A 144179-nucleotide genomic window follows, 5' to 3' on the forward strand; every position below is an offset into this window, starting at 1 on the left:
ATGGCAGAGAAACGTTTCTTTATATGTTCAAAGAGGACCACAAGAAGTAAAGCCCAAATCATGAGAGCCAGTTTCTTTATTTGTAATTTCAGTAGAATAGGGTTCATTTAGCATAATGGGGGGTGTGCTTATCATTGTAGCTTGAGTAAAGTCTTTTTAGGGTAAAAAATTAACCTAGCTTCTAGAAGTTTCCTCCTAGGGTGCGACATTGACTTTAGTCAAAACCCTAGTAGCCGCTCTTTTGTGTATTCTCCTTCCTACCCTTGCTCCTTGTTCTCCAAGGCACTTACACCTATATAATGGGGTGTTTGGCTCATGTTTTAATAAGATCAATTTTATGAGTAAATTGTTGTCAAATATTGCAAGTTTCTACTCACTTGTCTAGTTTCTCTAGGTTAGACACTTTGATCTTCACCTCCACCTTTTTCCAAGTGATATGGCCCAACCAATCACTCTCCATACCTTTTATGCACCTACGAAAAACTCATACCTCTATATGAACCCTCCTTGATCCATCACATTCATTGCTTCCGCCACCCTTTTCAAATCTCCAAGAAGAACAACCTATCTTTTGGTATCAACCCATCACATGGTATATATGTATCGGAGCATGTGACTTTTATAAATCAAGTAGGAGACAATGATAAATATATACATATATTTGTCTCATATTTATTTTTATACTTATCTTTATTTTAAATTAGTAAAATACTTTTAATTTATGTATGATTGTATTTTAAAGTTTATGCAATTATAATTTATTTATTTTAATTTAATATTGAAGGAAAAAAACTAATGTCATTTTAGCTCTGAGTTGCTAATAATATTATATTATATTTTCTTTGCTTTGACTTTTATTTTTATTTGTTATAAATAAATTATTTAATAAATGTTTGAAGTCAAGTCCTTCCAGTGACCAAAGAATCATTAACCACTATATCAGACAAGTTCTTTGAGGGAATCCCTTTATATAGGTATAAATATTTAAAAAATATTGCACTTAAAAAAATTTAAAATAAATTATATAGTGAAAATAAATTGTAAACCTGATCCATATTAAAAATTCTGACTTTTGTTTACAAAATAAAAAAATTATCATATTGCATGAATATTTATATGTAATATTCGAAATTAACATGTTTTATTTATAACTTTTAAAATTATAACAATATTATAATATAATTATTATTTAGTATATTTTAAATTCATATACCTATTTTATCTTTATAAAGCACAACATTGTAATTATCATTTATTAAAGTCATACTAAATATAGTATATAATTTTTCTTTTACATATTTTTTTATTAATCTTGAATATAATACGAAATTGCATATGAGATATAATTTTTATAGAATATTTATTCTCTCATATATTGTTAGTTTGAAATTCTGTCACTTTTACATAATACTTTATTTAATTTAAGATGGTTTCTTTAATATTTTAAATTATAAATTTAGTTTATCTATTACATTATAATTTATTATAGAATTAAAGTTTTTTTTAACTTTTAAAATAAAAATGTTACATAACATTAATAGAAAGAGTTGTATAAAAAATAGAGTGATAAAAGTATAAAGACTCTTTTATTTATGTAATTTAAAGCAAAATCTTTTTGATATTTAAAGTCACTGGGAACTTAAATTATTGCAGGGAGGATCAACACATTAAATGGAGATGCTGTAAGGAACACCCTTTCCCGTAACTCCGGCGTCCGACGACGGCTTCAGAAGTTCATAGGGCACAACTCCGGCACCGTTCCGGTTCTTCCTCGACGTATCTGCATTCCTGGCATCGATCAACCCTTCAAGCTCAATCAATTTCCCTTTGAACTTCTCAAACGCCGCGTTCACAAGAGGCTCCTCCTCCCACGCCGGTTCCACTGACATCCCGAGATACTCCTCGTCCGGCGAGTGATTCGATAGAATGTCCAACACCGTCATCACCGTTGCGGCCTGTATCTGCGATGGAAAAGACTTCAACATAGTCTTCTCGGGTTTCTGCAAGAACAGCTCCCACTCCGGGTCCGTGGGGTCCTCTATGGGCATGTTGTTACGCACAATGGTTGGCCTGTTGGGGAAATAGCCCGCAAAGGTGAATTGTCCGAAGTTTACAGCAGCATGGTGGCCCGAAGCTGTCCACGCAATGGTCGTCACGATTTCAACGAGGTCCTCTTTGGTTTTCAGCTCCGGCCACCACGGTTCGTCTTTTTTGTCAGCGTGTCCAAGGGTTATGACCTCTTCCCACCAGGCTTGGAGTTCTGTGTCCGATTGAACAGCGGCGGAGTCGGCGTAGTAGTGGTCGACGTATTCGGTGAACCAGGTTTTGAGGGCGTCCCAGAGAACGAGGCCGTCGTTGGCGTAAGGGTAGTCTTCGATGGTGAGTTTGAGGCCGTGAGGGGCGGTGGGATCCTCGACGGCCATGCCCCTGTGGATGAGGTCCTTGGGAAGCGCTTGGTGGTCAAATCGCCAGTGTTTGTCGTAGACGATTGAGCTTAGCAGAACGGAGTGTTTCCCTGGAACGAAATTATCCTCTATTACTCCGCCTGCGTTTATCAAAGACTCTCTAGCAAGCGCGTTGATCTCCATGGTGTAACGGAAATGCGGATGCAGTAATCGGTAGATGGGATGCATTGCACTCATTTGCCTGTTTGCTGCTATGATGTATGGCTCTGTTGCACAATGAGTTCTTAACCTGGATTAAAACCAATACTTGTATTATGCATTGAGAAACTAGTATTTTCAGCTTAATTACTCAAAATCATAGCTAGCTCCTAAAGATCTTGTTAATTACCAGTGACTGACGAGTTGGTGGTAACCAGAGTCGTGAGTTTGGATATGGATTTTGGCCAGCCTCCATAGCCAAACACCGGTTGCGTGCCAGGTAGGTGTGAGGACTCTATTCCAATGGGGTTTTCCATCATATGGTGGCCGAGTCAGTTCAATAGCCAGTGGTCTCAATGTGCCATCTTCGGTTAGGAAGAACAATGCCCTTGATCCGTATAGCGTTGTGCCTTCTAGTTTTCTCACCTCCTCCACTAATGGCAACAACAAATCATGGTAGTCCAGGACGAACAGTTTCTTCTGTTTTATGGCCTGCATTAATTGAACATTTTCACGGCTAAGTGTTGCACCATAAAATATTTATGCCTAGCAAGTCACTGATTCATGCATTTGCTTTAAAACATACCTCTTCCACTGTGAGGAATCCTCTTATTTCCTGCTCTACTAATTCAGTGGTGATGGATGATTCCGCAGGGCCATAAACTTCAGGATCAAGTTTGCTTTTCAATGGCCATTCCTACATCACACCAAATTTTTGTTGGTATAGACATTTTGTGTGAAGTAGAAGAAATAGAAAGGAAATTTACCGTGACCAATTGGATGCAACAAGGGTTAAGACCCGCTAGAGTCTGTCTTCCAAATTCCTCGTCCCTCAACCAAAAGAATCTATCCCCTGGCATTGGAATGAGATGCAAATATAGAATATAATGAATTGTATTTAGTGAAGGAAGAAGATGAAGAGGAAGGGATGATGATCTTACTCTCCATTGTTGCGGGAGGATTGAAACGGAGAATGTCCTCTCCTTTGTCCTTAATATAGCTGACGAGCCTGGGCAAAAGATTGCTGATTTTGACATTTCGAGAAGGCAAGGGAAGTCCTTCATCGAAAAGAGCATCTATTTCTGAGAAAACAGGGAACCCTAGATTCTTGTCAACTATCACTGTCTTCAGCGCCGGTATCAACGCTTTCAATGCCGAAGCCAGCGACTTTGTATTAAACGTTAATTGCTTTACTTCGGAGAAGCATTCGTCTCTAGGCACGTACACCGTGCTACTTCTCTTCTCCGACAATGGATCTGTTCAACCAATCAAAACTAATAACACTTCAAAAATGTGCTTTATCATCTCACTCACATCACATGTTACATTAACATACCATCAACAGTAATAATAGAATTAGAACCTGCACATACATGCCAACGTCCTATTCATCGCATATGCACATAGGTTGGTATATTATATTATAGGCTTAATTAACTTTGTTTTCTCTCTGTTTTAATAGCTAAAAAGTCACTTTCCATGATTGAGATAGAGGGTTTTCACCTATATATTAACATAAAGTCTTAATTTAATAACATCTTACAATAACACATAAAATGACGTGAAAGAGTGAGACGTGAAAGAGTAACGGAGTTTGAAAATAGGGAAAAAAATATATATTATATTGATTTTTAGAAATGATTGATGTAATATATTTTTTACTCAAAATGATTCATCGATGTAATATATGACTCATATTAAAAAAGAATGAAATTTTTTTCATAAAGAGTTAGTGGATCATAAACGTCACATAGGTAACCACTTACAAACACACAGGTAACCAGTTTTGCATTTGCCAATATATGTGGAGGAACCTGTGGTTGGATTATTACATTGATTAAGCCATATAACTGATGTAATATATTTACATCGATTACATCATCTAACAAATATAATATATATTTTTATTAAAAAATAAATAAAAATTTATAAAAAGTAAATGGTCATAAAAGTCGGATAAGTAGATAACCAATTTTGCGTGTTTCACATAATTAACTTATATACAAACGACTAATAATTTTGCGTGTGTCACTAGTAATATATCATAATATAGTCATATTTTATATACACAGTGTCACATTCTCACTCATCACTCTCCTCGTGATTCTGTAGATCTGAAAAGCAATTGACCCATGCACTACAGAGTCTCATGGACTTCTCATCACTATGTCTGTACGGAGTCTCACACAAGGAGAAGGACAACTTTCTCATTTCAGATTTTTTTTTTATCAAAAATCATTTTATAGGCTAATTATTATAATAAGTAAAATTTTAAAAAATTATTAAAATAAATATCACTTTTAAACTATTTTAACGTAATTAAATTTTAATTAATATTGAACTAACGTAAAGATTTTAACATAATCACATTTTAATTAATATTGAATTGACGTCGAGATTATATGATTTCAGCCTAAATTTAATTTAACTGAATAGTGCTATTTAGTAAGATTTTCTTACAACGAAATTGTATCAATACATACATAAAAGTATGGATTAACAGTAATTAAATAAAATGTGTTGATTTAATATTAATTGAGTATGAGTAAAAAGATATTGGATAAATAAAGAAAGAGAGAGAAATAGAGTGATTTATGAGAGACGAACCTTTTTTGGTGCGAGGCCTTCCTGTTCTGCAACGCCTTGGATAAGGATGTTCTGGACCACCAAGAACCGGTCTACGGAGATCGGAGTTTTCATCGGGATCTCCAAGGTCGTTGTAGACATCGTAATCGTATACTCTTTCAAAGCTCTGCCGTTCTCCTTGCCCGTTCCCTCGTAAAGTTAGTAGTTCCTCTTCTCTTAACCTTTTCACACCTTCTGGTGTTTCTGATGGCAAATACGACTGTTTCATCAACAATTCACTCATCACTTTCACTGCCTCACAATTCTAACGTATGAAGCAAATAGGTAACAAAAACTGTAGATTAAATGATAATAGTTCTATAGTGGAGGTGGTGGTGATCGATGAAACCTTGTTGGGGAAAAAAATCCTTTTTTGAGGATTGTCGTGCTTCGAATGAAGCCATGACTCGCAGGCAAATCTCACGGGACCCAATTCGAAGCCATCGAGAACAATTTCTCTGACGAACATTTCCCTGCGATGTTCGTTCTCCACCAAAAGCGCTCCAACCTCTCCAAAGCTTTCTGGCACTTCGAACTCAGCCTCATACCTAATTTCTTTTGATGATTGATGCGTCCTGTGTGCAAAATGTTCCAGGGTTTTCTTCTCTAATTGCGTCTCTTTTTGCCAAAACAAAATTCAACACCACAAGTAATAATAACGTTAATCACCACCTTCTTTTTTGCTAATTTAATTAAGCAACTGTTCAAACTCAAATCTAAATCATGAACTGTGTTTTCAAAAGTCACCATTCTCAGACAAAAGGTCCGAGTGGAGTTTATTGGATACGTATAGGTATAGTTACAAAAAATGTTCAATTTTTCAAAAAAAATCGCCATTTTAGTATTTCAAGAATATCCCGTTCAAGCACTTAATTTATTATATTTTTGCAAATATCAATATAAAAACTCACCAATTAAAGTGGTCCCTCGTTAACTAAAAAATATCTTAAACGACCATAAATTTCGTTGTCTTTTAGTTTTATAGGATTACCCATCCAAATGAATAGGAAACACTCTTTACATCTTTAGTTTTAATTAAAAAAAAAAATACTTTCACAACTCTAATGTCAAAACCATCATTTTACAATCTTATCTCCTCGTATAAATCTATTTTTCAGTTAAAAAATTTACTCTAACAATTATACAGTAAAATGTGTATCTTTACAACTATAAAATTATTTCATCTCCACACTTAGAATCTATATTTCAGCAAAAAAAATAATCAATTATAATATAATACAATACAAGGTTATCAACATATGGAATTTTTTTAAGTAGAAAAATATTTCTCTTAATTTTTAGTAATTATAATATAGAATAATTTATTGTTGAATTGTTGAGTAACAAAACTCTTTTAATTAATAAGCTTGTGACAAAAGTACGACTTTATTATAATAAAAATAAAAAGTTATGTATATTTGAAGAGTTTTTCATAATTAATTTTTTAAATTATTGATTAAATTTATCTTATACATAAGTTAAAAATAAAATTCTTAATGGCATCTTATATTCTTAATCCATAAAAATAAGACTTTTTTTAAGATGATAAGAGTAAAAGTTAAGTAAAGAATGTGCTCTTATCAATAATTTTGTTGTAAGGTTTGTGTTGTAAGTATTGTTTAGACTAAAGACTTGTTGTATGAAATCGGATAGGATAGTATGGGTTTACTTTTTGTGTGGTTTGTTTGTTCTGAGATTTGCTTTGGTGATCCGTAGAGTTTGAATGGTCAAGTGTTGAACAGATTGTTTTGTGTATAAAGTTTTGGATACTTATGAAGTGTTTGTATAAGAATTAAAACACCTCTGAAATGTTTCATTTTATTTTATTTATTATTTGTTGAAAAAAAAAATAAAAATTTGTTGTATACTTACTGGGATCAAGCTCAGCGCTAACAAGTTCCAAGAGAAGTGATTGGCCGAGCAAATCCTTTATATCATCCAACCCTCGTTCTAAAGCCCTTTCTGAGAAAATCCCACCAACCGTTGGCTGAACACTTATGATGGCTTTAACTTTCACTAATTTCTTTTCAGCTGTTTTGGCAGCCACAGCTTTGATTTTGGTCACATCATTTCTGCAACCATGGCTCACCCTTTTTAGCTTCCTTTGGCTTGGAAACGATGATGGCCTTGACCAGAGCTGAAAAGAAGGATGAGGAATGCCACGGAGGCATGGCCTCTGAGGGATGAGACAGCTTGCACCTGAATTTGAACCATGAATTTGTTTCACCGGCATTTTTCTGCTACACCTTCTTTTTCTTAGTTTATAGCATGAACTGAGTGAGAATGAGTGTCGTATAAATAAACAGATTGAAGAAGGAATGAGAGGTTATTAAAGAACCTCTTTTCTTTTTCAGAATCTCATTTCATATTTTACACATGTCTTTTAATACCAATCTTATTTTCTCGATAATTTAATTGTCTAGCCAAATCCAAGGAGATTATATTGTCTACCGAAAATTAAACAAAATCATTCGAAAATCTCAATGAGTTGGACTGATTTGTACATTAAATAAAAACACGCAGGAAAGCAACACATAATCATCAATCAATCAACCGTAGAAAATAAATAACACAGGATTTAACGTGATTCGGTCGCCAATCTATAACCTACGTCCACGGACAACTAATTAGGTTTTTATTTTATTTGTTACAATTTTATTACAAATACAAAGATCTCTTAAATAGTTATAGTGGGGTACAATAATTAAATTCACTTACTAAAATATGGTGTTTAGTCAGTCCAGCCCAACTGGTCTGACTTCACACTCAACACTTATGTATCCCTATTATAATTTCACATTACTTACGAGTTAAAAGATAAAATATAATTAAAATATTTTTATTTTTAAATTTTTTATTTTTTTAAAGATATAATTACGACGAAACTCTAAATTTAAAAAATTAATAATAGTTTATTCTGAATTACATGTTATAGAAAGCATATTAGAAGTATGTAGCCCAGAACAATGTAAAAACATATTGTGAAGTGAAACATTCCGTATGGTTGTGAAATTATTTACCCCGAAACCCTCCACCAGAGAGAAGCTATGGAGTTTCTGAAACTAAAGAAAAATGAGAATGGGTGCAGCTCTCTGACGTAAAATGACAAAGGGTAAAGCTGGTATTTTAAAATATTTGGACGTGCATGGAGAAATACGTGGGCCACAAAAAGTAAACCCCCTAATTATTGCTCTGTAATTTTCAAATATTTTCAATTGAGAAATAATTATTGTATTTGAGAAACATTTATATCCCTGTAATTTATAAAAAAAAAAGTGTACAATTTGTTAGTATCTGTTTATCAGTACTTAGAAAGCATGCCAAAAGAATAAAAAAAGGGTAAGCAATGATTTTACCTTGCAACGATTATTCCCAATTTTTTGTACATTTCGTCATCAATAAACTATTACGTTTTAAAAAATACAAAATAACTCAGTTATGTCATAAAAATAACGTTTTTAAAGTCTAGTTATTATAATTAATTAAAACATTAACAATACAAATGTTTTTGTTTTGCGTCAAATTTGTTAATATGACCACTGACAGTTGATATTTTTTTTTCTTAATATTGAAAAAACACAAATTAAAATTGATTTAAGATGCGAAAAAAATATTCTTGTTATAATGCGTTTACACATCGATTAACATCACACAAAATTAATATTTCGAAAGAATTTTATTGCATTGTAATAAATCTATCTTTAAAATTGTGTTTTATTTTCTACTGTTGTGGAACCCACCCGACATAATACACTTCTAGACCTTAAAATGAAATTAATTTTATGGATTGACAAGGATATAACATGACATAGATTTTGTTTAATCTTGTTGCCAATGAGACAAATTAATGGTTGGCTCATCCTTTCAAATACCACATACAATTTCAAATTTATTATCTTGGAAAATATAAGTTAACTTATTGAAAAGAAAAAGGAAAATAAAATAGAAAATAAACAAATATCTTAACACTTACTTAATTATGTCAAATTATATGTTTCAATGCCTTCTCTGGAATATATGAATTTTACTAAAGATAAATTTTAAATAAGTAAAGGAATTTTTTTTTATAAATATTTATTTTTTATTTCATTATACTTTTATCTTACAAAACTTTATTTTGTCTGATTTTTCTCTAAGTTTAAAAAATAATCAAGATAGTATTATACTATCAAATTACATATATAATAGTGAGGTGAAGATTAAGTTGAATTAATTAAGCTGTGAATTTTGATCTGGATAAATAATTTATTTCTTATTAAATATTTTATCTCTTCTTGGGTGTTTTTACAAAGGAGAAATATCATTAGTATAGGATTTGATATATAAAGCTTACCAGTTTATCAGTTTAATATTTTATAGTATTTAAAAGTAGTTAATATTAGTATCTATTATATGGAATGATTGTTTATGTGTATGAAAAGTATTATTGTTAAATAAGTATACTCCATGTAAATGTATATTTTTATATCCAAAATTTTGGATAAATACAATTATTATACGAAAGTATTGGTCAATATGAATATTGTTGGTAAGTTATTTTGTCAATTTAAAGATTTAATCATAAAATAAACATGATTTTTATAATTGAAGTTCTCTATTGTTTGAAAAATATTGATATTCCTAGTGAGTTGAAAGATTTAATCCTAGTATAAATATGATTTTTATAAATAGAATTATTTATTGATTGAAAAAGACTAAAATTATTGAAGTGGTGGCATACCACTTAAGCAATGTGTAATAATTACATGCATTATTTATTATTGTTCGAATGACAACATGAATGCTTAAACTATAAAGTGTACAATTGAAGCAAAAACTTAATCTTGAATGAGACAAAGACTGAAAATACTCTCTTTTGTCTAAAGGTGATAACGTTCAAGCGACACTATGATCTTCTCAAGTGTGAGTTGTGGTGATGGTGCATGAGTTTATGCAACATGTGAGATAATGCAAATACGTGTTGATACTCAAACATGATGTGATTGCTCAAGCTCTAGTGAAGGTGAAACGGTAAACCTTATGCTTCTGTAACTTGTTGTAAGTGATACAACAAGTGTATTGCTCAAGCATTGCAAGGACGCTTGTGCATAGAAAGGGCATTTGAGCGAGGTTGAGACATAATCAATTCTATTACTTGAAGTTGTTTACTCAAGTGGTGTGAGATTGCTTAAACGATGAAGTCTTTCTTAATTGTGGAAAACAAAGTTGCTTCAACTAGAAGAGCTCACTCAAACAACATTCATTTATGATGATGATGGTAGTAGTGGTATTCAATATGATGTTAATTATATATATATATAAGAATGATAAACTGAATCATTTCAAAACTATTTGGGATACTACCCTTACACATGTAATATTAACCCTCCTTTAAGATGACTAATACACACACATTTCAAGCTCATAATCATTGTATATTTTAAAATAAAATAATTTACACAAGAGAGATCACTTTGGTAACATGTTTCGATTAATTAATTTCAAAATATATAGAAAAAATAAAATTAAATATGATCACACTACCATTATTGTTAATTGATTTGAAGAATATAAAAAACTTTTATCATATTTTTCATATCTCAATTAAAAATACATACAAATGGATATTTAAATACCATTTTGTAATATAAAAAAATATATGAAAACAAAATAAAACCAATCACTAAATTATCAAGATATTTTATCATGAATGTAATCAGAAGGTACATGTATAATTTTATTTTAATAAAAAAAACACGAGATAAATGTATAAAGTATTATAATAAAAAGATAAGTCGAAAAAAAGAAACATAATCATAACAATGAATATGATACCAAATTTTAGAACCTTAAGCCTTTGATGAAAAAGGCAATCATTTAATTATCATAACTAAAACTGAAAGCACACCTAAGTTCATTAATTCATAATGATAAAAGAACATAACGGTTTGATCTTTCACGTCAATACATATTATACTCTTTTGAGAGAATCGTTTAATAATCTATATGCATTTTTTTTTACTGATAATGGAATTTAAAATAGTAAAGAAAGTAATATGATATAACCTAATCTATTTATGGACAGATGAAATTGTTCATTGATATTTTTATTTAATCATTACCAAAATAATTGTCCTTTAATCATCACATATTAAAGATCACATAATAATAAAAATAATTCAGTACCACTTGATCACTTTTAATTTGGAATAAGAGTGGTAAGTGTCATTAATATTTTTAATATATAATTATTCATATAAAACGAATATTGAATTAAGAATCCAATAAATAATATTTGAAATGTGATTAAATTATAATATTCGATAGTAAAAATTCAGTATTACTAATTATAATTTATATTTATACTTTTAATGTTCGGTGAAAGAAGTGTTCCTATTTTTTTTTCTTTAAATAATACACTTTAAAAAATAAATAAAATACCCAATTGGAGGAAATAGTCGCGTCGCTCCAGGAATAGAGTTCCGCAACTTCTGCTCCATGTCTCCCACACCATTGACAAAGTTATATACCTCCACGACGAGATGTTGAATAATAAAAACTACTCTATATCTATATTTATATATAAATATACTTATATATGAAGAGTTTTTTTTTAAATTACTTTTTTATAAAATTTTCATTTCATTTAATATATGTTATTTTATTAGTATAATGAATTATTTTGTTATTTTATATGAATTATTTAAAAAATAAAATTGTATTTTAATTTTTTAAATTAATGTTAAGTGATCGATTTAATTTCTTATTTTAAGGCAATAACAGACAGAGATATAGTATATTTTCATCCTCACTCAGTTTCTACATCAAATCTCAAGTATCACTCCATTCTCAATTACTCTGTCCACTTCATTTCAAACAACTATATTCCTTAGTAAAATCATCATTTTTTTTTGTATCTATCATCAAGTTAATTCTAACTTTAACGTGAAAATCATCACATTCTCTGAACTCAAAACTACAAATGAAAAAAAAGAAAAAACTTGAAAAAGAGGATAAACTCAAATATTAGAAAAAAGAAAAGATTGATTAATCAGCATGTTATTTTTTGTTTTTCAATTTTGACTTACCTAATATTATTTCTGTATGTATGTTAAATATCTATCACCGTACAAGTTGAGAAAAGAAAATGCAGTTACATAGATGCGGTAACGCTTGTATTTCCATAATTTAAATAGTTATTATTTTTTAATTAATATAATAATATTTAATTTAATTAATATAATAATATATCCATCAATCAAGTTGCTGAAAAATAATTCGGTTATAATTAAAGTTAGGCAATTTTTTGAAACTGTATTATTTGAAGGAAAAAACTCTCCAGACGAAGAAAAAAAATATTAACATGAAAGTGATATTCAATTATTGTCTAATATTTTTTTTATGTGAATTTTAATGATGAAATTGAGTATAATAAATTAATAATGTTATCTATTTAAACATGTAAATTTTGTTATTTCATAAATGTTATTTTTAGTTTTGAATAAAAATTGTAAAAAAATTGCTTTTCTTTATTTCTTATTTTTTTTTCAGAATGTATTTAACATTTTCATCTGGAATTAATTTGAAGAGGACTTTTAATTTTTATTGAAAATTTTCATGTATTAAAATTAATGAAAATCCCAATCCTAATATAAAAAATAGATATTCATTAAAAATGTATATTAATATGTATAAACTCCATGTAAATAACACTGAAAATCATTTCACTTTCTAGCGATTAAAAAAAGTCCAAAAGTCTTATGGATTAGATTGCAGATAAGATACTTCGATTTACAAACTCTCGTTTGCAACCACATGTTTTTAAAACAGTGAATAATCTATTAACTATCGTAGTATTATCATAAAAAAAATAGTTAAATTGTAGATAATACATTTAATGGATATTAAAACCATCAGAAAAGAACAATAATCAAGTTAAAAATATACTTTTAGTATGTGATTATATGATAAATGATAAAAGATAGATTTAATAATTAACACTGTCAATTAGTTTGCAAGATGACTCATATTTAATGTTTTAAATCTCACTGCCACTGCTAATAAATAAATAACTATTAACAATTTAGTAATTAGATCTATTCTTATATATTTGAATTCCCAGTTTTAAAAATTTGATTGGATTAAAAAAAATAGTAGATTTAAAAGTTTGTAACAGATGTTATTGAAAAATTTATTTTAATAATATTATATTAATTATTTCTTTTATTATAAAAAATAAAAATGTAAATATTAATAAAAAATTAAAAATATATTTAACTATATTAGAATAGATAATTACTTCAAAAAAAATCATATATTAAAAAGGTTATGCTACATTTTTTTCTTAAATTTCTTAAATATTCTTTTCATTTTTCAGGTTTTTTATTTGAACAATAAATAAATTTGTGTATTTCTTTTCACAAATCCAAACACAATGTAAATTTCACCGGTCAATACTTATTATGAAGTATTTAAAAATTCTCACTAAAATAACAATAGCTTTATTTAAATTAATATTTATCATTTTTTAAGTTGTAAAATTTGGATGTTTGTATTAATCATTTTGCATGAAAAACAAAATATTTTAAACATATTTATCATTTTTGAAGTTGTAAATTTTGGATGTTTGTATTAATAATTTTGTATGAAAAACAAAACATTTTAAACATTGAATGAATTACTTAAAGAATCTCAAACCAATTTGATTACTCTTCAATGTATGTTTTTTTATTTTTCATTTAATAATATCTTTTTCATGTGATTACAAATGATTGTTGTTACTTGAGGTGTAAGCCTAACTGAGATGTCAATGAATTCGGTATATTTTCTACATTCAGAGGAGTACTTTTATGTTTCTTCTTTACGAATATGATATTTTTTGGGCATTTCTAATAATATCAAGTTTGATTCCTATTTTAGCATTTCTAATTTCTGGAATTTTAGCCCCCATTAGCAAGGGACCTGAAAAACTTTCTAGTTATGAATCCGGAATAGAACCAATAGGCGATGCTTGGTTACAATTTCGAATCCGTTATTATATGTTTGCTCTCATTTTTGTTGTTTTTGATGTTGAAACGGTTTTTCTTTATCCATGGGCAATGAGTTTCGATGTATTAGGGGTATCCGTATTTTTAGAAGCTTTCTTATTCGTGCTTATCCTAATTGTTGGTTCAGTTTATGCATGGCGAAAGGGGACATTAGAATGGTCTTAATTCTTGATTATTTAGACAATTAGAAAAAAATATTGAAACAATTATGAATTCCATTGAGTTTCCCTTACTTGATCAAACAACCCAAAATTCAGTTATTTCAACTACATTAAATGATTTTTCAAATTGGTCAAGATTATCCAGTTTATGGCCGCTTCTTTATGGTACCAGTTGTTGCTTCATTGAATTTGCTTCATTAATAGGATCACGATTCGATTTTGATCGTTATGGACTAGTACCACGATTGAGTCCTAGGCAGGCGGACCTCATTTTAACCGCGGGCACTGTAACTATGAAAATGGCCCCTTCTTTAGTTCGATTATATGAACAAATGCCCGAACCTAAATATGTTATTGCTATGGGAGCCTGTACAATTACGGGGGGGATGTTTAGTACCGATTCTTATAGTACTGTTTGAGGCGTAGATAAGCTAATTCCTGTAGATGTATATTTGCCGGGCTGTCCACCTAAACTGGAGGCCATTATAGATGCTATAACAAAACTTCGTAAGAAAATATCTCGAGAAATATATGAAGATCCAATAAGTTTTCAACGAGAGAATAGATGTTTTACTATCAACCACAAGTTTCATGTTGGATACAGTACTTATACTGGCAATTATGGTCAAGAATTTTTCTATCAACCGCCATCTACTTCAGAGATAGCGTCTGACACATTTTTTTAAAGTACAATTGTAAAAAGCAATTCCTTTTTTAAAAATTTCATCGTAATGTAAATCTAAAATACTAATACCAAATTCATAAAAAAATTAAGGAGAAGCAAAAAATGCAAGGTCGTTTGTCTTCTTGGCTAGTAAAACATGGACTAATTCATAGATCCTTGGGTTTCGATTACCTAGGAGTAGAAACTTTACAAATAAAGCCCGAGGATTGGCATTCCATTGCTGTCATTTTATATGTATATGGTTACAATTATCTACGTTCCCAATGTGCCTATGATGTAGCACCTGGAGGACTCTTAGCTAGTGTATATCATCTTACAAGAATAGAGTATGGTATAAATCAACCCGAAGAGGTATGCATAAAAATATTTGTATCAAGAAAAAATCCCAGAATTCCTTCTATTTTTTGGGTTTGGAAAAGTGCGGATTTTCAAGAACAGGAATCTTATGATATGTTGGGAATCTCTTATGATAGTCATCCGCGTCTAAGACGTATTTTAATGCCCGAAAATTGGATAGAATGGCCTTTGCGTAAAGATTATATCGCTCCAAATTTTTATGAAATACAAGATGCTCACTAAATGATAAAAATAAGAAACTAATCCAAACTTCAGCAACCCCAGATATTCAAAGAATATTAGTACATTCTTTTATAGATCAGACAAAATAATTGATTGACATTCAATCAGACAGAATAATCGAAGTCTCATTCAGATATTATTATGTATGTGAGAAATAACAAAATTCATAAATAATAGAATAATATAGGGTTTCAAATAGGATAGGGGTTCCTTAAGATTCTAAAACAAAAACAATACTTATTTCTTATCAGTCAAGCCAATAAAAGAAATAGGATGAACTGCAAAAATTCTTTATCTTTATCAAAAACTATATAACATACACATCAACAGCAATTATATGGCCACGAAAAAAAAAACACAAAGAAAAGGGCTTGATTCTCTTTTGGTAATCCTTATAAGATGAATTCTTAATATTCTCACTCCACCCCAGAACTCCGACTTTTAGGTCTTTTAACCAACTAATTAAACCACTCCAATATTATGGAAATAGAAACCTTTCTTTGTATCGCAGAAAAAAAAGGAAAAAAATAGATAAAGAATTCATTATCTATATCTATATATAGATACGATAGATAAACGAATATACCTAAAAAAAATGCATCTATTCTTTAATCGTCTAGGAACAGTATATCTACAGATACCTAAATAGATAAAAGAAATATGTTATGTATGAGAATATAGAAAGAAGAGCACAAATTTGTCTGAGTATTTATCCCCATGAATATGGGGGATAGATACTCAGACAAATGAATATTGTGCCAGGAACCAGATTTGAACTGGTGACACGAGGATTTTCAGTCCTCTGCTCTACCAACTGAGCTATCCCGACCATTCTTGCAGCTTAAGACTTTTATTTGAAAAAATTATTGGAATATATGTGAATGAATCTATATCAACTAAGTAAAAAAAAAAGTTTGTAAGTGAGTTTCCGTAGTAATAATTCTTTTATATTGTTAATCGTTAATTATGCATATTCAAATTCTTTGCTCAAAAATAAGATATTAATTTATACCTTTCTCATTCAAAAAAATTATATGTGTTTCACATATATATCTATCTATATATATATTCCAAAACTAGTGACTTGTGATTATGTAAGAAAATTATGATAGATAGGAAATTGATGAAAATAAAAATTCCAATTTAGTTGGGAAAGAATAAATCGAATAAAACACATAAATAACAACTTAAAGATAGAGAGGGTATAGGAAAAAATTAGAAAGTGAAACAGGTTTTTTGGGGATAGAGGGACTTGAACCCTCATGATTTATTAAGTCGACGGATTTTCCTCTTACTTTCAATTTCATTGTTGTCGGTATTGACATGTAGAATAGGACTCTATCTTTATTCTCATCTGATTGATCAGTTCTTCAAGGGTTTTATCCGATTATGATAAAGTGAATAATTTCATCAAGAAATATTCCATCTTTTCTTCAACTTCGAGTTGGTTTGATTCACATCTTTCATTTATGAATATTTTTATCACAAATCGATCTTCATTAATAAATAGTAATAAATTGAAAGAGTATTTCAGTATATATATGTCTCTAAATGTTTATTTTTGATCCATTCCTGGAATTTTTGTGAAAGGATTCTTTTACTAATGCAAGAAAAAAAGTCGTCAATTTCGTTTGTTAGAACAGCTTCCATAGAGTCTCTGCACCTATCCCTTTTTTATTATCACTTTCTGAATTTTTCTTTTTTTCAGAAAACGGGATTTGGCTCAGGATTGCCCATTGTGAATTCCAGGGTTTCTCTGAATTTGAAAATGATCACTTGGTAAGTTTCCATACCAAAACTCAATCCAATTAAGTCCGTAGCGTCTACCAATTTCGCCATATCCCCATCATTTTTTTGATATTTGAATCTGATTATAATATAATGCTCTTTTTTCATTTCTATTATGAGAATAATGCGGAAACTTTTGAATTCATTAAATCCATATTATTCTATTCAATATTAAAAACCCTTTTTTCTCCAATTTTCTTGATTTTATTTCATCTATACTCGATACCTTTATTTGCTTGAATCAGAACTGATTCTAATATCTATATATTAACAATTCAATATATACAGATATAGACCACATATCTACTTATCTTCTATGTACCTACTTTTATTATTTTTTCATACAATTTTCAATACTCGAATGGTCGATTCTTTTTATTTTTTTTTGTTTTTGCTGAAAAGAAAGAAACAATCCATTTATTCATATACAATTGATATAACTCAAACGAATCTAGTGGCTATAAAAAATCATTCTTTTAATGTAGAATTAGACATTTCTTTAAGAATCTGGAATTCCTTAATATTTACGAAAATTGACTTTCAATACTAATAAATAATCTTTTTGAAATCAATCAATTTAATAATATATATCTAGAATATTAGATCAAAAGAGATTATATTCATATTCATTATTATCTTGCACTTTATGTTATGGACTAACATAACATATAAATAATAGAAATTCTAAATATTGGGTTTGATTTTCTATATTTTCTATGTTTGTATTCATTTGAATTTTGTTATAAAGAACTAAAAATTTATAACTCAGATCCCATGAAATTCTTCTGCATATGTATATTTCGTTTACGTTAGCCGGTTTAGCTCAGAGGTTAGAGCATCGCATTTGTAATGCGATGGTCATCGGTTCGAATCCGATAACCGGCTTTTCTCAATTTGTTTTTTACATAATTGATAATATCTTTTTTAGAAATAAAAAATTGGGAGAGTTCGATCTCTCCGGAAGAAATCAAGAAAGAAACCTACTTTTTTGTATTTTTTTATATACAATACAATAAAGTTCGGATATTGATAAAATTAGTCTAATTCTTCTTTGTACTATAAAACTTTAGTAGATTTCGCTTCATTTCATTTATATATAATATTTTCCATTTCGTTTAGTTTTCATTTTGATTTATAATATTTTTCATTTTAAAAAAGGAGTTTTTATGTCACGTTACAGAGGACCTTGTTTCAAAAAAATACGTCGTCTGGGATATTTACCAGGACCTACTAGTAAAAAGCCAACAGTCAAAAACGAACTTAGAAATCAATTGCGCTTCAGTAAAAAATCTCAATATCGTATTCGTTTAGAAGAAAAACAAAAATTGCGTTTTCATTATGGTCTTACAGAACGACAATTGCTGAAATACGTTCGTATCTCCGGAAAAGCTAAAGGATCAACTGGTCAGGTTTTATTACAACTACTTGAAATGCGCTTGGATAACATACTTTTTCGATTGGGTATGGCTGCGACTATTCCTCAAGCCCGCCAATTCATAAACCATAGACATGTTTTAGTTAATGGTCGTATAGTAGATATACCAAGTTATCGTTGCAAACCTCAAGATATTATTACAGCGAAGGATGAACAAAAATCGAAAACTCTGATTCAAAATTATCTTGATTCAGCCCCCCGTGATAAATTGCCAAATCATTTGACTGTTCACCCTTTCCAATATAAAGGTTTAATTAATCAAATAATAGATAATAAATGGGTTGGTTTGAAAATCAATGAATTACTGGTTGTAGAATATTATTCTCGTCAAACTTAAACCTAACTAAAATAACAAGAGTTTTTTTTTTACGAGGATTTTCTGTTATTCAGATATCATAGACATGGATATGGAAAAATTGATATTCCTTGCCCACCCGTTATCCACTATTTTTTGTATTAGCGAAAAATTAGGAATAGAGAGTCCATAAATAATAGTATGCATTGGGATGAGTAATATTGATTAATTTGGTAAAGATTCGGAAAGAGAGGGATTCGAACCCCCGGTAAACAAAAAGCCTACATAGCAGTTCCAATGCTACGCCTTGAACCACTCGGCCATCTCTCTTATATAATGATGCCCAGAAACCGGTTGAATGTTGAATAGTGAATCAGTCATATTTTTAATCAATGCATAAAACCTATTCAAACTATCAAAATAAAAAGTAAAATTAGAAATACAAAGTAAAATAAAAAAAAACCTCCTACAAGGTCTTAGGATAAACAAATTTGATTAATTAGTTTATTTTTACGTTATTTCGCACTGTATTGTACAATTCCTTTATTTGTGGGATTGATTTCTCACACCAGAATTAATTAAATTATAGAATGGATTTATACCTATGCCTAGATCTCGGATAAATGAAAATTTTATTGATAAGACCTTTTCAATTGTAGCCAATATCTTATTACGAATAATTCCGACAACTTCAGGAGAAAAAAGGGCATTCACTTATTACAGAGATGGTGTGATTTGATTCCATTTTTTTTTACCGAAATCGGTAAAAAAAAATGGAAAAAACTCACGCGTGTTGAAGGTGAAATTTGCAAATAAAAAAAAGGATTAATTCCTTCTGTCGTGTATCCTCGATTAATGAAGCCTTATATGCTTGAACTTTAGGTTTCTAGTATTAAGCGAAAGGTTATACCTATACTTATGGGGTTAGGTCAACCCCAAATTACTAGTACTGATAGGCAACATTGGGAAAGAAGCACTACGCTTGGGAATCAAGGACACGAAAACTTTGTATCTATCTATATCCATGGCTTATCGAGATTGGGACTAACAGGAATGGTTGGGACAATCAATATCCATCTCGTTCATATTTTGGATACCCATAGAACCATCGAAGATTATTGAAGTGACTAATTCCAGGAAATTAAGCAGCGTAGAGGACAAAGAAATTGTTGAAGTTATTTTTTTTTATCAAGTACCTACATACTTCATGTTAAGAAATAATTTTTGACAGGAAGGTTGGCTAGAGATTTATTGTAAAAACACTAGCTCTGTTCAGTTGAAAATGAGAATACTGGAATCTTTTTTGATTTTATGGATTTTTATCATTACACACATAAGGGGGGAGCCGTATGAGATGAAAATCTCACGTACAGTTCTGGAGCAGAGATTCTTTGAACCAAATGACGACCGTAACGGATGTCAACTCAATCTGAAGGAAATTATGCAGAAGCTTTACAGAATTATTATGAGGCTATGCGACTGGAAATTGATCCCTATGATCGAAGTTATATACTTTATAACATAGGCCTTATTCACACAAGTAACGGAGAACATACTAAAGCTTTGGAATATTATTTTCGGGCGCTCGAACGAAACCCATTTTTACCCCAAGCTTTTAATAATATGGCCGTGATCTGTCATTACGTGCGACTATCTCCACTATAGAAAGAAAAAAGAAAAGAACAAGCAAATCCACAAATTTTAATAGAATAAATATCAAGAATGATAAATAATAAAGGCTTTCTACATATACATATATCGTCCAAAACTACGATTTTTATCAGCTGTAGCAAAGAAACTTCCTTCATAGAAGTAAAAATATGAAGAAATCAATATGTCTAGATACCCTCTTTTTCTATGGATAAAAGATCTAATTGATAAAGTAAGCATCGTAAGGATCAATTAACACGGTTTTGAGTCGATATAATAAAAACTGCTTACTTATCTCATGATAAATAAAGAAGTCAGGAATTCACTTATAAAACTTCTTATGAAAAAAACTCAAAGAAATTTGATAAAATGTAAAAATAATAATAAACTATAAATGTAATAACGATGTGCTATATAAAAAAATAGTGTTATATCATGATTTAGTTATTAATTATTTAAAAAATAAATAAATTTACCATATATTAATAATCACCCATTAATTTGATTGTGAACTATAAATGGTCCAGGAAATATTTGTTAATTATATAGAAAAGGAATTATTGAAACGTGATGGATTCTAAATATGAAACACAAGGAGAAATTAAAATGGGTGACTCTCCTTACCTTATCTTTTAGCTGTTTTGTCATCTTTGAAAATAATTAATGTCTTTATTCATTTTGATGTTTCTGAAAAATTAAATTAGTGCACTACAAATCTAAAAAAGTGGGTCCCATTAACTCTTTTGTCCAGGACAATCCTATCCTATCTATCTTCAATCATTGTCCAAATATGTCAAATAATCAATGTTAGATATTTTGAAATATTTTTAGCATAATTTAGTTGTGTTTCAATCTCTACTATGTTAGTTTTTGTTTTGAAATTTTAAAAATGAGTATTTTGGTTGCTAAAACATAATTTTATAAATAGTATTAAACATTATTAAAAATAGAAGAAAAACATTATTAAACAACAACTTATTGTTAGATATTGCACATTAAACACATGCATTGTGTTGTGTTGAGGTGACATGTGGGGGAGACCACAAGGTACATGCCACCTCAAATAGATTCCATACACTAATTGTACGAACCAACAAAATTGGAAAAATATCTATTTCTACACATTTATGTGGATAAAATCTATCAAAAAGAATCTAAATGGATATATGATCACATGTAATCAGAAGAAAGTAGATATCATGGATATCAAACTTTACACAGTATAGGGTATTCATGATTTTTATTTAGATTTTTTTAATATAAGTAAACTAAAGTCAATAAAAATATTAATAATAAAATATTTTTTATGATTTAATTTTTTAAATAGTTGGATATCTTAGAGATATAATCAATTATAATATATAAAATAAACGTAAATATCACATTTTTAATTAATTTTGTAAAATTAAATTTAACTTAATTTTTTTAATATATTTAAAAGTTTATCTTAATTAAGATTAATTAGATATATTACGTTATAGTCAAAATTATTAAGATAAAAAATTATACACTTATATATATATATATTATAAACTTAATTTTTTATTAATATTTTCTTATATAATTTTGTTTGATATTAAACTTTATTAAATTTGTATTTTTAAAAATATTTATGAATATATTTATATATGTAAAAAATTAAGATATTTTAAAGTAGGTATGGAAGAAAGGACAAAGTAGATAAGAGATCAGATTCTTTAAAATAAAAAAATAGAAAAAAACAAATAATGATTACCCGAACCTTTTTTTTACTGACTCAATTTTTAATGGAATATATATGAATCACTTATTCATGGTCCTGCAGGAGACTCAATTTCATATTAAATAACGTAAAACAAATAACGGAATATATATGAATCACTTATTCATGGTCCTGCAGGGTATAGATATTATTGACTTGCTTCGTTGTTTTTACTTAATTTTTTTTCTGTCGATTTAGATTTTTAGATGAGAAAAAAATAATGATATTTATTAAGGTAAGAAAAGACAATTTTATGTAAATTTATTAAATTCTACTTCAAATAAAATGAGTTTTTTTTTTCTTTTCAAAATTTCAATTAAAATATTTTATATGATCGACCAATAAAAACTTGTGTGAAGAAAAGCCTTTTAATGTATTTATTTAAGAAGCCTTTTAATCTCTAAATTTTAAAAGTACTTTTTGACCCTTTTTTGGTAAATATTAATATTACATGGCAACGTAAAACATTCCCTATTTACAATTTTTTAAAATTTAAATATAATTTTTAACAATTTTTACATGTAAAAAATGTATTTTTTTAGAAAAAAGTGCAACTATCAGAATCTCCAACAAGCCTAGTCTACAATACCTAAATCGATGAATGTAATGAGAAGAAACTAGACAAATAATAAAGAATATTTTTTCTAGCAGATTACCACTTGAAAACATGTAGAACCATAAAGAGTGGTAGGAAAAAACTAGAGTAAAAAAATAAAATAGTCCAATTCTAAATGTCCATAGATGGTGAAGCTGAAATCACTTCTCTATTCAGAAAAAAAATAAAAGAATAATTTCAAAAAATTAGATAAAATTTTAAATTATATTAAAATAATTTTAGAATTTATTTTTTTAAGTCATCCTCACCAAATTAGAAAGAATTTGAATTTTACTCACTCGAATAGATTAATTGTTTCAATCGTTAGCATGTCAACTAAAAAAATTCAAAAAGGAAAAATGAAAATATATTAAAAATTTAAATTTAAAATTTTACTATGTATTTTTTTTAAATAATTTTTTAAGTTAAAAATAAAAATATATGCTTATAAATTCTACTTATTTTGTATATTTAATCATTTTAATATTAAAAATAACAATTGTTTCAATCTCAAATTTGTTGACATAATTTCATTAGGATAACATCTAAGGTATTGTTTGTTTTTTAGTTTGAAATATGGTGTTTGGATTAGGAAGGAGAAAGGAGAAGATTTAAGGGAGTCGATTTGAAGTGATTTTAGAGAAAAGTGTAAAGAAAGTTAAGTTGTTTGGATTAAGGTATATATAGAGTGAATTGGTGGAGAAAGTTTATTGAAGTTGGTGAGTGATGTGATGTATGTAAGGAGATTTTTAATTTTTAAAAATATTAGAATGTAAATTTATAAATTTATCCTAATCTTTAAAAAGGAAAAATAATTTTTAATAATTAAAATTTTGTATACTTATTTTTATTTATTATAAATAATTTTTATTATTATTAATTATTAGTATCTATATTTATTAGTAATATTATTAAATATTTTTATTGCTTAAATTTATTTAATATTTAATATTTTATTTTTATTATAGATACATATAAAAAATATTTTTATAAATAAAAAAATAAAAAAATATTTTTAATATTATTATTTAATAAATTTGTTTTAATTATTATTAGATTTGTAATTATTTTTATTTTTATTATTGTTTATATTTTTTTTGTTATTATTTTAAATTTTATTTCAATTACTATTATTATTTATAATTTTATTACTTTTTTATATATTATTAATATTTTAAATTTTACATATATTATATTATTTTATAATTTTTATATTTATATTATTAATTTATTTTCTTTTATTATTATTTATAAATACATTTAAATTATTATATAAATACATCTATATTATTATTATATAAGTACATCTATATTATTATTATATAAATACATCTATATTATTATTATATTATATTACTTAACTTCTTCACAATTCATTGAATTTCTTCGCATTGTTGCGGGAAGTCACTTTCCTCTTCTCCCGTAAATCAATGCATTTTTTTCTTTACAATTGAACTGAAACAAATGTGATTTTTTTTTACAGATCAGTGTCTTTCAATGTGAGTGAATAGTATTCACTCGGATCCAAATTGACCATAAGTCTCTGTCTGGATCCATGTGAGTATTATTCACCCAAATGGAAAAGAGGGTAACACTCGTGTTTGGATTGAAGAGTTTACGTTGATTTGCTTGCGCGGATTTGTGAGATGTGTACGATTTGAGTTATTCGTATATGTGAGATGAAATGCTACATGACACATTGTATATTGTCTCCTTTGTCTTTACTTTTTACACGTTCATTTTCATTTTGGTGGTGTTGTGAGGAGAGGTTAGATGGAGCCCCATGCATGAACATGTTTATGTTTAGTTTGTGGCAGGGAGAGGCATAGTCGATTAGTCATAGTTTGCACACACATAATCATGTTGGTTATTTTTTGAAAGGGATAATCGATTATGAAACTTCCATAATCGATGTTGTTTAATTTTGTAGAGGGATAATTAATGTTCAAAAAGTCTCGTAAACAATTGTGCTTACTTTTTAATAGGATAATCAATTATGTCTCTTCCACAATCGATTATGGGTTGGTTTTTAATGCCTAATCGATTATATAATGGCAACATTGATTATGTTGTCTTTATTTGATTTATTTCATTTTCGTTTCCTTGGTGTGTTGTGTAAATCTTGTTATGAACAATGTCATAGTGGTGGATCTAACTCGATACGGTTTGGTTTTCATGAATGGTTATATTGTGGTTGTGTATGTGATTTGGTGGTTTGAAAAAATTATAAGGCTTCTTCACATTGCTTTTTGTGAGGCTTGAATTCAAGTAAATATTTTATTTGATGGAATGAAGAGGGATGCATAATTCTTTTTATAAATCTATGCATGATTTGTTTGGAATGATTTTGTGTGAAGTGATGTGTTTATTCATGAATTAGATAAAATGTTTGATTTTAGTGTTTAGGATTAGGATGTAAAAAAATAAGTTTGATTATATTGGAAATAATTTTTTAGTACTTTAAAATATTTAAATAGGACATTAAATAATTTAGAATTTAGAATATTTTTAAACAATTATATATTTCAGATTTTTATTTAAATTGGACATTAGATAATTTCTTATTTATAATTTTAAATATTTTAAAAAAATTATATATTTCACATTTTTATTTAAATAAGACATTAAATAATTTAGAATTTGTATTTATTTAAAATTGTGAATAATTGAAGAATTTTATTTATTTAATATTTTTATTTGTAGAACATTAACTAATTTAAAATTTATATTTATTTTAAAATTTCAATAATTTTAGAATTTATTTATTTAAAATATGAGTAAAAAATCTATAAAATATTTTTACATAAATCTTAATGTGTTTATACATAAAAAAAAATTAATTATATTTTATTTTAACAACAAGTATACATTTGTAATCTTATGTTTTTATCTACTTAAAGAAATTATTTTATCAATTACACCTATTATATCCTCCACGATTTTTCATAAATTTTATTTTATTTCTCACCACTTTTTCTTTTATTAAAATAACATTAATTTTTACTAATTTTTACTTTAAATCCACTCAAATTCATTCCTTCAAATCTATTTTCAAATCCAAACACAAGTATCAAAAAATTAAGAATAGAATTAAGAATAGAAGATATATTTAGATGGATATTAATATCGACTCTTAAGGATTGTTAGATTTTTAACTGTACTATAACAATATTTAAATAAATTTAAATAAAATATCAATATATTTTATATTTTTTAATTAATTTTATAAATTAAATATTTAAACTTATTTTTAAAAGCCTACCTGACAGCTCCCATCAGTTACCAGGTAGTTCAAAGTAGACTTATCAGAGGTTAGTTTATTCTTAGTGGGCGCAAGTCATTTATCGTAACCAGCCCATGTGCAATAGGTTAGATTGGGCTCAACGGACTTCACTTTATAGGGTATTTCTTTATGAACCTTCATAATTTTTTCTACACCTTATATTTTTAAAAATACTAAAATTATTCATTTTGAATTTTATAATTCTGGATTAAACAATCTAAAATTAAAAAAAATGTATTTTAAATTGTATAATCTAAACTAAAATATTTGTATTATGAATTTTATAATTTAAAATAATTTAGATTATAGAATCTTACAACATATATTTTGGAATATAAATTTTTTATTCTTTCAAAAATATCTTATATTTTAAATTAAAGAATCTAAAATATAATATTTTATTATGAATTGTGTATTTCTCTATATAAATTTTGTATTCTAGAATTTGTATTTCGAAATAAATAAATAAATAAAAAATAACTTTTAAATTTTATAATTTGAGAAGTCTCCCATATTCTTCATTTCGGAATTAAATAAAAAATAAAAAATATCAGTAATATGATAATATCATAACATGTAACTACTTTGATAAATCCATTTATAAAAATATGAACATTAATAATTATAAAGGAAATAACTCCCAATTTCAGCATTATTATTGTTATAATCATTCAATTACTAAGGATTTGTTTATAGGAAAATTTATTTAATTAACTCTGAGTTTCTTATTGAGGATAAACTACATTAATGCAGTTATACACTATTACATGTGAAATGGCTAATTTACAGCTATTTACATGTGAGAGTTAATGAAATAAATGCAACAAATAAAATTTGATATGCCTCTTAACTTTATTGCAGTGCTTCATGTTGGTGATTCTGTGAACCACTACTGATACAGACAGTAATGCACACCACCAATACCATTCTTCAACCTTTTTCTGAAACCAACCAAGACAAGGCACACACATAGAGATGAAGCCAACATCACCAATGTTGCTGTGCATTGTTAACATTTGGCAGAATCTCATTTGCACAAGCAAATAATGTGCAAACCAATACAGCACCAACCCTACTTTATTGTTCTGTAAAATTGCATTTGTTGTTTCTCTTTTGTTCTGTTACCATAGAAACAAAGAAAACACAAACCAAGATTTGTAGCAGCACATGCAGCAGCTGGACCACATTCTCAACAAAGTATTAACATATTAACACAGCCACATGCAATACAAACAATGCTCACCCATCATGCAGTACCTTCTTTCTGTGATTTTGAGTGCACATAAAAATTATTCCAGATAACTCAAATGTGTGGAGATAGAATTTGAAAGAACTTACCAAATAAGATTTATCAGATTAAATAAGAAGTGAATCTAGACTTTGAAGTAATATCAAAGTTTATTATAAATGTATTAAAGGGATTACTTGTTTATGCATGTATAACTGATATATATATATATATATATATATATCATTTTTCAAGGAAATCTTATATAATCGACTTAGATATGTCTAGAGAATTTTTTTTTCAATGTTAAATAAACTCTAACATTGCGTTTGAATGTGATTTTTTTTAGAGAATAATTTTTTTTATAAAGAATTTAAAATAGTTTTTTTAGAAGAAATATGTTTGTGTGGATATATAATTTAAAATTTAAAATTCATGTTTTTTTATTATTCTTTCTTCGTTTTTCAGTTTAATCTCAATTGAGTTATCATCGATTTAATTTAATTTTAGTCGAAATATTATTGACTTTGTCAAAACTAACTCATCATCATCACTCTTGTTTTTCAATTTATTTTGGTTGAATGTTTCTTTAAAGTTGAAGTTAGTTGTTGTTATATTTCAATTGTCTATATTTGTTATATTTTTTTTCAACTGATGTTAGTAAAAGCTTTTTGTCAACATTAATAGTATTCTTCAACTTATTGCCGATAAAAAAAAATGTTAAATACGACTTTTCCAGTTAACATACAAATATTATTTTCAATTGATCTCATTCAAAGTCTTTTTGTGACTGACATTGATCAAAATATTAGTGTTGTTTCTTAATCAATATTAATAAGGATTTTTTTTCTACTAACATTTCTAAAGCTATTTTTGGATTGATGCTAATTAGAATTTTTATTGACACTAATGAGACGATTTTTTTACTTACGTAAGTTAAAGTTTGTTAATTGACGTTAATATGAATTATTTAACGATATAAGACAAAAATATTCATCGATTGATATTGTCAAGGTTTTACCATTAAGTATAGGTGAGATTATTTTTTAATGAACTTCAATCAATTATATTTTTTTGTTTAATTCTATAGTGATTACTACTTTTTTCAATATTTTACAAGGTTGAATTAATATTTTTGTATTTTAAATTTTAAATTTTATGATAATTAAAATACTTATTCTAAGGAATAAAAATTCAATTTAATAAATTTTAATTGTCTTACCAAGCAAAAATCTTAAAAATTTAATAATTTAGAATAAAAACAATTCAAATTTAATAAAATGTATTTAATTTTTCTGACAAAACACGAGGTAATTTGATATTTTTCTTCCAAAATGCAACATTTTCAGAAAAAATGATCTAAAATTACTTAAATATTTAATTTATTTTTATATAATATATTCGTTTTTAATAATAAAGTAATTGTGTATTGTTTATAGTATGTATATAAATTAAAATATTACTCTTGTACTACACTATCTAATTACTATTGTAAGTAAAGAGGAAACTTAACATTTCTCTCTCTCTATGTAAGTAATTATATTTTTATTATTATTTACTCATTGCTTTCAAGTAAAACTTAACGTTTTCCTCATATATATATATATATATATATATATATATATATATATCTAGATTATTTGTATTTAGATATCAAGAAATATTTGACTCAAAATTTATATTACGTATATCAGAACTTTAATACATATACCTGTATTTATTAATAATGTTTTTGTTGTTATCAACAATATGGGTTTCGAAGGAATAAAATCAAAATTTCAAGATTTCAAGAGTAAATATAGAATTTATAACCCAAAACAAACTTTGTTTACTATTTATTAATATTTATATTTATATTTCAACAACCTTGCTAATATTATTTAATATGAAAGCTAACCAGTCTGACATGGCTTGTAATACAAAATTGCATTGTCACCTATCAGCACCAAAGAGGATGAGAGATATTTAATATTTATAATTGAGAATATAATATTATTGAAAAGTTCATTGAAAATAATAAAAAAATTAGAAAATATTAATGTTAACGAAAAACTTCCGATAATTTATTTATTTATTTACCATTTGGAAAAGTAAAAAGGAACTGGCATGCATTATATATTTTCGAGGTATTTGATGGAACAATTTATACTTTATTGCTCTCAATTTTTTTTTATATATGGTATTATAAATACTGTTTTTTTTAAATTGAATATTTTATTTATAATACGTGCAATAAACTCAAGTATGTAAAGTTCATTAAAAGATATATATATATATATATATATATATATTATATAACTTATTTGAAATTTCAAATCTCATCATGTTTATAAGTTTTGTCCCTCTTCAAAAAGAAAAACATTCTTCAGAGTGCCATAACCGACCAGAATCTTCGCATGTGCCACTCAGGTTCGTGTTTTAAAGTTGGTCAATTGAAAATTTAGTCTAATACTGATATTATTTTTCATTTTAGTTTCCATATTAAAATTTATAAACAGGTCATTACTCATTATTATTTATCATACAATTAAAATTTAGATTAGATTTAATCACTTCCTAAAAAAATATTATATTTAGTTAAAATAATTGGAAGTATTCACGTGAGTGATTACACAGGTCAGATTAACGGTTGTGATCTTATTGGACATGTTGGATGTGTCATATGTGCGTGTCTACGTGTGTTTGATATATGCAAATTTTGGTGTACTTTTCTATGTATTGGTGCAGACTTCAATGCTGCTGCTCAGTGCTTGCACCTTGAGGAAGGAAGCTACCCACACCCAGTGACATTTGAGGTATGCGAGAACTTCAAACAACACATGCAGCACTTGTTCATTCCATTTTCATTTTCACATTGTGTTTGGTTTGAGTAATTGAAGCAGGTGAATGAATTGCCGTTTCTTTCTTTGTTTTTGCTTTGCTTTACTTTAAGTCCTCATCTTGCTGTTTATCTGTGTTTCTGTGTAGTTCCGTATCCTGTGATGTTCACCTCAAGCAAGATCTGCTCATTGAAAAAAAGATCGAACAATTTGTTCATAATTTCCATGTTTTGTTTCAAATTGATGCAGTTAACTGTTGACTCTCTCTAGAGAAGAAAATGCAGAGGGCACCACTTGCACATTCCCATGAATTTGCCTTGAAGGAGACTTCTCCCAACATTGGGGCAGGGGCAGTCACAAGGGACAAGCTATCATGCACCTATGACCTTGTTGAACAGATGCAGTACCTCTATGTTCGCGTGGTGAAAGCCATGGACTTACCTGCAAAAGATGTCACTGGAAGTCTTGATCCCTATGTTGAAGTGAAGCTTGGAAACTTCAAGGGACTCACCAAGCATTTTGAGAAGAAGTCCAACCCTGAGTGGAATCAGGTCTTTGCCTTCTCGAAAGACCGGATTCAAGCCTCAGTGTTGGAGGTTATTGTCAAAGATAAGGATGTTATTTCAGATGACTTTGTGGGTAGGTTGTGGTTTGATCTGAATGAGATCCCAAGACGTGTTCCCCCAGACAGCCCTTTGGCTCCACAGTGGTATAGACTGGAAGATCGCAAGGGTGCAAAGGGCAAAGGAGAGTTAATGCTTGCAGTTTGGATGGGGACTCAAGCAGATGAGGCATTTCCTGATTCTTGGCACTCTGATGCCGCAACGGTTGGCTCTGAAGCAGTTGCAAACATAAGGTCAAAAGTTTACCTCTCTCCCAAGCTCTGGTATGTCAGGGTCAATGTGATTGAAGCGCAGGACTTGATTCCTAGTGACAAGAGCCGGTATCCTGAAGTTTTTGTGAAGGTTAATCTAGGGAGCCAGTTTATGAGAACTAGAGTGTCTCAAAGTAAAAACATAAATCCCATGTGGAATGAGGATTTGATGTTGGTTGCTGCGGAGCCGTTTGAGGAGCCCTTGATTCTGACCGTGGAAGACAGGCTTGGACCAAACAAAGATGAGATCCTGGGAAGGTGTGTGATCCCTTTGCACATTGTGCAACGGAGGCTGGACCATAAGCCTGTGAACACCAGGTGGTTTAATCTTGAGAAGCATATGGCTGTTGAAGGGCAGAAGGAGACCAAATTCGCAAGCAAGATACACTTGAGGGTGTGCTTGGATGGCGGGTTCCATGTGTTGGATGAGTCAACTCATTACAGTAGTGATCTAAGACCAACTGCTAAGCAGCTATGGAAGCCTAGCATTGGAATTCTAGAAGTGGGGATTATAAGTGCACTAGGTCTTATGCCAATGAAGACAAGAGATGGCAGAGGAACCACAGATGCTTATTGTGTGGCAAAATATGGGCAGAAGTGGATCCGCACTAGGACTATTGTAGATAGCTTCACTCCGAAGTGGAATGAGCAGTACACTTGGGAAGTGTTTGATCCATGCACTGTTATTACCATAGGGGTCTTTGACAATGGTCGTGTACAAGGAGGAGGAGATAAAGCTGGTGAATCAAAGGATTCTAGGATAGGGAAGGTGAGAATTAGGCTATCCACACTTGAAGCTGATAGAGTTTACACGCATTCATATCCTCTTTTGGTACTTCATACTTCAGGTTTGAAGAAAACAGGAGAAGTGCAATTGGCTGTGAGGTTCACAAGCTCATCTTTCATCAATATGTTGTACATGTATTCCCAGCCTATGTTGCCAAAGATGCACTACATTCATCCTTTATCTGTGATTCAGCTGGATAGTCTGAGGCATCAGGCCATGCAGATTGTATCAATGAGGTTGAGCAGAGCTGAGCCACCCCTAAGGAAAGAGGTTATAGAATACATGCTTGATGTTGATTCGCATATGTGGAGTATGAGAAGGAGCAAAGCTAATTTCTTCAGGATAATGAAAGTTCTAGGTGGTTTGATAGCCTTTGGGAAGTGGTTTGATCAGATATGCAATTGGAAAACCCCCATCACCACCATCCTAATTCATGTCCTTTTCATAATATTGGCTCTTTACCCTGAGCTAATACTTCCCACAATCTTCTTGTACCTGTTCTTGATTGGAATCTGGAACTTCAGATGGAGGCCTAGACACCCTCCACACATGGACACTAGACTGTCTCATGCTGATGCTGCTCATCCTGATGAATTAGATGAAGAGTTTGATTCATTCCCAACTTCTCGGTCACCGGATATTGTTAGGATGAGATATGACCGTTTAAGAAGCATTGCAGGGAGAGTCCAAAGTGTTGTAGGAGACTTAGGTACACAAGGAGAAAGGTTCCGAAGTCTGCTAAGTTGGAGAGATCCAAGAGCTACAACACTCTTTCTGACATTCTGTCTCCTTGCTGCCATAGTTCTCTATGTTACTCCCTTTCAAGTTGTGTCACTTTTCTTTGGCTTCTACACGCTAAGGCACCCCAGATTCCGCAGGAGACTTCCATCAGTCCCACTCAACTTCTTCAGGAGGATGCCTGCTAGATCAGACAGCATGTTGTAGGCACAGATGATTCAACTCTCTTCTTTCTCATGTACTTGGTTAAGACGAACCTTCATAAAGTGAGAATATTCATGATGTTGCACTTATGTTCATTTGCATTCAGTAATCAACGAATCTTCACAAGTACCAACTTTTTCTTGCCACCAGAGTAAGATAGTCCAGGTAGCTAGATTTCCCTCTGCAAACCAAGAAAATTTCTTCAGGATTAGCTTTATCTCCTTCCCTTTTTATTCTCTTAACGATTTCTGCTACTAGTTAATGTTACTCTTTTAGAAGTATAACGTGCATGAAAAAAATACTTGTTAGAAGAGATTCTTAAATAAACTTCAAATATCTCAAAATACTAGTTCAAATACTAGTTCATACTAGTTCTTGGTTGATCGAGGAATATAAAAAACAGAACATGCATGAACAATAGAGCATGAGAATAGTGGACCTACTTGTGTAAAGTGGCATCACCGAAATGTTGAAAAATGACATGACAGCTCTGTTGTTTTGTTGCGAGTAAACTAACGTGAAATTGTACGTTTATAGTAGAAATGTCATTTTCATAAAAAAAAGGTAACAATAATGTGGATCTAATGTTTCACTACACCAGAATTTTGAAGACCCTACCACGCCAATCATCATATATTTGACCTGCTAATAAATAAGTTTTCATAAGCTTTTTCAAAAGTCATTTTCATCATGAGAACGAATCGAAACAAGAAAAGAAAAAATCAGAACACTTTTGTGGATCTACAAAAGCATTGCAATAAATAAAAATGCTGTGCTCGTCGTTCAATTTAAACACTCTTAGAATTTGATTGATGAAATTCAGTGAAAACTTATTTGTGAACATTTATATTAAGCATGTGAAAGTTTGAGTTTTAGTCCTACCTTTACATTTATTATCCATATATGTCTAGTCTAATCGATGGAGATTACTTTAAGAATAAACACGTATAAGTTAATTTTGAAATTGGAGGATTAAATTCATGTAATTAAAAAAAAACGAAAGTCAAATTAAAGATTATAGAAGATCAAAATACAATTACCATTTGAATATGAAGAGAGAGAGAAAGGACGGCGAAAAAAAAGATAGAAAATCAAAACATATAGCCATTAAAAATCTATAAAATTCCAGACATTAAACTTCCTTTACTTTCTTTACGTAATCAGATTTAGATGGGAATAAAATACATAATCAATTACGTTTGTGTCATAAATATTAATAAAAAACTAACCTAATAATTAATTATGTTTAAAATTTAGTCTTTATATATATAAACATAATTTTCAAATATAATCGATTTTATCATTAGTTTCTTTATTAGAATTTACATATTTTTAACATAATAAAATAAATGACAGAATAAGATTATTAAAATAAAAATATTAATAATCTGTTCATTTTGGGGGCGTAAACTCATTTTGAATGTGATGAGCCAGTGAGCAGTGAAACGTGACCGTAACCGTAAGCTTGGCGATTGAGCGAGAGCAATTGACCGTTTCGTACTCAACAACGACCGCCGTGGAACGCGACCGTGAGATGCGACTGCCGTGGAACGTGATCGTGAGATTCGACCGTAAAACCGTGTCACAGTGAGTTTTGTTTCTCCTTTCTTAATCTTTGTGTGTTTTCAACCCTAGCTTCTCGATTTCTTTCTTCTGTGTTTGCTTCGAAGTGATTGAACTTCTCTGTACTAACTGGTATAAAATAGAGTGCAACAAAATATACTATGTTTGTGTTTTCAGACATTGTATGATCTGCGTTTTCAGAGGATTCCAAGATAATACTGATAACATCCAAATTAACACTGTATGATCCAGATTGTATGACTCGCAAGGTTTTTTTTCTCTCTAATTAATCTGATGCTTGGAATTGGAATAGCTCGTAATATTATGCACTATATTTAATTTATTAGCTTAGAAGAAATAAATATTTTTTAGATGGTTCAAAGAATTGCATTAAAACCAGTTTAGAGATACACATCAACTGTTCAAATCTATTTCATTGAATAATTTCTACCCAATTTTAAAACATAGAGGCACATAGTTACTGGCATGTTGACTTTTTGTTGAAAAGTTACTCAATTGGAAGTTTCTGTTTTCTTATTCTGGGTGTAGATTGAAGAGCTCAAGCTTTGCTCCTCTGCTGAGATAATTATTCCATGAGGTACTTTTTTAATAAAACAATCTGATGAGGGGCATAGTAGATTTTGTGAACTGGGACTAAGTTGAGTTCTTTTGGTTAGATTTGTTGGTATTTCACGGATTCCTGGGAGCAATTTCGGATAAACGGGAATGTAGATATCATTGATGGTTCAAATCCTGACCCGCTAAAACTTCAGGTTTGATTGGAGATTTTCAGTTATGACTGAAATTGTCATTATCTTATTCATTCGTTGGCTCGATTGTGATTTGAACATTCTGTATGTTGCATCAGTTTTTATGCATAGTTGTATGATATGGAAGCAAAAAGGTCCAGCTATACCATGTGATCGAAGATAATACATTGTTCTTTACGCTAAAGGAGACAAATATGTCAACTTGTTCTCTAAAAACAATTTGAAACATCTCTAGTGATTTAAGGGTATGTTGAGCTAAAGATAACTGCATAACGGGAATATTAAATTAAAATGGTAGTCTGGAATTGAATGTAGCACAAGACTAGCTATTTCTTTTTTTCCTAATATAATATTAAGCATATATACGAGAAATCTCATACTTAGTTAGCAGACTAAGTAACTCAAACATGCCTACTACACGACCAAACGCAGATCATACAATTAGTAAGTTACACAATTTTGAGTAAGTTCCTTCTCCGGAAAATTTTGGCTTTTACTATGTTTGGTAAAAGAATTTGATGCATGCAAACAAGTGCATTGTTATTGTACAAGTAACACCTACATATGTAGCGTTAAGGAGAGTGTTAGTCATAGAGAGTCACATGGAGTTGTGGCTGGAAATGGAAACACCTACATCAACATTTCAAATACAAAGTAGTCGTAGTTCTCATCTGTCAGCTTTGGAATCCCAGGTTTTTTCCCTTTAATGTCAGAACTTTTTTCACTGGGTGTTGGTTCGGTTGTGTCCTAGTCTTTTTCTCAGCTGTTGCAGGTCTGCATCACTCCTAGGATGCTATCTGATGCTTTGTTGCTCAGTAGTTCACCTCTGGTTTTTGGGTTTGTATGTGCTGCTGGATTTTCTGGTGTTGTGGGCTGGTATGCAGGTTGTAATCCAACGTTCCAGGGGATGAGGAATGTGTTTCTCTGCCTCTGCTTTGAGCCGTGGAGGATCCATTGTGTTACAAGGATTTTTGGAGTGCTGGAGGAATGGCAGGAATTGCGGTTGTGGCTCCTGTTCTAGGTGCAGTAGAGATAACAATGGCATGTGTTTCATTAAATTCGAGTGAAAGACCAACGATGACGATGATAGTGACTAAACTAAAGGAGACTTTAGCAACCCAAATAGCAATGGCATCTGGGTATGGGTGATAAAAGCTGATGGAGTTGCTGCAACCACAGCCTGTTTTAGGGTGCCTTTGTTATGTTTTTTCTGTTTGATGTGGTGTTGTTTTCATTGTTTCTGGTTTTTTGGTGCTGTTCCAACTGGTGCTTCGTTTGGAAGCTGTCTAGCAGTTTTTAGGCTCACGCATTGACACCTTTTTAGGCATTTTTTAAATGCTAAAAGTGCCATCTAGAAGATCTGAAATATACATAATTAAATTGTTTCCACTTTCTTTTTTGTGATCAAATTAGGAAAGGGATTGCTGAAGAAGGCTTTTGAGCTATCAGTTCTGTGTGATGCTGAGGTTTCTCAGGTACCATTATTTCTCCTCCTTCAACTTTCCCTTTTCTTCTTCTTAAATTAATGTGTGAATGCTTCTGCTTCCCCTCTTGAAACCAAGACCAGTTCCTTTAATCTGTGACCTTGTAAATTTCATGCATACCTATAAAATTTCACTTGTAATGATCTGTGTAAAAAGGTTATTCATAATTTTGTGCAGGTTTATGTGCATGTGACTACTGTTAGTTCCCTGGAATATATGCAGCTGAAGTGACTTCTAATTGTCAGTGTCAAATCTAATTATCACATTTGAGATGGTAAAATTTGCATATGCTGTTGATGGTAGGTACTATGTGTTGTATTTTCAATATCCATCATTTACTTTCAGATGGTGAAGTACATGCAGTAACCAAACTAATAATTCAAGAAAAATCTCATTCTTATTATTCTCGTTCATACCCTTTTACAGTAGTTTCTTAATTTTATTCTTTTCTTCACATGTATAAGTTTTATCTTAAACCATTCTTCTCCTTTTTTTATGTTTCTCCTTGCTATACAAAACAACCATTACGCAATTTTATGCTCATAACAGAAAGGAGAAACATCAACATATTCAAGAGAAGAAGAAAAAAAAGATAATAACATGCAACTAGAGATAATATCCTTGTTTAGATCTTAACAATTTTTTAGATTAATGGAACTTTACATATGACTTCTATTAGGCTGCAGGTATTTTCTAAGTTAAAATCGAACCAATGAGAAGGTTATATATACCTTGATGAGTAGTTTTAACATAATTAGGCAATAGTTCACACCTCCTCAACCAAACACTATGATGAAAGGGTGGAATGAATAACATGCCTAGTCTTTTCTGATTAATTTGCTTTATTTCAAAGATAGAGCTTCAATAAAGTATGTTTTTTAACCTTCTGTTTTTTATACACATTTTATTTACGGAAATTGACCCTTTGCATATATTAATAAAGTATGTTTACAAAATTATAATGTTATTTAATATGTGCATTTTTTAACTAGTAACTAATGCTTTTAATAGTGAAATAATTATATATTGTTAGCTGTTTTTGTTGATAAATATTTTTTAAATGGGCTATTTTTAATAAATTATTTGTATTTTCTAAATAAAAGATATCAATAGTGTTTTTTTATTGTTAAAATTTATGCTAGGAATCACAATGGAAGTATCAATAGTGTTTATTAATAAATCCTATTATACTTTTTTTTTAGAGACAATGTTATTTCTATAGTAGTGTAGTGTGTGTAGCCTAAAGTAAGTTAAATTCGAACCCTAATGAATAATGAATTTTCAAGACAACTAAAATGTATAAAGGAAAAGTTATAAATAAAATTTTTTTACTAAGAAAAACATTTCTTCATCATATTGCTCCTAAAATAATTGTATATTTAATAATTATATTGAAAAAAAAATAAACAGGTAAAAAATAGGATAAATGCAATAAGAAAGAGAGAAATAGAGTAATTTTAATTAGTTAATGTAATTTTAAAATTGATTTATTTTATTAAAAAAATATATATTTTTTTAATTATAATCAGATAAATTTAAAATAATTTTCAATAAAAAAAATTTCACGTCTTCTTTGTGTGTTAAACTTGTTCTTCAAATAAATAATATGCGTGGACAATAGAAGGCTTAGTCCATGCTTATTTAAACTCACATATTTTAAAAGTATGTGGACACCTTGAAGGCTAAACACACGCTAATTTATGGCCATGAAAGCTAGTCTACGCATATTTGTGTTAAACTCACCTGCTTTAAAAATGTGTGAACACTTTGAAGGTCAAATCCACGCTAATTTGTAGTCATGAAGGCTTAGCCTACACTTATTTGTGGGAAACAAAAGGTATTCTCCTGGGCTAAACTCACACTACTTTAAAAATGTGTGGACGCTTTGAAGGCTAAGCCCACGCTATTTTAAATGTAATATTTTTGTGTGGGCAAAAAGTAAGTCAAACCCACGGTTTTTTTATAAATTTGTCAACACCTTGTAGGTTAAGCCCACGCTTGACCTACCCGCCATGTATCGTGCTCCTGCCAATATCTGTATGTCGAGTACATTAGTTTCGAAAGTACCATTAACGCTATGCTCACGATAAATACCATTTTGCGTAGATTTTTCATAGTTAAGGTCCGTTTTTGGCCAACTTATTTTTTGTAGTGTTCTTTCTCTCAATTTAAAGAACTCTACTTCCTTTTTTTTTTCCTCACTTCCAATTCAAATAAATTAAATATTTCTTTTATAACTCATTTCATAACTCTTTTTATTTATTCCATTTTTTTCCTATTATCCTACCAAAAAAAAAATGTAAGAAACATGAGTGGGTGTATACTTTACCCCTTTCTTATCATATGAGAAAATGAATAATAGTATTTTTTTCGTTACTTTCTTGCAGTAATTTCAGATTAAGGACAAAGATAGAGGAGAGAAAAATACGGGACAAAATAAATAATATGGTTTGAGAAAAAAAAAATCAAGCAAATGTAAATCACAATTAACATAACTAAATATATATTCCTTTTTATAATGTATAAACATATATATCAATACCCTAACCTAAAAGAAATATAATTAAGTAACAACATTGACACGTTCCATTTTTCATTTATTTATAACAATAACGATCCATTTTACTTACTACAACGTCGTATATAAAATTTCAGAACGAAAAACGGTCCAATCCAATCCAACAACAATCATCGGAAGTTCCACCGTTATCCGATGTTGCTTCATAGTCAACTAGCAATATGCAGAAATTGGTATCTTTTAAAGCATAATTCCACATCACCAACTCATATATATATATATATATATATATATATATATATATTTATATATGTAAATGTGATTACTAACACTACTGAATGTAATTTATCGTCTGTCTCTTTCTCAACACATCATATTATCTCTCTAATATTCATTATAATACGTAAATAATGAGATAGAGGACTGTAACATTCTGTTATTGCTAATATATAAAAAATACTGATATTTCTCGAGCATGGACGCGTAAGATCATATTGTAATTTGTAATTGTTGGCATGCAGATGGATTCTCGTAAGTGTTGCTGTAATTAACATGACACTTGAAGAATCAAGTTGGAATATCTCCTGATCCTATGTTGAATTATCCTTCATAGACGGTGATGGCATTCTGGGACTTATCGAAATCGTTGTCATCATAATCTACTTGTCTCTATTTTTTGAGCTCTTATGAATAGCACTTATAAATTGCAATGATTTCGGCAGCTTCAACTTCAGTTGAGTGTGTGGAACTGGAGCTACGTACCCTTCTCTCACACACACTCTTAAGCTTCTTTTGTTGCCATTTGGCATCCACTTGGTACAGTTAACGACCAAACGTGTTGCATGGTTACTTAAGGTACGTGACTAGTTTCTTTTATAATGGCCGTGAATGATTCTGTCAGCACATTGCTAAAGTGTTTGCAGTGGACAAGACTGGTTCTGAAAGTCTTGCACCCATTAATGTGTTTGATTCTTGCACGTGTTGTCTTAGTTTGCGATTTGTGCTCACAATGAAGTGTACTTACAGCAAGTGCTACATACAATCTCCAAGAAGCCCTTTAGAAGATTGACGTTGGACTGCATACTTCTCACCTCTGAGGTAAAGTTAATTGTGAAATGTTTCTATATTTTCTGTTGCCAAATGATCAATGAAAAAGACTGCCAACAATTTGTCTTTTCTGAATTTAGCTGCCAACACACCATAATGTGTGAAACACCTGCTTCGGAAAAGAGTATTTGTTTTCTTATTTTGGTGTGCACTATTTCTTAAGTTCCTTGTGGAAACTTCTCTTCATTTGCTGTTTCTTAGTCATTCAGATTTTTGAACCAGACTAGTCTAAACTCTGAAAGACTATGCTGAGACGAACATTTTCAATTTTAAATTTGACTAAAAAATATTATCTAAAACATCCTAAAGATTTGACCTCTGAAAATTGAATTGTTCTCTAACAGACTACTTTGAATTCTACCACACTGCAGTAGGCCCAATGCTGAAAGACTATACTGAATATATTAGTTATATAGCATGCATTATGGGGAGGATATATCTGAACCACGTCTCTGTGCTACTTATGATATCACAACAACGAACTTCATGTTAAATCAGTATATTTATCTGTGTGCTGAGTCCTAACTACTAATTATTCTGTGTTTCGAGCGAGAAAGCCTCCAAGCATTGGCTTATGAAATTTATCTTTCTGTATTAGTTGGGTTGGACCTTGCTCTCAAAGGTTGGAATTGGACGATGTATGTATAATACTACTGAAGTTTTTATAGTAGTTGGACTGAGTTTGTCCCTTTGGTCTCAACAGGTTTTACAGATTTCTGGTTTCAAATTCATACTAGATGGATCTAGAGAGATCAATAGAGGACCAGTTCTCCAAATTACACCCTTCCCTGCCAGAAAACACCAGAATTGGAATAGTCGGTGCTGGTCCAAGTGGCTTATCAGCAGCTTATGCGCTAGCCAGGCTTGGTTATAAGAACATCACAGTCTTGGAGAAACATCATACGGTTGGTGGCATGTGTGAATCAGTAGAAATTGAAGGTATATCTTGATTACACTCTCTTATGTATTGACTAATTAAAGTGACAATAGGTTTTGACCACTAGTAAATGTCTATGCAGGAAAAGTTTATGATCTGGGTGGGCAAGTTCTTGCAGCAAACAGTGCTCCAGTCATTTTTCACTTGGCAAGAGAGACAGCCTCTGAACTAGAAGAATTGGACTCACACAAGCTTGCTGTCATTGGTCATTCCACTGGAGAATATCAAGATATTAAAGTTGCTGATGATTATGTATCAGTTATGTCACTCACATTGAAAATCCAAGTTAGTTTTTGCTCTCTACTTTCAGTCTTTTATAGACACCTAATGGTTGTTTTTCCATAGCTCTATGACTTGAAATTTGAATGCGGTCAATTGACCTCGTGGTGTTGGCAGGAAAAGGTGAAGAATTGTAATCGTATTGGGGTCCATGCTGTCAGTGACATTACTTCAGACTTAACTCCAGAATTTCTTGAGCATCATGGACTCAAATCTGTTCCTAAATCTGTAGCTTATGGTTACACGGCTTCAGGATATGGATTTATTCAAGACATGCCTTATGCCTACCTTCATGAATTTACTAGAACGTCCATGGCTGGAAAAATTCGACGATTCAAAAATGGATATACTAGTCTTTGGCAGAAGATTGCTGAATCGCTTCCCTTAAAACTTTGCTGTCAAACTGAAGTATTGGCAATCAGGAGGAACTCTGATGGTGTCACTGTTAAGACCAAGAGCTTAAATCAAGTTGAAACTCTGGAATTTGATAAGATAATAATCTCGGGCTCATTTCCATTAAAATATGGAAGAACTTACCGATCATTTCCTTCAACTTGCATAGGTAGGTAAAATTCTCACTGCTCCTTATTTATGTAAGGTAGTGTTATTGTCTCCAGCTTCAAACCTGATTAAACAAGTCTATGGCAGATTGTGAAACAGAAGTAATGGATGCAAGTGACCTTGAAAAGGAATTGTTCAGCAAAGTAGAGACAAATGACTACTACACCACTGTTTTAAAGATTAACGGGCTGGAACATTTGCCTGTTGGATTTTATTATTTTAGTGAATATATGGAAGACCCCAGCACAATAGGACATCCAGTTGCAATGCAAAAATTTTATGCTGGCACTAATATATTCTTATTCTGGTCCTATGGAAACTCTGTTGATATTAAGGGACCAGCAGTCATGGAGCTTGCGATCAAGACAATAGAAGCCATGGGGGGAGAAGTTGAGAAAGTCGTTCTTCAACGCCGCTTTATGTACTTTCCTCATGTTAGTAGCCAAGGTATTTGTCTAATTGATTTGTTTTTTGAGAGTCCAATACTTTTTGCCACGAAAGAGCTCTAAATTCTGAAGCTTCAATACAGATATGAAAGATGGGTTTTATGAAAAGTTGGAATCAAAGCTTCAAGGTTCAAGAAATACTTACTATGTGGGCGGACTTATGGCGTTTGAGCTTACAGAGAGAAATTCATCTTATGCCATGGCTCTCATCTGCAAGAACTTTGCACATAGCAATGATTTGCCAACATTTCCTTATACTAAGGTAATTTGTCATTTATATGTATTTTGACAAATCAATGATTTGAAAACTCTAGATTTTATTGAATTTAGATGATCATGTTTTCCAAATAGACCTGCTCTTTATAAAAGTATGCTTTATGCAGATGTTGTTTCCCTTGCAAACCGAGTGCCAGAAAAAGAATCCTAAAGAATTAGGTGAATTGGCAGAAGTGCAATTTCCTAATTTGCCTACTTTGAATAGCTACTTGAAGCACTGGGGAACTCATCCAATCACTCAAAACAGGATTCTCTATTCTTGGATTAATGAAGAAGGGACTCCAGTATGCCGCAGGACCTACAGAGAACTATATTTTAATTCTTCTTGCATTACTCATAAGCTTGTAACAAGCCAAAAGCCGGTTTTGAAGCCAGGTGACAAGGTTCTCCTGGTCTATGTCCCCGGTTTGGATTTTATTGATGCCTTCTTTGGATGCCTAAGAGCTAAAGTCATACCAGTCCCAATTCTTCCTCCAGATCCCATGCAAAGAAATGGACAAGCACTAAAGCAAATTGAAAATATTGCCAAGTCATGTAGCATTGTGGCAATTTTATCAACAGTAGCTTATCACTCAGCAGTCCGTGCAGGTTCGTTCAAAAATTTAATCTCATTCATTGGAAAAAATGAGAAATCCTTGGCTCGGTGGCCGAATCTTCCATGGTTGCACACTGATACATGGGTCAAGAAGTCCAAAAGTATGGTTTTGGATCATCTTGATGAACAATGTGAACCTGAGCCAGGTGATATATGTTTCTTTCAATTTACCTCAGGTTCAACTAGTGATCCTAAAGGAGTCATGATCACTCATGGTGGGATAATTCACAACGTAAAGTTGATGCGAAGAAGATACAAGAGCACCTCAAGGACAATGCTAGTAAGCTGGCTTCCTCAGTATCATGACATGGGACTGATTGGGGGACTTTTTACATCTCTTGTTAGTGGTGGATCTGCAGTATTATTTTCGCCAATGACATTTATCAAGAAACCACTCTTGTGGCTTGAAGTTATTAGCAAGTACCAAGCAACTCATAGTGCTGGCCCCAACTTTGCCTTTGAGTTAGTGATTCGAAGATTGGAGTCTGACAAGGATAAGCTTCATAATTTAGACCTTTCGTCCTTGACTTTTCTTATGGTTGCTGCTGAACCAGTCAGACAGAAGACCCTGAAAAGATTTATTGAGCTAACCAGTCCATTTGGATTATCTGAAAAGGTGATGGCGCCTGGATATGGCTTAGCAGAAAATTGTGTGTTTGCCTGTTGTGCATTTGGAGAAGGTAAGCCAATCATTGTTGATTCGCAGGGAAGAGTTTGTTGTGGTTATGTTAATCACGACGATGCAGATATTGACATTAGAATAGTTGATCCAGAAACTTTTAAAGAGCTTCATGAAGATGGAAAGGAGGGAGAAATCTGGATTAGTAGTCCTAGTGCAGGAATAGGATACTGGGGAAGGGAAGAATTGAGTCGAAAAACTTTCAGGAATGAACTTCATAACCTTCCTGGACGTAGCTACACAAGAACTGGAGACTTGGGACGAATAATTGATCAGAATCTATTCATCACTGGAAGAATCAAAGATCTTATCATTGTTGCTGGAAGAAATATTTACTCAGCGGATGTTGAGAAGACAGTTGAGACTTCATCTGACATTCTTCGTCCAGGTTGCTGTGCTGTCATTGGAGTTCCTGAGGAAATTTTATCAGCAAAGGGGATTTCAACCCCAGATGGCTCTGATCAGGTAGGCTTGGTCGTGATTGCAGAAGTAAGGGATGGTAAGCCAGTCACCAAAGATGTGATTGAGAAAATTAAGACTCGTGTGGTGGAAGAACATGGAGTCAATGTTGCTTCCATCAAGTTGATCAAGCCCAGAACCATCAGCAAAACTACATCAGGAAAAATCAAGAGGTTTGAATGTGTCAAACAGTTCAGCGATGAAACACTGAGCTTGATACCAATAGGTCCAACACCTGTTTTGAGAAAGAAGTCGTTGTTAAGTCCGTTTACTACAGGAATGTTGAGAGAAGAAAAAACACCAGGGCTACTTGCATCCAGGAAAAGTATAAGTAAGAATGAAATTGTCGAGTTCTTGAAAGGGCTAATATCTGAGCAGACTGGAATCTCAGTCAACAACATCTCAGTCACAGACAACTTGACATCATATGGAATTGACTCAATTGGTGTGGTTAAAGCAACTCAAAAACTATCAGATTTCTTAGCAACTCCAATTTCAGCCATAGATGTTTTCACTGCATCCTGCATTCTAGAATTGGCTAACTTCTGTGAAGATCTTCTATCAAAGTCTCAGCCTCAACTTACAAGCAATTCATCCAATGTTCCAGAAGCTCAGACTGGTTCCACTGAATTGATTGTGGAGGTATCCAAGTCTTGCCAGTTTGGTATCCGTGTACTTCAACTCCTATCACTTATTTATATTTCTATCATTCTGGTGTCTCCTGCATATCTATCCGTCACTACTTATCTAAATTTCATCCTAAGTGCCAGTAAATGGATAGAAACATTTCCCTGGTTACATTACTTCATTTCCCTGACTTTTGCACCTGTTGCTTGGATTCTTTGCATGGCTTCTACTTGCATTTGCATATCATTATTTGGAAGCTCTTTCTTGGGGCCAAACTATGCCCTTACCTCTGAAATTTCCATCTATTCAATGGATTTTGTCAAGTGGTGGACACTATATAAGGCCCAAGAAATTTCTTCCAGAGTTCTGGCGGTACACCTCAGAGGAACAGTGTTTCTTAAATTCTGGTTTGAGATTCTGGGCGCAAGGATCGGATCCTCAGTTTTACTTGATACGGTTGACATCACTGACCCATCTTTGGTGTCAATTGGAGATCAAGTTATCATTGCTGAAGGTGTTTTGGTTCAAAGCCACGAGGTAAAGAATGGAATTTTATGTTTCAATCCTATTAGGATTGGCAAATGTTCTTCCATTGGACCTTATGCTGTTATCCAAAAGGGAAGTGTTATTGAAGAAGGTGCTGAGATACAGGCCTTGCAAAAGGTTGGACGAGACCAACATGTGCTCAAACCTGCAAAGCTTAATAATGACATTAAGGTATGCTATTTACAAGTAAGAAACGCTTATAAAAATATTTTATATACTCTGAACATATATTTTTAGGTTTTTCTTTTTTGGAAAATGTTAATTTTGCAACTTAGAACAATGAACTAATACCTTTTTTTTCATTTATTTCAGAAAACAGAGCTGCCTGTTAATACCAACAAAACTGAATATGATATTATCTACCACTTTATGGGAATCTATCTTGTTGGCTTTCTCAGCTCCCTTGCTGCGGTCATTTCCTACTTCTTATATATTAGGTTCTCCAACCAATCTCTGTCACCCCAACACTTTTCATTTGTTTGCATAGGTGGGGCCTTCCATTGGATCCCGTTTACACTCGTTGCATATGCTACCATGTTTTCTGAAGTTTCATCAAACCCAATCACCTTTGCCATTTCATTTACCAGTGTCTATTTGCTTCATGGTTTCATACTCATCATTCTCACCACTGCTTTTACTCGTCTCCTCAAAACTAGTCAAAACCAAACACATTTTAAAACCTGGCTTCGATGTCAAGTGACAACTTCCTGCCACCTTAGATGTGCAAAGCTTCTCTCAGGAACAGAAGCCTTCTGCATATATCTACGCCTTTTGGGTGCCAAAATTGGTAAGCATTGTTCCATTAGAGCCATCAACTCAGTTTCAAACCCAGAGTTAATGTCAATTGGTTCTGGTGTCCATCTTGGAGATTTTAGCCGGATAATTACAGGTTTTCATTCTTCAAGTGGATTTGTTAGTGGAAAAATTGAGGTTCAGGACAATTCGGTTATTGGGAGTCAAAGTGTAGTCCTCCCTGGTTCTCTAGTCCAAAAGAATGTCATACTTGGTGCACTTTCAGTTGCTCCAATGAATTCCACACTCCAAGAGGGTGGTGTCTACATTGGATCAAAGTCCCAAGCTGTCATAAGGAATTCACGTGATGAATGGATACAAGATATGGATAAGATAAGCAAGAAAAGAGTTGGTGATTTGAATGCAGAACTCCACAAAAATGACTCACAGAAATTGACCCTGAACAGAACGTGGTTTCAGACCTTCTCAGCACTCTTCACTCAGCCACTGCTACAAACAGTGTTACCTCATATAGTGTTGGGTCTATCAGTCTTTGCTCCCTTGAACTGTATTGTTTACCTAAAGAGTGCCAAGAAGGTTCAAATATATTGGTTACTTCCCTTGTTTTGGGTTCACTCGGGAGCCTTAGCATCATTGGCGTGTGTGATAGCCAAATGGATTCTTGTGGGAAGGAAGAAAGCAGGTGAAACAGTGCCAATATGGAGTCAAAGGATCACATTGGACAGCACATGGCAGGCCATTAGAACCTTAGTTGGAGACTATTTTATGGACATGACTAGTGGATCATTTTGGTTTGTCTTGTGGATGAAGTTGATGGGTGCAGATGTGGATATGGAACATGCAGTTTACGTAGATAGCATGGGAGCCTTATTGAACCCAGAAATGGTGAAGATTGAGAGAGGGGGTTGTGTAGGAAGAGAAGCCTTGCTCTTTGGACATGTATATGAAGGTGAAGGAGGAATGGTGAAATTTGGAGAGATCAAAATAGGAGAAGATGGGTTTGTAGGGAGTAGAGCTGTGGCCATGCCAGGTGTGCAACTAGAGAATGGGAGCAATCTTAGTTCTCTGTCACTTGCCATGAAACAAGAAATCATTAGATCAAGATGAAAAATCCTTGTACTCATATGCTGCCTTGTCATTTCTGCAATCACAAAAGCACTGTTTCATTAAATAATATGCATAGATCATACAGTGAAATTCTACTTGAATTTCACCTCTATTTCTCACTGCATACCTTGAAAATATTAAAAATAAATATTCAAGTATCTTATCTTTTTGAAAATGTAGTTTCCAAATATATAATATACTATCTTTAAATAGCAATGTAATGTTTTAAACATGATGAATCCAATATATTTGCTAAATAATTTTTAAATATTATGTTTCTATGAGAATATCGAAATCTGTTAGGTCATTTATATTGGTATTATTTTGTAGAGAATTTCAAATTTTAAAATATTACATGTTCATAAGAATTTTTTATAAAAATAATAATTAAATAAGATCCAATAGCATCATGGATAAAAACTACAGAGCACGTGAGAGCTTTAATTTAGAACAATTAATAAAGTGTCTTTTTTTAAGGCCAATAAACCATGTATATAATTAGCAGGGGTAGGAATTGTATTGCATAATTAGAGAAAAGGAAATGAATATTTCATTTTGCCTCATTTTTGTGTGTTTATTACTTGATTTGTTCCCTTTTTATAATATTGATTTATTTGTGTATACTAGTTGTATAAATAACCTAGTTAAACATCCAAAGAAAAAGCTCGAGTTAGATATGTAAATAATCCAATCAAGCACAATCCAAATCTTCATTCTTAGCAAAAGGAGCAAGGTAATTAGATAACTTAATCAACATAATAGAGGAATCCCAACTCCTAAGAGATTTAGATAAGTAAATATATAAAGGAAAATAAACAAACTCTCGACCGTAGATTATCAAATTAAAGTTAAAGAATCATCATTAACTTTTTTTTCTCGTAGTTGGATTCTTTCTCTCCAGTAGTTGTTCAATTAGTTGGGTTCTTACTCTGAGACCATTTAATTCATATGACTGGTTTAACTTGGACGCAATCTACCTGTTCTTGCCAGCTTCAGGTCAGTTAGAATTTGGATGAGTTCCTAATTGTCTCTTTTCAAGCTCTAGTGATTTAACCCTTTGAAAACAAGAGAGTTTCTCTTGCGATGACACTTCGACGTTCAAGTCAGTAAGAGTATAAAATATAATGAGTATAGAATAAAATATGAGTTGAGAGTACTCCCTATGTTATATATTAGATGATCCTTTTTGTAGAACTGGTATATTTAGACTATGGACGGAATTTAGTCATGATTTTGTCTTAATTATTAAGACTAATTGATTGAGATTCATTTATTTGTGTTCCCTCATAAAGTTAGATACACATAGGGAAACGACTTATAAATGACCAACCATCGAGTCAGACTTATAACCTTATACTACCATAAAAAATTACTTTATGTTTGGATATAGAAATTTTCATAATTTATAAAACATTCAAATATATCAAATCATTGTTAATAATTTAAAAATATCAATTTAATGAAATTTTATAGTCAATTTTTTTTTATGTTATTTTTCAATCGAATTTGTCAAGTTTTTTTTAACTAATTAACATTGACAAAAAAGTTGTTGATTGACGTCTCACAATTCTTTATATTGATATTAATTAAAGTTATTTTAACGATATTTTTATTGTTTTTTTTTTTCAACTTTTCAATCGACTCAAACAATTCCTCTAGCTGACATTTGAAAAAAAAATTCAAAACACCTCCAGTTAAGATCTACTTTTGAAATATGTGAAAATACGATTTATTTTTTAAGCTCTAACTATATATAAATAAAGTTAAAATTCAAAATTTTATAGAGTTTGAGTCTTGTTTACTATCCATTACTAGGAAATATAGAACAGTTAAATAAAATTTAAAAACAAAAATTAATTAATTATTATATTAACTAAAAAAATTATTCATATCTAAATTATTTTTATTATTAATAAAAATTTATAAAATAATTTTTAAATTTGTGTCTAAATTAATTACCTAAATTTTATAAACTAATATTTTAGATTTTAAATTAGTCTCTAAATTATTAATATAGACTAATTTAGAATATAAAGTAGTAAGTACCTAAAATTTTGGTAACTAATGCTTAGATATCAATTTAAAAATTATTTTATAATTTTTTATTAATTATAAAAATTAATTTTTATTTAATTATTTAAAATTAATTTTTATTTTAATATTTAAAATTAATTTTTATTTAATTATTTTTCTTGTAGTATTATTACATGAAAATTGACTTAATATTCAATAATTGAAGCAGTTATGAAAATATTTTACAGTTCTAAAATTTTATAAATACTCATTACAGTGAGTATTTTTGACATTCAATACTTTTCATTTACTTTTACTTACTTATTCTAAAACTCTTATCAATTTAAACATTGAAAAATCTTTTTTAAATGAATCATTATTCTACCATAAAACTCTATAACTTAAAAAAAAAAAAATTGACTCTTACAGATCAAACATGCACGTTTGAACAAATCCTCAATAATAACAGAAACTATATTAGTTTCTACGACATAATATTGTTATATTTTTTCAACCAATTTTGTACAAGTTTGCCTAATGTCTTTACCATATAAAGATAAAAAAAAAATATGTTGAAAGAAAGTCAAATTACACCGTTTGGACCTGGAGAATTATGAGTGTGCATTTCAGATATATATCGCTTATGTAATACACATACTAATACGAACAGTGATACGACACGGATATGAAGATACATATATAATATTTAAAATATAGGACACGAAAACATGAATTTATGTGCAAAAGTATGTTTCAAATTATTTTTGGAGAGAAAAATATTTTTTATGACTGATTCAAAATGATTTGTTTCTTATTTCTATAATCATAATAAAATTTATACAATAAATTTAAATTTTTAAAAAATTAATATATTTTTTATTTTTAAAATTATGTTATAATCGTGTTAGAATTATTAGAAATTCAACAAATATTTTTTAAATTTTATACTTTATGAATACATACAAGTATTCGATATCCAATATAAATATCCGCCACCAACACATTATTTTAAGAAAAAAATACTGTCCGAGTTTACGATCTTAAAATCTGATTCATAATCAAGAGACCTAAATTAAAAATGCATCCTTGAAAAGAAAAGAGAAGCATGGCATGGCAGCAGGGTCATGAACTGCCCCCACCCAAAATCATTGGAGGGGCCCAGCTGAGACTATCTTTTCTTTATGCGATTTTATTCTGCTTCCCACCAATAATTAAGACCCACGTGTCCCGACAATGACGCCGCCAACGTACCTACGAGAGCATGTCCACCTTGACACGTGCCGCACCCTCAAACGTATTGTTACCTCGGAATAGTGTGCGCGTCACACTGTCACTGTCTCTCCATCCCCAATTTGCCCCTCTCCTTGTCTTTTTCTCTTTCTCTCTTCTTTACTATTCACTGTTCTTCCTTCTCTTCTCACACACTACCAACCAAGAGGTTCATATTGTCAAATTATTTATTTCAAGCACACACTCTCACCCATCAATCTCCTTCAACGGGTTTTTCAAAAGCTTCCTCATTTTGGCCAGAAACCAAGGCAAAAAGCAATCTTCAATACAGAGAGAGAGAGAGTGACGAAAAAAAATACAACAAAAATCAAGGGTTCTTCAATATGCCATTCCTCTCTTCTTTAGGCTTACATCTCTACTCCTCCAATACAATGGCCACCAAGAAACCTCTAAACCTTGTCTTCTTCATCTTCCTTGTTTCACTACCATTTGTTCAATCCTCTACTTCAAGTGAGTTCAAGAAAACCACTCTTCATTTCCTTCAGGTTGTTTTTGTCTCTGTTATGTCTCAAACAAACATTGTAGGAAGCGAGTCCACTCAAACAAACACAGAGGTATGCGATATTATGCAAAAACAAAATGGTTGCAACTTATTTTGATCTTTGTTTTATTTTATGTTGGTAACATGGGATTTTACTTTTAGGATGCAAGATTTGGGAATGAAGCTGCTTCTACTCGCATGGTTGAAGACTCAGCTAGAGAAGTTCCAACGGGACCTGACCCTCTTCATCACAACAACCACCCTATAGGCCATTGATTTTCCTTCCTTGAAAAACTCTCCAATATATATTTTAATACATGTTAGGTTCATGCTGATTCCACTATTTTTATCTGCATTACAATGTACTGCGACAAAAATATATATTTCCATTAATAGTTCAATGTCATATCATGAATATAATTCAGTGCTTATGGTTTTGATGTACGAGCCATATCTTCTCCAATGTGCTTATTTTTGTACATAATCAGAAACGCTTAAATACTTACTTAATTGGATCGATATTTGTCAATCTTTTTGCATTCCATTCTGTTAATCGTTTATGAGGTGAAAGAAACAGTATGGTGTTTGCATTACTTTTTACACCATTCATTCCAAGAAGACAAAACAACTTGGACTAGAAAGTGGAACCATTTGTTGCCTTTACAGAGCAATCTGCATTGCAAATTGGTGGTACAATTTTCAGAGTTGTGGAACCATTTCTTTTTTCTGCTTACAGTTTTCAAGTTCAAGTTCAGCCATTAGTGCAGCAAATTGGTACAACACAAAAACGCCTTCTGAAGTGAAAAAAAGAGAGTCCTAGACTCTTTTTAATTGAAGAATTATTTGCAGATAATGATAAATGAAAGTATGGCACCTAAGAATTAAAATGCAAAAATTCCAAATTTCTCTGATGTTTAGGCGATAAACGTGGCTTCCTTCAATGAAAAAGCTTAGTTTCTAGCTTTTTGCTGAGAAACGTGGCATGATAGGAGGCTATGGTGGAATAAAATCAAAAGGATGGAAGAATGTGGACAAAAAATATCATAAAAGAAAGACAAAAATATCTGAATATAGGGTTTGGAAAGGAAAGAGAAAAATATCTTATTGTGAAATAAATAATGATGGATTACCAATCATTACATACCTTTGGGCCCTAAGCTAAGATACTTAGAAATATCTATCGCCAGTGAGACTGTTTCAAATATCAAACACTTTTTTTTTATACTTTCACTTTTTGAGTTCAGTCGCCGGAGTTCTCTCCCTGCGCCGCCGCAGCAATGTCCAAAACCACCGCATCTGGCGACGGCGCTCCAGCTCTCCACTTCGATACGCCGACGCTGGACCGGGAGTTCGCGGCGCTTCTCCACACGATTTCCGAGCACGGCGGGTACGCTTACGTGAGCATGGCGGCGCTGGCGTCCGGCGGCGACATTCGGGCGGCGGAGGCGGCGCGTGAGATGGCGTGGGAGCAGCTTCACTCCGGGCCGTGGCACTCGGTGCTGCCGGTGTGGCGCGACGCGTACTCCATGGCGTGCCTCCACGTGGCGGGACACCACTACGGCAACGGCGAGTTCAGGGAGGCGCTTAGGGTTTTGGATTTGGGAATCATCATGGGAGGAACGCTCCTCCGCAAGGATTTGGACTCCGCCGTCTCGAAAGTGTCGGAACAAACTCGAAGGCGCGTTAGGGTTTCTGATTTGGGGGGCTCGGAGCACCGGCTCGTGGATCGGGAATTTGATGTGGCGGAGGTGAGGTCCGGTCCTCTTTGTTTTCTTTTATCATCGTTTTTTAATCAGCATTTTCGAAATCTCAATTGTAAAGCTTCAGTAAGTTGCTAAAATACTCACGTTAATCCAAACATGTAGTGTGCTGGTGTAACTCTCAGGGATGATGTGATACTAATTGTTTATTAATGGTGGAATTGGAAGATTTTTTACTTTTTGTTATGGAGGCATTTGATTTTGTTTTATGTAAGGCTGTTCTGCTCTAACGTTTATGTTATAGCTTTTTACACTGTAGGTGGTCCAACTTTTACCAATGAAGTCTCTTTCTTCTAAGCTTGTGGAGAAGAAGTCAGCGCTGTCGTTGGATAAATTCCTGAAGGATCATTACCTGTCTCGCTCTCCGGTTATTATCAGCGACTGTATGGCTCACTGGCCAGCCAAGGCGAAATGGAATGATGAAGATTACTTGTTGAGAGTTGCCGGTGACCGCACAGTTCCGGTTGAGGTAATTGCTCTGATGATATATTTTTTTATTGTGAGGGAAGACACCTGCTCTTCTCTGAGGAGCAATTACCAAACTGTACTTTTACACACTCCTGGGGAATATATATGTGTAGTAACTGTTGGATTCAAAGCTAAAGTATGAAAAATGAGTTGTTTGATGATGGTAACATTATTTCTGTAACAAATTTCTTAACATGAGTTTGGTGAAGTTTATGTGTGAAAAATGTTCAAGCCCTACTGATGTTGAGAAAATACTATTTGAGAATTCGAGACTAAAATTTAAGCGAAAATGAAAATTTGTCAACCTTGGAAAGTTATTGACAAACACAAACTTGAGTCACATTATTGTCTTTGCATTGCAACTTATATCTAGTCCTCTCTTTATATTTCCTGAATTTATGCCTACAGGCAATCAAAATTGGTCATCCTACTCATCAGCCAGTGGGGAACATACTTTAGTGTAGCTAATCTATTTGCATTGCATACTATTCCCTTCAAATATTTCCTGTTTTATAGGCCGAAAAATGTTGCGTAAAAAATCCTAGAACTTTGCACGTGTCATGCATCTAACAAGTGAATAAATTTTGTTCTGGTTGCAACAGTTTGGGAGTGGAGACTTCCCCCTCCCTTCCTCCTTTTAATCTGATGTTCCATGATAGATTCTTTTCTCCCACTAAGTTTTTAGAACTGAAATAAAAAATAGGCAATGAAGACAAAAGTTGATGAAATTTATGATTCTCACAAGTTGTTCTGTCAATTCTTAACATTGTAACATATATGTTGCATCTAAGGATAGCACATAAATACATCTATTACAAAAATATAAAATAAATTAATCAGACCAAATCCATCCATTTTTATGGATGATTAATTATCTACTCATTACTTTGGTCCTCCTATCAATATTTAAGGGATCATAATTAATCCAACTAGTGTTTCATAATTAAATCTTCCTTAAATTTACCTTTCTAAAAAGTTTTGAAACATACATTTTAAAATTTATTTTTGAAATTAAAAAAATATCCAAGTAAGTTTGTCACCTCTAGTTAAATCTAGTCTAGTACCATTTGAATGTATGAAGCATTTACCTCATGTAGATTTTTCTGTCATGGCAAGGCTGTTGGAAGTTGTTTAGTTAGATTATATATTTTTTAGATATATTTGCAAAAAAGGGTAACTTGCAGCGTTTTTTCCAGGTTGGGAAAAACTATTTATGTACTGAGTGGAAGCAAGAGCTCATTACTTTTTCAGAATTTATTCAGCGGATAAAGTCTGATGCCTGTTCTCCTGGTGGTCCTACATATCTTGCTCAGCATCCATTATTTGACCAGGTATTTACAATTTAGATTTATGTAGTCTCCAAATCTACTTTTTCATTTTAGCGTGCAAGTGCTGGACTTGTACTGCTTTCAGTAACTGATACTATTGAAATCGCAGATAAATGAGCTGCGGAGAGATATTTTTATTCCTGACTATTGTTTTGCTGGTGGAGGGGAGCTACGATCTCTCAATGCTTGGTTTGGTCCAGCAGGAACAGTAACACCATTACACCATGATCCGCATCATAACATACTAGCTCAGGTAACTCAGCTGTACAGAACTGAGCTGTCTACAAATCACCTTTCCTACCCCCACCACACCACACACAGAATTCAATTTATGTACCTCTGGCTGTTACTTATTATGGCCCTCGTCTTTTGAGCATATGTTAACCAAGTAATTATTACTGAAATAATGGAGGTACCATGACTCGTACTTTTTTCAGTACTATTACCAAATAGCTGGCATAGCATAGTTGATTTTATTCAAGATATAGACAAAATATGAAGTTTGGATGTACTGTGGCTTATTTTAAGAGACCTTTAATGAATGAGGATGACATTATATTGTAGTTAATATTATATCCTTTTTTTAAAATTGTCTAGAAGATGTTGCTTACACTTTGTAGAAAATAGCCATAGCCGTATCAAGAGAGATTATCATGCACCATGGAATAATGTATTTGACTGAAATAATTTTCTCACTGACAGGTTGTTGGAAAAAAATACATTAGGCTTTACTCGTCATCTTTGTCTGAGGAACTTTCCCCCCACTCTGGTACCATGCTCAGCAATTCCAGCCAGGTATTATTTTCCTGAACTATATGATTGGACAACTTGTGATGTTGTTTACTTGTGTTCTTGTACGAAAGAGTAATAAATCTAAGTGGCCAACGAGCTCTAGAAGCATTTCATTAATGTGGCGCTATGCACTCTGTTACTCGATGTAAGTCTAGGCCTTTTTATCCTTTCACTTGCAACAGATTTTCCAGGCAGCCAAGTGATCAAGTATTTTTAGCTTATAACCAACCTAAAAGATTCCATATGAGAATAATTTTGTTGCGACAAAAATGATTCTTCTGCAAATGCAATGCTTATTATTGTGTAGACTAGCTGCCAACAGAAAGTAGAATTCAGATGAAAATGATTGTGTTTTGCAGTTTACTTATACAATATGTGACAGGTTTTTGAACTTGCTAGGAGGTGTTGATTCTCGTTTAGCTTAACTGCAATTTCATTGATACGGCCCAAACTGTGCCATCCATTTTCTTGTTTTCATTTAACTTCTGCTTGTTTGTTGATTTATATTTATTATTGCTTTTGATATTTTGAAATCTGTGCCCCCATGTTGATTAGAATTGTTTTCGTCTGAAGGTTGATTTAGATGATGTAGATGAAACGAAGTTTCCCAAGGTGCAAGAGTTGGAATTTGTAGACTGTATTTTAGAGGAAGGCGAAATGCTATATATCCCGCCAAAATGGTGGCACTATGTGCGATCTTTGACTACGAGTTTTTCAGTTAGCTTTTGGTGGAGTGAGGGTGACAGTTCGGATGCATCCTAATCTTATATCATCGTCTTCATCTCTACATTTCATTCTTTCTTAATGGAGAACTTAGCGTGTTCTAAATAACGTTCCTAATATCTGTGACAACTCGTGTTACCCAGTGACACTATAATTATCGTGCATAAACATCATTTTTGGCACTGGTTCTCGTTACATATGCACGTCCTTTTTTTTTTATCATAAAGCTTTGTGAATTTGATTCCGAAACTCTTTTGTCGTTTAATTATTGATCTAAAGGTTTGTCAAACGCAGTCCCCAACAGTAGAGTAATCTTATTAGTACTCTATTTTTGGAGTTAAATAGTACTACCACTGTCCATTTGTATTGAAATCAATTAATCATACTACGGTATTCTTGCTCCCCCATGCGTAGCAACGATGTATCTGACAAGATTGTTTCTACAGTGGAAGTGTAGCTAGCTATAGAATCCAATTTCTCTCTACCTCTACGGTTCTCCCTGCTACTCCCTCGTTTTGTTCTAAAATTTCTGATAAACATCACTCTGCAAATTTAAAAAGAAATTGGTGGTTGGGGTTTCTTTTCATAGTGCCTTTCTATAGCAATTAGGAAATTTTTTTTCACGTTTAATCCTGCTCTTATTTTCTTGTCTTAACCATAGCAGTTGTTAAAAACTAGTCTGTATTCGTATGGTTAGTAAATTAGTGAAGGGGGTGGCATCCATGTAGTTACTATACACACAAAAATATGCACGCACAGATACATGTGTGTGTAAAGCTTGCGTTGAGTGACAGTTTCATCTGACAAGGTTGTTTCTTTTAAGGGAATGTTGCTCTACTTCTACAGTTCTCTCTAGTACTTCTCCTTTTTTATCTCATAAATTTGATGAACATTACACTGTGAATATAGAAAGAAAGTCGGTGGTGCGTTCCCTTCAACATCAATAATTGCTACGTAATCAACGGGTTTATTTTCCCAGTTATAGTAATTGTAATTAAGAAAAACATTTCCTTATTTGGTCTTTATGTTCATAAAGACCATCTAAATCTGCATATTTTGTAAATTAAGAGAGAGTACAATCATCCAGTGATCAGTAAATTAAGCAAAAGGGTTTCTGAGGGTCCTACCAGAAATTGAATGTTAGGCCACTGGTTAGCAAGAGATGAAAATGTGTTTTTTTAATGCACTTTCTGTATTCTGAACTGAATGAAATTGTGAGTATTCGTAATGACAGAACGAGTGACAAACATAATTTTATTTAATAACAATTCTCTGCACTTCTGAATCTTATCTATTCAATGGCAAGCACCCATAATTGTACATGCAATAGATTAAATCGGTTACAACTATTATTAATAATCACGTACGTTTGGCTAGTTGCAGACTTAAAGGAGGAAAAGTCTAAGTAAAAGAAAATGTGCATATAAAACTTATTACTAGTTTACTTAGGCTGCAGACTTGTATCTGCAAAGAACTTTACACCTCAAGACCCTATCCTGAACATAAAACCCTGGCATCACCATGATCTTAACTCTGCTTGGCCCTTGTGACCTTTGACACATATCTTCCATGTAATGAGGATCAAAGATTTTATTCTCTTCAACCCTTAAAATTCCCAAGGGAGGGTTGAAAGAAAAGGCAAGCAAATGTAGCAGCCACATGCATTTTGCCGCGACAAAGAAAGCTTGAAGGAGCTGTTCAGGCCATGGCCTTATCCATTTTAGAGTAGCGTTGATACAACTCATTTTCTGGTCACAGAACTTGCTAAACTCTTCACTGTAATATTTTGTTCCCTTTCTCAGTACCTCATTCCAGCTCAAATTTCTAAGGGCAACAAAAGAAGAGAATTGTGATTGACGATCCTGCTGCGGGTCTAGGAATTTTGAGCAACCGTTCTTTTGGAAAACACAATTCTCAAAGTCTTGGTAGAGAGACTGATTTATAAAAGCTTCAAAATGGTATAGAACTGCCTTTGAGTACTTGGAATTCAGAGATAACTTGTATGGTTGGAGAAGCAAGTTCAAATTTTCTGTCAAAGAATGATCAGTTTCTTCAATGTGGGTTATAAGGGTCTTACAGAACTGCTTCACTGATAATCTGGACTCTGACACTATCTGCAAGAATCCCTCTACCATTACTTCTTCACTCACAGGCATCACATTTTCTCCATTTCCTTCAAATAGTTTCCCCCTTTGAGGAAGATTACTAAGTTGGTCACAAAGTTGAGAATCCCTTGTCTGCGTGGCTTGCTTCAGAGCTTTCTTCAGCTCTTCACAGTACCTCTCCAAGTACTCCAGCTTCTGTTTCAGCTCTCCCAATGAACTTCTCATCTCAGAAACTTCCGTTAAGGCCACATCTCGGTTCTCATTTGCTTCCACCAGCTCTTTCTTCAATGTCTCAATTGACATTATTCCGAAGTCCTTGAGAACCTGCGAAACATCCTCAGATTCTGCTCTATTAGGGGAACTCTCATTCTTATGTTTCTTCTTTAACCTAGGAAACAACCAAGAAATCACCCCCTTGCTCTTGGGTTGGGATTGAAGAGATGAGTGGGAATCCGTGACTGGGACAATAATGTTGGAGCTCTTGCTGCTCCTTGCATTCTCAAAATCGTTAGCTATGGTGGCAGGGTTACATTTGCTGATGGACTTGAAATCCTCCATGCTGTTTCTCCTCCTATACTTGAAGTAATCATTTGCAGGTGATGTTTGAAGAACAGTAATTTGATTTGCACAAGAGCCATTCACCGACTTGGCATCATCAGTAGGGCATGTGTGAGATTCAAGGTTGGCAAAACCAGAATATAGTCCTTTTCTTGAACTTGATTTCTCCTTGTAATCTGCTACAATGGTTTCTATGCTGTTTCCTCCTTCTAGCAGACTCCCATCCCAACTTTCTGATACTGTTTGGCTTTTCATGGAGTTTTGGTTGTACCCCACCAGTGCCAGTGGATCATCTTCATAGCTCTGTCAATATTTCTCAACTTTAGAAACTTATTATCAATCAAAATTGAAAAGGGAAAAAATATATTAAAGGGGAGGGGGAACTTGCAGTTGCAGCCACAAATATGAGTAGAATCTGAAAATAGTGAAAAAAACTGATAAAAGCGTTAAATTATTCTTCTAATTAAAGAATCATTAAGACAATAAATATAAAAGTTTCACAATTTGCCTCAGGCTCAGCTCAGTTGACTTAATGAACCTTAAAGAGTTCCATGACACAGAATTTAAAGCGAAAATCCAAAATTTCTCAAAAAAAGTCAAAACTTTCATTCACGGTCGGTGTTTCCTCAGGATTAAATAAGAAAAAAGAGAAGCAACGAATAAGGATGTAACCGCACTAATAATGACATCTACCTAACCAAGCCATAAAGAAAGCAGCAATTTCATAATTATTTCAATTGTAATAAATAGCAGCGCTCTAGGGAAAGGGAGCACCACAAACACTTGCATATTCCACAAATTCAAGTATCTTAAATTTGGTCCTTATCATGATTAACAGCAACAGTCAATTCAAACATAATCCCGCAACAGATAATCCAGAAAAAAGTACTCTGTTTTGCAATGAATTGCGAAGATTCTAGGATACCCAGTTCATCAAAATAACTAAAAAGCAAATTTTCAAGCCAAAATTCAAGAAAAAATTACAATACCCACTGGAGTGAAAACAGGGTAATCTTGGGCAGAGAAGTGAGAAACAGGGCGCAAAGCAGGGGAAGGGGATGGGACTCTAGCATTGGCTGGGCTATTTCCTCGCATTAAAGCCGCATGAAGAGCTCTCAGCTCCACTGCTTTGGCTATGGCTGCCTGAATTTCCTGCCTCGTAATTTCAGGGTTTCCATTGTTGGTGTCCTTGTAGTCTTTGAAAACTTGTGCTGATGATGCTGTTGTAGCCATGAAGCAAAACAAAGAAAAAAAACAGAGTGGATCATGTAAGTTTGGAGAGGATAATATGGGCACCAGATGAAATTAGAAATTTTTAATTTGTGAGGGCTAGAAGAACAAAGGGATGACCGAGTGGTATTTAATGGTTGGATTTTATCTTAACGCCATATCTAAAGCAGAACCTTGGAGAACCAGAAAATAGGAAGAGGGATAGAGAGGGGCACCCCAAGTCCAAATACTTTTGTTTTTATTCTCATAGGAAAAACTAATGGAGTGAGTGCATGTGATGATGTGAAAAGAAGAGAGTAAGAGAGCAGGAATTTTAACTCTTACATGTTTGTAACATATCAGCAGTGTGTTGCAAGTTTACCAATTTGCCCACGTATTCAAAAATTACCAGAATTCAGCATTAGGTGGTGGTACCACTGTTTCACATGATTGCTTTAGTACGAACATGAGAAGTTCCATGCCACTATCTTCCACTTTCATATCAATATCAGTGGTCAACCATTTCTGCTTTCAATTAAGGGATACTTTGGACTAGATGTTGCTTTAATTCTAATTCATACTTCGTGTGTAATCATCACAGTTAATAATAACACGGTTATGTTCCTTTGTAGAACTTCTTTCACAGAGGCATCAATTGACCTTGGTGGCTTTTTTCTTTCATGATGAGAACATGTTCTTTATGTGATAAGGTAATATTTTAGATCCCACTATATGCTACTTTCATCTACCCATTTCATTGCATGTGTGTATATGGCCTTGTTCACCAACTTCTTCGTTACTTGGTTGGCCTTAGTTGGCTTTGAGGCTAAGACCTAATACAGAAAGTTCCTTCTCTTGAACATGTCCTGACAAGTAAGGTCATTGGGAGAATTCATAAGAAGAAACCCACTTTTTAAATTCATTGGTTTAAGCTAGCTTTGGACATTTTAGAAGCTTTTAACTTACTCCAACTGCAAAATTAACTTTCTTTTTTCTTTTGCACCTAACGTGCAATTATGTTGGTTGAGGTCCATATTCTGCAAATAAAAAAATTGAAGATGAATGATACTGAAGCGTGAAAGGTGCAGTTTCTTTTGGCGAAAAGGGAAAAGAAAAATAACCAAAACGTTCCAAAAGCTTGACACTTAGCAGACATTGAATCATATATTGGAGACAGAGTGTCACAGTGGGGATCAAGTGATCAAGTGGGCATTGGGACCATATATGAACATTACTCCCAAAGGGTATTTTTGAAAACAGAAAATATTTATTATTCAGTCTGGTATCTTTCATAACTGCAACTATAATTTCCTATAGGACACTGGAATCTTTGGGGGATATTGACCCTAATATTATACGTTTAGAACAGTTATTTAAACCTAGTGGAGGTAAAGCTGTTAACTTTCTTACTTTTACAAGGTGATCTAAACATAGTTGGTATGATCTGTTTATCATTTTTATTATGATTATTATTATTATTTTTTTGGTATCTAATATTTTTATATTTATGTAAGATACAACCGTTTAAGAGTAGCTTCAGGCATAAATTTCAATATCCATGGTAATAGGATAGTTTAGGTTGATGTATTATTTGATTCTGTTAAATTTTTTCATGGGAGTTCCTTGTTAAGGTTATCACTTCTGTTTATCTCTTCTTACTTAACAGACTGCTTCAGAACACCATGCTTGAATTAAATTATGATTATGATATCATATTTGATATTGTGAGCATAAAAGTTAAACATGTCAAAAAATGTAACAAAATCAGACTTTATAGTTTAGCTTATTCATTATAAGATAGATGTAACTGGTTATGGCAACAGAAGAAAATTTAATAGGATGCAGAGAGCAAATTAAAAAGTGAAAAGAAGATAAGAAAGAATCGTTTTAAACAAAAATAGTAAATCTGAACAATCACCCAAAAAAATAGAGAAAGAGATTCATTTAAACAAAGCTATGTAATCTTGTAACATGTCTCAGTACTTTACCACCATATAAACACCAGATACCTATTCTTTCAATGTCATAGTTTTTCTTTGTTACATACATGTTTTTTGTCTAAAACCCACACAGGTGTGAAGTCTCCCTCATCAATATTAAGAAATTGCATTGCTAATACATACATACCTGCAAAGTAGCATAGATATATAGCAAATATGAAGAAAAACTACATTTCTTTCTCCATCAAATGGGACCCCCTAAGGATATATCAGATTAAACAGGGATTAATCTGGTGCATGATTTTGCTTAGGAAAGGTATCTTTCTGTCTCTTGTGTCAATAATTGACTTCATTGACAAGGAGGTAGGGGACACCAAAGTCTCCAAAAATGACTTAAGATAAGGGAAGCCCTAGGAACCACTGCTCATCAATTTAAGCATCCTTTAACTTCTCTTGATAATTTAAATCATGCAGACAACTTTACCATGACATCATACCCCTTGCATGTTTTGCTTGCAAGAGGAAACCTAACCACCATGCAATCAATTGAGGCAAATTTTTCTAATTTAGTTAATAATCTTGAACTCAACATACAACTACCTTAAATATAAAAAATAATTGTCATGCTAATAGTTCTTGTTTTTAGTTCTGTTTTCTTTAAATTAAATCTCTGCAACTGTTAGTATGACTGACTTTTACATACTGTGAGTATGTGAAACCATTTAAGTTTATAATGATTCTATCATGCAAGATTATTTCTGATGAAAAATAAGTGTATGAGAAGAAAAACATCTTTGGAAAATGTAAGAGAAGGAAACGTGGGACCACTAAGGTTATGTTATGTTCCACGGCTCACAAAACCATTAGAGAAATGTGGCATTGGACCAGGAATGGCCATTTAGCATTATTGGAGAAGAATTCTGAAAATTTAATTTATTGTCAGATATTGTACTTAATTAATTAATTTAATAATTATTATAGAATCCTATGATTAATGAATCTATCTAATCATGATTAATGAATCTATCTAATGTACTTTTTTTCTATATATGAAATAATGTAAATACAGAGAATAAAAACATTTTTTTTCGTCTTTCCATATTCTTACATACAATTTTTTATATAGTTGCAAAAGTTTTTTGTTTGTTTGCATGGAGAAGATGGGGAAGAAGGTGGTTTGAAGAGTTGTGTGCATGAGGATTGCTTCTCTTTCATTATCAGTGATGGTCACGTCCTAGCCTGAAAGATACAAGTGATATGAATTCCGCGTCTCTTGCGGGGAACAAAAGAGGAAGTTGTAAAAAAAAAAGACCAAACAAAGTGTGGTCCTCTTTGTTTTAGTATCAAATGACGAAACCACCTCAACTCACCTTTTTCTACGTGTTTTTCTTTTCTTCTTTTCATTCTATGTAACATAATACCAATAAGAAAACCTTGCGATCAATAGATAATGAACATAATACCAATAAGAAAACCTTTCATTCTATTAACTTTAGGAGATTAAACCTATTAAAATCATACTTAATTTGAATATATTATTTTATTCTCTTAAAACTTTTGGTCAATATCAACGACCATTGGATATAATAAGATAGTGTAATAAAGAAATCTCTCACGTATTTAGATTAAATTTGAAATTATTTTTCAAATTTTAAAGAGGGTTTGGAGTGATCTTGATGATATGACATGTCAGTCTATTATTTTATTATTATTATTAGTATTCATTACATGCATTTCACTCAGTAAAATAGGTTGAAATTAAAAATATTATTTGTCTACCATGCATGCATGGCAGCTCACATGGGTCCAGTAGCAATTGATGTTTAAAATAAAAGGGCATCAATTGTTGGGATGCAGTGATTATATTATTATCCATGTTCCACCCAAATATACTTTTCGAAACAAATATTATTAGTAGTTTTTTACTTTCAAAACTATGACATTAGAAATACCATTATAAAAGAATTATTAAATAAAAATAAATTTTAAGATCAAAATAATTAATTATTATTTGATTAAATTAAAAATCATTTTATAAATAAATAAAATTATTAATATTTAATTTTTTTTATTATTAATAAAAATTTATAAAATAATTTTTAAATTGATATTTAATCTTTAGATATTAATATATTATTTACTTACTACTTTATATTTTAAATTAATTTTTATTAATTTTTTAGAGATTAATTTAAAATTTAAAATATTAATAACTAAAATTTACAATTTAAAAAATAGTTTATAAATTTTTATTAATAATAAAAATTATTTAAAATATCAATAAATTTTTAATTTTTAAATCAGTATTTAATTTAATTAATATTTAATTTAATTAATATAGTGATTAATAATTTTTTATTTTTAAAGTTAATTGTTATTTAGTGTTATAGTTTGAAGTTTAGTGTAGCATCGGAATCATGCCCGAAAGTTGTTGTTTTCGAAAATAAATGTTTACACTATTCTATTGAAAATAGAAGATTTTTTTAAGCATTTATCTCTTTCCCTTTTTAAGTTTTTTTTAGCTGAATAATATTTAATTTTCTTGAACAATCAAACATTTTTTTTAGTATTTTTATTGGTGGTAATTGTATTTTTGCTTACTTATTCTTTTTGGAAGTTACAAAAATTATCTCAATTATCAACTTTTACCATTAACAACCACCACTACCACTTAAAAATGAAAAAAAAAAAAACACCACTCTTCATTATATTCAAAATGTATAAAAGTGCTACACTCTTCTCTTCATTTGTGTAAATATATAAGATTCCATTTCTGAATTAATCGGAAAATAACAAAAGTTTAAGAAATTATTTGTGTCCAAAACTGAATTAGAGTAACTTGGGCTGTTGGTATGAATTGGTGACAAGATGAGACATGAGACAGGGAGCACAGGCCCGCCACAGGCCCGACACAAAGATGGGTCAGCCCATTTATTTAGTGTAAGCTTTCCGTGAGTCCTATTGTATTGTGTCTGTATGGGTGGTACTATCAACACTATAGTTATTAATTATGCAAATTATATGAAGGATACATGGTATTTTATATGCATACGTGGTATTCTATTCTTCTTTTATACCTACCTCACATTTCATTGGTTCAAAAGGATCTGTCACATTTTTTTGGTCTCCAATGATTAAGCTGTGCTCAAATTTCAGATCTCTCTTGTGACAAGACTTATATAACAGTAACCTAAAATTGTCATGTTGGTAATAAAAAGAAAATTAGACATTAACTCTTCTATAAATTCAGACTAGGAAAATACAGTAAATAGAAAATCCTGTCAAAGCTTGGGACTAATCTTCACTTCTGAATGACTGTTGCTTTTGAGAAATCACGAGCAAAGAAGTTTTCTGAAACCAATAACCAATCGACCTCAGTAACAAACTCAGCAAATATTATTGCCATGCATGCCCGTTAAAAACAAGGGTGTTATGGTTCGTTAAATTGAGAGGAGAAAGGGAAAAGGAAAGGAAGATGGGGAGAGAGTAATCTGATAAATGGTGTCAGAAAAAAGCTTCGTGAACCCAAAAAAAATCCTTTTGAAAATGTACGTTAAAAAGTTGTTATGAAATAATCGTTTATGAAAAATAATCATGTTACTAAAAAAAATCATGTTACTAAAAAAAATCATGTTGATAATTATTTTAATTTGTATAATCAATGTAACTTTTATAATTGACCATTTTTTGCTAATTTCTTATCTTTTTAATAGACACACAAGCTTTGGGAGGAACTAATATAAAACCGGTTCGAGATGTTGACAGAAAGGGAACTTGGAACTCATAAAGCTAGCTTCTTTAATTTTAAAACAGAAGTTGAAGCAGAGAATGATGATAACTGAATTTTGTAATTCACAAACCTTGGTTCCTGCTACGATGGCATTATACAAAGGATGAGCAACGCATGAGATAATTCCTTCAGATAAAGAAATAAATCTGTTCTGATTTCTTCGGTTGTTCCGCTTTGAAATTTCTTGGACATCCTCCCTGTTAAATATGCAAATTAAAACTAAGAATTGCGAAATGCAGTTTGATGAGTAAAATTAGGCATATGAACACACGGAATTCACTGTATAATAATGTGGTTAACTTGATTTGAGTACACAGCAGATTTTACTGTACATGTGCTTTCTCAATTAAGTGCTTAATTGAAGTTAACAATTTAAAATAGGGACTTACTTGTAATCCACGTGGCTTGGTGAGTTGGTGCTGGGATAAAAATCCAAGAGATGGATACCGCATGGTGACCCGGCTAAATAGATCTGTGATAAACTACAACAATGATTATTTCGTATAAAAATAAAATAAATGGTTATCCACAAATAAGTATAATAATGAACATAAGCACCAAAGTAAGGTGTTTATAATCTAAATCCATTTGATTTAAAATCAATATACATTTTAACTATATCAAATTTAAATGAATCTTTTTTAAATTTATTTAAAATGAATTAAATCTAAATTCAATTCATTTTTAATTAAATTAAATTTATAATATCAATTACATTAAATTTATTTTGATATGGACACAGACTAACTTGGCTCAAATCGGGCCTAAGTCGACTCAACCTGAACGCAGACCAACTCGGTTCTACATCGGCTCATGCCCGGACGACTCAACAATGGCCGGACCTGGATGATTCAATATCAACCCGAGCTCGTTTGACTCAACATCGGCCCGGGCCCGTTCGACTTGATATCAGCCCAGGCCTGCTCGGCTCGACATTAGCCAGGGCCAAATCGACTCAACATTGATCCGAGTCCAGACGACTCGACATCGGTCCGTGCCCGGACGACTCGACATCGGTCCAGGTCTGGACTACTCGACATCGATCCGAGCCTGGACGACTTGACAATAACCTGGGCCTAGAATTGGCTTGACATCGGCACAGGCTTGCTTGGCTCGACATTGAACATGACCCAATCGACTCAACATAGACCCAAGCCCGCTCCACTTGACATCGGCCTGGGTCGGGATACTCAACATTGGCTCAGGCAAGCTTGACTCGACATCGGCTCAACCCGACATCAGCCTGAGCGCGGATGATTCAACATGGGCCCGAGCCCAGACAACTAAACATCAGCCCAACTTCAGCCTAGACGACTCGACAATGGCCCGAGCCTGAATGATTCGACATCGACCCGGGCCCATTGGGCTTGAGATCGGCTCGGGTCCGCTCAGCACAGGCCCGCTCGGCTCGACATCAACCCAGGCCCGCTCCACTCGATATTGGCTCAAGCCCAGACGACTCGACATTGGTTCAGGCTCGGACAGCTCGACATCGGTCTGGGCCCAAACAACTTGATAATGGCTTGGGCCTAGACGACTCGACATCGGCCCAGGCCCTCTCAACTCGACTTTGACCAGGGCCCAATCGACTTGAAAGGGACCCAAGCCCGCTCCACTCGACATTGGCCCGAGCTCGTTCGACTCGGCATCGACCCGGGCCTGTGAGACTCGACATTGGCTCTGGCCGGCTCAACTCGACATTGGCCCGGGCCCAATGTTGTTAAACTCGTAACTCGAAGATCGTAACTCGACTCGGAAGAGTTACTATACATAAGATAGTTAAAAATATATTATAATTCATGAAATAGTTCAAATACATAACATAATTAAAAGTAGATTTAAGATAATGTTTAATACAGATGAATTATCCAACAAAATCATTCAACAAAATCATTCATATTAATCATAGGATAAAAAAATGTGTTGGAGATGAAAATAGTTGTAATTTTTTAAATGGATCCAAAAAACCTAATTTTGAGTAAGTTGTGATTTTTATTTAGGGTTTCACCTGCACAGAACACAACACATTCCATATTTAAATTTTTAATTAGGTTTTATTAGGTTAAAATTGAAATGGACCTTTGGTCCAAAGTTATGTCTCTTAAGCTGTGATTTTTATTTAGGGTTTCAGCCGCACACCACATTCCATATTTAAATTTTGAATTAGGTTTTATTAGATTAAAATTGAAATGGGTCTTTTGTCCAAAGTTATGTCTTTTAAAAATTAGGTTTAGGTATGTGTCGACATCTTCCTTATGGGTGGCGCCACCGCAGCTCCTCCTTTCTTATGCGCGGCAACGCCGCCGCAACTCCTTCTTCTTCATGCTTCGTCGTCGTCACAGCGTGCGTTCCCAGCGACGCGCAAAGAAGATGATGACGTTTGCGGCGATACGCGAAGGCGGCGATGAGCACGAGCGAAGCATTAGGGTTTTTTTTGGGCCCGCGTCATGGATCGCGAAGGCCCATGGATCGCCAGATCACTCCGATCGGATGAGAATCCGATCCAGCCACCAATCCAACGCACTTTCTGCTTAAAAGATTGTAAGATCGCGATTTTTACGATATAACTCACGATTTTAACAACACTGCCCGGGCCCAATCGACTCGACTTCAGCCCAGGACCTGGAGACTCGACATCGATCCGGACCTGGGATACTTGACATCAGTTTGAGCCCGCTCGACTCGACATCGGCCCAAGCATGGGAGACTCGACATCGGTTCGGGCCCGTTCAGTTCGACATTAGTCAAAACCCAATTGACTCGACATCGACTCGGGTTGTTCCACTCGACATCAACCTTGGCTTGTTTGGCTTGACATCGGCGCGAGCCCGGGAGACTCGACATTGGCTCATGCCCGGTTGGCTGAACATTGGCTTGGGCCCCAGTGACTCGACATCGGCCCGGGTCCGGGAGACTCGACATTGATCCGGGCCGTTCAAGCTGAAACCTGAGCTTGCTCAGCTTGACATTAGCCTGGACCCGTACGACTCAACATCGGTCCAGGCCCACTCGCCTCAATATCGAACCAGACCCGTTTGCCTTGATATGGGACCGGGACTGTTCGGTTAGATATCGACCCGGACCCGCTGGACTCGACATCGGCTGGGTTGTCTTGACTTAACTTGGATTGAGCCAAGTTAAAATCTATCCAAAAATGCAATTTGGATAATCCAAAAATATATTCATTCTCTATCTAATCCATATCCAATTAAATGGATTGGATTTAAAATCCAAAAATATGGATTTGGATTTGAAATAAATCCATTTAAATGGATTAAAACTAATATGAATATGGATAATTATGGATTGAATTTTGTAATTTGGATTTTTTTTTGTCTACCTTGTTGGAAAGTGCGAAAGATCATAGAAATATTTACTGAGAAACTTGTTTGTAGGAAATGATGTGTAAAAAATAAAGAGGTGCATTATATTCAATAAAACTTCTTACCGAACAAGTTGATAACCATGAAGGTTTTCTTAAGTATGATAGATCAGCGGGAACATAGGAATCGTTTCTAACAAAAGAAAATAAACAGTAAACAAAATAATTAGACATTTCAAGAAGCCATTTTCACAAATATGAAAAAGCGATTCTAGGTGAAAACAGACAAACTTACAACCAAGCAGGGGGTGGGCAATGAATATGTGTAACTTCAAAATTATTAATATCCAAAACGCCCGACCTACATGAAAATATTGAGAAAAAACAACCACAACGGAGTATTAAGGAAGCATTTTTCTTGATAAGTAAGATTAAGTAAACAGCACACAACAATAGTTTATGTACATAACCCATACCGATATCAAACGGCACTGTTTAAAGGTAGATAATGAGTACAAACTAATGATTCCCAGATACTAAGTTCAAGAAGTAATTTCATTTTATAGTTTAATGATAGAAACTTATAGAGGATATAATTATGTATACATGGAAAACAGTCTCGGAAGAAACATTTTGGCAACTTACCAGCCATCGTTAAGATGGAATGCTAACTGATATGGGCATGATGGATTAATATTAATAGAGTGAATCTCCTTGGGAACAATATTTGCCTGTGCCTGATTACATGAGAATGGCTAACCATATCAATTGCTAGTCAGCTAGTATGCAAAAAGACAATTACCACATGGTGAAACACAGAAATCTAATCGTAAACTAAAAGATTATTGTCACTGCCATTGATTTGAAGAATTGAAAATTGTATCCTCCCTATGGTAGGGGACTCGGTCACAAGTATGACACCAAACTTAGCGCATACTGACATGCTATGATATTAAATACAGAATAATGAGTTAGACTTTTGTTTGGAAGAATTCCTACAAGAACTTCTAAAGGAGAAAAATATGAAATTGACTTTTTTATATGTTAAAATTAGCTATTGCGTAAACTAATTTGTAAAAGTTTTCTAATATAATTTCTCCAAAATGTTATTTTAAAATGTATATAAGTTAATTTTAATTTTTTATTCATATATTTCATTCCTAAAAGTTGTTAATGCAGAAACTCATTCAAACATACTCCTACATGTAAAGGGTAGGAAATCTAAAGAAACAATCCAAGATGATAAAGCCAGCTAACAACTTCTAAATCACGGCAGATATATTTATGAACAACATTGTCTGAGAAAAATATACAGATAAGTACTGTCAACTTTTGTCTTTGTGCTTGTATAGTCACTGATATACATACAGAACAACATCACAACATAAAGAAGGGGAGAAAAAAAGAAACTGTGGAGGATTCCTCTGCAGCATCTAACACAAAACACTAACACAAAACATGCATATGACGCGAAAGTCTGGGAAGGACATGAACCTTGCAACGAAGTTTAGAAATCAAACCACAGCAAAAAATAGATTAATCTAAAAGTAAATTTTGAAAAAAAAAATCCAAATTACTTAAATGTCTGGAGAGAAGCCTCAAGTGAAAACTAGTCTTATTGGAACACCAAACTTCAAATAAAGATAAGACAAAGTTATGATCTTGAAGTTACTGGAGCTATATTCCTATAACTAAAAATAATCATTCATATGTAGTTCAACGTTACAAACCTATACAGCCATCACACAAAAGTAAGTAGTTTTGCTTAATTGTTAATTTGTAAAAGTAATAGATAGGAGCAGGAAGGATAACCGCACCTCCAAAGATCCAATCTTCTTAAGCAATGTTGCCAATTTCACTGATTTTACAGGTTGATGGCGTACCTACAAAGCCAAACAAAGAAGAATATGATCACTAAAAGCATTGTTAACATATTTTACATCGTTTACCCAATAAGTCATGCTTCATTTAACAAAAGTATGTCACAAGTAGATTCATCATCTTCTGCAAAAAGGAAGTTGGAGAAAAAGTTCGTATGACAATTTAAGCTGTAAAAAGGCATGCATCAAGAAGTCACAAGCTTCAACATCAGTGTTTATTTACGACAATCTTTATCAAAAGTATTTAGGTAGAATATATAAATATATCAGCAGAACAGTATTTTAACATCATACTTGCAATATCGGCCAAACAAATTAACTTCATCGGCACTGTTGGACCATGTTAATGTGCCGACCAAGTTTTTATCCCACTCCTTACCAAGATTCTCACACTTCCATATTACCAAAAACAAATTCTAGTATCCAAATTCAAAGTAAAACTATTTTTATCTTCCCAAGTAATCTTTAGCCCAATACTGTTTGTACGGTTTAAAAACTCAATGCTTAAAACACTGTTACTAACATTTCATTAACATTTTTTGTTAGAAATACCATTAAAATTAATGTGTTTTCACCTGACATCATAATTAGCTCAACATTAAATCAACTTAGGCTTTTGAGATAGCTGATTCATGAAAATACACTCAAGACTAAGGCTTGAACTAGTAAATAAGCAAAGAATAAGCCATTGAACTAAGAGCCAGGTTGAATGAAATTTCCCTAAGCCTAAGCAAGATTGAACTCTAATTAGCCCACCAACGCAAAAGTGGATGCATTGCAGAGATAGTGTCCAAGCAGTAGTCCTGACTTCTCGCATAATTTTGTGTCCTTTTCATAACATAATAGAAAGAAAAAAAAAAAACACTGCATAAATATAACCTCTTTGAGACTTTGAAAAGTGGCAGATGCTCTTCCACCACGAATATCCCATACATGTACGAGCCCATCTTTTCCAGCACCAAAAATAATCTGGAAATGATAGAATAATCACTGTTTGCAAATTCTCAGTGTATTGACTGAACAAAGTATGTATTCCAGAATTCGAACAAACCAAAACCCAATTCAATACACATGAACTATGTTAGTGACAGCAATTTTATCAAGGTTAAGTGGACCAGGAGATTTGGACCAGTTCATTAAAAATTAAAACCACATGTTGGGACAAAGTATCGATCTTAACGATATTTCAGTATCAATCTTTAATTTACTAAAAGTCTATCAGGAACTTAAGTTCTTAAAACATTCAATATTTTATTCAATTGATTTTGATTTTGTATTTTGAATCCCTAATATGTGTTTAAGGACACATTAGGCCTTTGTCTAAAAAAGGGAAGAGAGTAACTGAGCTTTAAAAATGAACCACTCCCAAAGAATTACAAAATACTCTATCCTAACCTGGTTATCTGCATTTAATTGGATGCTGTTAAGCGTGCCACATGAAGCAGATCGAAGCTCAAGACAAGGTAGAGAGTTCACTCTTCTATCCCAGACATTAATTGCACCATCTGTATCACAAGCAAGTATCCTGTTGAAATTTGCCAGCAAATTGAGAAATGCACAGTGATGGAAAGAATTAAAAGATTGAAAAATATGTGTTGATTGTTAATCAAACTAAAGTATCTGCATAAATCAAGATTTAATAACTCAATGAATCTCTATAGTTTTACATATTCTACCTTTAGTCCTCATACTTAAAAATCGTTCTTTTTAATGCCTACACATACCTTCTAGTCCCTACACTAAAAGAGATTAAAAAAGTATGTATAAGGATTTAAAAGGGATGATTCAAGATTTAATAACTCAATGAATCTCTATAGTTTTACATATTCTACCTTTAGTCCTCATACTTAAAAATCGTTCTTTTTAATGCCTACACATACCTTCTAGTCCCTACACTAAAAGAGATTAAAAAAGTATGTATAAGGATTTAAAAGGGATGATTTTAAGCATATAAACTAAAAAATAAACTTAGTTCGACGATAAAGACCAGATGAGTAATTAAACCTATAATCAATATGTACTACCATACACTAGTGCCGTTGCCTTTTTTGTCAAACAGATTCGTCAAGGGAAAATAATAATAGTAACTTCAAAAAGAGTGCATGAGTCTCTTGGACGATCTTTGAAGAGATCTCTTGGTGAGTAGGTGCGCACAAGATCTCTTCAAAGATATTTATTTTATGTTTAATTACGGTTCTATTAGGTAGGCACTAATACGCCGGACCCTGTGATGAATAAAGGGCAGAAGAGATATTTTGGCTGTAACAACCTGCTTCCATGGCAAGAAAGGTGGGAAAGAAGGGGAAACACTTACAGAAAGGATAAAATCATAAAACAGAGAGAAGGCAGGTAATCATTTCGGAAGTCGAGGGTGGCTGTTGTCGTAGGGCAGAGAAAACATCCTTCTTCGATACTTACAGTTATATTTCTGTATTTTCTTGCATTTTTGATACTGTAATTAGAGTTCTCTTCTCTGAATTATGTTATAATCCCTGTAGCAAATTCCATTTCCTATTAAATTCATAGTAAAGAAAAAGTCTGTTATATAAACTAAAACTTTAGAGCCCATCCACCTATATCAATTTTAGAACATTTTAATAGATTACACATTTCAAGCGTCTGTCCAACGCATTACTTTAGTTTTTATGCTTTCTCCTTTTTTTCTGTTTACAGATATTTATATTACATATTTAGACATCATAAATATAAGATTGGATGACAAAGTATTAGGAATTAATTATTCCCAGACAAGCAATTCTTTTAAATTAGGTCAAAGTTACCAACCTTGGGTCATTTGACGTAAAGGCAACATCAGAGAGACCTATGTGTATGGTGGATCCAATAAATGCGGCTGTACGTCTTGTTCTTAACACCTGTATTATGCAATTAAGGGACAAAAATTAGTTCGCCAAGCATAAAAAAATGAACATATGTATAGTTGCCTATGACCAAAAAATACTTCTTTGGAAAATAAAACGAACCCAAAATAATAAATTATGATGAAAATTGCAATTTCCTAGCATATCCCTTAAAATGAGCAATGTGTGATTTGATAAAATAATTAGAATATCTAATGCAATATGCATTGTGTGCTTCCTGGTTCGTTTGTATAAGGCATCCAAAAGAAATCGGTAGCAAGATATTAATCCGGCTGACCTTATTTGAGGTAATGATTTGATGAAGGTTGGTAAAGGTACTATATATTTTCATTAGCAACAAATAATTAGAAAAAAAATTCAAAACACTGGACAAGGCTTAACAATAATGGAATAATGCAAAAAGAAATTCATATGAACTGAATTTGGAGGTGTCAAATATCAACAGTAGATAGTAGAAACATTGAGACTGGGAAAAAAAAGAGCTGGTCCAATAAAGTCAATGCAAACAACATTTAACAAGTGCGATAACAGATAAGAACAGAAATTTACTGCAACTGGATCGGATGAGACGTATCCAATATCGAATATGAGTACTTCATTACTTTTGACAGATGCACAAACAACCTGAAATGAAATAATAAGACAGATAGCCGTGCAAATACAACATTCAATTTTTATAAAAATATTTATTATTAATGAATTCGACAAATCATCAGTCTTACAAAAACATGGGCAGGGACTTGTAAATCTGAAACTTCATTTGGAAGTGTCAAATCATCGCAAGATTATCCTTGACTTACAATTGACATACAGTATTTCAAAAGATGAAACCAAAACATTTTACATGAAACATGTATTGCATTAGGAGATAATTATTCCATAATTAAGTGTAAATTTTATTCTCTATTTATTAGGATAAATTTGATATCTTCTAATAATTTGATATGTATAGTTTTAATTACCTGTTATTTCTTGTTTTCATTATCTATTGTTTTTTTTTCCTTAACTAGGTTGTAAACAAACAGTCTATAAATTAAGATTGTAATCACAATTGTCTCATAAATACATTTTATCTGTTTCTTTCAACTTGGTATTAGAGTTCTTTGGGAGACTCTACTTCTGCAATTATTTTCTTTTTCTGGACAACCTGCAATTATTTTCTTTTTTTGGGTAGCCTTTATTATTGAAATTATTTTTTATGTAGCCTTCATTGCTACAATTAAATTTTGGCAGCCTTCATTGCTGCAACTATTTGTTCTCTCTCTATGGACCACCACCTTGTACCGTTGACCGCCACTGCCGACCATTGACCACGACCACTGGCATTGATGACCGCTGCCGGAAAAAATTTCCAACAATCCTATAGGTTTGGTGTGTGATAATAAGTCCGACATCAGTATGCACACAATCCAGTTCAACATAACCAAACAAAGCACGTAGAGATAGACTGACATTTCATTAAGGAGAAGTTGGATAATGGTCTTATAGTCACCGAGTACATCCCTTCAAGACTCCAATTGACAGATATGTTTACTAAGGGACTTCTCACAAAACAGTTCAAAGATCTTACTTGCAAGTTGAGAATGAAAGATATACATTAACCAACTTGAGGGGAGTGTTGCATAATTAGGAGATAATTATTTTGTAATTAAGTGCATATATCATTCTCTATTTACTAGGATAAATTTGATATCTTTTAGTGATTTGATTTGATTTGTATAGCTTTAATTACCTATTATTTCTTGCTTTCATTACCTATTATTTCTTTCCTTAATTAGGTTGTAAACTGAGTGTAATCACATTTGTAAAGACATCTTAGAAATACATTTCATCTAATTTTTTCAACTACATGTCATGGATATCATTTAGAAATCAAAGATTAATAAAAATCCAAAGTAAAATGCTGAGTAAATAGGAAATTTAATTAAACCTCATCCTGATTAAGAGGATTCCATTTGACAGCATCAAGATGTCGACCTAGTGACAGGTGCATTAAATGTTTGCTTTCATCCTCTTGCAAGCCTATCATCAAATTAATACAAAAGCAGGTACAAATGATAATTAACACTTCATATGAAGTTCCTTCCTCTCCCATGTATAAAATAAATATAATGCTACTTCAATATGAAGCACGCAGCATCTAAGATTGTTAAACACTTTTTCTGACCGTTTCAAAGACATAAGGCAGTAAAAACAAGTAATATCAAACCCAAATTAGTTATTTCTATTAAAGAACTTACATGTTGACTCGGGTATCTGGGAATAAAGAGTTTCAAAGTCGTGAACTGTTAAGCAACCCGATTTTGTCACAGACACCAAGTATATTCCCTGAGTACATTCCAAAACATGGGATGGAATATTTGAAATACCAAAGCAATGAAAAGAAAAAATAAGACGAAGGGGTTATAAAAACAACACGTTAATCAAATTTGTGTTCTTCTCACAGTGAACAAGAAGATACTCATAAAATCACTAGTGTGGAGAACTCAAACGAAGAGTGGTGTGCAAGAAATAGATCCATTATTCAAAAAGTTATGCATATATAACATCAAGCACCCAATCAAGCTCGGGATAGATTATTTCAGAGAACTTTTCTTTCCGAAGGCCTTCTATCAAAGCTTTTGATTGAAAATTTTTTAGGCAAAAAATAAGTAAATATATATATTTGGTAGGTATCAACTTTTTAGCATGACCATAACCGAAACTACGACATTAATTCAAATGCTAGGTCGGTTTAAATTTAAATATATCTCCGGATGAGATGCTTTTGGTATTTTAGTATCAGACATGAATTATTTACTTGTGAAGCATAACAACGACATTTACTTAAAACACATTATCATTTCAGCTTAAACCTTTCGATATTAATTTGTATTTACCTTGTTGTCAAAATCTACAGCAGAGATGCCTTGCCTGTTAACAAACATATGTAAGCTATTTGTAGAGAGAAATCACTAATGCCATGAAAAAGGTAACACAACGGAACATTTCATGTACAGAAGCACATGCCATTGCTAACTTCTAATTCAATACTTTTCCTTGAAAAACATGAACAAGTTTCAAATACACTAACCATAACAAGAATTACCAGTAAATAAAAATATGCACATAAAAAATAATCAAAGCGTTTTATGCTCATAAAATACAAAAGAAAACATCTTACAAGAAAGATCAACCTAAGATAAAATGAGTGTGCCAAGTTTTCCAAACTGAAATTTCATAACAAATTGACAGGAACATGTTCTCCATTTTTCCATTCTAACCTTTCAAGATTTCCAACCATGATGAACATGCCTTAAACTAATTGAGATGTAGAAAGAATCAGTAGAGCTTCATGATGAGAAGTTGGAGCCCAAAAATAATTGATCCAATTAGATACTACCAAATTATATATGATTAACAAATTTTGGGTTGATCACAGATGTGGTTAACAATACTGACACACTACTTTCATACACCGGTCAGTCGGAATACCCTCAGACAAATTGTCTGCTTGAATAAAACATGAATTCATATCTAGCTGATTCCTTTTTAACTGAATATTTTCTTAAAAATATAAGAATGTGGCTGCGGCGTTTTAATAGCTCTCTAAAAATTTATATGTCTGGTATAAACAGGTAGTACTAAAAGGAGGGAAGAAAAAAACTAGCATTCAATTACACAAACACTAATGAAATATTAATATTTGTATTACTTGAGTAATGATTACAGTAATTTCTTGAATCCCTACAATATCTCAACTGTAATAATTACAATGATTGTTAATATCTACTAGTAACTCAAAAAAATATTTCCCGATAACTCAACACTCTCTATAGTTTGTGAATGGATATCTATCATTCTCATATTGCATGTGAGATCATGAAACCATTTTATGGGAAGGCCCTTTGTAAACAAATATGCTAGCTGAAGTGTCAATCTATCCCTACATGCTTAATTCCATCATGTTCAACTTAATTGTAAGCAATGCTAATAGCTGATTTATTATCATAATGAAGAATCATAGGTTCTTCACATTTCACGTTAGGATCATTCAAGATAATTTTCAACCATAATAATTCACATTCCCCTTGTGCCATAACTCGTAATTTACTCTCTACATTGGACCTTACAATTACATTTTATTTCTTACTTCTCTCCAAGCCACCAAGTTATCTCAAGAACATGCAATATTTAGTGGAGGATCTGACAAACTCTGCATAATATAAATCAATATATATCTCCATATTTAATTTTCCATTATCATTAAACAACAATCCCCTTCCAACCCTTGTCTTCAAATATTGAAGGATTTTGTTTAAAGCCTATAAATGTTGTTCTCTTGAATCATGCATGAACTTACTTATCACAGTCACATCATATGCTATGTCAGGTTTCATGTGGACTAAGTAAATGAGTTTTCCCACAAGTTTCTAATATTAATCTTTATCCACGGCAAGACTATCTTCATTACTCCCAATTCTATGGTTATTAGGAAGCACATCAGGCAACCAAAAAAGGAGTCGCTGCACTTTAGGCTGCCTAAAGACAGAACCACAATGAAGCGGCAAGGTTTTGAATGCAGATTCAGAGTCAAGGAACTCTGATACCAACTTGAAAAGAACATATGAGAAGAAGAAATGTTTGAAATTTTAGTTAATTCATTGTAAATCAGTACAAGAGGATATATATATATATATATATATATATATGGATAGATAGAACTCTAAATTTTTATAATTTCTTGAATTCATATATTATCTTGACTGTAATAATTACAATAATTGTCAAAGAAGCCAGAATACTAACTTTCTATATGGAAGATAATCAGAACCATTTGCCTCACCAATCAAACGATTTGTCTGCACAACACGCCCAAAAAAATTTCATTGAATTAAATCACCGAATTGGAGAGTCATATAACCAATAAGCAGAGTTACCAGTTCATACATGAGACTGGCATGGCAAACCGTCCACTTGATACCGATGCGGAAACACTCCAACCTTTACAAAAATTAAGGCGCAGCTTAAACAACACAGTGCACACAAAAAAAAAAGTACACAACCAAAAACCTAATGACCGAGAAAAGACAGACACACCTCAGAATACGATCGAATTAGCAAATCCATCATCTCATGACGATAGTTACGTTCAAATCTCCCATTTAGTTCAACCGAACTCCTCTTCCAATGCCTCCTCCATTTGCCAGATTGAATCACTAAGAACTCTAAAATATCTACTAAACGAAAACGGAAAACAGAACAAATTTACCTTGGAAGACGCTGAACCTTTTCAATCGGAGGTCTATGCGAGACCAAGTATTTCTCCATTTTCCCGCGCTTCTTTCACAGAGAAGTTGCATTTTTGTATCATTACAAAAATCAACAGCAAAACATACCCCCCTCTCCGCGCACTCTTTCCCGCCAAAATAATTGGGCCAAAAAATAAATGGAATACGTCCGGCCCAAAGATTCAGCCCAATCCATGAATGAAAGCAACATTCTCATGAAAAATATATATAATAATGAATTATTGGATAAAACATTGGTAATGTTCTACCCACATTATGCAATGGTCGAATCAAACAAGAAACAAAGTCCAAAACTTTGAATTGCAAAGACAGTTATAAAAATATATTATTTCTTTTTCAATGATCAATTACAATAAGGAACAAACAGTACTCCAAAATCTATTCCATTTTATATTAAAAGCATAAATTTAAGGTCAAAGAGAAGATAATTAGATATACACAAACAATTATTAAAATGAAAAGAATCATCATAACAATTCTGACAAAACACAAGATATTTGATATTTCTCGCATAACATAAGATATTACATATTATCCAATTAAGTCAGAACGAAACAAAAGGATTCTCACTATAGGTAACACCAAGGATCTGATTAAAGAAAACACCACTACAAAAGCAAAAGCTTTGTACATTAAACCAACAAACCCTAAGCTCTTTCACCCCTAATTCTACGTGCAAGCTGAATGTCTTTAGGCATGATGGTGACTCTCTTGGCATGAATGGCGCAGAGATTAGTATCCTCGAACAGCCCAACAAGGTAAGCCTCAGCCGCCTCCTGAAGAGCAGATACAGCACTGCTCTGAAAACGGAGATCAGTCTTAAAATCCTGAGCAATTTCCCTGACCAGCCTCTGGAATGGAAGCTTCCTAATGAGAAGCTCGGTGCTCTTCTGATACTTGCGGATCTCCCTCAGAGCCACCGTGCCAGGCCTGAAACGATGGGGCTTCTTCACACCACCAGTGGCTGGAGCAGATTTACGAGCAGCCTTGGTGGCAAGCTGCTTCCTCGGAGCCTTTCCTCCGGTGGACTTCCTTGCGGTTTGCTTGGTACGAGCCATTTCAAACACTGGATGAGAATAGAAAGAAATACTAAAAAGATAGAAGCAAAACAAGAACTGGTGAATTTGTATGATGGAGATGAGTGTATTTATAGGGCACTGTGAAAAAGGTTGGCGGGAATTTTTTGAAGGTTAATTTAGGTTTGTGAAATTTTTTTATGACCGCCAAGATGTTAACTTTATTAGGATCGGAATCAACGGATGTGGTACTTCTTCAATCAATGGCACAGATCGCGATCCGTGACACTCCCCAACAACCAGTGGCTGCATGCCACGTCGTATTATTACCTTAGCATTTCTTTTGAGTTTTTCTTCTTTAATTTTATTCTTGACTTCAATTCATATATTCTCTCTCCTACTGCCTGTTATGAGCAGAAATATAATTTATATATTTGAGGTGTGAATTATATTAAATAAATAAAATATGAAACAATTAAAGTTATTATAAATACATTTCTAATTAAATATTTTTATTAAATTCTTTATTTACAGTTAATTTGTCTTACGATAAAAAATTAAGATAAAAGTAAATAAATAAAAAAGTTTATACTTGGCCGGCCTGGCTGATAAATTTAGAATATGTGATTTTTTTTAGACTTTGTTTTTAAACATAATTTTAATTTAAACCAAATTAACTGTAGGATTAAAATGCCGGATAAAACTCATTCTAGAATTTTAAAACAATTAAAAGTTTACGGAATTAAATTAATTTGAAATAGCATTCTTTTTTCATCTGGTTGGTAAGTGAAGATTTATGTAAAAAAGTGCATATATTATTTATTTTTGAAAGATTGATTTGTTAACTTACCCATAGATACTCTATCCATCTCAAATACAATTGTCTCTCGTGTAAAATGTGTGTTGTTTTTACTAAAATATCTATTTAACTTAATCTAAAATATTACACATAAATAAGGAAATAATATTATATTAAGTTAATTACAGTGCATTGCATTCAAATGCGGTAATATTGGGAACATGTAATTACTGTTTTTAAAATATTATTATAAATTTGTGTTGATTTTTAAAAAATTTAAGAATAAGTAGATTTTTTTCTCTTTTGTTTAATATATTTCAAAATCTTCTCTTTCCCTATCTACATGTTTCTAAAAAATTACTACAGAAAAAAAAAAATGTTGAAAATGTAGTAAAAATTGGGGTGTGATACATAAAAAAAAAAAATCATTGTAATCAATATGTGTTTGTATTGTTAATTCTTGGATAATTGTTTTATGACCCTTGTTAGCATTTGTAGTAATAATAATAATAACTCTCTAAAGAAAGTATTGAAATTGAGAGTTAGTTAGTCAGAAACAAGTTAAGGTATGGACTAATCGCTATCACTTTGTGCGTGAGATTCTGAAAAAGAGATTGTTTTCCTGAAGAATCACATATCATTTATTAATATAGAAGAAGATATTACAAATTAGGATATCAAAGAGGAGAGGTTAATTAAACCTCCTCCCAAAACAATAAATCCACCTATGTGTGATTTGGAATTAAGCCAAAAAAGTCAATATTAGCAGAATATATTATTAACCTCAATGTATACATTGTCAAACCAATCCTTTCTTTTCTTAATTCATTGCTTGTTGCAGAAATTCCCAGGTATGGTACTGCGAGTGTAATTAGTAGGTGGACTGCAGAAATTCCTTGGTATTTATGTGATAGTACTAAGCAGTCACATCCATGGAAGACAAACAAAACAAGTAACTACCAATTCTAGAATCTATAATTGTTTCTGTGAACAAGCGAACGAAGCAAAAAAAGCTCTCAAATCTTACAATAGGCCCGAATATAGAAGCAATAATATGTATTATTCTTTATGTACAACAAGTAAAAGAAACAACATGGACAAGTTTCCTATGATGTTTTAATATCATACCCAGTTGTTGGAGATGGAGAAGTTGTTGAAACTGAATGAGAGATCCCCAACTGTGTCTCTCTGAAGCTGCATTGGCGGGGATCCATGACCACTGACACCACCACCTGCATCAGATTCAGATCCTTCATGGGGCAATGGCTGAATTTGGTTCTCATTTGGACGGCGTGACCCTTCGACTGGCAACATTGACGTAGACATGTTACTCGATCTTGTTGTACTTTCTACGCTTGTACTTTCTACGCTTGATGAGGCCAACCCTCCGTCCCAAAGGAAGACATGCAGGAGAATAGGAACTTTGGTGTGTCTATGCAAGGAGAGTTTCTGGCTCAATGAAACAGTGTCATAACACCTAATGGCTCCTGTTGAAGATACCATCCATGGGAGGACTCTCTGATTTGAAAGCCTAGAAACTACCAGCAACCTGGATCTATCTGTTGCTGCTTTATACAGATCGCTCAGTCCTGAACGTGTGGCCGGTACATTTTCTTGGTCCTCATCAGTAACTGTTGAGATGAAAATAAAACCCTGTTGATCGCATAGAAAAGTGTTATTATCAGCTTAACGGCTAAAACCAACAATGAATCAATCTGTTTAACTATATGAGCTATTGCTAGATTTATCAAAAGAGAGATGCCTCTTCTGTTCGACCAATGGAAAACCCAAGCTTTGTGTCATCCTCTTTTAGTTTTATCTCAATTGGGTACTCTCCTCCAACTGGGGCATACCAGAGCCGAACTGCTCTAACAACACCAATGTCTACTCCATGATAATCCTCAAAGCCATAAAGGCTTACATTTGCAAGGTTAGATAAGTCAGATAATGACCCTGCATTTACAGTGGAAGAAGCTGTCTCTCCGGATATCTGTCACACAAATAGAAGAGAAACTCCAGTTAACACAATGCAGAAAAAAAGTCTAGAATACAGAAACTAATCTCTCAAACTATGATTACAAAATGTTTGTCAGCCTCCTAGCAAACACATGGTATGGTGGTAAACATTGTAAACACTGTACTCTAATTCCTACTTCAAAATCTAGACATGATGTCGCCTGAATTAATCATTAAAACTAGTTTTTAACGGACTTAGAATAGGGTGATGTGATCCATATAGACAACCTCATCCAATGGCATAAAATTTTACTGTTGTTGATGATACATAAATCAATCATTTTCTACAACTGCCTGAAGCAGAAATTTTTTAATTTCTTTAGTGGTGGGGGAGAACTAAAGTAACAATTCAGTTGGGTATCAAATAAAATGGATTTTACAAATATAAATCGTGGATAAGTACTCTAAAAGTTTTAGTGCTAAAATAAGAGAGGCCTGATATCTGTTTGTGCACATCAAGTGACCTGGTCGAAAACAATGTTATGCAAGTAAACTGCAAATAACTCGTCACATTGTGCTAGCATGCCACAACAGAATGTACCTTGTTGCAATCAGGGAATTGATCATTTACCTTAGTAAGTAGGGACTCGGTTTGGACGTTCATAAAGACAACAGGGACCCCTGAAGCTTGAGCTGCATTCAGCCACGTATTTGCCCTGGCTAGCGTGTCTTCTACATCATTGTAGCGAAAGGCAATTCGATCTGAAACTTTGGGAAGAAGTAGTATTGAAAGAAAATTGCTAGAATTGGGAACTGATAGCAACTCCTGCATCCTCCTCTCCCATGGATACGAAACATATCCATCCTGTAACCGTGTCCTAGTTAGTGCATTTGCCATTCTGGTGGTCCTTGAAGCTGCAAAATGCAGTTACTATTGTCAACAGATTAGATTAAGACATATATCAGAAGGTGTAAGTTAAAATCTGCATTTTCCACAACTACACTCCACGCTAACAAATTCAGGAAATTGTTAAACAAAAACAATAACAGAATACAATTATCAAAGGTTGATTTTAGTCTGTCATGTACGTAGCAATGTCTATCATTTATGTAGCAATGCCCATTATTCCGTATTACAACCTTAAACAACAACAAACACATTTTGTTTACTATGCATCTCTTTAAACCGACTCTAGATGTCAAAATCCTGGTTTTAAAATGATCTATAACGAAAAGTGTACCATGATAATGTCCACATCATTGACAGAAGGAAGTCATGTGCGTCACGTAACTTGATGGCTAAGTCTAGCAAAAGTTGAAGCTTTCACATTACAAGTTAATGCCTCAAATATCTTGCAATGGATATTCATTCCCCGAACATGTCGTGCCAAAAAGCAGTTAATGCAAAAGCTAAAAGGCTTAGATCTGTGTGATAAAGTGGCAAGATTTACCACTTACGTTTGTGTCAAATTGTAAATAACAGTAAATACTTCAACTTTCGTTTCTCTATACTAACAGTATAAGTAAAATTTTCACCACCAGACCAAAATTTCTACCGGAAGAACACAATAACACCGTACACCCTCTCTCCTATCATTTGTTTTTACTTAACACGTTAAATAATAAATCCTTAAATATCATAACAGTACACGAATAAATGAACTCCTCTACCTATTCTTCACCATCCATTCAATTAAACCTGGGAACGAAAACATGACTTGATTTTCCATTCATTCCATCTTTTTTAAATTGCAGATTTAGTTAGTTGATTTTACGCAACTGGTGGAAATTTTTTTGCATTAACCGACAAACAACTTAGGATTAACCGAACACAATCTTGGAGCATGTCGGGAGTAACAAAGATAAGGTGAAACAAACAAAAAAAGCATGCAGGGTGAAAAAGGTGAACGAAAAGGGTACCTTGGAGTTGGAAGCACTCGGCTTCAGTTCGATCAAAGAAGCCAACGACGTAGTTAGGGTCAGTGATGGAACGGAGAACGTACTGCTTCTTCCCGGAGGAATCATTGGGAACGATGCAGGCCTGCAACTCGGCGAACTCGTGGGGTCCACGTCGAACTCGAACTCGGATGGAGGTTTCTTTTCTCTTGTAAGAGTCTTGGAGGATTTTGTTGACGGCGGTTTTGCCGTTTTTGAAGGGCGATTTGAAGCGGATAAGGGCATCGGGGGAGTCTCCGATTCGAAGCTCTTCGACGATGTCACCGGTTTGAAGCATGTCACCGGTCCACTCCTCGGCTTTGGAACTTCCCTTCAAACACTCTATGGATAACACTTTGAGGTCTCTGTTGGGTGAGTCTGAACTGCTCTGAGATAACCGGTCCAGGGTCATGTTGTGTGTGATCTGTGTATGTTTTTGTTGTTCGTGTTATCACACACAACAACCAACTTTGTGAAGAAAGTAGGAAGAAGCTCGTGTTTTGACAGACACTACTTTTATATTGCAGACAGGGTTTCAGATTCTGGTGCTGTTGTTGTTGTGGCGGTTGTTGTTTGGTGTGTTAATTAATAATTTTGGTACGTATGATTCTATTGAAACCAAATGTTGAAAATTAGCAGACGTGGAATAGTACTCCATCCTTCTTAAATAATGTTTTTTCTTAAGCAATTCTTTTATAAATACTATAAGATTAATTAATGTAGTATAATATAAGAATAGTTAAAAAAAGTTAAGATACTTTATTTATTTTATATCAATTGGAAACAAAAAGTAACTAATATATTATACAGAGAAAGTGAGGTTTTATTTTTTTGGTGACGGAAAGGTTGAATGTAAGAATTTACAAGAAAGATATGAGTGCTTATGGGATGAAAAGTCAAACAAACTTGAGTTGGTTAATAAGTGTGAACGAGACTTTGGAGATAGAAGGTGATATATTGACAGCATCTTGGGCTTAATATTCTTAAATTTGAACCTCCGTCCAATTAATTTTTGAAATTTTAATTTTTTTAATTGAAAATCCAAAATTAAAATAATATATTTTGAGAAAGAAAATTAAGAATAGATTTTTATTCTTGAATTCTGAAACAGATTGAAAAACTAAAATCTCATCATTAAAAACAATTTTGGAATAAAAAATATATATTTCAGAAAAACAATTTTGGAAAACAAAATTTTAAAATGTATTATAAAAAAATAAAATGTTGAAAATGTATTATAAAAAAATAGAAAAGTGTTTCAGAAACTCAAATCTAATAATTATTCTAAAATATGAAATTCATAATAATTTTAACCTACATTTTTCATTTATACAAGTGGAAACAGATGCGCTGTTTGTATACTAATTTTATTATATGTGCATTCGTATCTTTTAAATATCAAATAACATTAAAAAAAAATAGATGAAAATATTTTCTCTTATCTATGATAATTAAGTTACAATAAAAAAATAAATTAAAAAATTTAAATTTATAACACAGTAAACATAATTATATTAAAAAAGTTACATCATTTGTTTTATTCTCAAAGACTTGTAAATCACCAATTTTGATTTGTTACTTATATAAAACTAAAAAAAAGTAATATAATAATGAAAAGAAAAAACAAGGAAAATAAGATGAGAAACTTCAGTAACAAACCTTAAGAAAATATTTATTTTTCAATCCCTCTTCTCTTCTACACAATAATGTTGGAACACATCCATCCTCCCCGTCAACCCACATCAATAATGACATCGATATAACTTTGTACTGTGCAAAAATTTGAATGCTATGTATTTAAGTAACAATTTGGGATATTATTTTGTTTCTCTATCTTCTTCCTCTTTTGCCTCCCACTTGTTATACGAAAATGAAAAATAGAGTAAAAGAAAAATATTGAAGAGAATTAACAATTAAACAGACAAAAATTATACAACAAGTATTGATTGACCATAACAAAATAAATGTTCCTTCCTTAATCCAACCTCTTCCGAATCTGAACCAACTAATCCTATACATAACAAATCTTAATTAGTATAATAATTATAACAATTAACACCAACCATCATTCATCATTCCCTTAAATAATTCAGGTTTACCTACAGTTCGATTCTTTTGTGCAAACTCTCGCACCTTGCTCCATACATTTCCTCAAGATTTTGTTGGGTATGAAGCCAGGACCAATTGAGTTGGGTTGAGTAGACACCATGTTTTAGTGAGTGGGCTTAATCATTGTGTCCCTTTATTATCTCTATTTAAAGAGATCATTGTACTTGTAATTGGTGTGCAACAGGATATAATGTAAACCTAATAGTTGCCCATGTGGATGTAGGTTGCAGTTGGCGACCGAACCACATTAAATATTGTGTTGTTTATTTGTGATTGTGTGTATTGCTTCTGCGTGCATTTTTTCCATCAAGTAATATCAAGAGCTTTGGTTCGTTTACACACTAGAGATCCAATCAGCAGAAATTAATCGACGAGACGTGAAAATTGCGGCTGCAGTAGCGTCCCAAAGTTAGGGTTTCGCAGAGGCGGCAGCAGCATCCCAAAGCTAGGGTTTTGCAGGGGCTGTAGCAGCGTCCTGAGGCTTAGGGTTTCACAGGAGTGTAAGGAGAGGCTCCCATATCTGCTTCACAACAGCGCTGACCAGCAACGGTGGTGGTGCGGAACGCTAGTGCAGTAGGGACTGCGACCAGGTCTGTTGGTGAGTGATTTTGGGTGGTGCAATTTTTGTGGTATTGATTTAAAAAAAAAAAAGGATTGTCAGAATCGGAAATTAGTTGTACCGAGTATCTCGTCTAGTAATTTGAGATGGCAGAAGAAGGGAAGTTCTGAAATGAAAATTCGATGGTACAAATTTCAGTTGGTAGAAAATGCAAATTGAGGATTTGCGAGTTCAGTTACTGAACACATCAATATGATCTTAGCCAGACTTATGTCAGTGGGCATTAAGTTCGATGATGAAGTTCAAGCTTTACTATTGCTATTGTCTTTGCCTGACAGTTGGTCCGGAACGGGTACAGCAGTTACCAGTTCAGCGGGATCCGATGAATTCACTTTTAAGAAGATTCGTGATCTCATTCTTGGCGAGGATGTCCGAAGAAGGAGTTCTGGGGAATTATCTAGTGAATCGCTATATGTCATAAGAGGTAAGAGAAATATCAGAGATAGTGGGAGCAAGAACAAAAGAATGAGTCAGTCAAAGACTCGGGATTGCTCAAGTGTCACATGTTGGAACTGCAAGGAGGTGGGACATTTCAGGAATCAATGCCCAAATGATAAATAAGTCAACATTGCAGGAGACTTCGCGGACGAGGACCTTTTAGTCTGTTGCGCAGATAGCAGTGTGGATTCCTGGGTCATGGATTCTGAAGCATTGCAAAATCTATTTATTGGAGACTTTGGAAAGGTAAGACTAGTGGACAACAGAACTCTTGATGTTACGGGCATGGGTGACATAGTGTTGAAGACACCAGTTGGTGTTTGGACTTTGAAGGATGTCAGAGTTGTTCCAAGCTTGAGGAAAAGTTTGATTTTTGTTAAGCAGTTGGACGAACAGGGACATTAAGTGAAGTTCGGAAATCAGTAGTGGAATGTCGTCAAGGGAAATCTTGTCATGGCTTGCGGAAGAAAGAGAGGTTAGTTGTATATGGTCGGATTACCGTGTCTGAGGGAGTGACCATCCTAGTTCAGAAGATAAACAAAGTCTGGTTCACAAAATCTCGTGGGCAGAAGAGGGTTGTCTTTACAAGAGAGAAACCCAGAGCCACAAATCAGATTCAGGATGAACGAGCATGGAAAGGTTCAGGTAGACCAGTTAGAGGTACTTGTGTCAGTGGGAGCACGGGTTGTGCTTCAACTAAGGTTCCTAGACGACAGTGGGTTAGGAGAACCATTATTCCAGCGGTTGAAACTTCTCCAAAATATTTCTTGTTGAATATGGAGAGTGTTTGTTCTCAGGTTGTTTCAGGATCTGGCAGTTCCTGTAAGTGGGAGTCAGTAGGAACATAGAACGGGAATATGGAGAGTGTTTGTTCTCAGGTTGTTCCGGGATCCGGCAGTTCCTGTAAGTGAGAGTCGATAGGAACAAAGAACGGGTATATAGAGAGTGTTTGTTCTCAGGTTGTTTCAGGATCCGATAGTTCCTTTAAGTAGGAGTTGGTAGGAACAGAGAACGGGTCAGTGACTGACGTGTTGAAACTTAGGGGAGTTTTAACGAAGTCTTCAAAATGATTAAGAAGGCTGGTGGCAACTAGAGGTGGAACATTGAGTTCCGTCGACAGATTACAGAAGTACACGTACACAGTTGAAGCGTAGGTGAACATTGTTTCGTGACTTCAAGTGGGAGATTGTTGGGTATGAAGTCAAGACCAATTGGATTGGGCTGACAAGACACCATGTACACAGTTGAAGCGCAAGTGAACATTGTTCCGTGACTTCAGGTAGGGAGATTGTTGGGTATGAAGTCAGGACCAATTGGGTTTGGCTGAGTAGACACCATGTTTTAGTGAGTGGGCTTAATCATTGTGTCCCTTTATTATCTCTATTTATCTCTATTTAAAGAGATCATTGTACTTGTAATTGGTGTGCAACAGGATATAATGTAAACCTAATAGTTGCCCGTGTGGATGTAGGTTGCAGTTGACGACCGGACCACATTAAATCTTGTGTTGTTTATTTTTCTGCAGTTGATTTGTGATTGTGTGTATTGCTTCTGCGTGCATTTTTCCCATCAAAATTTTCATCTGTTGGACTATTTGGACCAAAGTATCACACATGTCTTCAAAACTTTTTATGTTCCTTCGACTCTTTCTTTAAGACATCTCTAATATCTCTCACTTTTTTTTCAGAGTCTCCAGCTCTTCAAGACTTTTTACTTTTTCATCGCCTTTTTTTTCATTATATTTTTTACTGTTTATGTTATCTCTTTAGTTTCTTTATGTCACAAAAGGTCTAACAACATATATTAATATAGTCATAACATAATCTCTCAAGAAAGAAATACGTGAAAGTGGAGTATTCATCTATGCGAACTTGAGCCTTTCCTTTGCTCAGTGAGGTCGAAGTTTTCACCGTCAACATTCATTTTCTACCTACAGAGTCAAAGAAAACTAAAGAAATTTAAAATAATGAATATTGTATCATTTCCAATTTCCAATAACCAGTGTGCATTTACAAGAAACAGAAACGTACATTATATATCTAATTCTTTCAAATACGCACCATTCGAAATTCACAATTTATAATAAGAAATTCAAAATTCAACATATGAAATTGCGATTATCATAGTAGGTTGGTGCATGCATTTTTTGTTAGAGTGTGATTTTTATTGTTGCAAAGTAGATAGGTGCATCGGGCTTCCATAGTCTCTGACAATTTATTAAGAAAATAATTAAAAATTATACGCAATTATTATACATCGTTATACACAATTAATTTGATAATGTAATGATATAATCTCATAATTAGTGGATCACTACATAATTAGAAACACAACAACTGTTTGTGCAAAACAAAAAAGAGTAAACTAAATAATCATATTCAATTGATACCAACAGAAAAAACACATCACATCCAATTGATACCAACAAAAAAACACAATAGAAAAAACAAAAAAAGAGTAACTAGTTTTGTCATGTAACACGTTCATTTCTTAATCCAACTTCCTCCAAATATGAACCAGCTTCTCCTATACAGAACAAATCTAAATTAGTACAATAATTATAACCATTAACACCAACTACCATTCATCATCCCCTTAAATAATTCAGGTTTACCTACAACACTTCGATTCTTTTATCAAATTGCTCTCACATCTCTCCTCTTATAACTGTATGAATTGCTTATGATTCTATAAACTTAAAGAACACTTTTGAATCCAAAAATATCTTATAGCCTATATAATCTGAAATATTTTTAAAATCCTAAGGATACTCAAATCAGTGATAAACTAATGCAAGAAAGGAGTGCATGTCTTTAGGAGTGTCGAGGTGAGATAAAATGGAAGAAAAAAAAGAGTGTAAAAGGTGCATGAGATTTTAAAAGTTAATTTATTTTTTTAAAGAAGGACAGAAAGGTATTTTAATATTTAGTATGAGGTTCCGCAAGAATCTATGGAGGTGCAGGAAGAAGCAGCCCCATATACGTTATCATCTCTGGACATAAAACTGAAAATTTCAAACTGGCCGTTCTAGCCCATTATCAACTCCTTTTGTGAAATTCACTAGAGGCTTCTTCTTTCTACACCCACGTTTTTCTTCCTGCACCCCATACTTTTAAATATCCCAAAATTTACCTTGACTTATAATTTGAAAAGGGACACTGTACTGGATGTAGAAATCCAAAATTTTACTGGAAGCATAAATCTGGGATTTTACCATATTCTGTGATCCGAAATTTTATCAGATTCTATAATCTGGAATGTAAAAAAACACTTACGAAAACAAAATTCCATAAAAAAAACGGATGTATAGATCAAAAAACCAAAAAAATTACTTATCTTTACTAAGACCACTCTAAATGATCAAGAAGAAATGGGTGAGATTGGAAGGAGAATGATTTGGAGGTGCCACGCTGGCAGAAGATGAAGAAACACACACGGTTGCGCAAGAACACCATTCCTGCCTTTTTTTAGAGTTTTTTTAGGTCAGGGGTAATTTTGGAATTTTAAAAACTAATAAGGGTGATTTAATCTTTACATAAGAGTGTTTGGGTGCAGGACGTGAAGGTGGAAGAAAAACGTGGAGGTGCAGGGAGAAACTGCCTTAACTAGATATACTTGTAAAATTTTAGTGAATGCACGTATACAAAAACAGAAGACAAATAAAGCAAGCGAGCAAGAAAAACAAATAAATTTAGTGAAAAATAATCAAAAGAATGCAAACGAGTTAAAACATATATTCAAGTGAACATGATGATGATGATTCGAAAAGTCATTTAAATAAGCAGAAAATAGAACACAAATGATTGGAAATAAATGAAAGGGAGGAAACTAAAATAAATTAAAAAATGCGAGTATAAATTTTGCAAAAACAAAATAGAAAAAACCATACAAATAGACAAACAAGTAATGATGAATACGAGTTTGGAAATATTATTTAAATAGACATAAAAGTAGACAAAAAAAAACAAATATTTTGTTATATTATATTATATGATTCATTTCCTGAAAAAATATTCACTGGATTCAATAACGGACCTCACAAGCTAAGATCCTTCAAGAACACAATTTTTTCATTACGATTTTTCTACCGAGTCAATTCCTACACATAATTATTATGATATCATGTCAAATAACATTCGTAATTTTTTAGTTTTAAGTTAGACACTAATCTTTTAATAAAATAATAACAATAATAAACATATTCTATGTGTTTTGTTTACCAACTTCCTTATATTTATAATACTAGTGCAAAATGAGATTTTATATAATCAATATAACACCAATTTACGAAGTGATATGAAAAATAATACACTAACAATTTTCTAAACAGTGAATATATGTGTATATTGATTGATCTTTAAATTAATGTAGAAAGTTGATAATATATTAGTTATACAGAAATTATATTGTATCTATTTTTTTTATTTCACACAAAAATTTAAATGTAGAAATCTATATTAAATACAGAAAAATTTATTACGTTAGAAGTTAGCTATTGTAGAAAAAACTAGTTTATGAAATTTTTGAAAGAAACAATAAATTATCTCTAATGACTCATGCGTGGTTTCAAATCACTATAATAGAAAACTACTTTATTATATTTGTTGCATTTGTTTTAGTAACCAATCATTAACCACAGACATAAATGAAAAAAATTGAAAATATAATAGTAGTTAAGGTAGTTAAATTTTAGTTGTCTAAAGTTAATGTATTGTTTTAATAAGATTTTTATAATTAATTATCTAGGTGTAAAATTTGACACATAGATGAGTTAAACAAAAAAGTATGTATGTAAAACTTTTTACATTGGATGTGGATTTGGATGCATTTATTTTGGAAGGAGAGAATTAAATAAAGCAAGACAAAAGACACGCATCCCAAAAAATGATTCAGAAAGATAATTATTTTTCTCTTTATTACCTTTTTTATTGGATGGTTTTAGAAAATTGAAAAATAGTTAATTTTTTGTTTGTTTGGTAATAGGTGTTTTTGTGGTGAGTAGCAAACAAAAGGGTGAAAGAGACGAATAAGAACGCACGTAACGTGGCTATAGCCTTGGGTCAGGTGAGGTCCCTACTGCGACGAAAAGTTGAAAGAGTCTCTCTGTTGCTTTGTCCCACTGCCAATCCGTGAGCCTCACTTCCTGCCATTGCCGTTTCTTTTTCTTCCTTTTTCCCTTTCCTTTTCTAGTGCTTTCCTTAGCCCCCTCTTTTTTTGTTTTTTTTCCCAACTTAAACCTACCATATATTTTTCTCATCAATTTCTAAAATCATAGTGTATTGTCAATGATGATAGTTCGGTCTAAGATCAGATACATCCTAATTTAAAGATTAGGAAATAAAATCTAATTAAACACTAAAAACGTGATTAAGCCGGTATTGATCCTAATACAAGGAAAAAATTCACTAAAAAAAAATATAAATAAGAATGAATTTATGGTGAAAAATAATGACTATTTTAATCATAAACTTGTAAATTGAATAACACACATCGGCTGACTTAAGCATTAAAGTGTCTTTAGAGTTATCTCACCCCTCAACTATGAAAAGAAACCTGTTGGGTTATGGGCCTTGGGTCGACCTTTGGTCATTTAGGTAGGAGGTCGATGTAAATGAATAATGTAAAGAAAATAGCATAGGACGAAGATTTGGATTAATTAGTAACCAGGTAGTAAAGAGAGACTCATAACAACAGACACGAGATTAAGATGGACTGCATATATAATAGGTAAAATCTCACAAATAGACAGATATGAATTTAGGTTAAGAACACGCTTGTTCTTGACTACCTTGAATATTCCAGGTTTAGGTCTCCAAAAACCTAAAGAAAAGATTTTAGACCAAAAGAAAAAAAAATGTAATTGTTTAATGAGTGAATATTACTCTCTGATCCCCTCTTACAAAAACATATACTCTGAGGCCCTATTACAAAAACACACACCTTTCCACTACCTAGGTGAGGACATTGCAATTTCAGGGACCCCAATTTCTAGGGTAGTCCTTTTTCTCATCTTTCATTCTTCACAGCCAACTAACACTATATGCTGTGTGTACCTTCCAAAAGAATCCACACATTTACTTAACGTTTAGGGCAGCATTTGGTTTGTGACATCATTTATGACATGGTCTTCACTAAAATGGATTTGGACCCACACTATTGGCCCATTAAAGATGGTGACTCAACCATCCATTGCCTACAGCTGTGTCATATCCATGTGCTCTTTCGCTCTCAAAAGCAGCTCAACACCCAAACCCCGTAACCCATCTACTACCTTTCCATGCCCACGTCTACCCAAATGTTATTTTCTTCAAAATCTTCATTATAATTGTGGGAAAAGTTGAAAGCAAAACATTGTTGGTTTTCGTCTTTTAGCGATTAAGCAGACAGAATCCGCGTCGTATTGAATTGCAAAACCCAAATAATCGAATCCAAAATCCCTCAAAAGTGAAACACAAAGCAAAAGGCAAATCCACCATTCGTATGTGGTACGGATTGAGATAACCACCACCGAGTTAACTTTGCCAAACACACTAAGATCCACGAAGAAAAAAAAAAGGGCAAAATAAATATATATGAAAATAAAAAAGTAAAACACACACACTATTCATACTCATACAAGTTTATATATAACCAACAAAACAATGTCGGCTTCGGTCCCCCCATGTTTCCCTTGTCATTCAATGTGGAATCAATCCCATACATAACATCCCTTTTTAACGTTATTGGTGAACCAAGTTGCAAAAATGCAAATTTCCATTTTCCACCACCACCCTAAGAGTAATGGGTCCCCCTAAGAGTAAAGGCATATAGACTATATCAGAAAAAAATTGTACACCATGCTTTGAATATGTGGCACCAAATTTGATGATAAAGTCAACTTTTATAAGCGGAATTTTGCCACCACTCCTAAAGAACCAACCGCTGAAGAAATGTTGTGGCTACATAATTATCGGAAAGGTGCGCTAGTTTTCGTACCAAATTATTACTAAGCTGTATGTACACGGAATGACGCGGGTATCTCCTTTTCCGTTATTGCTGCTGCTGCTCCTTGTGCGAACACGTACACTTATCGCGATTATCTGAAAGAGTCTAACCAAGTATACACAAACATATATAGAAAAATGAGTACCTGAACACCTAAATGCTTCACAATTCACTATGACCACAGTATATATGTTTACTTATGATGTGATGCAACTGGTTGTGTATTTTTGGTGTTTTCTCAAAGTGGTAAACGTTTTTTTTTCTGTTTTTGTTATCATTTTATTTTGGGTGCATTAGACAGACATAGGAGAGTGATAGAGGTTGGTTTGTAACATACCTCAACTTGCTTTTGAAGGTCTTTAATGTACTCAATAGCCAAGTCCAACATGTCTGCTGTGTTTGTTTGCTGCAGATAGAGGAAAACAACATTGGTATATGCGTCCTCCACCACTCACACATAAAAAGGTGACGCGTGTGAGTGTGTGCAACAAGTCAAAATGTTACCTTATCCATGTTGGGGACGAGATCTTGCAGTTTCCTCATTCGCTCACTAATTTTAGTTCTTCTAACCTGAAGGGCAGTTGACACAGATAACTATTTGTAAGTTGCCCAATTATGCCTAGGCATGCAATAAAACTCAACCATGGAAAATGTTTGGTCCTTTCCATGTCATGAAAAATTATTGAGCAAATTTCGGCTGCCTATTTTAGAATTAAGAAGCCAAGTACAAGTGAAGAAGAAAAGGAAATAATTTGGGATCTGGATACTTGAGTAACAGGACAGTGTCTTGTTACAATAGAGAAAATATTGATGGAATGGAACCAACACAAACTATGGTGGGTCCTATTATAATGTCTTGTATCTTTCTTTCTTTATTAAGGAAATAATGTCACAAAGAATTTTCAAATATAAGTAAGCATTTTTCCAAAACAATCCCAAAAAAACATACATAACATGAGAGGCCTTTAATCCAATAATTTGGCTAGAACCAATCATACCCTTTCTGCAATGCTTCTTGGGTGAGTGGCACAACCTCGCTTGGCACGAATTTTGCAAGGAACAGAATCTGAGAGGTGTAGAAACTTCTCAATGGCTGCCATTTCTGCAGACGTATTTGGCAAACTCAATTGATGAGCCAAAGCAGTAGAAGGCTGGCCTCCTGCTTCATTCTGAGTAATGCAACAGAATAGAGATCAATGACATTACAGTTCAAAACTACACACCATATATTACCAGGATCCAATGGTACATACCTGACTTTCAGATACGTTTAAACCAGAAAATGGTTTTACATCTTCTTCTCTGTATCTCTTCCGACCTGTCATATTGTCAGACATTATTGCAGAATCGTCCCATGAACCAACGGGGAAACCAGGGATAAATTCATTGCCCTGATTTTCAGCAAACCCTTCATTTTCTGCATTATTCTGTGTACTGCTTTTGTTTCCAATTTCGGCCCTAGATGACATTAGTCCCGAAGAGTAGTTTGGTGCATTCTTCATCCTTGTTACGGGAGAAAAGTTTGCTTCCTCAGTACTGTTATTAACAGCTCCCATAGTCCCCATGCCCCTTGCAGCAGCATAACCTGTTAATCAAGCTTGCACAGCGTCATTATGACAACCTATTCATGGAGTAAGAAAATGAAGATTGTAATAATTATGAAGCCTAAACCAGGAAATGTCGATCACTGTACCCATGTTGAGCTCAACCAACCTCTTTATAAAATGATAACATTCCCACCAAATTCTACCAAGACCATAGTCAAGGATTTAACTCATTTCAGAAATTCATTTGCAAAATCAATCCATGATGAGATACCAGACCAAAACATTAATCTCTCAAAATACAAGTATCTATTATGCTTTTACATACCCACTGGCATTTACTCTCTTTTTTTTTTACATTTTCAAAAGTGGACTTATTAATAGCTATAATTCCCTTGTTGATCTATACGGAAAATCCATCGATTTAAAAAAAGCTAAATTTTACAGTTTTATCTCCCAGTTGCTCTAGCAGCAAAATGTGTCTAAAGCATCGAATTTGAAGATATTTGTACCTGAACTGCCAAGGATTGATGCAATTATTTTTCCCAGAAGATTTGTCTCCCTTGCGCGTGCATGTGGAGATTTTAAAAATAAATTAAAGAAAAGAAAACCGGGATGAAAAAAGAGGTTCCGTTTTTTTAAAAAGGGAAAGAAAAAAAAAAGTGAAATGAAATAAATAAACAGTAAAATAGGAAGGAAAAGAAATTGGACATACCACTTTCAATGTTAATGTTTGAAAACAATCCAGCAGGTGAGCTACCATGCCTGATAAGATTTGAAGCAGTTCTACGACCAGTCTCTATCTGGTTTGGCAAAGGTGGTCGCCCAGTGTTCTGGTAAAAATTCTGAGGAGCAGAAGAGCCATAATTATTAATATTACTTTGTTGTTGGTGCTGTTGTTGTTGTTGGAGAACAAGGGGCTCATTATTGATGGGTGGTAAAGGCATATCCTTAGGTTGTTGATTGACCTCTTCTTTAACAGCAACAACGGTTGAGGGATTTTGAGTAGGAAGTGCCTCCTCTGCATCAGCAGCAGCAGCAGCATCAGCATCAGCATCGCCCCCACCAAGACTATTCACAAAGCGTGTCAACATTCGTTCTGTTTCGGGGCTAGAGGGTCGATTGAAAACGTGCTCGTAGAACTCACGGTCGATGATGCTGGAAAAATACGAACTCGGAGCCGATCGATACCGTGTCAACCCTGAATTCGTCTGCTGCTGGTGGTGATCCAAAAACACGGGAGGGTGCTGCTGAAGATCTGACTCCATTACCCTCTTCACTTTTTAATCTAGAGGTGCCCCCAATTACAACCAAACCTTCATTTTTTCTCCTTGTATTATCTTCCAAGTTCTAACCACTCTCATCAGATCACACCAACTTCTTGGAACCACTATTTCCTCAGAAAAATAAAATCTTTGTCCCAGCTTTGAGCAAAACAATTCTAAAGATCTAAACCCAAAAAAGCAAACCACCTCAGACCAAATCTAGAAAGATAATTCAACTGAGAACTCTAATTGGGTTGCCTCAAAATCAGGAAGGGATCAAAGAAGCTAAGAACAAGAAAAGAAATAACAATATGAGCTGTAGTTTCTACTTTCTATCTATCACACTCACACATAACATCAAAAGTTATAGAAACTAACGGTAACCGGTTTTTCTGTTCCTGAAAGTGAATCAAAATAAGAAGTCAGCTCACGGGGACAAGACAGGCAAAAAAAAAGAGAGCAAAGGATGTGAAGTAGGAAGTTTGAGGAGAACATGTACCTGGTCTTGGTGAGTGAGTGTGTGTCGTGTGTTGTGTTGTTTTTGGGTGTTTAAGTGGTGGAGGAGATGGGTATGAGAAGGTTCAAGAGAAAGAGAAAGAGATTAGAAAAGTAATAGCGAAGGATTTAGTTGGTTTGTGAGGAGGTGCAGCCAATGGGAAGTGAACAGAACCAAAAATCCAGCCCTGAGATTTGTGGTGTGTGTTGCGCTGGAGTTTTACTCAAATACCCTCAGTTTTTGGAGAAACCAAAGGGGTGATGAACATGGCAGAGGGGGTTCCAAAGGGAGAAACAACACAAGTTAATCCTATATTTAGAAGTAAAGGTAGGTTTTGATAAAATGGGAAGTATACGAGGTGAAATGACTTTATTGCCTTCCCTCTTCCTCTTCTCTCTTCTCTCTTCTCTCTTCTCTCATTCACATCATCATCATCATCAATGAAATCATTTAACTATCATTTCATTCTCCAGCACAAATATTTCCAACACTTCACTCATCCATGGATAAATGTTTATTTTTCTCTTTTTTTTAGTAATAAACTAATTATATAACAATATTAACTCCTTTGACTTTCTACAATAATTTTAACTTAATATCACTTCTCTTTCAAGCTTTCAAATAATTTCTCTAAACATAGTGCTGTCAATATACATTCGGATCAGGGTTGCTAGAGTTCAGTAAAAAAGGTAAATGTGGCTACAGCTATGTTTGGTTTAAGGTGCAACCAAAAAAATTTGGCTTCACTATTTATGTTTCTGACCCTACACTCTGAAGCAAATTAATTTGTATAATAATTGAGTCACTCAATAAAATACAAAATGTTTCTTTTCCAAATTTATGTAAGAAAACTTCAATTATAAACTGGTAAAGCTTTTACAAAACGTTTCATTCTTTTCTATTCATAGAAAACATATCTTTTTCCAGTTGTGTGTTGTTTTGTCAACGCCTTCACACGACCTTAGATTTTTATTTTCGGTCATTCACATTCGCGAAAAATGCACTGTTGCTGTTGTTCTTAAGATACCATTAATAGAGTAAGTTTGTAAAATATCAGTGAATACAAATGATGTCATTTACTAGATAGAGAGGTGTATTTCAAGATTATATTTATTTATCTCTTAAAGTGTTTAGTAAGTCTCGTATTTATTATTTATACCAAGACAAATGAACATGATATTGAAAATTTAACAGGATTAAATCTGAATTTATAACAAGATAAATAAACATGATATTGAGGATTTAACAGGATTATATCGGAATTTAATTTTATTAATAGTAAATCTAATGTTAGAAGGAATTCAACTTAAATTTTATTAGTCAACATAAAAATTTATAACAAGACACAATTTTGTTATCACGTGTTATCATTATTACTATTAATAATAATAAATAATTTTTTTATTAATTTTTTTTATCATTATTATATATATATATATTTATTAAAATAAATTATAAATTTATACAGTAATATTTTAATTTATCATAACCATGTTTTAATTTTTTTATTTATATTTTTATATTTTGTAAATATATGTAGAAACATATGAATTCATAATAAAATTAAAAAATACAGCTATATTATTAATGCGTTATAAATATATTACATTAATTTTTTAAAAAACTCAAAAAATAATTGGTAGTCATTGCTAGCCATATAATCTATTTAATATTAATTATTATAATATATTATTATTATTAATGCTGTTTTTACTAAAAAAATACTTAATAAACTTCTTTATTTATTTAATAAAATAAATAATTGAATAATTATTTTATTTTAAAATAGTTAAATAACATCTCTTAAAAATAACAATTATATATATAATAACTTTTATCTTTCAATATTATAATTTATCCTTAAAATAACATATTGTTGGTATAAGTTAATAAAAAAATTTATTAAAAAAATTACTTATATTAAATTCAAATAAATTCATCAAGAATAATTTTTATTTGATCTCTAATGGAGGAATAATTTACTGTTACAAGATTATCATACTCTAATGTTTTTGTTTTATGTATACAATAACATTTATAAATTTAAGTCATATATTAATTTAATAGAATTATAATTATTATAAACTTATAATCTAATATCTAATAATAAAAAGAGCACAGTAAATCATTAAAAATAATAATAATAATACACGAAAATTTACATAAAAATTAGGATGCATTATATATTTACATTTAAAAATATTTTTTTAACATTATTATGTTAAATATTATTGTAAAACTTTACCTAAGTTAACATCTCAAATTTTAACAATCATCATCACATAAAAAATACTTTAAAAAAATAAAATGAAAATAAATATAAAAGATTAGGCCAAAAATTTTAAAATAAAACCAAATAAAAATTATACGTAATTAATCTATACTTATTAATACAAAATAAATTTAAGTTACAGTAATTTTAAATATATTTAGGTAAAATATAAAATCACGTAACTTTAAAATTAAATTCAAGAAATTGCAAACACTAGCCTAAACACACCAACACACATTATCCACTAGCAAGTAACAAATGTTAGACATGAACATTATGATTTTTGAAGAAAATGAGTGCAAAAATGATAAGATGTACCGCCATAAAAGGTTATAAAGGGTGAGATTTTAGGATTGGATACTCTCCAATCTTTGTTAAGATTATAGAAGTAAAGAAAAGGAAGTGACATGTTGTTAGCATTTAATAAATGAGAATGATAAGCATGTGATATATATAGTAAAGGGTGTTGAAAAGATAAGAAAAAAGTGTTGGGCAGCTAGGGTAATGTAGCACGTTCGTCACCAATTCAAGAAGTCCATAAAATAAAGAACACAATATCTGAATGATTAAAAAATTAGATAACGCAACAGATGTACTTGGAATATTGGTGTTGGTGGAAGTGGAAGAAAAAGGGAAAATATTTCTCTGTTGTGCATGGGGACCAATGCTTCCACGCGTACGTTCCTGCGCTAAGATGCCTTCATATATTATTTCCATCCCATCTTCCATTTTTCTTATAAACTATAACAACAAACACAAGCTTTTCTATATACATCAACTTCTTCCAACCAAATTTTCCACCAAATATGTTTTTCTCTTCTTCCGTACTCAAATTCCTTCATATGGTGTCCCTAATATCAATAATCATATACATGTTATTGTTGGGTAGGAAAGACAGGACAATTGGATTGAATTAGGCTGATTAGACACATCTTTAGTGAGTGAGTTTAATTATTATGTTTTTTTTATAATTTTTAGTTAAAGATATCATTGTATTTGTAATTGGTGGACAACAAGACAAAATGAAAATCTAATAGTTTTCTGTGTGGATATAAGTTGTAGTTAATGACGGAATCACGTTATAAATACTGTGTTGTTGTTTATTTTCTATCGTTGATTCGTGATTATGTATGTTGCTTCCGCGTGCATTTTTCTTCATCAATTATCTATTTTAAAATTCAGAATTTTGTTATAGTTATTCACATGGATATAAGTTGCAGTTGGCGACCGAACCACGTTAAATAGTATGATTTTATGTGTTGCTTCCGGATGATTTTTTTCAGAATTTTGTTATAGTTTTATCTAGCTAAAAAAATAATATATATATATATATATATATATATATTATTTTTAACTCCAGTTCTTACCTCAGATAAGACTAAATCACTATATTTTTACCAAAGAATGTTTCCTTTGTGTTTCCCTTTTATTCTACTAACTTTATTTCTTTTGTTTTAAAATACATTGAAAGAACACGTATATTATATTTCTTTAATTAAACTAATTAAGTCCTATTCAGCACGCCTGTCAGAGATGACAACAGAGGTATGTTCTTAGAATTATTTAGCCCGTTGCGTAATTGAATTTAATTGCATGACTAATATACAGTTTTGATCTTTAATACTGTTTACTTATTATAATACAGTGTTTCTATCAACTTTTATAAAGTATCAAAACTTAATTACCCAGCTAGTCAATTTATTGTGGTATACCTCTTAATTAATATATAATTTAATTGTGATATTCCTATCATGCGATAAATCACTGAATTATTTAGTACCTGATTTATTATAAATTAGGCATAGTTTGTTTTAATACATAAAAGGACTTACATAAAAGAGGTTTGACTAAAAATATCTTATTTACAGCAATTAACAAGATAAAAAAAAGTGCGTTGAAACTGTTTGTAGGGTTAGGACTTAAAATAAAAAATTAACCACGATAACAACCCTACGGCCAGAAACTCCTGATGAAATATAAAAAAACACTCAAATCTTATTATGATAAGTACGCACAAACAAACAGTCCTATATAAAAACTTATGTGTAATCCTTATCACATTATTGTATATAACTCACTTTTAAATATACAAGTTTCATCACTTTTACTTTATACTTTTTATAATATCATTTTTCTTGTTTAAAACTTTAAAATTTACCGTATACATATATATATATATATTTCTGTTTGCTTAAAAAAAATGTTTTTAATATGAAATTATCCTAATATTGTCTAAGTTTTAAGATTCTTTCCTGTAATAAAAGTTTTAGTTTTTAAAACTTATTGATAAATTTATATGATTGATGTTACGACATCAAGAAAAATATAATTATGAGGTTTTTTAGTTTAAAAAAATAGTATGTTAAGAAGAATATAAGTTTTCATTTATTTTATTTTTCTCCTCTAACCTTAACTTGTCTACAAATACACAATTGATGTCAATGGCATTAGATTTATTTGGATAAGATTTTTTTTGTCTCAAATTAAAAAAAAAAATCAAAACCTTAAAAAAAAAAGTGGATACCGTGTCAAACTTGATGGAGTGCATTTCGAAGAATCAAAATACAAGCCCAATTTAGCATTGTTACGTAATAATAAATTAAAGACACATACCAAACATGTAAGACGGCGGGTTTTTTTTTTTCATCCTACACTTTTTTTTTCATATTTTTTCTTTTTCAATTTTTAAAATTAATTTTCATCTTTTTTACAAACAGATTATGTCAATTAGAAGTCAGCTAAATCTATAACATTTCTAACATTTTTTTTTATATTATTTGATTTAGAGTCAAATTCTTTTTTTTTTTTTTTTTACTTTTCATCTTTTATTCATTTTGAAGTTTTATCAGTCTTTTAAGTTAATAGATATTTTTTTAACTAGTTTATCTTTAATTTGTGATTCGTATGGTTGAGTTTTTTTATTAAGCTTTTAAAAAAATTAGTGTACTTTTAACTCTTTGTTTTATTTATTTTAAATTTTGTGAAATGGGATGAGCGATTATTTTTGAAATAATATATTTTAGAATATTTACAATATTTATGGTTTTTCATACCAAAATTCGATGGATGATTTTGAATAATGTTTATGTATTTGTATAGACTGATAAGACCTATATAGTCCTTGTTATTGGTCGGAACAATTGTCTTTGATCCCTCGATTGCTCCTCTTTCATCTTCTTACTCGTATTCACTACTTAGTGTTCGATCACTCCTCCTCTCCTTTCTCGTACCTGATCAAGTGTTAACCTACAAAAGATTATTCAATGATCAAATAAGTATTTTGTATAAGAATGAATTATATACTGATAAAAATGTATTTTACTCTTGTGTAACGATGTTTATTTATAGTGTCAATAGTTAGTTGTCTCGCTTATGGACCGTATCTGGCGCATATTTTAATAAAAGAGTATTTACAGATTTATTTCATGCTTACCGGGTTTAGGGTGTTACTTGGATTTATAAGGTGTTATCAGGTTTGTTGGATGTTACCTAATTTGTCGCAAATCTCTTTATTTGTTATGTAATATAACTAGTTCATTCGGTCGGTCGGTCACCAATATTGAATAATGTGACTCATTCAACTCCGATTGGTATAATATTAGATGTAAGAACTTTGCTTAATAGATGAGATTTCGATCAACAACTCTTAATAAAAAAAACAATGACGTAATTTTCTATTCAAAATTGCTTAACAAATTATAGTTTTTTTAAGAAAAAAATACTTTGTTTTGTTTTAAAATGATATATTATATTAAAGATATACAAGTTGTATATAAATGTGAAGTTATATATATATATATATGTATTTTGAATAATTACACATAAGTATATCAATTTAATATGATATGTTTGAGTCAATATATAAATGGTATATTAGGAAAATCATTAGATATTCATTAAATAATAAAAAAATAAGAAAAAGAGAATTATTACATTATTATATATACTTAATTGTATAATTAACTTACTTTGACTTATTGACTTAGGAGTAAGGTTCATGGGTATACAAAACAAGTTTATAAAAAGTCAATTATTAATATTTGGTAGAATATGTTTAACACAAGTCTCTATGGGGAGGTCTACTTGTTATCTTATGTCGAATTAAACTAAGATTTATAAAATGATTGACCTTTAAGATGGATAAAACAAAGTTTGTTTGATGTATTCACTATAAAAAAATGTTAAATTTACGTACAAATTATTATATAAAAATATAAATCTATAGGTAAATTACACAATAATTTGTATTCGTATGTAAATTCAACCTTACATGACAATAATTTCTCATGTTACAAAGTGAACTTTAAGCCTAACTCAATCCCATAAAACCAGCTCATAGGTTTAAGGTTTGCACTCACTTATATACAATGAAAGACTCTATTATCTAGTCGATGTGGGATCTCCAACAATTACTCATGAATGATCCATGGGTAAATTTAGTATTATCTACGAATTATTACCCATAAATTAATATTATTATTTTATAAATAATAATATTTACTTATTGATAAATTTACCTACGAATATAGATATATGAGTAATTTACCTACGCATTTATAGTGAGTAATATTATTAATAATATTAATATTAAAAATAAAAAAATTATAATCCTTTTAATCAATGATGTAATCACTAAATTTGTTTAATATAGATTAAAGGCTATGTGTTACGGGACATGATTTCAATTCCCTCTAAGTGTCTATGTACGTGTGTAATTGAGTTTTTGGTATGAGTGATATTAAATATAAGTTATTTATAAATATTTAATTTTTTAAGTATGAAAGTTTGAGATGTTTGTGTGGAATAGAAATTGAAATTTAGATTGATATTTTTTAAAAATCTCCAACTTATTTTGTTTCTGTTATATTTGTTTAAAATTTGTGTTAATTGTATGTTACATATTGATAAAATTCCACAGTGAATAACTGGAGTTTTAATTTTCTTTAGATTGTATTGTTTTGGATGTATATACAAATTTAAAATTTCCTATAAAAAATATTATTTTGTAGTAATAATGATGTAAATAATATATATGGATTAAGTTTTAGATTATCGAACTAGGATATTATATGGATTATATTCTTTTAAAAATATTGTAGTAATGTAATATTTGTTTAATATATAGTAATTAATATATTAGTATGAAATGTTAAAAAAATAATAGTTTAATAAATAATTACTTTTAGTATGAAATATTACAAAAATAAGGATACAATACGAAAAATAAAAATAATAATATAATAACTATTAAAATAATAAATCATGTTGTTTGAGTTAAATTGTTTATCATGGAAAACTCAAATAAAATATATGTTTTAATTAATTATTTTATTTTAAAAAACAATCAATCATGCTAATCCTATTTTCTAGATAGCAAACCAGAGAGGCCCCACATATGTTCCCGACTTCTGTGTCTTTCTTATCACTTACTATATCTCTTTTAAAGTAAACTGAGTGTAACAATATTTCACTATATTTAATTAATGATATAACAGTTCAAAGAATAAATCGCACATGAAATAAAAATAACAACACACGTTTATAAGATATTGCTAAATATGTTACCAACTATAAATATAAATTTAAAATGTTCAGTACACAAAATATGTCAACTCAAGAGCCAAAACTGAAAGAAAAGAAAATCATATAAAGAATATAAGGTCTGATGTACTACTTATATACTTGAAAAAGAAATTTACATTCTATAAGTTAATTTTGTAAACTTAAATTGAATTTAATATCACATTAACACAGTGAAAGTTTAATATTCATATTCTTACAAGTGATAGGTTATCTTAAATCTAATAAAAAATTATCCACCATATTATTTATGGATATCATTCCAATGAATGTGAGAGAGTATATTTGAAATAAATAATAAATATAAATGAAAATAACTTTAATTATAACTTAATTTAGATGAATTTGTGATAAGGTGTGTTATCATCCAGTGATTTGAAGTGAATTGTGAAGATGGATAAGATATGTTATTTGTTGATGCATGAAAAATATAGAGAAAAGACATTAATAATGTTACGTTGATACTCTTGATTATTTAAATAAGAGCAAAATAAAATTGTGACTGAGGTAATCGATTAAGTTAATATTATGAAAATTAATGTATTGAAAAAAAATAAATACAAAATGACTTATTTTTGTATGGAATATCGATATATAATTGATGTTGCTTTAATTTTGTAGGAAAAATTCATATTTGTTTGTCCATAATCAATGTTGTTTTAATTTTATAGTGAAAATCGATATTTGCTTGCTCTTAATCGATGTTCCCTTAATTTTGCACGTTACCTTATTTTTCATAAAAGAATCGATTATTATTAGTATTCCAGAATTGATGTTGAGTATATTTTGTATCTTAAGCTTTAACTCTAAATTCTAATCCTATACACTTAACCATAAATCATATTTATTTTTCAATTTTTTATATAAAAAATAAATTTGTAATTATACATTTTCATCAATTAATAAAATATAATTAGAATTACTTCACAAATTTTCATATAACATTTTACATTTTCTACTCTATTTTCTACTCTGTTTATTTTAATCAAACAATAATATTTTTCTTAAAAAATTTCCTTCAACTCATCTCACATCTTATCTATCATATCAACACAAAATTCAAAGAAAACATTAATGTTGTGAAATCGAGTGAGGTGATTGTTTTGGAGAAAGCACATGAGCAAGAGACAATGTTGACTTCACAGGAGATTTGGTAAGATTGAGCGAGAGATTTGAATAATAGAATTGAATATAATAGAACGAAGAAATGGTTTAAGCATCCCAGAATTTGATGCAGAAGAGGGTGACAAGGCACGTGTTCGTCATGAAATGGTGCCGGAGTTGTGGCAAAGCAAGGAAATAGTGCAAGACAAGGCTAATTGGGTGTTACAGTTTATATAATGTGGTATTGTACTGTACCTTAATCAACCCATGATACCCCATATCTTTTCACATTGCACACTGCTAAAAGACAAAATCACTGAAAAACTTTTCCTGGGACGATTACATATAAATATATTTTTTGGACATTGTTTAAAACAAAGTACCAAAACTGTTCTTAAATTTCTCCCTGCATCCATGTGCCACTGTCACCAGGTAAAATCAATATAAAGTTACTTTACTCTTTTTTTTTAATGTCTGCTTATCATAAATGGTGGTGGGAAAAGGTAAAAACAAATGTACTTGGTTACACCTGTCGATGTTGCCTCCTGTCTTTTCTGTCATTCAAATTATTTAAAGCCTTCATTCATTCATTCTATAACTACCATTATATTAAAACTACCAAAGACAGCACAGTGAAAATAACATTTTTTTATTTATTTCAAAAGCAACTTTATATATTACAATTAAAAAATATACAAATTTATTTTTCTTTGTTTCCATTTCTTTTAATTTATTTTTTCTTCACCACCTACTTCTTGTGGTGCTGTATATGGATTATCTGTTCCTTGTGATTTCCAAACATTATTTTTTTGGAATATTCAGAATATCCTTCTCTCTTTTTTTGCTACTTTCTATTGATTTTAAAAATATATAAAAATGTTAGTCACACTTTATGTATAGGTTAGACTTTTTTTCTTTCTTTTCAATTTACTCATTGTCTGTTATTTTGTAGGTCATAAACCAAATAGATCGGCCAATTTTTTTGACAGTTTGCAATAAATGATTATAAATAACTTTATTTAAGTTGAGAGGTATTTTTATAGGACTTTCAATCATATAATTATAATTACTTTTTCAATATTTATCATTCTTTTCCATTTTATTATTTAGTGTGTTTTTAATAATATTTCTTTCACGGTTTCTCGATTTTTTTTTATAGATGTATATATCAGTAAGATATTAAATGATTAAGTCAAAATCAATTTAATTAAGTGATTATTTTTTTAAAAAAATCTATTCATCTATTAGTCAAGTTATAACTTTATCAACTTTATTAACTTTTACTTTTTGATACTTTATATTTATTTTTGAATTTATTCCTAATAATTTGGAATAGGACACAACCTCTCATCTTCTCTATCTCTCAGTCATGTAACTTAACAATTTTACCTTTTTTGTTATAAGATGCTTTTATATAAATTTCAATGTTTAAGTTCTGCTATATTTTCTAAATAAGCAAGCGATCTGTATTAAGATAATTAAGATATAGTATGCGTTTTCCGATTAGTAGACTTTTCAAGTTATTTATAAGGAATATTTGATTGGTTTTGAAGAATTAATAAGTATGTGTGAAACAGAGCTATATATATATATATATATATATATATATATATATATATATATATAACAAAGAAGAATTAACCATTTTTATTGGTAATATTTTAACACTCTTTCAAAGTTTTTAAGAAAAAAAAGTTTGATAATCCATCATACTTTTTTTAAGGTAATGTATGTAAATAATAATAAAATAATTACGGTAAGATATAAAAAATAATCTTAGAATAGAAGTGTTATATTTTAAATGACATCTTGATATTTTATTATTAAAATAAAAAGAATATATAAATACAAAATTCGGTTATTCAATTCACTACAATGCCCACTGACTCCAAGTCAGTAGGTAAACTAGGTGAAGCATCGGAGGGGCTATTTGTGGGTGGAGAGACAGAAGAAAAAGGGTTAGAAGAATCAGCATAGGGAAAAACAGATTCATTAAAGGTAACATGGCGAGTAATATACATACGCCCAGAGGGAGAGACACACATGTAGCCTTTGTGATTGGATGCATAGCCAAGAAACACACACAAAGATGAACGAAAACTCATTTTATGTTTATTATATGGGCGAAGCAAAGGATAACAAGCACATCCAAAGGTTTTATAAAAAGACATAATCAGGGTGTGTGTTAAACAACAAATAGTATGGGCTTTGATTATTTAAAACATGTGTGGGTAAAACATTGATAATGGATACAGCAGCAGTGAAAGCATAGCCCCAGAAATGCATGGGTAATTTAGAGCAAGCAAGTAAAGTCAAACCAATATCAACAATATGTCTATGCTTGCGTTCCACAGAACCATTCTGTTCATGAGTGTGAGGGCAAGTTAGACGGTGAGATATGCCATTGGATAGCAAAAAGGATTTAAAACAGAGAAATTCTTTTGCATTATCAGGCTGAATGCTTAACAAAGGAAAACCAGTCTGTTTTTCAACATATATTTTGAAAGATTTAAAAATAGTGAGAGCTTGTGATTTAACATGAATTAAATAGAACCAAACATATCTAGTGTAAGCATCCACAAAAAAGATATAATAAGGAGCACCATTAGTGGCAGGGGTAGCCGATGGCCCCCAAATGTCAATGAAAACAAGTTGTAAAGGTTTAGAGTATATAGTTTGAGAGGCTTTAAAAGGAAGCTGATGGGACTTGCCAACAACACAGGATTCACAAAATTCATGTTTAGCAGTAAAGGGTATATTACACATCTTCATTATTTGATGAATCACTCTTGGTTGGGCATGACCAAACCGGGAGTGCCACAAATGATAAGCAGAAGAGCCAGCAGAGAGTGCAATATTGTAAGCAGAGTATGATGCAGTTTGAACTAGATTGGGAAACACATAAAGACCATCTTTAAGCTTGCCTTGGAGCAGGATTTTGTTGGTTCCCTGACGTTTAACAAGGCAAACATCAGCATGAAACTCAAAGAAAACATTATTATCACGGGCGAACCTGGAAACACTTAATAGATTTTTAGAAATAGTAGGAACATGCAGAAGGTGGTGTAAAGAGAAGGTATGATGAGTATTAATATCTGTAAAAGTTGCAGAACCAATAGAAGTAATAGGAAGCTGGAAACCATTACCTACAACCACCTTTTCCGAACCTGTGTAGGGAGTTGTTGTGGAAAGATTGGTGCCATGAGCAGTGAGATGATGGGAAGCACCGCTATCAGGGTACCAAAGGGGATCATGGAGATTTTTGGGAGTCCCGAGGATCGAAGGTTCATCATCACAAAAAGATGAAGGAAAATGAGCAGTATTAGCAGTAACTTAAGATGGAGTGGAAGAATCAAACCTATGCCAACAGTGAAGGGCAGTATGCCCATATTTTCCATAGATTTGACATTGAACCCGAGAAGAGGAAGCAGTAGAAGATATCTTGGGGAAGTTCTTGGATGACTGAAAGCGGGGTTTAGAGTAGAACCGTTGTTTGGCGTGACTAGAGGGGCGGAAAAAGGAGGAAAAATGTGTAGAACTAGAGTTGTAGGGAGAGAAGGAGGATGGGACAGAAGCAACATTTGCCTGCAGAATGTGATCAACAAATTGTTTGTTTCGTTCAATACGATTTTCTTGAGCAAGAAGCAGTGCTTCAATGTCTGCAACCGTGTAAGGGTCAAGATGGGATGTGATAGAGGTTATAAAGGAGTCGTATTCTTCAGACAGCCCATCAAGAACAGCTTCAATGTGATCTTCGGTAGAGATGGGACAACCCACAACAGCCAATTGATCTACAGCTTTCTTGATATCAAGAAGGTAGGTAGAGATGGAGCGGACCTTCTTGGGTGTACGCAGCTGCTGCTTGTGCTTATTGATTTGAGCACGGGTTTGGGACGCATAATGGGTCTGGAGCTTTTCCCAGACTTGGGCTGACGTGGGTGAGGACACATGCGGTCATTGATGCCAGTAACCAGGCCAAGATTGCTTGATCTTGACGATCATACTGGATGTATTTGGAATTCACAATTGGAGAAGCGTCTTCTTCGATAGAAATGAGACGTGGAGGAATGCAAGACCCATCCAAAAAATAAAGAAGATCTAAACTGCGAAGAGTTGCATTAACTTGCTGCCGCCAGACAAGGAAGTTTTCTGAGTCCAGTTTTAGAGGAATTGGCGTATGAAAGATATGAGGGGGAAGGGCTTCGGGCTTGGCAGAAAAAGTTTCAGAATTGGGTTCAGTGGTAGATGATGAGGCCATTTTTGGCTCTGGATACCATAAAAGAGTAAAGAGGGTGAGAGAAAGGATTAGGAAGAAGAGAGAGAGAGATTGAGACAACTTTAGTATTTGAAGCCAAGTCCTTTGAGAAATGTCCATAAAAGCTTTAACCATTACACCAGTCAAGTTTTGTTGTCATGTTATGATTATTATTATATTTATGAGTATGATTATCAATATTAATATAATTAATAAAATAAAAATTAATAACGTTCTTCATATATTTAATATCATCATTATTATTAATATTGTTAAATATTATTAAATATTATTAACATTATTAAATATTATTAATATTATTAAATATTACTAAATATTATTAATATTATTAATATTATTTAATACGATTAATATTATAAATATTTATTAATATTATTAAATATTTATTAATATTAATAAATATTATAAATAGTGTTAATATTATTAATATTATAAATAATGTTAATTATATATATATTTTTATTAATAGTATTTATATTATTAATGTTATTATTAGTGATCTTATTAATTTTGTTATATTTCTAATATCATTAATACTATTATTATTATTAATATTATTTATATTATTAATATAATACTAATTATATTATTTAAATTATTATATTAATATTAATAACATGTATAAATTAGTTATGATTATTATTATTTATGAATATGAATTATGATTTTATAATTTTTCGTATTATATTAATATTTTTAATATTATGTATATAATTATTATGATAATAGTTGGTAGGTAATAGAGATTAGTGGTGATAGTTCGTAGGTAATAGAGATTCGTGAGTAATAGTTGGTAGGTAATAGAGATCCGTAGATAAAAGTTGGTAGGTAATAAGATCCGTAGGTAATAGTTGGTAGGTAGTGCTGAATTTACCTACGGATTTAGAATTCGTGGGTAATAGTTGGTAGGTAATGCTGAATTTACCTACGGATTCAGAATCTGTGGGTAATGTTCGTAGGTAATATTCGTAGGTAATACTGAATTTACCTACGGACTCAGATCCGTGGGTAAAAATCCGTAGATCATACTGATTTTTTTTGTAGTGATTTCTATTTTAAAAAAAAACTACTATCTCTTTAGAAATTTTTCTTTTCCTTTTTCTTTTCTCTTCCTTCTCTCTAAGATTTTGACATCCTTGCTCATCAGTTTGACGATCGGAGTATGCCATTAGAAGGCTTTCAGTGACTCAAACTAGGCCTCATGCTCCATGATTAGACGATCCACGATTGGGTTCTGCATATTTATGGGAGAATCGTTGATCTCTTGGAAAACCAAGAAACAAGACCCGTTTCCAAATATTCTTCAGAGGCGGAGTATCGTGCTTTTGCTTCTACATCATGTGAAATACAATGGATTTCCTATTTGCTAGTAGATCTCGAAATCACCATTACAAGTGTTGTTAATCTATATTGTGATAACCAGTTAGCAAGACATATAACACACAATAACAATTTTCACGAATGAATGAAACACATTGATATTGGCTACCATGTAGTTCATGAAAGATCACAACAAGGTCTCTTCCATCTTCTACTCATTAGATCTTCTGATCAACATGCAGATTTGTTTACCAAGACTCTCAAGAAAGAAGATTTTAACAGATTTATTTCCAAGCTTGGAGTTTCTTCTATTCACACTCTAGCTTAAGGGAGGATATTGGATTTCTCTTTGTGGGCCTTTGGGCTATTTTCTCTTTTGCCCAATTATTGGGTTTTAATTCTTATTTAAGTATTCTATTTCTTTTCTTTGAAAGGTACTTTTGTATATACATAAAATTATGTTTCCATAATATAACACCACTTCCAGTTGTCTCTTTGCTTCAATCTGTTTCCTTCATTCTTTTCTTCTTAGCTAATTCAATCCCATGCATTCTAAAGATTTGTAAAATTTTGGGCTGAAGGTTGGTTTATTTCTTTTTACATAGTTTCAACTTATAAAGTATGTAGACTTTTATTTTATGTATATTTAATTGAAAAATTCTTTAATTAGATATTTATGTGATTAATGGATAAAATTTTGTGTGGTTTGAAATTCTACGCTTTGGTATGATGTAATTGTGTGATTTTGGATATTGTGAGATTTAGAATATGAATTTTAATCAAGACACAGTATTTTTAGGAAAAAAAATACTGTGTTAAGATTGTCTAGGATGTGCATTAACTAAGGATTCATCTAGAATGAGATATCATGACTCTCCTCAGATAATATAATCATATAGATGAAGTTATTCAAATGGTGAGATTCGAATGAGGTTCATATGAATGACTAAGTTGTTTGAAAGATAACTAACTTGACATGTTATGAGTTAACCATGTCATACTAGGAGAGATGATATTGAGATTATTTATGTGCATAACTGTGTGGATTTCACAATGAGATAGTATGACAAGTGCAAATCTCTGAGTCTAAGTCAACGCACGAGTCTTCCGGAAGTAGAGTTAAGTGTCTGAGTATGTTGGTCAGTAGAATTCTAACATGAGAAATGTGGATGATGATTTACGATAGACACTTGATGGTTTGAGAATTTTTATGAGACTTGATGAATTACGTTTGTTAAATTGAAATTGAAATTTAATAGAATTATTTTATAGCTAGCTTACCCTATTGTTTGTTGTCTTTTGTTTTCTTGATCTGTGATGATCGTGTTTTTACACGGGAGCGAATGAGGTTGCAGGTAATAGAGCTCCTCAGTGAGCAACTAAATGATGAAATGACTTTATTTTGAATGCTCTATTATGTTTTAAAAAAAACTATTGTGTATATATTAAAATCCCTATAAAAAAGAATTTTTTTGAGATACAATTATGATATAGTTCTATATATTCATATGTTAATTAGTTACTGTTTGTTTTTTATTATATTAAATATGGATAAAATTAGGGATGCTACATTATGGTGTCAGAACAATTCGAGAGACCTACATATTATGGACTTGTTTGTGTGTGCTTTATTTGATTTGTTAGTAAAAGTATATAGTTATTTTAAAATTGTAAAGATTTATCCTAAATATTTTCTTTGTGTTTTATAGAAGGACTTTTTTGTTTTATAAAATGACTCCTAAAAATATTGTAAGTTATTATATAATAATTATTCTTTTAATATTTGTACTCAATATTCTTTTGTTCAAGGAAAAAGGTAAGCACGTCAATTCTTTATTTAAAAAAATTCGTTAAAACAAAATTTTATATAAACAAAACATAAAAATAATTTTATATTAATTTAAGATTATATAGAATTAATCTATTAACAAGTTTTGATAAAATATAATCCAATTAAGAAATGTTAAATAATATAATATTTAATTTAACGGTTAATAACTTGTTTAAGTAGATAGGTTTCTTTTACTGTTACAATAAATAACGTAGGGCAACTTCTGGTTTCTATATTTGACAACTTCATTACTTTTTATACTCTTTGTATAAATACTTTATTTATATCCTTTATCATTGCACTCTAGTTTTTGCAATTATACGACATTATAAAACTTTAATTGAATGTTTTAAAAATATTTATTTGAAACAGCATGGAGAGTGAGAATCTCACTATTTAAATTAAGTATTTTAGTTTAGATATAATTTAAATAATTGTTAACCATTAAGTTTAAGAATATGCTTAACAAGAATTCAATTAAAATATATTGATGTTCTTGTTTTAAATAATTTTATTTAATGATGAGTTAAGGTATAAGATGGGATTATAATCTTTCATAAAAAAACTATAATAGAACTATATTTTTGTTTACATGTATAGGTAAAGATGACCTAGATAATATGTGACTAGTTGTATAATTGTTGACATGTCAGTGATCTATTCGCTCCTTCTTTCGAGTCTCCTTTCTCAAATGTTGCTGCTCAGTCGGTATTGATCTGAAAAATGTACTCAGACTATTAAGTAAATACTTTGTGTAAAAAGTGCATATTTGTAAAATGATTAAAACATACCTTATAATTGTTGAAGGGCTTATTTATAGTGTTGGTTATGGACTCTTGTTGTGATGAGTTGAATATCAGTTATCCATTGATATGTTTCGTGATCTTGTAGGAAGATATATTGGTATATAGGTAGGTTGAACATCTGAAAAATATTTGTATCATATTTCAGTTAATATTATTTAGTTGATTTGTCATATATATTTTTGAATAATCCAAAGCATGAGTACAACTCACTAAGTGTTTTTGTAACTGTCGTTACTATCATTTATTAAGTGTCTTGACATATTTCTTGACATAGTCGGTCGGTCATCAAGATCGAGACTAACTCATCCGATATATTATGTATAATTAACTTATAAAATAACTTCTTGTATTAATAATTTTAATATTGGTTAACATTCATTAATCAAAATTAGGTAATAACTCCTTTATTATTTTTTCAATCCGTTTTTTTTTATTTATTTTGGAGGTAATTTAATTATTTATATCGCGGTCATTCGTTTATTTATATGGGGAAGAAAAACGAGGCGTAATCATAATGAGTGGGACCTTTTATTTATTTAGTGATGGAAATTTTGAGATCTGTAAAGGACACCCTACCCTACCCTGCGTCATTTTCTTCGTTTCCCCTACGGTTCCCTTTGAACTCCAAACTCTTCTTACAATTAGGATAACAGCAAAAAAGGGAAGAAGCAAGAACATTCTTAATTTGTTTATAATTAGAAAAACTTTTTCACCAATTGTTTGAGAATAAATAATTTTAGATGTTAAAATTAATTTATATATTTTTATTTTACATTTTGTCACAAGTGTTTATGAAAAAGTTGTTTAACGATATTTGTCTTTATACTACAACGTATAAGATTTAATGTAAACAAAAATTACTTTAACGATTTAAAATAGGTTTTTACAATAAACACCGTTTTTTTATGTTAAGGATTCAATTATATAAAAACTCAATACTTACATGAAAAATAATGCTTATATAGAAAACTTGCTTATATATGCTGAATATATAGTGACATAAACCAGCCCTAATAATTAAAGTTAAAAGAATATTTATTTCTTTATTTTAAGAATCTATATTAGATCATTTAATAAAAAAATCGATGTGAAAAGTATTTATATTTTTCTAATACGATATTTGAAGGGTTGTCAACTATTTAGTAGGTGAGGTAATCTTCAAATAGATTTATGTCTTGCGTGTAATGTTTAAGAGAATATCAATCATTTTATTAGATTAACATTAAAAACTGGTTGCTTCTTTTACATGTTTATAGACTATTTATCATTTGATTAAGGAAATTAACTTTAAAAAATGTTTGTTTCTTTTAGACTAAATGATATATTGGAAATTATTCATTTATTAAAATATTATTTTTAATGAGTATCAACTTTTTTTTTTAATTTGACAAACAATACCAAACAACTAAAAGTCAAGGTATAAATGAAAATAATTTTTCTTGTAAGAATTAATAATGATTAGCAACAATAAAAAAGTTATAACAATAATTAAAAAAATACAATATATTTTTAATGTGGAGAAAAACTCTCGATGAAAAAAAAAATACCCCAAACATATTGTTTTAAAAAAAAAGGGAAAGCAAAAATAAGAAGGGCAAAGAAAAACGAAAAAAATCATAATCATCGTATTATTATTATTATAAAAGATTGTCTTCTTTTTTTCATGACTATGAATTTATTAATATTATATCAAATGAGAGCATGTGGACAATTCATAGTTATATTACATCATATATTACTCTAATAAATAAGTTATTCACATCTTATACTTCTCATGATTTTGGAGTGTTGAAAATAGACAATGATGGTATGTCAAAAGTTGTTAGAGTTGGTGATGTTTGCTTACAAACCAACATGAGAGTTTACTTTTTACTTAAGAGAGTCAAACATGTTTTAGGTGTTCATTTTAATTTAATCTGCTTAATGATATTGGTTGTAATAATCACTTTGATTTTGGTAAATGGAAATTCACTAAAGGTAACTTGGTTATGCCTAGTGGGGAGAAAAATTCTAAATTGTATTGGACTATAAGTTTGATTGCTAAGAAGAGTGTAAATGTTGCATGTATAGAGGCATCTTTGTGGCACTAAAGACTTGGTCATATAAGTGAAAAATGACTTAATTGCTTAGCTAAAATGGATGTGCTTTTGAGATTAAAGAGTGTAGAGTTAGAGAAACGTTCTCATTGCACGACTAACAAATCAGAGTATCTTTTAAGAAATATTTGTCCCTAGGTAAGTTAGAGTTGCTTGAATTCGTATATTATAATGTTTGCGACTCATTGAAGTTAAATTCATCTAGTGGTGCACTTTAATTTGTTACTTTTATTGATGATTGTTCCAAAAAACTATGGGCCTATGCATTATAGAAAAAATGATCAACTACTTGAAAAGTTCAGGAAATTTCATGTTTTGGTTAAGAGACAATAAGATAAGAAGTTGAAATATATATGTACTAACAATGGTGATGATTTTGTGGACCTTTTTATGTTTATTGCAAAAAGTAAAGTATTTGACATGAAAAAACTTATCCTAAAACTCTTCGGTTGAATGGTCTAACATAAATTATGAACATGTGGTTGAAAGAATTAGGTGTATGATTTTTTTAAGTAAAGTTGCCCAAACATTTTGGGGAGAGACATTGCTTACAGTTGTGCATATTATTAATCTTAATTTTGTAGTATATTGTATACTAAGGTGTTAGACAAGTGGAGGAATCTTTTAGATCAAGAGAGGGTGTTAAGTTAGAGGAATTATATCCACTACATACTTCGGTAATTTTGGTTGTTGTGCTATTATTTTCCTCGTTAGAGTGACATCAAAGTTCCTTGGTTTGAATATATATTTATTTGGATGAAAGATGCATATACATACAAATATGATTGTTTTAAATGGTACAAATTATCATTTGTGGGAGGGCGAAATAAAAGACTTATTATTTGCGGAAAAAATTGCATCTTATAATTTTTACTACTAAGAAGTCAAATTCTATGTTTGATGAATAATGAGACTTTAAACACCAAAAAATATGTGGTTTTATTTGACATTATGCAAACTATAATGTTTAAAATCACATTGTTATTTGACAAATGTTAGAATTTTGTGGGAGAAGATAAAGTCCTTGTGTGGTTTTAAGTTAGGTAATAATAAGTTGTATTTGTTGAATTGTTTGATGTATTTGAGGTTTGTGGATGACCCTTTCAATCCACTTAAATGAGTTTCAATGACTTTTAGATAAACTATAAGGAGTGAGTATCAATTTTGACGAAGCTTTGGAAATATGTCTACTGAGTACTTTATGTGAGTCTTAGGAGGTATTTTAGATTTCAATTACAAACTCAACCCTTAATGACACTGTTTCTTTGCAATTGACAAAGAGTGATGCTCATAGTGAAGAATCAAAGGTGTTTGTCTCACGTAGTAGGAGAGATGTTAGAAAAAGGAAAAAAGATGTCAAAGAGAAGAGCAAAAGCAAGTCCAATTCATGATACAAAAATGTAAAGTATTATTATTATTATAATTAACCTAATTTTGATAATGTTCTCATGGGAAAGCAACAACACAATAACAAAAGCAACAACACAATAACAAAAAGTATCAAAGTAATGTAGCTTGAATAATTTTTCTAACTCATAAGATCAATGTGGTGTAAAAACAGTAAAAAGATGACAGTAATAATCTAGAAAAGAGACAAATAATTTTAACATGAAAAATCTCTCAATGTAATAGACAAAAATTCATAAAGATAAACTAATCAATCTAATTCAACTGAACTGATGTCACTTATAAATAAAAGAGAATCAAATCAAATTCATAAATAAATTCTTACATTCGATCATCAAAGCAATAAAACTTTTAAATTTAAAGAAAAAAAAACTAAAAAATATAGCAAATGTTAAAAATTGATTTATCCAATTTGTAAATTTTCAATCCAAAATCCCTTATGAAATTAGTGTCAAAATTTCAGCCTACAAAACAAAACGAAAAAAAAAAAACTAAAAGTAGTAATTGAATATGTAAAATCCTTTATTTATTATGTCTCTTCTTTTTCTATATCTCTTCCTTTTCTCTTACAAAGAGGAGAAAATCAACACTCTTTTTTACTTATAAAACCTATCTTCACCTAAATTAAGTGAAATTAAATGAATTTAACAATTTGAAACTTGTTAAACATATAATTGAGAGTTTAATTATTCCGTGAGATGAGTTAAAAAAATATAATTTTTTTACATGATAATGTGTATTGGGGATGTAGTTTCATAAACTCAAGTGATTTTTTTTTTTTTTTATAAAAAGTTTTCATGTTAGGTATTTTTATGCAACTTGATATCTCAGTTAGACTGACACCTCAAGTAACAACAATCATCTGCCATCACTATTTCAGACTAATGAGAATTTGGAGACTTATAACATAGGAACGAGATGTGATAATTAGCTTTAAAAATCTAGAGAAACTATCATAGTAGTTGTTAAAAGGATGTGTTCACTACGGTAAACAATTTATAAATAATTATCAATCTAATATTTAGGTAGTTGAATTATTATTTACTCTTCCGTTATGACTATAATTTAATATTTTTTACAAAAAATAAAGAAAAGAGAATAACAAATTAATATTTTTTTAAAACATTATTAAAATAAATTGTATGCATAATAAGTGCAGTAGTACTGTATGAGAATTAATTTCACTAGGAGGACTTTCTGCTATCTGATTTCAGAAATTGACCCCACACAACATTTACATTTATGAAACCCAACCTAGCTAGCTAACTACAATCTTTATTCATTACGCTTTCATTGGAATCTGAGTTTAATTATATTTATTTCTATTTTTAAAATAAATATTTATATTTATTTTATATTCATAGTTAAACCATACAAAATAATAAGTAAAAAATCCTGAAAAAAACTTATTTGGTTGTTAATGTTTTTTAAATTGTGTGTGATTTAGAATAGATTGAATGAGGTTAAGAAATGAAAACGTTTGTACAAGAAATCAGTTTAACAACACAAATTAAGCCTAAAATATTATGATAATTAATATTGTTCTTTACCTAGCCATTTTCTCACAGTCTCGAGTAATAACTTTGTTCCCAAGTTCCAGATTGCTGAATTCCATGTCATATATTGTCGTGGTACTCTCTATATAACGGACAACAATGAATTTATTGGGCTTATGATTTGCGAGCACTGTTGGGTCCAGCCCATTAAGGGTTTATTTGAAAACAACATTCTTTTACAATCTTTTATATTGTAATTTATCAATTATGCAGTTTAGTTTTATATATCTTTAAACATATTTAATTAATTTTAGTTATTTAAAAGTTAAAATGATAGAGGAGAAATGTGTAAGTGTAAGGCCTTATGTTCCATATCACCAATTTTTATTAATTTCAGTTGGATTAAGTTGTGACACGTTGATACGACTTACCTACACAATAAATTTTTTTTTATCTATTTTCGTAATATATCATTTAACTTACACAAAAAAAACGTAAATTTTCTCAATTGAAATTCATTCTTCAATTATAAAAAAAAGTGCATAATATTGATAATAAATTAAAAAAGTAAAGAATAAAATATCCTCTTGCATTAATGTTTTATTTGAATTATATAATTAAAAGATAAAGAATGTAAAATAAAAATTGTAAAAATGTAAAATTTTGAATTAAAAGATAATTGAACGTAGATTGGACCTTCAAAAGAACATATATAACAATACTGTGTAGATATATCTCAACTCTTATCTTATTAAATTGTATGTTATTTATCTGAAAATAATAAAGGAATGAGAGTTTTACCTAAATGTATTATAAAAAGAATTTTTGACAATGCGTTGGTCAAAAACTTGAAGTTACGTTTAATTATATTGATTAGATGTTACTTAATAGTGTCCATCAAATTTAAATTTATTCTAATAGTTGTTATGAGATATTAATTTACAAAAATAAATATTTCAACTCTCAATTTTAATGTATTTAACATGTTTTTACTTCCTTAATCGATTATGTGGCTTCATGTGGTAGCCACACAACATCTCATCCATGCATTTTCAACTATTAAAATATAGTAATGACACAACATCTAATTGATGCATCCTCAACATTCAATATATATTCAACACAAAGAGGCGCAATTCATTATTTTGCACGCAGAGAACATGATAATGTCAGGCACACATGTAATATGTGAATCTTCAACATACAATAGATTTTGTTCAAGGTTGTATTTGACATACATAAAACAACGCAATGAATTATACCCTAAAGCTATATTAATTATCGATCTTAGCATAATCAATTATATATACTGAAAAAACATATTATCGATTATGCTATATAAATAATCGTTTATGAAGTATATTCCATTATGTTGGTAGTTGTAATTGATTATGACTTTCAAAAATATGAACTTAATGTTGGTTTGAGTCATATAAACTATGACCACATCAACTCAAAACATTTCAAAATAAACTTAAAATATACATAAGTAAAATAGTTTGGGAACTTACTTATTTAATGCAACCACAATTTGTTGAACACAACACAACCTTCAAATAAAAGACAAATCATCAGGAACCACTAAAATAAGAGCTCAACAATGAGAACCAAAGGAAATAAATAACAATGGAGGAAAGAAGCAGTGCAAGTGTGCAGCAAATCCACACATTCACGAATTTTTAATACCATGTAACTACTCCATGGTGAAGTTTTTTGGAGATCCTACATCGACTAGAGATTAGAGCCTTTCATTATATATAAGTGGGTGCAAACCTCAACCCTATGAGCCGGTTTTATGGGGTTGAGTTAGGCTTAAAGTCCACTTTCTAATAAAGCTCTTATTGAATTAAGCATTAACAGCTTTATGCATGCACAAGCTCAATGGTAAAAAAAATTCCTATAAAAGTTGGACAAAACAAGAGGTAAATGTCTAATCTCATAACTTCCACTCTAGCTTTCCCCTTCTTTTTTTCTCACTCAACAATAAAGGAGCTCGAAAAACAACTTTTAAAGCAAATTTGTAATTGCCTTTCTTGCAAAATTAGTGAATACAAACACAAGAACTTTTTTTCCCCGTACCTACACTAAATGCCCTGAAGCAAACACGGTGCTATGTATTAAACTAGCATATTTATTAAAATTAATTTCTTAAACAGTTTTAGATGTAAGTCACCAAGAAAATTATTTAAATTTGGAAATGTTAAGTGTTTTTTTTTTTATAATAAGCACGGATTGAATATCCATTTTTTTTTATGATTGTTAGGATTTAAAGTTTTAGGTTTTGCACACATGTGTGATCTGCAGGCCTAGTCTTTTGTGAATTATGATGACTTTAAAAGTAAAAAAAAAAAGAGCAAATCCATGTTATGAGGAACATGGCAACAAGGTATTTTTCCTTTAAAAACGGATCCATACCTAAAAACTTAACGCTATAGCATGGCATTTTTGAAGTTTCCTACGTCTTTCTGTAATCAAACATGTTGACCAAAATATCAGCTTAAATAGTAGTCTATGTGTTTTCTGAATTTTATGTCTTCCTGAAATCTTATCTTGCATTTCCATTTTCATTATTAATTCTTTTCTAGTTTATCTGTCTACCATTGATAATCTATTATATTAAAATAACACTTAAATAGAATCTCGAGACTAGGTTTTATGGAAAATTGTGTTCTATACTTGGTGGTCGGATTCTTCCTAAATGATAAAAAACAACAAAAACCTAACCAATAGATCTAACTCTAGTTACTATCAGAATAAATTATACAACATATACTGTATCCTTGTAGATTAAATTCAAAGTTTTTGTTTTCATTAACTTGGTTTTAGATGGTACTTTAGTTTTATACGCCACTATTCAATAAATAGTTTTACTTATTTGTTAAAAAAATACAACAAATAAGAATGACATCAAAATAAATAGTTTTCCTGACTTTCAAAAGAATGAATAATAAATAATGTTGTTGTAGTGCAAGTTATCTGATGGTTGTGCTACTAAAGCATAGTTTTAATAGCCTTGTAACTAACACCATGCTGTTGTGGCATTAACAGTAAGAAGTTGTTAGAGTTAGTTAGATTAGTTTTGCTTAGAGGTTGTAAACAGAACTAAATATCAGTGTGAGAGATTGATTTTTCTAGAGATTAAATAGCTGTTGTAATCCTCTGTTTCTAAACTAATAAAATTCACGTTAGTTTTCAATCACAAAAGAAAGTCTTGTTCCAACAAACTGGTATCAAGAGCATTGGTTAAGATCCAATTTCCGCAATGGCAAATCAAAGTACGACGAGTTCCCAATTTCCAGCGAATCTTCCGGTGTTCAAAGGTGAGAATTATGATCGGTGGTGTGCGCAGATGAAGGTCATATTCAGATTTCAAGATGTGCTTGAAATTGTGAATGATGGAGTTGCAGAATTGGCAGCAGATACCAATGAGGCTGCAAGAACCTTGCATCATGATATGAAGAAGAAAGATGGAAAGGCTTTGTTCATCATACATCAATGCGTTGATGGTAATGTCTTTGAGAAGATCATTGAGGAAGAAACGGCGAAGGGAGCATGGGAGACTCTAAAAAGGCTCTATGGAGGTGATGAAAAGTTAAAGAAGGTGAAGTTACAGGCTTTGAGGAAGCAGTATGAGGTGTTGAATATGAAAGAAGGTGAAGCCATATCAGAATTCTTTTCAAGATTGGTAGTCTTGACCAATCAGATGAAAACATGTGGTGAAACGGTCACTGGTTTGCAGAAGATTGAGAAGGTGTTGAGGGCCTTAACTGCAAATTTTGATCACATTGTAGTTGCAATTGAAGAGTCTAAGGATCTTTCTGTTATGAAGCTTGAGGAGTTACAAGCTACTCTGGAAGCTCATGAGATGAGGCTGAAGCAGAGGAAAACAGAGAAGGGAATAGATCAGGCTTTGCAAGCAAAATTCACCAAGAAAGTCAAAGATGAGGCTTCATGGTTCAAGAAGAACAAAGAGAAGTGGAAAAAGAAGAAGGGTAATACTGAATCTGAGAACAAATGTTCAAAGAATCAGAATGATGCCAAGAACAAAGGTGCTTCTAGTAGTAAGAATCCAAAGAAGAAGGATCTGAATGAGGTCAAATGTTTTTGTTGTGAAAAGTATGGTCATTATGCAAGAGATTGTCCAAGTAAAGGATCAAACAATCAAGGAAAAGATGAGGCTCAGCTGGCAGAAAGTGACTCAGATGATGCAATGTTGATGGCTACAACACAATTGGATGATGACACATCAAATGTGTGGTACCTAGACACAGGTTGCAGCAACCACATGACTGGAAACAGAGGTTGGTTTGTAGATCTGGATGAATCTAGTTCTAGAGGAATCAGATTTGCAGACAATAGTCCAGTGAATTCTGAGGGCATTGGAAGCATCATGGTGAAGAGGAAGGATGGCAAAGAGGCTATCATCACAGATGTGTTGTATGTGCCACGCATGAGGAGTAACTTGATTAGTGTTGGTCAATTACTTGAGAAGAATTATACAGTGAAGATGGTGGATAAAGAAATGAAGCTGTTTGATTCAAAAGAGAGATTGGTTCTTAAAGCTCCACTGTCAAGTAACAAAACCTTCAAAGTGTGCATTAACATGATTGATCACAAATGTTTTGTTACCACTGTTGCTGATGATCAGAATTGGACATGGCATCATAGATATGGCCATTTGAATTTTAGGAACCTGAGCATGTTGAATGCAAAGGGTATGGTGACTGGTCTTCCTAAAATTCAGGTTCCAAGACAACTTTGCAAAGAATGCTGCATTGCTAAGTCTGCAAGAAAGGCATTCAAGCATGATTTACCCATGAAATCATCACAGAAATTGCAAGTTGTACATTCTGATTTGTGTGGTCCTATGGAGGCTCAATCTATTGGAGGTAATCACTATTTTTTCACTTTCATTGATGAGTACACTAGACATGTGTGGATATATATGATTGAGAAAAAGAGTGACACCTTCCCACAGTTCAAGAAATTTAAGCTACTTGTTGAGAAGGACAGTGGTTGTAGCATTAAGAAATTGAGATCTGATGGTGGAGGTGAATACACTTCCCTTGAATTTGCCAAATTCTGTGAGAATGAGGGCATAATTCATGAGATTGTAGCTCCATACACACCACAACATAATGGCATTGTTGAGAGGAAGAATAGGAGCATAATGAATATGGCTAGAAGTATGCTCAATGGAAAAGGAATGCCAAAGAGGTTCTGGGCAGAAGCTGCTGCTACTGCAGTGTACATTCTGAATAGAAGTCCTACAAAGAAGCTGCAAGGTGTGACACCTTATGAAGCATGGACTGGTGAGAAGCCAAGTGTTGGTCACTTTAGGGTGTTTGGCTCACTGTGCTATAGACATGTACCAGAACAATTGAGAAAAAAGTTGGATGATAGAAGTCAAACAATGGTGTTCGTTGGTTATCACTCAACTGGTGCTTACAAATTGTATTCACCAACAGATCACAAGATGGTCAAGAGTAGGGATGTACAATTTGATGAGGCAAGAGGCTGGTGCTGGAATGAAAATTCAACACAGAGAGAAATTGTACCACCTACAGTTAGAGCCACTCTTGATGACTGTGATGCTGAAGAGAATCCTATCAGGGTTGGTACTGAAACTGGACCTGAACAACCAGTGGTCAGAAGATCAACTAGAACAAGGGTACCTTCAGTAAGATTGACAGAGTATGATGTGTTTCCTGATCAAGCAATAGGCCAAGAGGGTGAATTACTTGAGGAAAACATGTTAGCTGAATCAGAACCAATAAATCTCGAATCAGCAATGAGAGATTCAAATTGGCTAGATGCTATGAAAGAGGAATTGGCAGCTATTGAGAAGAATAAGACTTGGGTACTTGTGTCACAAACTGAGAAGAAGGCAATTGATGTAAAGTGGGTTTACAAGCTGAAGCTGAGGCCAAATGGTGAGATTGCAAAGTATAAGGCAAGGTTGGTAGCAAAGGGGTTTCTGTAGAGGGCAGGTATTGACTTTAATGAGGTATATGCACCAGTAGCTAGACTAGAAACTGTCAGGATTTTGGTAGCAATAACAACACAGTATGGATGGAATTTGCATCAACTGGATGTAAAATCTGCATTTTTGAATGGTCCATTAGAAGAGGAAGTCTATGTGAAGCAGCCACCAGGTTTTGAAGTTAAGGGTCAAGAGAGCAAAGTGTATAGGCTCAAGAAGGCACTGTATGGGCTGAAACAAGCTCCAAGAGCTTGGAATAAGAGGATTGATAGTTTTCTGATAAAGGCAGGATGCACTAAGTGTGTTTCAGAACATGGAGTATATGTGAAGGGCTCTAGTAAGTCTGATCATATAATCCTATGTCTTTATGTGGATGATCTACTGATCACAGGTGCAAATGAGCAAGAAAATATGAAGTTCAAGTCTGATGAAGGAATTTGAGATGAGTGATCTAGGAAATTTGTCATATTTTCTAGGGATGGAATTTAAATTCACTGACAGAGGGGTCTTTCTTCATCAAAAGAAGTATGCTGAAGACATTTTGAAGAGGTTCAAAATGGCAAACTGCAATCCAGCTATTACACCCATGGAGACTGGTTTGAAACTGAGCAGAGAATCACCAGGGGAGCTTGTAGATGCTACACTGTACAAACAGATCATTGGTTCACTGAGATACTTGTGCAACACTAGACCTGATATCAGTCATAGTGTTGGGTTATTGAGCAGATTCATGGAACAGCCAAGGTCATGCCACTTGCTTGCAGTCAAGAGAATTTTGAGGTTTATAAAAGGAACTACCGATCATGGCGAGGTGATGTGGATGATAAGAAGAGTACTGCTGGGTATTTGTTCATGATTGGGAAGGCATTGATATGCTGGAGCTCAAAGAAACAGGATGTGGTAGCTTTGTCATCGTGTGAGGCAGAGTATGTAGCTGCATCATATGCTGCTTGTCAAGCTATGTGGATCAAAATGCTATTGGAAGAAATGAGGATTTGTGACAGTACCAAGGTGAAGCTGCTGATTGATAACAAGTCTGCAATTGATCTTGCAAAACACCCTGTTAGTCATGGCAGGAGCAAGCACATTGAGAGGAGGTATCATTTTCTTAGAGAACAAGTGAATGAAGACAAGCTTGATGTGGAGCATTGTAGAACCGAGGTTCAGTTGGCTGACATACTGACCAAACCTCTTAAGAGAGTGAGGTTTGAGGAATTGAAGGAGCTTATGGGAATGGAAAGCTTGGATAACTTGTACTAGGAGGTGTGTTGTTGTAGTGCAAGTTATCTGATGGTTGTGCTACTAAAGCATAGTTTTAGTAGCCTTGTAACTAACACCATGCTGTTGTGGCATTAACAGTAAGAAGTTGTTAGAGTTAGTTAGATTAGTTTTGCTTAGAGGTTGTAAACAGAACTAAATATCAGTGTGAGAGATTGATTTTTCTAGAGATTAAATAGCTGTTGTAATCCTCTGTTTCTAAACTAATAAAATTCACGTTAGTTTTCAATCACAAAAGAAAGTCTTGTTCCAACATCAGAAGTGATAACTAATTTGAGGTAGAAATACTGCAGAAAAATTTAAAAAAGGTTGAATTATATATCCAAATTTATATTTTTTAATTTTTTAATATGATAATTAGAAGAAAAAAAAACAAAAAAACAAATTAGGTTGACTATGACATAGGATCATTCAATTATTGAATTTCACAATGAAAAAAAAATTAAGTTGACTAAGGCATAGAGTGCAGGTGCAGGAGCAGGATTTCCCTATTCAATTATTAAATTGTGGTGCTGAGCATTGTGGCAGCAACTTTTTTAACAAGTTAATACATAATTATTGTGTAGTGAAAATCGCGAGATTCAGTATAAATAGTGATATCAGTGAGGTCCATGACTCTCATGCATGCACATCGCCCATCTCTAGATTCTCTCTTTCTCTCCTTTCTAAAACCACAATGGCCGTACTCTGGTTCACGCCGTTAACGCTGCTGTTACTTCTCTCACTTTCTTCTGCCGTTCACTCGTGTCCGCCGTCAGACCTGGCGGTGCTGCTGGACTTCAAATCCGCTCTCCATGAATCTCACGACGGAATATTCAAATCCTGGACCGGCGCCGACTGTTGTAACAACTGGCGCGGCATCTCCTGCGACCGCAACTCTCGCCGCGTCGCCGAAATCAGCCTCCGCGCCGGTCCTGTTTACACCACGTTCGAGAAGCCATACCGTCCCGAATATATTTCCGGATACATCTCGCCGCAGATTTGCAAGCTCACTTACCTCTCCAGCCTCATCATCACCGACTGGCAGGGAATCTCCGGCGAGATCCCGCCTTGCATCTCCACCCTCTCCTTCCTCCGCATCATCGACCTCACCGGAAACCGCATATCTGGAACTCTCCCCGCCGACATCGGGAAGCTTCTGCATCTGACTCTGTTAAGCGGCGCCGATAACCTCATCGCCGGCGAAATCCCGGTGACGTTAACGAGATTGACCAGTTTGATGCATCTAGACCTTCGTAACAACAAGATCTCCGGGCCCATCCCACTGAACGTGGGCCAGCTTCAGATGCTGAGTCGGGCCCTTTTAAGTGGAAACCAAATTAGTGGGCCTATCCCGGCCTCAATCTGTCACATATACCGTCTCGTGGATCTTGATCTGTCAAATAACCATTTATCTGGGCCCATCCCTGAAGATTTGGGCCGGATGGCGGTTCTGTCGACGTTGAAGTTGGATTCTAACAGGCTTTCTGGAAGCATACCAGCGAGCCTGTTGGGCTCGGGTATTAGCGAGTTGAACTTGAGCCACAACATGTTAGAGGGTACTATACCAGACGCGTTTGGCGGTTCATGCTATTTCACGTTACTGGACTTATCGTATAATAACCTGAAAGGTCCAATACCCAAATCCATGTCTTCTGCTTCGTACATCGGATACGTGGACTTTAGCCACAACCACCTCTGCGGCCCGATTCCAAGTGCTTACGGCAACACCGACGCCTCCTCATTTGCCTACAACGATTGCCTCTGTGGAAAGCCACTCAAAGCTTGCTAATTATTGCTCTGTCAATTTCCCACACTGATTCATCCCATTCACACTTTTCTAATCATCAATCTCGTATGAATTCTTAACCATCTCACTTTATTTCGTTTTGTAAAATAAAGTAGAAGGCTATGTTTAAAATCTCCATGAATTTGAATTGAACCAATGCTATGGTTTTTTGATTGAAAATGTGGATGATGTGATTTGGGGAATTGAACGTATTTTGTTATGCTGTGTGGTGACCAACATCTTGCATCATAACTACGATTGTAAGAGTAAAGTATATTGTATTGTAGTTTATTAGAAAATGAGTGAAGTAGAGTCATTAATTGTGAAGAATGGAATGCAGTTGAGTTTAAATGCATGTTGCCAAAAATTAATTTGGAGAAGGGACGGTATACAGACACTACACGTGAATTAGCACTCACAACATGAATCACTGAATTTAGCTGTTTAGCACTCACATATTACATTTATATTCTAAATAGATTGATGTTATTTCTTATCAACCATAGTTAAAATTTTCATAACAACTTTGGGAAGATTGCTTTTCAATTGATTACTTATATTGTGATGAATATTTTGTTGTTATTATTGTAAACTAATCTTATTTCTAGTTATTAGCAGTTAAATTTTTTCAACTATCTTAGAGAAACAACTTTTGATACATGTGAATTAAGTTTTTTTATTAGTTATTTTTTTCTGCAAATTTCCTCATCAGAAACTAATGTTATTCTTTATTAATTTTTTTCTAACGTCTTAATTTTCAGCTAACATTAACTAAAATTGTTTTTGTCAAGAGAATTTTTCAATTGACATACATAAAAAAGTTAGTAAGATAAATTTCAGTTAACAATTAAAAATAACGACCAATCATTGTCACCTTAAATAGTTATTATTCATATTAACTAAAAACAATTTCAGTTAACACTAATTAAAAGATCACTTTGTTAACATATTTTAACAAAAAAAGATTAACTATAATATATTAAAAAAATTATCAATATTGATACTCTTGAATTGTTAACAATTGTTTAATATTAACTATTTATATTTTTTAAATAGTAATTAAAACATTGCAATTAAAATTTAATAAATTTGAATTACATTAACAAAAGTAAAAAATAAGATAAATTCAAATTTAATGTATTTAATTTTCTTATAAAATGTAAACATATCCAAACCGAACTTAAAGAATTTGGCTAACTTACCTAATCATTATACAAACAAACCTATTCCGAGTAATGAGATACTTATGTTATCTAGAACGAACAGAAAGAGGGTAAATTTCCTATCTAACACCATTTACATTTTTATTTCTCCATCTAACACTCTTTTGTTTTTATTTTCCTATCTAACACCCTTTTGTTTTTCTTTTCCTATCTAGCACCCTTTTGTTTTTATTTTCTTATCTAACACTCTTTTACTTTTTATTTTCCTATCTAACACCATTTCAAAAATAAATAAATAAATAATATTTTTTTTATAATTTTAATTTTGAATGCATTAAAAAAAAATATTTTTAATGTTTAAAATAGTTAGGAATATAATTAATGAATAAAGAAATGAGTTTCTACAAAATAAAAATATTTTTTTCTTAAGAAGGAAGAAAATAAAAAATTAAACTCTCAACAACATAAAAGTTGAATCTATAAACATAAATTAATATTTTTTTTATTATTATTGATGTAATCATATTAATTTCAAGTAAAAAATACAGAACATAATTATAGAAAAATCAAGTTGAATAAGGACTGATATAGACATAAGAGAACAACATGATCTAACAAAAAAAATTTCATATTGTAAAACACCAGATACACATAAAGAACTTGTCCCAACATTACTGGATTGTGCACTTCTCGTCATTAATTATGTTTCATTTTGCACAAACTATTTAATGTACTATTGAAGAAAATATTAAATGAATGATCATCTTTCATTTATTTTCCTTTTTATGATCAACATATACTTATTTAGTATCGTCTTATACCTCTTATATTTATCTTATTTGGATTTTTTATTATATCTTTTATCTTTATCTTATTTTGTTTTACCTTTATTTTATTTCTTTTAGGATTTTAGTTATTATTATTTTTTTCTGTCATTCTTTATTTATTTCTGTTTTTTGTTTTTATTTTATTGTTGCTGTTTTTATTTTCTAGACTTATTTATTTTTGCATTTTTCTTCTTCTCATTTTTAAGCATTAAGTGTGACATTTGTATTATTTTTTTTAGGATTTTGCATGGTAGACACTTCAATATTATTTGTGTGTCTACTATTAATTAATACTAATTGACTTTGATTTTTTTTATAATTATGTCATGTATTTTTTACAGGAAATTAACATGATTACATCATCAATAATAATAAATATAAATACTAATTTATGTTTATAGATTCATCTTTTATGTTGTTGTAGGATTTAATTTTTTATTTTCTTCATTCTTAAAAAAATATTTTTAAACTAAACATTTTAAATTTATTAATTTTTTATTTTTATTTTGTAAAAACTCATTTATTTATTCATTAATTATATTTCTAACTATTTTAAACATTAAAAATATTTATTTTTTAATGCATTCAAAATTAAAATTATCAAAAAGATAATAATTTATTATTTATTTATTTATTTTTGAAATAGTGTTAGATAGAGAAATAAAAAATAAAAGGGTGCTAGATAAGAAAATAAAAACAAAAGAGTGCTAGATAGAGAAATAAAAACAAAAAAGTGCTAGATAGAGAAATAAAAGTGTAAATGGTGTAGATAGGGAATTTAGCCACAAAAAGGTTATGATCTAATTGCATCTGACTTCCTATTTACTACTTTCAGTCTTAATTTAATTAATAAGAAAGCACAAAACACTGGAAGATATTCATCAACTATTTTCATTTTATAATAATGATTGCTTGAAACTTTATGCACAAATTCATATAGCAGTGTTTATTTTAAAGGAAATGCAGAAATTGTATCAACCTTTAAGGTTGAAGTAAACTGTATAATGTTCATCTCTGAATGAGAATAAGGGCTCCAAAAGAAAGTTTCTGTTTAAGCCTTTAGCCACAAAACTCAAAGCATTGTATTGGCTCAATCCTTTTTGAGAAATAAAGCTTGTTGCTTGGTTAAACGTAGCATCAGAATCAGATTTGCAACTGAGTTTGACTCCTGCACTAGAGCTCAAACCACTATACACATAGCAGCCCTTGTCACTCTGTGATTCTAAAGATATGGTTTCATTTCTTCCATCCAATCCTGGTACCACAAGAAAAACAGAAGATGGCTTGCCATCTGAAGAATCTACAATGAGAAGAGGTTTATCTGCTCCTTGGTGAATCACATTCATTCCAGGAAGATCAAATGGTTCTAACATTACTGATCTATCATTAGCATCTGCCAATGTTGAAAACTTTGAGGAAGATTCTTTTGGGACAAGCCTAAAAGTTGCCTGAAGAGCCAAGTCTGTTCCAGATTCAGGAAACTTTTGCATTCCAAGTGATTGGTTTGAATTTACTAAAACAAAAGTTGAATTTTCAAAGAATTGGGAAAAAGAAACTAGTTGACTATTGTAACTTTCTGGAATAGGAGTTATCCATTCGGAAGTATTAGCCCCAGATTTAAGGTCCCAATCACCACCGAGGGTATGACCGGCAAGAAGATAAGGACCATAAAGAATTGCGTGAATAGATGCATATTCAGGCCTGTCATCTGGATTCAGTTCATAAACACTATCAGTGATATAACAACTTTTTTGTTAGAAATATATGCTCTGACAGAAAAAATATCAGTATCCAGATTATCCTGTGAAGCTACCTTTTATGGCCTCTGTTCTTGTGGTAAGGGGCAACTGAAGGGTCAGGTTGTCACTAGCACTCCACTGTCTTGTGATTGACAAATAATTTCCTAGAGGCCACAAAATAGAACATTCGTAATGTTTCATTTGTTAATTTTTTCTGTTCAAATATTCACAAATATATACAGTTTACTAGTGGATGTATTTGGTGCAAAAGAACTTATTTCTTTTTGAGAAATACACTTTCCAGCACATTCTATGTTATTAGTCAAAATTAATTAGATAACCAAAAATTTGACAGTTCTCACTTGTTTAAGTGTGTTGGTAGCACTCATTATTTTTATTTGGTGGTCCAACATTTTAGCAACTTGCGTGCATGTGTGTAAAATCAGATAAGCAATAGAATCTCTGCTTTTGGATAATAAAAAGGAAGTAAAGAGAGATTCACACCTGGAGCTGGAAGAGACAAAGTTTCACCATTTAATATCCCCTTGGCACCATCTAGACTAGTCCAAGTAGGCAGTCGAAAGTTCAATGCACTCCAAGTATTCTCATCATCACTAAGTACTTTCTGCATCAAACAAAGAGTTATGAAAAGGATTTAACACATTGAAAAATAAAATCATTAGTGCAGAAGGCTTTACGACAGAAACAGTGTGAATCTTGCCCAGATTATGAAGACTCTTACTCTAAAAGGTATCTAAGGTGAATATTAAGCTGAGTGAAAGATGCCACAACCCATAAAACAATATCACAGTTACCTCAAATGGAGAAAACGTAAATGTCACTCGTAAGTAAGGATCCCATGAAGCAGCTGGAACAACTGTCTGATTGAGCAAAAGTTTTCCAGATTTCCAATTAAATGAGCTTGATATGTACTGAATGACGTAAAGTGTAGGATTTTTCCCTTCTTCTTCGAAATATATAGAATCCCCCAACTTTGAGAATGATTCAATTCCTAACAAACAAAAAGGGTGAATTTAGAACAAATGAGTATAAGAGTATGGTGAAGTTGAAAAAAAAATATGAAGCAGTCTGGAAAGTATATTAACAGCAAATGCACACCCGTTCCATAGCAGCACCAGAAAGTGTCAAATGGTGTTCCCCAACCGTGGAATGTTATAGCCTTGGAAACGCCAAGACCTAGTGGAAGCATATAAATCATCACTCCAGGATCTGTTCCTCTTTGAATGCTGAGCACTCCATTGATTAATGCACGCTCATAATAGTCTGCATAAGAGACTTCTTTGGTCCATCTAAACAGGTGGCGTGAAACCTGAAATTGTTAACTTGTACTAAGACAACGGAAACAACACAGACATATAGAGTAAAAACATAGATAATGAACATGTTCTGACGAGTTCCCATGTGAAAATAAGTTCTCTGTTTGGACAATTTAAATAAGGAGAATCCAGTATCAAATTTAAAGTTACACCTTGGTAATATACGATCTATTTAATAAAATTTAAATTGCGAAAGTGAAACTCCAAATTGATTGGAGAATAGCAGCTAGAGTACCTATGTATGGTACAATATGTAAGTTTTGTTCTTTACATAACTACGAAAACTTTCATAGATACGTTTTTAACATCTCAAGCATTTCATAACGAGGTAATAAAATGATGAACAAATGGCTGTACCTTTAACATATTATAAGTCGTGCACGATTCTTCATTCTCTGTTGTTTTTAAGGTATCTGCTATTCTCTTAGGATCTCTCCTATGAAAAAAATAGAAAAAAGGAGTTAAGCAAAACATATGGAGTTGATTATGAGCTACTGCAAGAACTAAACACTTCTGCTTGACGCCCTAGCAGCAAATAATTATTAAATGAAAGATTTCAAATGCATACGAAAAAACAGAAACTAAAAAAAGGCAACATCTTAATACCAGAATTCGCCGACAGATGTCCCTCCAGTTGCATAGCTGTGAGAAGAGTTTATGGTTTCCATAAAGAATGTCCCAATATCCTAATAACAATAAATGAGAACAAATCTCAGAAAGTTGAAAGGCATGAAAAATGTTAGGTTATATTGGGCTAACTGATTACTTCCTACACAGCTACACAAAACATACCCAATAACATGGAACAAACATACAAATAATATGAATAGACCTTTAAGTTGAACTTCGAACGACAGATACACAGCAGATATACAAAAGTTTGCAATGAAGCAATATAGGAAAAAATAATGCATACCAAAAGTAAAAGTTAAAAGGACACAGACATTATAAATAGAGAAGAGATGTAAAATTTGAAACATGGACCATATAGTTACTATAACTAAATTAAAATGAGAGGGAGGATAATACCAATTTATGTATTTTGTTTCTATCATTCAGAGTGCAACTTTACTTCTCAAACTGTGAAAGACTGAATTCCCATGGAAATAAATGGAGTTGTTTGAATAACTATTTTCTTGAAGTTATATTACCGAGTGAATAGATTAATTGTGCAAGGCATTACATATTGAAAGGCCAAAAACTAAAAAGATAATATAACACCAAGCAATAGAAAAAAAAAGTACAATTCCATTCAAACTCAATGTAACTGAAGCAATTTTAAGGGAAACAATTACATATATCAGTAATCTACAATGTAAGTAAAGCAATTGACCTTAGAAAGTGGATCGCCTGTGATTTCATATCGCCTTTGTGATCCAACAACAATTGGGATATGCGTATTAGCATGCATGTCAGCTATGTCATTAGCCTACATGAGAAATGAGAATTTTGAAATTAAATCATGGGTTTTAAGTTCAAATTAGATACAGTTTTTAGACCAGAATAAAAAAGTTTAAGTTCAACTTCAACATATCTAATTGTTTCATTTGAAAGCCGGCATAACATTATAAATAATATACAAGCGAAATACACTCTTTTTGTGGTGTAGAAAAAGAGGAAAATGGATTTCTCTTTACATGATCTGTTTTTTAGGGAAGATGGATTAGACCAACTTAACTTAACCCTGAGACTATTTTAGGATTTGAACTCATGACCTCCAAGTCACAGGGCAACAACCATATCATTCACTAAGGCTTTACTAAAAAAAATTAAAATTGAAAGAAGGCAACAATTAAATTTTACATGAAAATTGTCTGGTGTAGATTGTATGATTTTTATAGATGTACTTAGACATCTGAAAGCTGGCAACAGTTATAACAGTCATACAACTGATTTACAATCAATTTGAATGACAACCTCAACCTCTACAAACTTACAGACACAACTATATAATACTATGAGTACTAAAAAAGCAATCGTGTTGTGTCATATAGAACACAGTTACCATTACCTGCACTGCAAGCAACCCTAAAAAGCACGGCTTGTCAAAAAGTTGAGCCAAAAGCATATGCTTAGAATCTTCCTGCATAGAAAAACATGACAACTTTACTTCCAAATTGATATTTGCAGGTACCTTGCGCTATAATAATGAAATTACACAAACAAATAACAAAGGCAACAATAGAGCCAAAGAAATTACACAAACCAATAAACTTACTGTTATGCTGTATAATCTGTAAAGGACATCATTCATTCCTCCAGTTTCCTGGTTCAGTGATTGATAGTGTCTATTTATAGTGTACTTTGTTATTACATTCTGCACTCTGTTGTAGAAGTAGTCAACCATCCATGTTACCACATTTAGAGCATGAGAGTTTCCAGCAAATGTATATTGATCCAAGAGACCAGCCAGAATCTGTCAAAGTTGAATAGTTGAAATCCCACAACATAAGTTCGAAAGTACTTTCACTATCAAAATCGACTTTTGAGAGTACCTTGTGAATGGTATAATATGGAGCCCAAACTCCTTTAATAGCTTCAACTCTATCAAAAAACTCAGATGGAAATGCAGATAGATATCCCGTTCCTATTTTCTCCTGACAGGCAGACAGACCAGCAACAAGAGATGTCATTTTCTGTTTCAGGTTATCGTTCTGTGTGCTGGCCCACATTAGAGCTGATGCGCTCAAGTAATGCCCTACACAACGTAGAAAACAATCATAAATTAACTAGGAAAAATAAATTGCAGAGGTTAAAAGTTCCAGGCAGGGTTAGTGTGCTTGGCAGATGCAAGATCACCAAAATACCAGGGAGAACCAAACTTGCATTAGAGTATCAACATATTAGTGTGTGAGGGATATTTCAGAAGTTTTGAACTTACGACCAAACCCAAACCCGCTTCAGTCCAATGAATCCTTAATAGAAAACCTTATATATACAAATATATCTTGATGATTCTCATGATGCACAAATAAATTTTTATTATCAATTTTTATAATTTATAATTATATAATATATAAATCCATATTCCGTGTAGTGTCCTATATTCCTGAAGATTATACTTATCAAAGTATCCGTAACCGTCGTACCATATCCGTATCCTACCTAGAATATAACTTGCATGGTAGTTTAGTTCCAAGAATAAAAATTCCAAGTAAAATGAAGTAGAAAAACCTTTACAAGGAAAAGATACTTGTTCATATTTGTCGTTTTGAATCTTGGAATGAAAAAACAAATCACAAAGCTATTACTTGGATGGCCTTTTAGTACCTTCCTCCCTATTCCCCAGCAACTAAAAATTCATTAGAATGTAAGAGCTGAGTATAAACACAGCATTAAACTGTACACAAGATAGACATGCACAAAAACAACTTGATTTGATCCCCCACCACTTCCTATAAGCAAACGTCACGTTAACAAAATGACTAAAATTACAAAATTAAAATAATCACATAAAGTTCGTGAAATGACGATTGGTGATACAGATAAACCAAAAGTGAAATTAGCAAAAAAACAAAGAAAGTGACATCTAAAATGATGGATGAAATAAACTAACCAACAAAATGACCCCGAAGCTCACATCCTGGTTCTTCCCACCCTCCATAAGGAGCAGCAGGAGTAGGTAAACCAGCTGTCTTCCTGAAGCTCCAAATCAACCTGTCCACATCAAACATCAACAGATACTCCAAGTTTGTTTGCTGTGCTATGCCATGGATGGAATACTCATGCAACCTCACATCCTCAAGAGGCACGTCTTTTAGAAAACCTTCAGGTGACTGGAACACACCCATGTTCTTGATTTTCTTATACATAACCGCCCAATCATGTTGCTGTCGTTCTGACAAGAACTTCCTCGGCAGCAAATCAGCCCACGCAGATTCATCCGTTGGCGTCAAATGGAAGTGAGACATCATCTCTTCCTTCCACGTTTCATTCTTGGATGACAATAGCTCATACATTAAGGTATGAGATTGCGTTGGAATGTTTGTGCATTCTTTAGCAACAGCACAGCCACACAACACCAGCACCACAAACACAGACACAAAACCCTTCATCTTCCTGAAAAATTCAAAGTCAAACCAACAAAATTAAAGACCCTTAAACCAAGCAATGCAGCTACAAAGATAATCATCAATGATAAAAACATTAACCTCAGTTCAAGTTCAACTAAAAGTGTTCAACCAACTATAATCACTAAGTTTCACAAATTGAATCTAAAACAAACAAAAAAATATACCTTGGAATTTGATTTTTGAAATGAGGTAAAATAGCTATGATAGCATAGGCACGTAGGAGGGATATATATAGGATTGGAAAATAATGGATCTGATAGATTTAAAAATAAATATATATTAAATGTTGTAATGTGATTATATAAAAAATTAGAGTTATCTAATATCATTATCCATATAAGTTATAGAAAACAACAGAAATGCACTTCTTTACCAACACAATTCTTCTGTTAAAAACAAACTCTTTTTTATTTACGAAATTTAACTATTTTTATTTAATTTAATTTTTTAAAATATTTTAGCTTTAATTAATGTTTGTAAGTTGTAGATGAGAACATGTTAATATTAATTTAGATGTAATATCCTAAATCCTAAAGTAAAATATAATTTAATTTTAGTCATGTATACTTTAATGATATTTTTCTTTAAATGTTGTACTTTTAATTAATACGTAATCTTTAGTTATACCATTATAATATGTATTGTATATTTTGAGACATTAATAACATCTTTTTAAAATAATATTAGAAATTAATAAAAGTTGATGTAACGTTTCTTAAAGATAATCTTTCCAGATGAAAAATTGATACTCACTTCTTCATTTTTGAAAAAGCGAAACACAAATTAACTAACCGTATAACTAAAGATGATGCTCCTATTTATTTCATTCATTTGCTCTTTTTTACTTCTTAAAATGCTTCTTCCCAATACAAAAATAAAACCTCATTCCTCATAATAACAATATTTATTATTATTATTATTATTATAAAAAACATAATATATAGGTTGATTTTTTTTCTTTTGATAACATAAATTGATTTTAGAAAAAAGTTTGAGAAAGTTGTAATAATGATCTGAATCATATAGAAAAATCTGAGATATTAGTGTATAGCGAGATTATGGGGGTTGTTAAATAATACTGAAATGGATTATATTTACTATAAAAAAAATTATAATTAATAGATAATACTTAATTATATATTAAAACAGATAATTCGCCAGGTTCTTTACTCAAATAGTTTAGAAAACTATCTAATTTATATTATTCTTTAAAAAAATTATGAAAATTAATTAAAAATATTTTTTATTTAGAAGACTCTTAATTTTTTTCCTTATCTCAATATAGAAAATAAATAATTGACACTGATATAAAAAGGAAGTAATAGATACTAATTTATTTTCAAACATTTTTTTTTAAACATGGTATAAATATTAAACAGAATAATTGAAAATAAAATTTTGAAATTCTTTTTAATAAAGTAAAACTAATTTAAATATATTCATAATAAAAATTAACTCCGTATTTCCTATTATTTAAATAATTAAATATGAAAAATAAATATGTGCACTTTAATAGCTTATTATTAAAAATAAAATAATAAGTTACTACTAAAAGAATTTTAGGAACTATGATTTGTATGCTAAGGATAATGCGATATCATTTAAATTAATAAATATTATTGAATATTTAATTAAGCATTAATTAAAATTTGAAATCATATAAAAAAATTAAGTTAGAAGGTGAATTCATTTATTAAAGTTAATTATTTCGAAGAAATGGATATAGAACTCATTGAATTGACCATTTAAAAAACACTTATTTATGATAAGAGTGAATAGTTTTTGAAAGAAAGTGTTACAAAAATAGTCACTGATATATTTATTAATTAACACATAACCATAAAGTTTTTGTTGGCATACAAAAAGTGTGTAATGGAGATATATGTTATTTAAAAATTATACAATTTTGAGAAGAAATTAACAAGTAATTAATGATTTTTCATTACCTTTATTAATTTTTATTAAATATAAAATAGTTAAGCTACTTTAATTTATTTTATTTTAATACTATTAAGATATAGTCTCTGTCATATCAAATACAAGAAAAAAAGAATTGACACTAATTATGGAAATGAAGTAACAGATAGTAAATTATTTTCAAACAAATTAACTAACATTCTTCAAAAGTGAAATGTTTTAGATATTGAAAATAAAATTTCAATTCAATGAATAAAATTTTAAAAATATATTTAGTAAAGTAAAATTACTTAAAATATATTTATTATGATAAGTTTTCATAGAAAAACATTAGAAAAACAACTCCGTATTCCCTATTTGTTAAATCATTAAATCTAAAAATAAATATTTGTATTTTAATAAATGTCAATTACCAATTAAAAGTATGTTTGCAATAATTTAATGGAAGTTGTATTATTAATATTTGGCTTAAGAAACCAATTGTAGCTGGTAAGTATAACGTTATCTCATTAATTAATAAATACTATTGTATAATTAATTATGCATTAATTCAAAATTTTAAAATATATATTTTTTAATTTTAGAATTTATTCTACTGAATATTTATTTATTTTTGTGTAAGCACTCTATTATTTTGTTTTTGTTATTAATGAAATTATGTGATCATTATTTTTAATATAATTATTTCAAAAAAAAATTCTTTTTAATTTTATTAGTCAGTCAATTCGCTTATTTCTTCCTTAAGAACAAGTTAATTATTAAATTATTATTTTTTTCTTAATGAACATGTTCCCTTCCTTTGTTGCAAAAAATATTTTTTATTAAATATAAATAAGTTTTTAAAATGCCTTAACTTTAATATGTAATATACACACATACATATCACATTTGAAGATTTATAAAATTTAATGAATAAAAATATTTACTTAATCAGTTTAATTTAATCTTATTCCTTATAAATATTAATGACTTATTTGCATCACAATTTCATAGTCGGCGTGATCCAAAAGACAAAAAAATCTACCATGATATTTTAGAAATTAAAAATAGACTCTTTACATAACCTAATTATCTAAATCCTAATTATCACGTAAACTAAATATCTTTTATATTATCATTTATTAAAATGATGTAATAGTAAAATATTATTCTGCAAATGAAAATAAACAACTTACTCTTTCTATATTTATTTTTAAGAATAAATACATTATTTTTAATTATTCATTTTCCTAAGATTCTATAATTTTAACTAATATCCAACATTTGATTACATTATTATCATATGTATTTTTTTCCGACACGTATTTTTTTACGACACTACTAATAAGAAAATTTCAGGACAAATATCAATAATAGATAAAATTTAGACAGTTTCTTCCTACCTCCCTACATTTTTCTTCTTGCACCCTACAATATTTTGCAAAGATCAAATTGTTCTTATTATTTTTTAAAAACCCTAAAACCCTAAAATGCACTTGAACTGAGCATTATGGATTATGGAATTTGGAAAAATTTTGGATTGACACTTTTGGTAAAATTTTGGATCCACCAATCCGTAATTCAAAATATGCATTTCACATTCAAAAATTCAACATTAAAAAAAAGCATTCCGGATCCACTAATCCGTAATAGAAATATGCATTCCGGATTCAGAAATCTGTAATTAAAAAAAAAAACATTCCGGATCCATGAATCCGTAATAGAATTAGGCTTATGGATTCAACAATCCAGAAATCAATAATTTATACAAAATTGCTTTCGGAACACCCCCTCGTCCGAAAAAAAAATATTCAGTTCTGGATTGATGAATGCGTAACACACTTCCAGATCCCTATTTCCGGTAACCACGGTGTGCTTTTTCAAATAAAAGATTAAGGCCAGTTTCGGGATTTAGAAAATTGTGGAGGTGCAGGAAGAAAAATGTAGGGGTGCAGGAAGAAGAAGCCTAAAATTTAATGGAATTAACTTGCCTCCTAATTTTGTGAATTAAGGTTTCTTTTTCTTATAAATTCAAAAATTTCACTTCCCAATTTTTTCAGACAACATTAGTTTTATTTTCTCATTTATATTCTTATATTTCAACTAATTTTTATTAAAATCATGAAAAATTGAATATTTTTGTCAGTATATGGAAAAACAACTTAAAACAGAAACCGAGAAACTAATTTATTTTCTTATATATATATATATATATATATTACTGTCATTCATATAATTATGCAAATAAAAAATATATATTTTTACTGTCAAATCACATTATTAATGATATGGCATTATTCTTAAGTATGTGTTGATTAATTCAAAAGTTAACTCTCTGCATATAAATAAATAGGTTTACAAAGAACCATGCCAACTAAATTTTGATACAGTGTAAACAGCTACACTGAGTAGTGAGACATATCATCACTTCTCTTAACCCTTGCTTCTTTTCATTTAGATAAATGAATACACAGAAAGGTCAAGTCACAAGAAGATGTTCATCCTTTATTCTTTCTACATTTGTTTATCGATTTCTTGATCTCTTATAGATGAAGCACATTATACTGTTTATTTTCAAGGGGGAAAATTGTATCAATCTTGAATATTGAAATATACTGTATAGAACTCATCTCTGAATGAGAATAATGGCTGCAAAAGAAAATACTTGTTTGCTCCTTTAGCCACAAAACTGATAGGATTGTATTGGTTCAATCCTTCCCTAGCAACAAAGCTTGTTGCTTGCTTAAAAGAAGAATCAGAATCAGATTTGCAACTGAGTTTGACTCCAGCACTAGAGCTCAAAGCACCATACACATAGCAGCCCTTGTCACTCTGTGATTCTAAAGATATGGTTTCATTTCTTCCATCCAATCCTGGAACCATAAGAAAAACAGAAGATGGCTTGCCATCTGAAGAATCTACAATGAGAAGAGGTTTGTCTTCTCCTTGGTGAATCACATTCATTCCAGGAAGATCAAATGGTTCTAACATCACTGATCTACCATAAGCATCTGCCAATGTTGAAAACTTTGAGGAAGATTCTTTTAGGACAAGCCTGAAGGTTGCCCTTAGAGCCAAATCAGTGCCAGATTCAGGCAACTTTTGCATTGCAAG

The 144179-nt window shown here is 31.7% G+C and overlaps 14 protein-coding genes, 1 long non-coding RNA gene and 3 other non-coding genes across 45 annotated transcripts in view; 8 read left to right on the forward strand and 10 right to left on the reverse strand.

Moving 5' to 3' along the window:
* Positions 1–1564: 1564 nt before the first annotated feature.
* On the reverse strand, positions 1565–7737 carry LOC137812183 (linoleate 13S-lipoxygenase 2-1, chloroplastic). The gene is made up of 8 exons (XM_068614131.1): positions 7101–7737; positions 5578–5846; positions 5211–5448; positions 3545–3859; positions 3371–3456; positions 3190–3300; positions 2794–3095; positions 1565–2694 (listed from the first exon to the last, which is right to left on the reverse strand). The coding sequence occupies exons 1-8, from the start codon at positions 7459–7461 to the stop codon at positions 1668–1670; spliced, it is 2709 nt and encodes a 902-aa protein (XP_068470232.1). The 5' UTR covers positions 7462–7737; the 3' UTR covers positions 1565–1667.
* An 8698-nt stretch (positions 7738–16435) lies between these two features.
* Positions 16436–16508, reverse strand: TRNAF-GAA (transfer RNA phenylalanine (anticodon GAA)). The gene has a single exon. It is a non-coding gene; the product is annotated as a tRNA-Phe (tRNA).
* A 1771-nt stretch (positions 16509–18279) lies between these two features.
* TRNAT-UGU (transfer RNA threonine (anticodon UGU)) lies at positions 18280–18352 on the forward strand. The gene has a single exon. It is a non-coding gene; the product is annotated as a tRNA-Thr (tRNA).
* A 1087-nt stretch (positions 18353–19439) lies between these two features.
* On the reverse strand, positions 19440–19527 carry TRNAS-GGA (transfer RNA serine (anticodon GGA)). The gene has a single exon. It is a non-coding gene; the product is annotated as a tRNA-Ser (tRNA).
* Positions 19528–30340: 10813 nt separating this feature from the next.
* On the forward strand, positions 30341–33262 carry LOC137828303 (multiple C2 domain and transmembrane region protein 5). 2 transcript variants are annotated; one of them, XM_068634809.2, is made up of 2 exons: positions 30341–30489; positions 30763–33262. In XM_068634809.2, exon 2 carries the CDS (start codon positions 30792–30794, stop codon positions 33117–33119), a length of 2328 nt encoding a protein of 775 aa, XP_068490910.1. In that variant the 5' UTR covers positions 30341–30489; positions 30763–30791; the 3' UTR covers positions 33120–33262. The 2 variants fall into 2 exon arrangements, with proteins under 2 accessions (XP_068490910.1, XP_068490919.1); XM_068634818.2 differs by having other exon boundaries at positions 30410–30576.
* A 1250-nt stretch (positions 33263–34512) lies between these two features.
* Positions 34513–37341, forward strand: LOC137828324 (uncharacterized). Of its 9 annotated transcripts, none has more exons than XR_016517753.1 (6): positions 34513–34703; positions 34857–34948; positions 35229–35277; positions 35357–35452; positions 36863–37036; positions 37111–37341. It is a non-coding gene; the product is annotated as an uncharacterized LOC137828324 (long non-coding RNA). The 9 variants fall into 9 exon arrangements; XR_016517755.1 differs by having other exon boundaries at positions 34881–34948; XR_016517752.1 differs by having other exon boundaries at positions 34823–34948; positions 36863–37341.
* A 3954-nt stretch (positions 37342–41295) lies between these two features.
* LOC137822637 (protein FLOWERING LOCUS D-like) lies at positions 41296–42344 on the forward strand. The gene is made up of 3 exons (XM_068627569.2): positions 41296–41497; positions 41578–41780; positions 41892–42344. Exons 1-3 carry the CDS (start codon positions 41296–41298, stop codon positions 42342–42344), a joined length of 858 nt encoding a protein of 285 aa, XP_068483670.2.
* A 219-nt stretch (positions 42345–42563) lies between these two features.
* On the forward strand, positions 42564–47934 carry LOC137822640 (uncharacterized). The gene is made up of 4 exons (XM_068627583.2): positions 42564–42782; positions 42865–43043; positions 43165–46134; positions 46276–47934. The coding sequence occupies exons 1-4, from the start codon at positions 42566–42568 to the stop codon at positions 47821–47823; spliced, it is 4914 nt and encodes a 1637-aa protein (XP_068483684.2). The 5' UTR covers positions 42564–42565; the 3' UTR covers positions 47824–47934.
* A 3341-nt stretch (positions 47935–51275) lies between these two features.
* LOC137827222 (uncharacterized) lies at positions 51276–52050 on the forward strand. The gene is made up of 2 exons (XM_068633482.2): positions 51276–51680; positions 51770–52050. The coding sequence occupies exons 1-2, from the start codon at positions 51450–51452 to the stop codon at positions 51881–51883; spliced, it is 345 nt and encodes a 114-aa protein (XP_068489583.1). The 5' UTR covers positions 51276–51449; the 3' UTR covers positions 51884–52050.
* A 665-nt stretch (positions 52051–52715) lies between these two features.
* JMJD5 (2-oxoglutarate (2OG) and Fe(II)-dependent oxygenase superfamily protein) lies at positions 52716–57081 on the forward strand. Of its 4 annotated transcripts, none has more exons than XM_090297640.1 (6): positions 52716–53355; positions 53612–53836; positions 55032–55166; positions 55273–55416; positions 55866–55958; positions 56529–57081. In XM_090297640.1, exons 2-6 carry the CDS (start codon positions 53645–53647, stop codon positions 56715–56717), a joined length of 753 nt encoding a protein of 250 aa, XP_090153766.1. In that variant the 5' UTR covers positions 52716–53355; positions 53612–53644; the 3' UTR covers positions 56718–57081. The 4 variants fall into 4 exon arrangements, with proteins under 4 accessions (XP_090153766.1, XP_068491699.1, XP_090153767.1 ...); XM_068635598.2 differs by having other exon boundaries at positions 52754–53355; positions 53627–53836; XM_090297641.1 differs by having other exon boundaries at positions 52792–53360.
* Positions 57082–57918: 837 nt separating this feature from the next.
* Positions 57919–61087, reverse strand: LOC137819131 (IRK-interacting protein). 2 transcript variants are annotated; one of them, XM_068622895.1, is made up of 2 exons: positions 60335–61087; positions 57919–59644 (listed from the first exon to the last, which is right to left on the reverse strand). In XM_068622895.1, exons 1-2 carry the CDS (start codon positions 60572–60574, stop codon positions 58124–58126), a joined length of 1761 nt encoding a protein of 586 aa, XP_068478996.1. In that variant the 5' UTR covers positions 60575–61087; the 3' UTR covers positions 57919–58123. The 2 variants fall into 2 exon arrangements, with proteins under 2 accessions (XP_068478996.1, XP_068479004.1); XM_068622903.1 differs by having other exon boundaries at positions 60331–60877.
* Positions 61088–65582: 4495 nt separating this feature from the next.
* Positions 65583–79726, reverse strand: LOC137827454 (Transducin/WD40 repeat-like superfamily protein). Of its 6 annotated transcripts, none has more exons than XM_068633618.2 (18): positions 79613–79726; positions 79441–79534; positions 79291–79344; positions 79150–79202; positions 77241–77274; positions 76602–76689; positions 76292–76383; positions 74911–74985; positions 74267–74355; positions 72878–73007; positions 72362–72451; positions 71420–71485; positions 70248–70339; positions 69898–69963; positions 69729–69795; positions 66670–66752; positions 66351–66477; positions 65583–65841 (listed from the first exon to the last, which is right to left on the reverse strand). In XM_068633618.2, exons 1-18 carry the CDS (start codon positions 79669–79671, stop codon positions 65785–65787), a joined length of 1416 nt encoding a protein of 471 aa, XP_068489719.1. In that variant the 5' UTR covers positions 79672–79726; the 3' UTR covers positions 65583–65784. The 6 variants fall into 6 exon arrangements, with proteins under 6 accessions (XP_068489719.1, XP_068489711.1, XP_068489727.1 ...); XM_068633610.2 differs by having other exon boundaries at positions 79441–79537; positions 79613–79724; XM_068633626.2 differs by lacking the exon at positions 79613–79726 and having other exon boundaries at positions 79187–79202; positions 79441–79536.
* A 402-nt stretch (positions 79727–80128) lies between these two features.
* On the reverse strand, positions 80129–80785 carry LOC137828572 (histone H3.2). Its single transcript, XM_068635203.2, has one exon. The coding sequence runs from the start codon at positions 80708–80710 to the stop codon at positions 80300–80302; it is 411 nt and encodes a 136-aa protein (XP_068491304.1). The 5' UTR covers positions 80711–80785; the 3' UTR covers positions 80129–80299.
* Positions 80786–82400: 1615 nt separating this feature from the next.
* Positions 82401–85997, reverse strand: LOC137831613 (uncharacterized). The gene is made up of 4 exons (XM_068639365.2): positions 85344–85997; positions 84055–84338; positions 83230–83457; positions 82401–83120 (listed from the first exon to the last, which is right to left on the reverse strand). The coding sequence occupies exons 1-4, from the start codon at positions 85768–85770 to the stop codon at positions 82590–82592; spliced, it is 1470 nt and encodes a 489-aa protein (XP_068495466.1). The 5' UTR covers positions 85771–85997; the 3' UTR covers positions 82401–82589.
* Positions 85998–95065: 9068 nt separating this feature from the next.
* On the reverse strand, positions 95066–99269 carry LOC137831621 (transcription factor bHLH130). 4 transcript variants are annotated; one of them, XM_068639376.2, is made up of 7 exons: positions 98817–99269; positions 97768–98715; positions 96762–97093; positions 96507–96677; positions 96013–96078; positions 95846–95914; positions 95066–95613 (listed from the first exon to the last, which is right to left on the reverse strand). In XM_068639376.2, exons 2-7 carry the CDS (start codon positions 98318–98320, stop codon positions 95554–95556), a joined length of 1251 nt encoding a protein of 416 aa, XP_068495477.1. In that variant the 5' UTR covers positions 98321–98715; positions 98817–99269; the 3' UTR covers positions 95066–95553. The 4 variants fall into 4 exon arrangements, with proteins under 4 accessions (XP_068495477.1, XP_090153000.1, XP_090153002.1 ...); XM_090296874.1 differs by having other exon boundaries at positions 95066–95603; positions 98817–99240; XM_090296876.1 differs by having other exon boundaries at positions 97565–98715; positions 98817–99097.
* Positions 99270–128872: 29603 nt separating this feature from the next.
* LOC137831781 (uncharacterized) lies at positions 128873–130210 on the forward strand. Its single transcript, XM_068639593.2, has one exon. The coding sequence runs from the start codon at positions 128939–128941 to the stop codon at positions 130031–130033; it is 1095 nt and encodes a 364-aa protein (XP_068495694.1). The 5' UTR covers positions 128873–128938; the 3' UTR covers positions 130034–130210.
* Positions 130211–132897: 2687 nt separating this feature from the next.
* Positions 132898–139391, reverse strand: LOC137831307 (uncharacterized). Of its 4 annotated transcripts, none has more exons than XM_068638936.2 (13): positions 139334–139391; positions 138653–139155; positions 137592–137794; positions 137315–137512; positions 137108–137179; positions 136430–136525; positions 135703–135782; positions 135454–135532; positions 134879–135089; positions 134575–134771; positions 134264–134384; positions 133834–133923; positions 132898–133728 (listed from the first exon to the last, which is right to left on the reverse strand). In XM_068638936.2, exons 2-13 carry the CDS (start codon positions 139149–139151, stop codon positions 132995–132997), a joined length of 2580 nt encoding a protein of 859 aa, XP_068495037.1. In that variant the 5' UTR covers positions 139152–139155; positions 139334–139391; the 3' UTR covers positions 132898–132994. The 4 variants fall into 4 exon arrangements, with proteins under 4 accessions (XP_068495037.1, XP_068495047.1, XP_090153972.1 ...); XM_068638946.1 differs by lacking the exon at positions 139334–139391 and adding an exon at positions 139248–139331; XM_090297846.1 differs by lacking the exons at positions 138653–139155; positions 139334–139391 and adding an exon at positions 138367–138470.
* A 3989-nt stretch (positions 139392–143380) lies between these two features.
* The window catches only part of LOC137818530 (proline-tRNA ligase (DUF1680)), a 7364-nt gene continuing 6565 nt past the window's right edge, over positions 143381–144179 (reverse strand). For all 4 annotated transcript variants that reach the window (XM_068622040.1, XM_068622023.1, XM_068622014.1 and 1 more), the window contains one exon: positions 143381–144179. This exon is cut by the window's right edge and continues 206 nt beyond it. In XM_068622040.1, the coding sequence (XP_068478141.1) occupies positions 143658–144179 (522 nt within the window). In that variant the 3' untranslated portion in view covers positions 143381–143657.

Source organism: Phaseolus vulgaris, chromosome 11 (assembly GCF_051622355.1).
Source record: "Phaseolus vulgaris cultivar YP4 chromosome 11, ASM5162235v1, whole genome shotgun sequence".
Lineage (NCBI taxonomy): Eukaryota > Viridiplantae > Streptophyta > Magnoliopsida > Fabales > Fabaceae > Phaseolus > Phaseolus vulgaris.

Excerpts from the sequence above, each read along its gene's own strand:
- LOC137812183 (XM_068614131.1), bottom strand. The coding sequence starts at position 7,461 with ATGCCGGTGAAACAAATTCATGGTTCAAATTCAGGTGCAAGCTGTCTC. Across the intron at positions 3,457-3,544 it reads TCCTCCCGCAACAATGGAGA|GGGATAGATTCTTTTGGTTG; the intron begins GTAAGATCATCA and ends TTCCAATGCCAG. Across the intron at positions 3,096-3,189 it reads GATTCCTCACAGTGGAAGAG|GCCATAAAACAGAAGAAACT; the intron begins GTATGTTTTAAA and ends CAATTAATGCAG.
- LOC137828303 (XM_068634809.2), top strand. The coding sequence starts at position 30,792 with ATGCAGAGGGCACCACTTGCACATTCCCATGAATTTGCCTTGAAGGAG.
- LOC137822637 (XM_068627569.2), top strand. The coding sequence starts at position 41,296 with ATGGATCTAGAGAGATCAATAGAGGACCAGTTCTCCAAATTACACCCT. Across the intron at positions 41,498-41,577 it reads TGAATCAGTAGAAATTGAAG|GAAAAGTTTATGATCTGGGT; the intron begins GTATATCTTGAT and ends ATGTCTATGCAG. Across the intron at positions 41,781-41,891 it reads CACTCACATTGAAAATCCAA|GAAAAGGTGAAGAATTGTAA; the intron begins GTTAGTTTTTGC and ends TGGTGTTGGCAG.
- LOC137822640 (XM_068627583.2), top strand. The coding sequence starts at position 42,566 with ATGGAAGACCCCAGCACAATAGGACATCCAGTTGCAATGCAAAAATTT. Across the intron at positions 43,044-43,164 it reads CAACATTTCCTTATACTAAG|ATGTTGTTTCCCTTGCAAAC; the intron begins GTAATTTGTCAT and ends TGCTTTATGCAG. Across the intron at positions 46,135-46,275 it reads AGCTTAATAATGACATTAAG|AAAACAGAGCTGCCTGTTAA; the intron begins GTATGCTATTTA and ends CATTTATTTCAG.
- LOC137827222 (XM_068633482.2), top strand. The coding sequence starts at position 51,450 with ATGCCATTCCTCTCTTCTTTAGGCTTACATCTCTACTCCTCCAATACA. Across the intron at positions 51,681-51,769 it reads CCACTCAAACAAACACAGAG|GATGCAAGATTTGGGAATGA; the intron begins GTATGCGATATT and ends TTTTACTTTTAG.
- JMJD5 (XM_068635598.2), top strand. The coding sequence starts at position 52,885 with ATGTCCAAAACCACCGCATCTGGCGACGGCGCTCCAGCTCTCCACTTC. Across the intron at positions 53,837-55,031 it reads ACCGCACAGTTCCGGTTGAG|GTTGGGAAAAACTATTTATG; the intron begins GTAATTGCTCTG and ends CGTTTTTTCCAG. Across the intron at positions 55,167-55,272 it reads AGCATCCATTATTTGACCAG|ATAAATGAGCTGCGGAGAGA; the intron begins GTATTTACAATT and ends TTGAAATCGCAG.
- LOC137819131 (XM_068622895.1), bottom strand. The coding sequence starts at position 60,574 with ATGGCTACAACAGCATCATCAGCACAAGTTTTCAAAGACTACAAGGAC. Across the intron at positions 59,645-60,334 it reads ATTACCCTGTTTTCACTCCA|AGCTATGAAGATGATCCACT; the intron begins GTGGGTATTGTA and ends AAATATTGACAG.
- LOC137827454 (XM_068633610.2), bottom strand. The coding sequence starts at position 79,671 with ATGGAGAAATACTTGGTCTCGCATAGACCTCCGATTGAAAAGGTTCAG. Across the intron at positions 74,356-74,910 it reads TCTCATCCGATCCAGTTGCA|GTGTTAAGAACAAGACGTAC; the intron begins GTAAATTTCTGT and ends TGCATAATACAG. Across the intron at positions 69,796-69,897 it reads TGCCCACCCCCTGCTTGGTT|AAACGATTCCTATGTTCCCG; the intron begins GTAAGTTTGTCT and ends TTCTTTTGTTAG.
- LOC137828572 (XM_068635203.2), bottom strand. The coding sequence starts at position 80,710 with ATGGCTCGTACCAAGCAAACCGCAAGGAAGTCCACCGGAGGAAAGGCT.
- LOC137831613 (XM_068639365.2), bottom strand. The coding sequence starts at position 85,770 with ATGACCCTGGACCGGTTATCTCAGAGCAGTTCAGACTCACCCAACAGA. Across the intron at positions 84,339-85,343 it reads CGAGTGCTTCCAACTCCAAG|CTTCAAGGACCACCAGAATG; the intron begins GTACCCTTTTCG and ends TGCATTTTGCAG. Across the intron at positions 83,121-83,229 it reads CCATTGGTCGAACAGAAGAG|GGTTTTATTTTCATCTCAAC; the intron begins GCATCTCTCTTT and ends TGCGATCAACAG.
- LOC137831621 (XM_090296874.1), bottom strand. The coding sequence starts at position 98,320 with ATGGAGTCAGATCTTCAGCAGCACCCTCCCGTGTTTTTGGATCACCAC. Across the intron at positions 97,094-97,767 it reads AAACATTAACATTGAAAGTG|GTTATGCTGCTGCAAGGGGC; the intron begins GTATGTCCAATT and ends CTTGATTAACAG. Across the intron at positions 95,604-95,845 it reads ACCTTCAAAAGCAAGTTGAG|ATAATCGCGATAAGTGTACG; the intron begins GTATGTTACAAA and ends AGACTCTTTCAG.
- LOC137831781 (XM_068639593.2), top strand. The coding sequence starts at position 128,939 with ATGGCCGTACTCTGGTTCACGCCGTTAACGCTGCTGTTACTTCTCTCA.
- LOC137831307 (XM_068638936.2), bottom strand. The coding sequence starts at position 139,151 with ATGAAGGGTTTTGTGTCTGTGTTTGTGGTGCTGGTGTTGTGTGGCTGT. Across the intron at positions 137,513-137,591 it reads CATATTATACCATTCACAAG|ATTCTGGCTGGTCTCTTGGA; the intron begins GTACTCTCAAAA and ends CAACTTTGACAG. Across the intron at positions 135,533-135,702 it reads ACATCTGTCGGCGAATTCTG|GAGAGATCCTAAGAGAATAG; the intron begins GTATTAAGATGT and ends TTTTTTTCATAG.